Below are 144,179 nucleotides of genomic sequence, written 5' to 3'. Positions count from 1 at the left end.
GTAAGTGATGATTCTTTCGACCAATCAGTGGTCTGCAGTGTTGTAGCTCCACCTTCCGAGAGCGGATCAGTTCAGTCTGGCACCCATACGAAAGGGTCCCAAAAGTAGGCTGGCTCGTCTTGGTTATTTGGGGATCTGTCCCGGGATAAGTCAGTGAAAACGCCGCAAAATGCGCACTCTACCGAGATAAACCAAACCAGTCTGCTCAGTGGAAATGGTTCAAACTTAAGAATCAATCAACAAAATGAAGAGTGAGTTTATTATAGCTCTGCTTGGTGAGGTTGATGAGAGATGAGCACAAGTAGGACATAACCAGAATTCACCAACAATACACATTACAGACACATCTCAGATCACCTGGCTGTTATATAGTTTTGTAATCATGGATGTAACTTGGCATTTAACTAGTTTTATGTTGTGTTTTTATACAGTCTTAGGGTGGATGTATATTTATCTGGCAGATAGAAGGACAACTTTTGTCTCTAGCTTGTGTCTGAGAGGTCTCTTCGACCCTGTGTAAACTTCCTCCTAGCTCCATGCTCTGATTCAACAGGATTAAACATCTCACTGAAACCTGACACCATCTGTGGATTGAGACAGAGGTGTCAATCGTGTTTTTTGGCCAATTACTCTCATATCTCGTACTCTGTATAGGTGTAACAGTGACGGTGGTGGTGAATGCCTAACCCCGACATCAGCAACACTTGTGCTGATTTAAAGTAATCATGTAGCTGCTGGTGTTTCTAGATCTGATTGTGGAGGCGAAGGTATGGAGATGGGTTAGAGCAGAAACAACCCCCTTTCAACACTTTAAGGACACTTGCAGTCATGTAAATCAAGAGTTCCATAGTTTATAAGCTATTTTCATCAGACTACACTGCAAAAAAGCTGAAATCTTATCAAATGTTTTTGTCTTATTTTACGTAGAAATTGCCCTCGATATGAGCCACATTAAACTTATCCTTACCAGAAGAAGAAAATATTGTTTCCAGTTATCTAAAGACAAAAATGAGATCAGAATTGCTTTTAACAAGTCAAAAATGCTTAAAACTAGTATGTCTTAATATAAGTGACTTTTCTCTTGTTCCATTGGCAAATTATTTTTACTTGTTACAAGCAATTCAGACCTAATTTTTGTCTTTAGATAACTTGAAACTAACACTGCTCTGGACTTGTCAGGTGAATGTAGCTAGTATGAAGTGTAAAAAGACATTTCTACTGAAAATAAGACAAAATCACTTGATAAGACTTCCGTTTTTTTCCAGTGTGTCGTCCCCAACAACTTTTAGAGGAACTGTGTCTGACACCTGTACTGTACATTTTCTTCGTTTTTTTTTTTTAGATTAAAACCTGCAGAGAGAGACTACTGGGTGGTTTTGACTACATGTAAATCAGTGACTCACAATGTACCCATTCAAACCAACATCCACTATAACAGCCTCCCTGATGGTGACGGTTTCCTTTTCTAAAGAAGATGCTGCCACGACAGTAAGAGGAGAAACACAAGAGGAGAAAGTTAATGTTCATTTTGAGGTGAAGTCCATCATTCTGGACATTTGAACTCTGCGTAACACCAAACCTCGTGTGTATTAAGAGGCAGAATGACAGTGTGAGTGTTTTGCTGCTGCAGCAGTTTGGTATCATTAGTGTGCGTTATGTTTCCTCCTTTATAGACTCTTCTCAGACACTTTCTGCAGACAGTCCATGAATAGAAATGTATTCAGTGGAGTCCTTGAAAGAAATTGCTGCGACAACAATTTTTCCCAAATTCTGGACACGTCTTTGACCAGGACGCTGAGCGTTATCTAAAATGCTGCTGTGACATTCTCCAACCCCCCACTCAGCCGGTAGATAAGTTTGTTATGAAGTGAGGACATACAGGATGCTTCAGTGCAGAGATACTGAGTCATAAAAAAAACAACGTTTTAAAAACACTTTCACCTCAACCAGGTGTCTAAGTGCTTTATAACCCAGCCTACATAACAGACCATCAGGTGTGGGATTGTCCGAACGCCGCTGAGTGTCAAATAGAGAGCAAGTGGTCCCAGAGTGAGCATTCAGCCCAACCATTAGCCTGCATCCCACTCACAGTTTAATGTCCTGACATGACCTGTCATCCAGCCGACAGCTGTGCAGCAGGGAGCTGAATTACAGCCAGTTAGCAGAGAAAGTGTCGAGAAAATAAGAGCTCTTTATCAGGAAATCACCAAAAAACCTCAGCAGAAAGCCCAAAATCTCAAAGTTACAACCAGTAAACCTGCAGACATTAAGCCGTTGTGGAGTTAAATCCAGTCAACTTAACAAAATTTGATTTGATATTTTTAACCTCTCTCGTCCTTGTCCATTTTTTGTATTTCTTTTCTTTTCTTTTTTGTCATCTTTGCTTTTATGTCTCATTTCTTGGCCATTGACACCAAACTGGTTACGTCTGCATGACTGTTTCTACTAGTTTTGTTCCTATATTTGTCTGGAGATCCTACATAGAACCATGGTCACATTATTTACATATGAGATCAGCTGTTAGCAGCTTGTAGCAAGTCAATGCTAACCAGTGCTAGGCCTGATGTTTCCCGTGAGCTGAGGAAAAGGAGGTGAGGACCTGCTGGTGCTGTGGTGTGAGCCAAGAAGAGAGTCCATCCATCATTATGGGAAATTTAAGATCTATATTCACAGATATTTGGCTAATGGAGCTAACACCAGACACAAATGCCACATTGGAAGGATTTCACCTGCTAAAGGCTGTGTTTTGCTATGCGAGAGAGCGTGTGAGGCTTTTATGCTTTATAACACTCTGCATGGCGTTTGTTGGTGTCCATTCCCAAACTGCAGGGGGCGGTATATCACAATGTACGTCTACCAGAGTACTACATGAGAGTCACAGAAGCTTGCCTTTGTTTACAACACAACATATCCGTCCCGGAGATTTTTCCAGATTCTTTTAGGGGTGGTTTCACGACAACGGTTTTAGGGTGAAACGCAAAGCTTTGTTGCGTTTTGGCCTTGCGTTTACACGGAAACAGTGTTTTAGCAAATTCAGAGGACTACCGTGTCGGCATGTACTGCTGAATCTGCTGACCGTCTTTCTACAAAATGTGCATTTGTTGCTCCACTTCTGCTCTTAGTTTTTGCCAAAACACTAGATAAACGGCTCAACTCTACTTCAGTGGAGATCTACCAAAAGCGGCTTCTGGACAAGACAGTTATGGCACCACGTACAGGCCTGGCATGCTTACTACAGCGTTTTCAGTCCCTCAGCATTTCTGTGTAAACGCAGATTTTTTTTCACTGCGTTTTCACTGAATTTTAGCGTTTTAAGATGAAACGTTGTTGTGTAAACACGGCCTTAACCAATTTCTCTTCTCTGCTGAGAGTGGCCACAATCTCACTCCATGAATTATTTACCACTCGGTTATCACGGTGATCTCTGTGTGAAGAGTCATACAGACGTCTGTGTTTCTGCACTTTGACCACTAGGAGATCCCATTCTGCCACCATCTTGTCCATGCATCTTCATCCAGCAGGTTAGAAATTTTGGAGTGTGCACAGCACGGGAATTTTCTGCATGAAAGGGACCACGCAAGGGGGCGTGGGTGCAAAAATGACATCTTTCATCCGCTCTTGTCAAGCATAGGAAACAGGTGAAGAAGGCCAGCCTGTGGAGGTGGAGGAGGATGGGTGGAGAGTTAGGTCAATCTGTCTTTGATGAACGTTTTTCTTCAAGTTGAAACTTATTTTGTTGTTCTTTCTTTTTATATATTCTTGAATTTTTTCAGGTACATAATTTTTTGTATTGCTGATGTGACTCTGAATTTCCCTTCAGGGATTAATAAAGTACATTGTATTCTTTTCTATTCTATATTTAATAATATGCATGCTATCTTGCATACCAAGCATGCATGCAAACGGTGTTCATCCAAAGACAGCAGAGACAGCACTTTGATTTGTCCGGTGTCCTGCAGATGCTTTCCGTTTGTGGCACTTTGCATGGATCCTCCTTCTTCATGCAGCTTCATTCAAATGTCAATTTGTTCTTTTTTTTTTTTTTTTTTTTTGCAATCATCTCTGAAATTTGTAAGTCAATAGTAAGTTTCTGCTGAGCACTTCCATTATTCCTCTCCTCTACATGATAGAAAATGACTTTCTCAGCGTTTTACATTCCAATTTTTTTTTTATGACAAGCCAGCAGGATTAATTTAAACTTTGAAAAATATCTGCATTTAAAAAGAGTGACAGGGAAATATAAGGTAAAATGTTGTGTGGGCTTTAACTAAAGCGGCAGACTTACTCTTACTGAACTCAAAGCTTGCTGTAGCTTAGGAAAGAAAGCAGATGGTTGGTGTTTGCTGTGAGGGATCTGTGAGGGGGTCTGACATGCACACAGTGTTCTCCTCTCCTGAAGCTGATGGGACAACAAACCTTTAAATCAATGATGAGGATTTCACAAAGAGAGGAGAATACCCGTGGTAACTTTTAAACAACTTGTCAGAAGAAAAAAAAAGAGGATAAACTTTTCTTGAATGCCTTCAAGATGCAGCCAAAAGCTGAAGCAGCATCAGCTCCCCCTACAGGCCAAGGTTTGGATTACAGCAAATTGTTGCTGGAGCTGATTTTGCTCCTTGAATGTGAACATCACAAGTGCATCCTTTTCTGTTCCTTAGTGTTAACTTTTTATATGAAAAATAATGTCAATTACTAAAATATCATTCTGAATATTTCAGATACGGCCTCGTTTGGGGCGCTGTGAACCACATCCGTGTCAAATGCTTTAATGTCAATCTGAAATAATCTGAGATGAAGATGCAGTCTCATGTATCAGAGGTCCACCTTGTTTGGATTCATCACCACGAGCAGCTTTTCGGGATTTAATTTAAAGAGGATTCCTTCTAGACTTCCCTAAAAACATTTGGTGCTACCTCCTTTCCTCATTTCCTTCCCTTTCTTTCCTCTTTCCTCATTCCTCCCTCTGCATCCTTCCTCAATCCTGACGCTGATTAGAAGCGAAGAGACAAATAAATCGGAGGAGCGCCAGGTTGCAGCTTCCTCTGACGGAGGACATCCACAGAATTTTTAAGGGAAATGCGACGTCAACTTCCATCAATGATAGAGGGGGCAGTGTGTGTGTGTGTGTGTGTGTGTGTGTGTGTGTGTGTGTGTGTGTGTGTGTGTGTGTGTGTGTGTGTGTGTGTCCAAGCAGCGCGGGGCCCATGCATAATCACCTTATCATATCCCTGTGAATGGAATAGTGAATTGATCTGATTAGAGGTTGGACGGGAGGAGACGGTGTGGGGAGAGGAGGAGAGGCCTGCATGTAGAGTAGAAAGAGGAGGAGGGGGGAGGAAAGAGGAGAGGAGAAAGGTGGAGGAGAGAGGAAGGAGGAGATCGGAGGAAATCAGAAAATGGGTGGGAATCAAATTAAAACTGTTAGGTGGATAAGAAATCAAGAAAAGAGAAAGAGGGGAGACGTTTCCATCCATTTCGCTCAGTCTGATTGTTCGTGGTTGGTCGGTCCCAATCTCTGCAGCAGGTTCACCAAAACAGTTTGGATTCTGAATTAAAAAAGTAAAAGTTTTGAAAGTAAAAGAAGAAAAAAATGCAGACTATTGAAGCGGGGCAAGACTTTGGTTTCAGGAATGTTCTGTTTTGAAAATAACCTGTGATAGAAAAACACTCGGAGAGCAAAAGAGGCAGAATGCTGTTTGCTGTAATGCAATTGCAGAAATACTCTCCAGCATTAGTTGATGTTTTTAAAGAAGTGAATATAAATGTAGCGAGGAATCTAAAGTTTGTAGATGGACTATAAACACGGCAAAGCCTGGAAATTTTATTATCTCATTTACTGCACTGCTTCTTTCAGCTTTTTAATTCGGTATCTTAAAGTTTTAGATTTACATGGTTTTCTCTTTTACTGCTTTAGTCATTCAATATTTTATTATCTTATTCGTTTCTTTTAATTTGGTTGTTCTATTTTCTTATTTTGAGTTTAACATTTTATTTTACCTTCAGTGTTTCCTCATTAAGGTCTCCAGATAACATTTCCACAGTTTCACAGGTCATCTGCACAGATTGATGTGTGCATTTATGAGGGGTTGTCGGGACACTTATCATTATAACTATTATTTTTATTTATTTATTTTTTATTTGCTTCTTGTTTTCTTTTGTCAACCACTTTGTGTTGCCACTGTTGTGTATGAAAAGTGCTTTATAAATAAAGTTTGAAGCTTCAAAAATGAATCTTGTGTTGCACAACAACGGTTTTAGGATGAAACACAAAGCTACTGCTGCGTTTTGGCCTCTCGTTTACACGGGAACAGCGTTTTAGGCATAGACTGTAAAGGATGTAGTCCCCTCAAAGTCACCTGTCTGTTTCTGAAATAGACTTTTGAAGCATATCGGCTATCGCGACCATACTGGTAGTGACAGGGGTTTCGAGTACAGATATAAGGCACCCGCTAGTCATGTGATCTGAGCTGTGTCTTTGATTGGGCAAGCTTGAGATCTTGATGTCCTCTAAGCTGTCGAGTTAGAAAAAAATTCATCCCCCATACAGCGTGTGTTGATAGTGAAAATAGCAATTCAGACGAAGTTGTTTGTTGAACCAGAATGTAAATATGTTCATTTCTGCTGTGAAAACAGCTTTTTTTTGGCTTAGTGTGTATGTGACTGAAGCATACACTTGAGAAACAGCACATTTTAGCACTTCCGCATTGTCTCATATTCTCAGACCAAATGTTGCCGCTTGGTTCTAGCCAACCTAAAACAGAAACTTCTGAAAATGGCCTCCAGAGTGGGATTTTTCTGAAACGCCACAGCAAAATCAGCAAGCCAGAATTTACGGAGGAAACGCTGGCATCACGCTCGGCTTTGGCCATTACACTTTCATTGCCGTGTGCGAACCAGACAGACCTGCTTTGGTCATCAGCAGCTGGCTGGACTTCCTCTACTCTGTGGAGGGGTGTGTCTCTACAGTTACATCACCAACTACACTGCAAAAAAAAAAAGAAAAGAAAAGAAAAGAAATCTTACCCAGTGATTTGTCTTATTTTCAGTAGAAAATGTCTTTTTAGACTTAATAGAATAGAATAGAATAGAATAGAAAATACTTTATTTATCCCCGAGGGGAAATTCAGGAGTCACCGCAGCATTTAAGAAAACAAAAGTAAGAAAGAGTATAGAAAGTGCAAAAAAAGTCCATAAGAAATTAGATGACGACTTCCCGTCCACCACTCGTCCACCACTCTCCAGCTCAGCCAGTCTCCACCTCCACAGGGTCCAGGACTGAGCCTCCCCAGCAGTCTGTTCAGTCTCTGTCTCCTGGATCCTGTCTGCTCACAGCAGGCAAAGCTCCTCCAATGTGGCGCCGGCGTCCGACGTCAGCTCCGTCAGCCACGTCCGTGAACAGCACGATGCCGCTGGGTTAGCACAGCTAGCTCGTCCATCCCCCAGGGCTAGATCCCACGTTCCCAACGACGATGGATGGAAGGACAGGTCCACGTCGTCACCTCCCAGCTCACATCTGAGAACCAGCACGTCGTCCTCACCTCCTCCTCAGCTCGAGGGAAATCATCAAGCCCTACACTAGTTAGCACTGACATGCTATAGGCTGCTAACAGCTAATTTTGCATGTAAACAATGCAGCCATGGTTACATGTAGGATCTCCAGACACACACAGGAGAAAAGTAGTAAAAAAAAATATAATATATATTAATATAAATATATATTAATTAATTAATATATATTAATATATAATATGAGCCACACTTGACCAATCTAGAGAAATGTCCTATCTCAAGTTATTTAAAGACAAAAATGAGCTCTGAATTGTCTCTGACAAGTAAAAAAAAAAAAACTGCCGGAGGGGTAAGCAAAATGTACTTGTATTTGAACATTATTCTAGTCCTGACAAGCACATTTCTCATTTTTCATACTTGTTACAAGCAATTCAGGTGTCAATGTCTTGTCTTAAACAACTTGAAATAAGACGTTTTTCTGGACTTTTCAGTTGAATTTGGCTCATTTTAAGTTGAAAAAGACATTTTTACTGAAATAAGAAAAAAACACTGGGTTAGATTTCAGTTGTTTTTTGCAGTGTACAGACCTGTCTTACATACAACAGTGTTTTCAATCCTTAGCATTTCCATGTAAACAGATTTTCGTTGTTGGTTAGATCTGGCCTTAGGTTGCCTCTGAGGTGTTTTTGGTTCAGCTACACTAGTTTTATCAACAGGTAAGACTGTTTACAGTTGTGATAATTTGTGTTTTATGTCACATTATAATCTCTGACTCCATAACAGACACAATCTGCTTTGTTTTCCAACAAACAGCTCATGTCAGGTCATGGAAACCAATTACAGGATGGGGGAAATGGCTCACAAATTAATCCCTTTATGCATGACTGATTTAATGTTTCTTCATAAAAAAAAATGGAGGAGACGCTTTTGAGTCATTCTTATGATCACCTGACAATGTATCCTCCAATTTTTTGCTCCGTTTAAGCTGCAAGATTTCCCCTCCTGAACTTCTGCATGTACATGAAGTCAATCTGCAGAGAAATGATGAGGTCAGAGGCCTGAACGGCGAACACAACAAACAACGTCGTGCTGCTGAGACAACACTTCATTTTGCTGATCTCCTCCAGCATCCATATGGTCACTCTCCACAACAACACACTCTCTTATTTACCTGCTCAACAACTTCCCCTGTCCCACTTTCTCCCTGAAAACCCTGGATTCACCACAAACAAATGTGCACACACACACAGACTCTCACACACACACACACATCACCCAGTCAGCAGTTCTCTGGAAGGCACCGCAGTAGATCATAATTAGAGCCAATCAAAAAGAAGCGTACAGCCTGTTACTTCCTGCCAGCCAGCCAGCGAGTGAGTCCATCTGGCAAATAGTTGGGCCTTCTGTGCTCGGCTAACTCTCCCTCAACAGCTAATAGATCGCTTTCATTCATGCAGAATGACTCGATTGCATCTTCTGGCTGCAAATTTAACACCACACTCAAGCAACAACCCTGGATTCTGCTCTCTCTTAATTTTTTTTTTTTTGGAGCTCATTTCATGCTCATTATTTTGGCAATTTATTATCTGCAGTTATAAGAGTGTGTGTGTTATTGCAAATCCCAGTAAATTACATATATTGGATACTGTTGACATTTCCCTTGCAGGACAACACTTCTCTTTCTCTGCATGCACTCCTCTTTTTCTCTCCGTCTTTATTTTCATTCCCCCGTCTCTGTCTGCCCTCTCCTCATTCCCCACTCCTCTCCACCGTGCCCTCTTTCCTCCCTTCAGTGTGTTCCTCCCTCCAAATAATTGCCTTCCTCACTGAGTCATCGTCCGCTCATTTATCTCCCGTCTCCCCCTGTTTCTGATTACCGCTCTGAAAATCAGGTTTCCTCCATCTCTGCGTGCCTCCTTGCAACTTCTAGCACCTTCTGTCTCCTTCTGACCTGCAACCAGACAAAAGGAGATTGAAAAGCTTTTGGAAAGTTGTGTGTTTTTTATTTCTCTATTTCTTAACAAGGAAGAGCAACCAGAACATGACGTCGTCTCACGACACAAGCAACTCAAGATGAAAGCGTTAATGTTCTCCTATTTAAAAAAAAAAGTTTCACAGTGTAATTTAGAGAGGAGAGATTGTGCAACCAGGTTAAAGAAATTTATTAATGTGATTATATTCTCTGATTTTAACACACGGTGGAAATTTGTTTTATAAAGTCGTAGGGGGGAAATTTAATTTAAATTCGATGTCTCTTCTGTTTTCCCCTCTCTGTTCTCTTCTGTGGTGAATTTGGAAGTTGATAATTATTTTGAAGTTATACTTTTATGTTTTTACCTAGAGGGGATAGGGCACTGGAAGTCACTTTTCATCCCTTCCAAAAAGTCTGGGGAGCATTAAGACCTGAACAAGTAGATTCAGGAACAGCAGACCTCATTAAGAAGACAGGACTCCTTTACACTTTTAGTAGTATACAGGTATTAATGTTCAGAAAAAGATTTTACTTGTGCATCTGGGAATTTTTTAATATGCATCGTACAGATTTATTTATCATCTATTTAGAATAGAATTGAAAGTACTTTATTTATCTCCGAGGGGAAATTCAGAAGTCACAGCAGAAATCAAGAAAACAAAACTAAGACAGTGTATAGAAAGTGCAAAAAAGACCATAAGAGAATAGATGATGACAGCTTGTCCATCATTCTTCCAATGTGGCGTTTATGTCTGATGTTGGCTCTGTTAGCCATGTCTGTGAATAGCATGATGCTACTCTGCCTTCTGGTATTCCCTCTGTTACTGGGTTAGCGTGGCTAGCTTGTCCATCTTATTGGAGATAGATCTTACGTTCCCAATAACAATGGATGGAAGGACAGGTCACATCTGAGAACCAGCACATTGTCCTCACCTCCTTCTCCTCACCTCATGGGGAAACATCAGGCCTTGCTCCAGTTAGCATTGACATGCTACAGGCTGCTAACAGCTGATCTCACATGTAAACAATGCAGCCATGGTTACATGTAGGATCTCCAGACAAACACAGGAGAAAAAATAGTAAAAACATCACTAAAGACAAAACCAGTTTGGTGTCCATGACCAACAAATGAGCCATACAAGTAATGATCCACTCCAAATACAAAGATAATGAAAAAGAGCCAAAAATATCACAAGAAACGGGCAACAACAACAGGCAGCCACAACCAACAGGGTGGCGTTAGGTTTGTAAAGTGCCGGGAAATTTACAGAAGCAAGTCACGTTTGGGAAGTTTTGAAATGTTCTAAATTGATTTATCAAAACATTCTTGATTTTTTGTCGTCTCCTGGAGGTGCCTTTAATTATCTTGGGCTGTGAGCATCTTGCACAGTGCATGTAGGGAGTGTGGTCTCAGTAGCCCTGCAGTCAACAAAGTGCAAATGGAATGTACCAAAAGTACTAAATCTTAAAGGATAAGTTTGGTTAATTAATACAGCTTTTACATTGTTTATAGAAGCCCCTCAAAGAAAGGAGGAAGTGGAGTCAGCTCTCCAGAGTACTGCACATGCGCAGAGGGGCTAATGTAAACAAAGTCTTCGTCAGTTCAGAGGTCATTACAGCCACACAGCGCTGTCTGGAGTGACACAGACTGCAACAGAGGACTTCTGGGTGAGTATTTTGTTCTACTTCATTCTATAAACAATGTAAAAGCTGTTTTAACCGAACTTATCCTTTAACCACCAGCCCCAACAATCCCCATTGTTATTTATTTTTATAAGCAGGTAAAATCAAGATATCAATCAGTCAAACTTTAACATTGTGTTTTCATAGTGGACTGTTTTGGTCTGATACACCTCATTTGCAAAACAAAATGTGTGGAAGTGTGAAGGTCGACCTGAAAGTCGCTCTGTTCCTGAGCTGGCACTGGAGGTAAAACTGTGAAAGTGAAAAGTGAAAGTGAAGTGAAAGTATCAGCGACAACAGGACCGAACAATTCATTGGATGAATGTAATTTCACTGAGGTGCAAATATATTCCATCTTGATAAACCAATAAAAAAAATCCAAGTTAGAAGTGGGGTGAGCTTCCAACAACATTTATCCATTTGGGGCAAAATATTAAATTTTCAGAGAAGACCTTAAAGATTTCAACAAGATAATAGCAAACCGTGTTTTTAGGACATATTACAACAGTACGGCTCAGTAGCAGAAGAGTCCGGGTGATAAACTGGCCTGTTTGCAGTTCAGACACTGACAGAAAACATTTGATGCATCATAAAACAAAAGAAAAATCAGAGCAGACAACTTGTTTGACGGATTATCAGCTCACTTCACTTCCTGTCCTGGTTTTTCCCGCCGTTGTGATTGTCATCCCCTCTCCCCACTGATTCCACCTCTGTGTTCACCCATCACCACCTGTATAGAAGTCTGTGTCCTCTTCTTGTCCTGAGCCAGATCGTCTTGTCTATTATCTTTGTTTGTGTGCCATCCTTTTTGTGGAGTGCATTATTAGTTTTTGGTTTCCAGGTTTGAAGTTAAGAGCTTCTTTTGTGATAAATGTTGCGTTTTTAGGTCTCCCCTGTGAGTCTTTGTCAAATGGTTCCAAAAGTTTCAGAGCTGTTGGAAGAAAAGTCAGTGAAACACGGGAGTAAACATGCTGCTGTCCAAAGGAGGTCATACTGATCTCGAACTTTGACCGTCCAAATCCAGCACTATAAGACCTGAGTCAAAAACTTCAAATAGGAAGTTATTACCTCCAGCCGTGGCCATCATCATCATCACAGAGGCATAAAAAAGATTGGTTATTAAGCAACTCATCTTATTTCATCCTGTTGGACAGCCTTATCAATCACCTTTGCATAGGCCTTTCTAAATTCTCCATAAACTCTTCTCCTTGTTTGTGTTCAATGAGCCTCAGTCTCATGCTTCACAGCAGGCAAGGTGACTGAGCTGCAGTCAGCCTCCTGAGTGATCGCACTGAATCAGCACACAACACAAAGACAAGCAGACAATGTGTAGGAAATGTATTAAAAACATGCTCTGATCATGGCTCACATACACACACATATGAGGCTTCGACTGTAAAGTAGCAAACACTACAAATAATGACATTTCTCCACATGTAGCTCAAACACATCACTTTTTATGCAGATTTAGAGAAGTAATTGTGAGATATATTTATCAGAAATGCAAAAGGTTTTTCATAAAAATCCAATGTTATATATGCATGTTATAAATAAAAGTCCTGATTTTAAATATTTAGCTTTGTTTCTTAACATTTATTTTTCATTCTAAATATTTAACGAAGATTTCTAAGTATTTATCTAAAATTACATATTTGTCTGAGATTTCTTAATCTTGAGCAAAGATTTCTCAATATTTAGTCAAAATTTTAAAAATTTAAGCAAAGTTTTCTAAATATCTAGTCAATATTTTTAAAATTTAAGCAAAGTTTTTTAAATAATCAGTCAAGATTTTTAAAATTTAAGCAAAGTTTTCTAAATATTTAGTCAAGATTTTTATAACTCAAGCAAAGTTTTCTAAATATTTAGTCAAGATTTTTAAAACTCAAGCAAAGTTTCTAAATATTTAGTCAAGTTTTCTAAATCTTAAGCAAAGTTTTCTAAATCTTGAGCAAAGATTTCTGAGCAAAGGTTTCTTATTGTTTAGTCAAGATTACCAAAATAGTGCAAAGATTTTTAAATATTTAGTCAAGATTTCTAAAACTTAAGCAAAGGTGTCTTAATATTTAGTCAAAATTTTGAGTCTTAAGTAAAGTTTCCTAAATATTTTGTTAAGATTTCTAAGTCTTTGACAAAGATTTACATATATTTGCTGAGGTTTCAAAATATTTAGTCAACATTTCTTAATCTGAGGCAAATATTTTTTTATCTTGAGCAAAGATTTCCTAATATTTGCTTTGATTTCTAAATATTTAGTCAAGATGTTTAAATCTTGAGGTACGATTTCTAAGTATTTAGCTTTTATGGAAATTCACACTCCCACCTGCCAGAAGCACCAAAATAAAAGTTTGAGGAGGCGATCTGGCGAAGCAGGATTTTGAGAATGTCAAGCTTTACTTCTTTGATGTTGGCCACAGGATCTTCAACACCGCCATCACAGCACTTGGTACGTTTATTTTCTAACGGCTGATTTTGCCGACTGTGTTTGAAATTCTCAAAATCCAGCTCTTTTTTGGGGGCTTCCTTGGACAGAAGTGTGAATTTGCATATTAGCTTAATCTTTGGAAATCGTACCTCAAGATTTAGAAATCTTGACTTCATTTTTAGAAATTTCAGCAAATATTTAGAGATCTTAGCTAAATATTCGGAATGAAAACTAAATGTTTTGTAATGTAGCTTAATATTTAGAATCAGGACTTTTATTTACAACAATCAATATTTATATAGAATATGTGACAAATATTGGAAAATTGTATAAGTATGCTATCATTATGTTGTGTACTGTCCCTAACAGTTCTATATTATACTGATTATCACAGGTTTAGTTCACGAAAGGCACAGAATTGTGAGCACAGAAAGAGATTATGTTCACTGAAAAGCTCTATACCTATATAAAAATTGAAGCGTTCACTAATTGCGTTCAGAAGTTTAATCTTTGCTTGAGGAAACTGTCTGCCCTCTGTTGTGGTTGTCAAACGTGAACAGCTGTGTATAAATCTGTGTGAACTTTGTGTGAACGCTTCGACTTCTATCCTGAGGAGAGGTTTTCCTCTGGATGATGAGTGGCCTGAGAAGATGATCCTCTCACCTTCTTGTACTCATTTCTGAGAGTGATAAAGACTCTTTTAAGACACATATGATCATACCTGGAGTGGCTAATCGGGAGGACCAGGACAATTGCCGGTGGGCCGACCTGAAGTTTGGGGCGAGGGCCGGTAGAAATAAACATTTTTTAATATTATTATAATTTTTTGGTTTGGTGTTCATTCGTGGCCCTGAATGAGTGTTACCTACATGCTATTACCGCTGTCCCTGTGCGCCGTCTCCATCGGCAGCTTTTTTTTTTTTTTCTCAGATGCATCCTGATGTAACAGCACGTTCGTGCAGGCTAAAAACGATTAGCTCCACTAGTCGGAGTCTGTGCAACGAGCCAGCTCGTAGCTACTGCCGGCCAGATGGATCAAAAGAGCAAGGGTGGCGCGGAGAAGCTTAGAATTAAAAAGAGGAAAGCGTTGGACACTACAAAATGCGCAAAAATAGCATATGTTTAAAAAAAAAATAAAGCGTCAACGGGCTCGCAATTTGAAACAGCCGAGGATGGCGATGAAACTGGTAAGGCAAGATGTTGAATAAAATGCAGCTTGCACTGTGTGATGAGACGACACCACATAACTGGGGAAACTTTGTCTTGTAGCCCCTCAGAAGTGAGATGCAGCAGCACCAACCAGCTATGAGCCCACCACAGGTGCAGAGTGGGCAGGTAGGATTGTTCACTGAGTGAATATTAGAATTAATATCAGAGTATTGTGTAGACCTACTCTATATGGAAAGCACCCTGAAATAATTGATGCTTGATGATTCAGCACTACAATAATAAAATCGACTTGCATTGACCAGAAGGCTGACTGTTGATTATTTTTCAAAATGTGATTTAATGTCAGAGGAAGACACAGGGGACAGTGATGAGGAAGGGATGGCTGCTGTCAGTTTTGGAGAAACTTCTTGAAAAAAGAAGAGTGTGTGAACAAGCAAGCATAAGTTCTAATATAATCACTGTCTGTGCCCAAATATTAGTAGTGGCCCTTTTTTATAATCTAAAGTAAGATGGTAAACAAAGCATACAATTGAAAATGAATAAGATGAATGTTAGGCGCAATAAACCTGCATATTTTGCCACTGAACAAAATATTATTGTTTGTTATCATTGATTCTTATTGCACGGGTTTAGGTGAGTTTATGGAACCTGGAGGAAGTGTAAAAGGGAGAGCAGAGTCTACTCCAGGACTGATTTCAGAGACAGCAGCTCAGCAGCGGCAGCAGAACCCTGAACCACAAGTTAGGGATGAGATAGATGAAGATGAGTCTGTTGATAGTTTTGACTTCTTTGCTCACCCTCAGTCACAGGATATACTTTTTTTTTTTTCTATCATGATATAAAGTGGGCCGATCTGAGGTATGAAATTCCAGGGCTGAAAATGCGTCCCACTCCGCCCCTGCACATGATCAGAAATGAATGTGTCTGTTAAAGTGTATAGGTTGATGCCAAGGATCCTGATCCTGAGTCAGGGCACAGGAAAAATTTTCCTGACAAATATATTTCACACATAATTCTCCAAATCTGCAAAAAAAGTGATGTTTTAGAGCTAAATGTGTTGTTTTTAGTGTGTGCCTTTATGTGACTTTACAATCGGTGCCCCATACCCACATGAATTATGTAAGTATAAGAAATTGATTCGTTTCTCTAGCCTTCTTTGTATCTGTTTGCTTTGAAAGTAAAAACCTGAGGGGGAAAAGTGTAAATACCTAAACCTAGGGGGCCAAGTGTATTCACAAACTTTATCTCTGTTGTGTAAAGTAAAAGGATATCGAACTGGAGGGGAAAATGAGAATGAGAGAAAGTGGGGAAAAAAAGGTTAAAATTGATTCTGGCATCAAGAGGTCCATTTAATCAAACTCTTTAAGCACCAGTGTTGTGCAGACTTGTTCGATACAGCTCATTAATATTGTCCCAAACTTTCCCCATTCATCACACGCTTTGTAGAAAACCTGATCCCACAGATACAAAGCTCACTGTTGTCTGTCTCTGCAGCGTGTCGTACAGTCTGGCTTTTGCTCTCCCTGGAAAGAGAAAGCCCATATTTCATCACCATCAGCACCACCATGCTCCCCGCCCAGCAGACGGGCAGAAATTTACATCCCATCTGCGGTCTGTGCGTGTCTGTGGTTTCCTTTGTGAGCCAGGAGAGGAGGAGGAGGAGGCGGGGTCCTGGACGCCATTGATAAGTTGTTGTTTTTCGTGTTAATGTCACAGGTGCTGACGAGGAAAAGATTCAAATCCCTGTTAAGCTCTGAAAAGTTTCTGGAGGAAGAAGTAATCTGACTTTTGGATGCAAAGAGGAAGCATAAGGTTGTGTGTGCGACTGTGTGTGTGTGTGAGGGAGGGAGAGTTTGTACATTTGCAGCCCATTCATGAATAAAGATTTGCTCCAAGTGCACCAGCTGCTGTTCACATGCTCTGTTGTCAGATTGGTTTGTGGCTCTCCCTAATTATAATCCATTTGAACACCACTGCCTACATTTCTGTTTGCTTCCACTTGATCAAATCCCTGGATTGGGACTCGCTGGAAGCTGTGATTTTATTTTAGTTACTGATACATCAAAGCATTTTTAGAGATAAAGATATAAAAACAGAAGCAGTGGTATTGTCAGGATGAATTTTAACTATTTTATACGCAGGGAACATTTGCTCGTCCTGCTCTTAATGTGATGCATTCTTCCTCTTCTTATCCTGACAGCACACAGCTGAGGTATGACAGGAATGTGTGCAGCTGATTCTTACAGCAGATATCTGATTGTTATACAAGAATAAAAGGAGCTGGAGTTTCAAGGCTGATCAGGAGTACAAGAAAAAAGAAGAACAAAACATGTTGAGCCCTCGGAGAATTACATCAAAGATATAAAACAAACACATCAGGAGCTTTCATTCTCCATTCGATGGGTATAAATAACAAGCCGATATGCGATTGCTGGTGAAAGTCCTTCTGGCAACGTGAACTTGCAGAATATTGATTGCAATAACTGTACAAATCTCTGGATCCATCAGCAATTACAGTTTGATGAAGACGTATGCTTCTGGGAACTGATACCAACTCCTGGGTAATTCCTGTGTAGCCGGCAGTTAGTGTTAATCATTTAAACTTTCATTGTTGTTTATCCTGGAGGAGTGCCTCTTCATCCGTCTCTCAGTTTAAGAAAGTAAACTAGAATAACACTTTACTTCTTCAACTGTACGGAAACAAACGGACAATCTGTAAGATGTAAAGTCATATCAGACATAACATCCTCATGCAATTATGTTTAAAAGTATAAGGCTTTCCAAAAACTCAAAGATGCATGGCACAGTGAGGGACAGAGTTGCAAATGATTTGAAGGAGAGAGTTTACTGAGAGTTTACTGAAAGCTCTGTCCTCTAAGGTGAGGTACTTGGTCTTGGTGATGGGTTTAAGGCAGTTGGCATATGACGATTGAAGGTGGCAAGTAAGAGAGGGGCTTTTAAGTTTTGTCTGCCTTTGTTCTTTAGTAAAAAAGCATTATTGAAAGTGGGGTCAATCATTTCTGATGCATTTCGTGAAGTCAGGAAGTCATATGACTAGCACGTCTCAGGATCTGTGCTGTTGTGGTTTAAGTCTTACCTCACAAGTAGATCCTTCAAAGTGTGATAGCAAAGAGAAGAAGTATCAGCCATTTACACGACAATGGTTTTCAGGTGAAACGCAACAGACTTGTTAATTTTCGGCCTCGCGTTTACACAGAAATGGCATTTTAGCTGACCAAAAATGCAGACTTTTGAAAACAGCCTCAAGAAACGCTGCTGACACCAGCGCAAAACAGTAAGCCGGTGTTTTCAGTAAAAAACGCTGACGCCCTGCTTAACACAAGCACAACCAACAGTACAACAGTACAACAGTACTGTTGTTACGATCTGTGTGGACTACCATGTTGTGCTGGTGCTGCTGAATCTGCTGACTGTCTTTCAACAAAATGAGCATGTGTTGCATCACTTTTGCTCTTAGCATTCACCAATACACCAGATGATCGGCTCAACCCTACTTCAATGGAGATCTCCCAAAAGCAGCTTCTGGACAAGACAGTTATAGCACCACCTACAGGCCTGACATCCTTACTACAGTGTTTACAGTCTCTCAGGGTTTCAGAAACAGATTTTTTTTCACTGCGTTTTCAGATGAAACGTTGCGTAAACGGGGTCTGCATCACATGGTTTATCAGCAGGAGAACCCCAAGGGTCAGTGCTTGGTCCCCTACTCTTCTCCTTTAAACACAGTGATCCACTCCCATTGCTTCTCCTACCACTGCTCACTCAGTTTTTCCTGTCTTTTCCACAGATCCCAACTGTCTCCGCTCAAATATCAGCCTATCTGGCTGATATCGCCACATGGAGGAAGGAACACCACCTTCTGCTCAGACTGAGTTCAATGTCCTTCTAGCATGTCCCTCAGTTCAACCACAGTGTCCTGTTTGAATCCAAGCGCGGCTCTAAATCTCTGGCCAGACTCTTCTCCTCTATTGTTCTCAATTGATGGAATGAATTACCTAAGTCTGTGCAATCCACAGAGTCCCTTTCTACTATAAGATATGTCTGAAGACCCATTTGTTCAGGGAACACTTGGGCCCTTAATCTGACCCTACTCCTCTTTGTCCTCAGGGGTAGAATGAGTCAGGGGGTCTCAGACCCAGCTCTTAGTCAATATCTAGCACTGATTATTGAATGTTTTTGAAGGTTGAATGATATTGTTGACATCAAATTATTAAAAAATTAAGAAGAAAAACAAACAAAATGTTGTACTTTTTTAACACTAGGTGGCAGCACCTGAAACACTTTTGATGCTTCCCATTTGTACTCAGAAGTCTGAATTTCCGAGTTCCAAGGGGTAGTGCCCAACTGGAACACCCCCTAAGGTCGGAATTTCCAACTTGGAAGTCAGAGCACCCACACTACCCCCCAGTTCCCAGTAGGAAATTCTGAGTCCAGGGGTAAACAGTAACTCAGCTTCTGTTATATTCTGTTTAATTTAGAATATCTGACTAGTGTCCATCCTGATAATACATACATAGTATTTTTCGATGTTTTATATACAGAAATATTGCTGTTATGGCAAGTTTTTCCGACTTGGCAACTGGAACGCTCATTTGGAGATGACGTCATTCCCAGAGCCGACTTACCACTTCAGATTACAAATCGAACGCACCGTTTGTCTCCCTAACAAAGTTTTTCCCTCTAGTCTAAATTCTTACTTGTGTTATTCGTCACTTTAAACAAAAGCCTCTGAAATTAAATTGTAGAATTGTAGAATAGAAAAGTCTTAAGAGTAATAATTCAGATTGCTCTTTGCCTGCTTTTGCTCTCCACATGGACTGTTTTTACTTTGTGATTAGTCAATCAATCACAGATTTTTATTGTGCCATAAAAACAAAATGCTTCCCATGCTGAAAACTCTGAGTACCAATTTAACATAGATCTGATTTTCGAATCGAAAACAATTAAGGTGGTAAAGAAAGTTTAGCCTGTAGATCAAGTTTAGATCAGTGAATATGGCTGAGAGTTCAGACATCAAAAAGCATTTCCACTGTTGGTTAGTGAGGATCCCATTCAGATCCAACCTGGTTTTACTACATGGTTCATGAAAAACCATGGCTTTAAAACTGAAGCATCTATCTCTGGATACATAAATTTCTATCACTCTGTATCTCTAATAGAGAAAAAACAGCATTTCAAACCTCTGCATGCTCTCCAAGGGTTGGATAAAATGCCTCAGTGGGTCACAGTGACCTGGATGTGGACAGGAAGTGACAGTACATGAAAGGTAAATACATTATTTTCAGCTCAGTAACTGAATAATTTTGCACTCAGGGTGTGATAGCAGTGGGGAACAAAATACAAAAGCATCTTGTAAATTAATTTCAGAAAGTGCAATAAGACCCTCTCACTGTGAGATAATATATCAGGAATCTGTGCTGTAATATCTCTGCTCTATTTTCCAGATTTCATCTGCGCCAGAGGTTGCTCTGCTCTCAGCCTCTCCCAAAAGCGAAGTAAGCTAATCTCATATTCATGGCAAACGTCTAATTGGATGGAACAAAAACTAACTATTATTGATCAAAAGAGCTCATTTTGCTGCTTTTATTGGAGAGAAAAGTTTTCGCTCCCTTCATCATCATCAGTTTGTAACGTGCTGCCAACTTTGGCTATCTTTAATTTAAATGGAAATGAGACAGTGGTCCGTATAGATCGAGGATCAGGTGCCTGATCAGTGCTTGATCAGCCTCTCGTCCTGCCGTGTGTGCTCTGTGTATGTGTGTGTGTGTGTGTGTGTGTGTGTGTGTGTGTGTGTGTGTGTGTGTGTGTGTGTGTGTGTGTGTCTTCTTCCTGCTTTTCTGAGTTTCCAGACCTTTAAAACTTCGGACTCTTGAAGGACAACAGGGCCACTCGTCTTGTTTAAAGTATCTTTTATTCTCTTTACCTGCTCTAATATCACACTGACTTTACCCTAAAGTTGACCTGCTGTCTTTTGGCATTTTTTTGTGTTTGTATTGTATAAATATATCAGAAAAAGCTGCACACAGACTCATTTTTATGGTGGAGTAAAGAATAAATATCAGAGCAGGGTTGAGGTAAGATAGATGTTTCATAATTTACCAGATATGCTGTTTTCTGTTTTCTCTATAACTGAGGAAAAACTTCATTTAATGTGAAAAAGTGAGTGCATTGTTGTTTTTATGTTGAACCGGTGAGTTGTACATGTACGCCATGACCTTAGCATTGACGATAAAGCTAATGCTAACATTTATGCAAATCAGTTTATTATATTCTGTGTGTGATATTGATTTAAACTGCTGAAGCTAACCAGCATCCTAATGTTAGCATGCTAGTGCTAACATGCTAACGTGGTCGATTTCACTGCATAAGCATGTTAGGTAAATTTGATGACTTCAGTTTTGTTAAAGGTCCCATATTATGCAAAAATCACTTTATTAAGTCTTTTAGTGAAATTTGTGGGTCTTTGTCTTTCCTCCCAGCCCACAAAATGTGATATTTAATGACAAAACATGTACTTAGTAGTGCTTGTGAATGTAAAATCCTGACCTAAAACAAGCTGTTTGGAATTTACAGGATTTGCCGACGTCAGAGAGTCCCTTTTTTGAATAACCAGGAGCAACTCTGACCTGATTGGTCCACCGGTCACCCCAAACCCCCTCCCAGCCCACTCCTCTCCCCACATCTGGGGAGAAATCTCTCCAGCAGCGAGTGTGGCTGTTTTTGACTGTAAACAACCACATAGTTCCATGCACAAGCTTCCCATCTTGGAAGAAGACAAGACTAAGTGTCTGGAGTTCACATTTGTCCACCATCTCAGACACATAACAGATTATAGTACATAATCGTGTGTGTAAATTGTGATTGCAACATTCAAATTTACTTTACATTATTTTAAATCTATTTCTCACCGTGTGTCATGCGCAGCACCACCGCATCCATAGAGGCTGCCATATTGTTTTGGCACAGGTGACGTCACAAGTTGTAACTCGGAGTACATCGATCTGGTAAGAGTTCATGGGTTGTAAGTTACGAGTTCAACTGCCGTTCCAGGGCATTTTCACAAGTTACAGGTGGGAAACATACGAGTTACGGGCGCACCATAACTATAGCGAAAAAAAAGTATTAGTTGCAATCAAAATATCTGTGTAATTTTGTAACTTTTTGATTGCAGAACAACATCCGGGGCAAGAGGTGTCACCCAAAAAATCGTCAGCCTATGGGGACACATCCCTCACAAAGCCCACCCACTTGAGAGGTTTGTGCCAAAAAATCTCAATCAAAAAGTCAGGCAGTGCAAACAAAAGACAGAACTGTAAACAAAAGGACTGATGATAAGAAAAGTAAAAGGCTAGTTACACAAATATTTTGATTGCAACTGATACATGTTTCGCTTGAGTTAGATTACTTCTCTCAAATTTTTTTTCTTTTTTTTGCAATTTAACTTTTTCTCTGTTTGATTCTTTTTGACACAAATCTAATTCCATAGTGGGGAAAAACAGACTTTTGGATTTCATTTTTGTTTCCTCCACATCAATTAAACTTCTGGTCATGGACTGTCACCCTCCAGCAGACGTTATTATAGTGTGTGATATCAGCCCAGTATGCTACACTTGTTACATGTGCACATACTTCTTCAGAGTGGTGTTGATATAATTCAGTATGTGTGATGCAAAGATTGAATTAAATCTTTTATCTTGAAGAAATAAGTGCATTTGATTGAAAATGAGAGATTGGAACAAAATTTTGGTTAAAAGGCATGAGCTTCTTTCACACTTAAACTGGATTTTCAATAATTTTAGAACATTCAAATCTTTCATAAACTTGCCTTTCACATGTGCACCTACACCCTGACCTTTCGAGGACATTTTACTGGAAAAAAATAAAAGATAAGAAAGTCTGAGTCAGCTTATTTGTCTATTTGCGTTCACACATGCACCCCACCTGGGTAATGTCAGCAAATGTAAGGAGTGCGGTGCATGTGTGAAAGGGTCTGAAGAAAAAAGTTACTTAAACAGAAATCCAGAACTTTTGGAGTATGGACTTGTATAAGTACCATTATGGGGACTTTGCTTTTTTAAAGAAACATAAAAAGGGGTCTACCTGCCTTAGAGGGACATTCATCAATCGCCACACCGTAAATCATTTGATTTAGTTTATAACCAGGATCCAGCTGTAGATAGTGTTGAGTCATTGAGTGGTTATGATTGGGGTTACGATTTAAATCTGGGCAATCTCTTTATAGGTGATGAAAACTGTATCTGAGTGTGTGTTTGTGTGTGTTAGGACCTTCCATGCAACGTCGTCCTCCTGTAGCCATAAACTGCAGAGTGTGCAGATGTGAACCTGAGCGTCTGTAAATTCATATGTTTGAAATGAAGATTTATTGAAGTGACTCTATTTTTCCCTGCCTGCATCAGTTATCACTTCCAGATATATGAGGCCGAGTCTCAGGTCATCTCCAATTTCCCCCCGCTCCTCTCCCGCCTTATCGTTGAAATAAACTTAGATAAACCGAATTACCCTCCGGCTCAGGACACTCCTGCAGCCGTCTCAAAGTTCAAGATTACCATCTACATTTGACTGTTCTCAGGGCTGGGAATAAATCTTCCTCGCATCTTGAAGGAGAAAATTGATGTTTTCTTTCAGCAGTGTCAACACTATTAACAGACTGTAGTACATCTGTTCATGAGAACACTCCCCTTTTCTCTCAGGTAGAGGTATAACAAACACAGATGGAGCTTTCTGCCACGAGGGGCACCTGGAGAGAAACACGGTGGCTCTGAAGAGGCACACGACGAAAACAAGTTCGCAGACTGTCAACCTCTTGGCACGCAGAAAAGATCTTGATACACACATGTATCTGTGTTAATAATCCAAGAGACCTCTACTCTGAAGGGCTGTGAATCACTACACTCCAACTCTGGAAAAAGGCTGATTTATCTATAAGGAATGTTAGATAGTGAACTAACTTGAGTGATCAGGGCAGGGGAAAGGGGATTCAGTATGAAGTTGCAAAATAAAGTCCTTCTTTAAATTCTTTATCCTTTGTTTTGATTGTTTTAATCTTTCTTTCTTTCTTAGCCTTTTATACACTGCTCAAAAAATACAGGGAACACTAAAAGAACACATCCTAAATTTGAATGAATGAAATATTCTGATTGAATACTTTGTTCTTTACATAGTTGAACGTGCTGACAACAAAATCACACAAAAATTATCGATGGAAATCAAATATGTTAACCCATGGAGGTCTGGATTTGGAGTCTCACTCAAAATTAATGTAGAAAAACACACTACAGGCTGATCCAACTTTGATGTTATGTCCTTTAAACAAGTCAAAATGAGGCTCAGTAGTGTGTGTGGCCTCCACAACATCCTTACAACGCCTGGGCGTTCGCCTAATGAGGTGGCGGATGGTCTCCTCTTCCCAGACCTGGACTAAAGCATCCACCTACTCCTGGACAGTCTGTGGTGGATGGAGCCAGACATGATGTCTCAGATGTGCTCAGTTGGATTCAGGTCTGGGGAACGGGCGGGCCAGTCCATAGCATCAATACCTTGGTCTTTCAGGAACTGCTGACACACTCCAGCCACATGAACTTTAGCATTGTCTTACATTAGGAGGAACCCAGGGTCAACCGCACCAAGATATGGGCTGTGTCTGAAATGGCATACTAACGTACTACTCATACTAAGTGTAACGTCAAAAATAGTATGTAGTGCGTTCACATTAAATAGTATGAAAAGATTGTGTGTGCGAGAAATACCCGGATGTATTCTATATCGGTAAAAATTTTAAGTATGGGAGGTGGGCATACTAGTCGCACTGACACGCCCCATAATGCATTGCGAGTCCCGTATTTATTAACGTAAATACAGATTGAGATGACAAGATGAAAAGCAACTAAAATGGACTTAGCTCTACAGGGAAACCTAAACGTAAGTACAAATAAATAAAGTACCTGAGGCGACGGACGGATCGTCTTCGGTGTCTGCGAGCAGTAAACATTTTTTAATTTTTTGAAGAGTGATGAATTCGTCTTGAGACCGGTGTTAGCTAAAAATCATCCACTAGCGAACTTCCCGTTTTCAAAATAAAAGCACCCTTTTATCTCCTTTAAGTTCTTTAATGCTTTTGTAAATTGGGCTCTTGTTTTGGAGCGGACCGGAAGTTTCTTCGATAGCATATTGGCGCGCTTAACAGAATGTCCAAAATGTCGAAATTAAAATTGTATCTGTGCGTTTTGTGGCCCAAATGACCACATTTTGGTATTCTACGTGATGACTTTCTCGCCTAAAATGTTCTTAAAACTTTCAAATGTGGCGAATCAACAGAGATATTTGATAGCCTGGTGTGCTTCCATAGACTTATGTGTGCTTCCAATTTTTGTCGTCGGAGGTTTTGAAATGCATCATGGGAAACCGAGTAGTGTACTACAGTGTAAACGGTTGGCACTCTAATCATACTTATAGTATGTAGTATACAGTATATACACAACGACCATGTAGTATGTAGTATGTTAGTATGCTATTTCGGACACAGCCATGGTCTCACAAGGGGTCTGAGGATCTCATCTGGGTCCCTAATGGCAGTCAGGCTACCTCTGGCGAGCACATGGAGGGCTGTGTGGCCCCCCCAAAGAAATGTCACCCCACACCATTACTGACCCACTGTCAAAGCAGTCATGTGAGAGGATGTTGCAGGCAGCACAATGTTCTCCAGAACGTTCTTTTATACAGCATTTTTCATCTGTAAGTGCATTTTTCTTTTTCTTTTTTAAATATCTAACAAAAAGTTGCAGTGTTTTAGGGGGTGATGGCATTTCAATTCATTTCAACGGGGAAAATTTAATTGACATAGAAGTTATTTGAGTTAGGAGCTCCGTCACAGAATGAATTAAAGGGGACATATCATGCTGATCCATGATTTAATACTTACATATAAAATAATAAAGTTGGAAACAAGACCTTTCACCCCCTGAATTTTCAAAAAATGAGATATTGTATTTTTTCCTGATATCCTAGAACAAGATTTGATGCCTCTGAAAATAAGTCATTTCCATTTGGCTTCGAGATTTCGACCTTCATGACGACACGAGGATCCTTTATTTTTATTGGTAATCTGATAAAGCAGCTCCTCCTCTGTGATGTCAGTTAGTCACACAACCGCCACCGAGGGATACACCCACCAAGAGCCGAGTATAAATACAGCTCCCTACTAGCTCTGGCTAATTTGACTGAGTGCTGGATGCAGGGACTCTGCTCTGCTGAGCAGCTCGGCTTTACATGGTGAATTAGCAGTTAAAACACTTTAGTTTTAGCAGACGTCGTAATACTTGTGAGACTGTGATATTTGCATGCTTGTTCTGACATGCACTGTGAACCTGGACCACAATAATGCAGCGGTAATAACATAGTGATGAACTGACAGTAGAGGCGATCTTTAGACTACACTTTCAGCATGATGGATAAAACAGACAGAGAAAAGTGAAGGAGCAGGATGGAGCCCTGTTATAGAAATAGTTTATTGGTGAAGTCTGCCTATATTTCCACGTATAAACTATACATGTTACAGTACCAGTTTGACTCACCACACTGAAGCGTCCTGAGATGATCTGTGTCGAGGTGGATTTTCTTCCTCCTGAGCTGCAGAACTGTCCGGGTCTGACTCGGGGTCCAATACAAAAGGACGTATCCTACACTCTGCCATTTTATTAGTGCTATCAATGCCTTACGGTGAAGTTTTGGCAAACAGCAAACTCGCTCGGTCTGCCCCATTCAATGTGGCGATTTTGTAAATACTGCCATGCTGCAAAAACCGCCCCCTGGCTCTACCCCCTCCGCCCCTCTGATAGAACTGACCAATCAGAGCACAAAGGGCTGTGACGTTGCGAGGTTACTGGAGGTCATTCTCTAAACGGAGCGTTTCAACGAGATCTTCAGAATGGCCTAAACTGAGGATATTGAGAACGCTATTGTGGAGCAATGAAGGAACTAAATGACTTGTACTGAGGGCAGAAATGCTTTACTGGCATCCTAGTCTGGCATAGTGAAAAGGAGAAACAAGCATGATATGCCCCCTTTACACTTAAGGCAAGACACCACTGTAGTGTTAAAAAGAAGAATGATTTGCTTCAAAACAAATGCACGTCTTTGCAAAAGTCCTGTCTTTAAGACAGTGGGTGATAGTGCTCATGGGAAATGGAGTCTTTTTTCAGAAAAAAACTACAGAAGTTTGTGTTTGTTTTGTGGTTACAGTTGAGGTTTTAGGCCTCATAATGCATCATTCTGAAAATTTAATGAATGCTTTGACATTTTTTTTAGATTAGTCCTAACTTTTTAATTTTCCCTTGACTGGTCTATTCATCCAGTCAGCTGTGGGTGAATAAAAAACAAGTCAGTAAAGGCTAAAAGCTTCACAGTGACATTCAATAATCAATGTATTGTTCTAGATGAATGATAAATGTGTCAGCAGCCCAAACACGGATTAGTTTCCGTGTGTGAAAAACAAAACATGACCTTTTTTCAAATTAATGTTGACTTTGAATAAAAAAACAGACTGCTGTTAGAATACATCAGCATGCTGGGGCCTTTTGATGGCAGCCACTTTAAATTCATTCTTTGTTGTTTAATTTGGTTTAGTTCAGTAGGGGGTCACATAATGCAACCGGAACAAAAGAGACTTTTTAAATCACAAAAATAAACTAAATTAGTCGGCTGCTAATGTAACCAAATGATACACTGCCAGTCACCCCCACCATGGGCCCTTTACACATCCCTGTGTGAGTCAGAAACTCTGCTCTGTGCCTCTGCAAGGCTTTCAGGGATGAGTGCATCATCCAGCAGCTGCTGCAGCAGTGGATGCTGAAACATATGATGTGTTTGGAGAGGTTTTTGGGACAAAACTTTACAGAAATAGTTCTGGTTTGTCTCAGCTGCCTGACACTCCACAGGACTTAAACTGACAAGTAACCCACAAGCTCGTGTTTAGGTGCCAAAATAAGGCAGGGAGCTGCTCCTCGCTGCTTCACTTGAATGTTAATTCAGTCATGACATTCAGGAAAACTATGATCTAGCAAAATATATGACTGTTTTTTGTATTATGACTGTTTCTCATTACTTTTTATAAAACTGCAGTCATTCTGGAGTAATCTATTCCTTCAGGGTGTGTGTCCACATTTCTGTTGACTGTCCTGTTTTTCCTTTCGGTCTCTTAATCCATTTTCAGTCTTTTGTTTAATGCACATTAAACCCATTTAGACTTCAGAATCTTTTTGTACAAATGCATCACAGTGAAGAGCTCACTTAGCAGTATTTGTCATTCAAAGCCACTAAAACATAGTCAACAGAGAACATCAGAGGCCTGCTTAATGCCTCTGTCTCTGTCACAGTGAATAATTAGGAGCCACATCCAGGTGCACATTACCTGAAGTGAGTGTTAACCCAGAAAAAGAAGTGCAGTGCAATGAATAATAAGCAGAACAGGCACACTACACATCATGGATCCTACTTACAGAGTAATGAACTAAAACCTGAGATCAGGTTGTTCCAACGTGTTCTCACATTTCAAAGACAAAAAGGGTCAAATACCGAAGAAACAAGCATCATGCAAGACCAGTTTAGGAGACCTGACACAGGCCTACAGTACAAGAACAAAGACCATGTGGTTAGGAGTATGAAACTGCAATTGTGTGGTTAATACAGAGTCAAATGACTTCAGTGCAGTTCAATAAAATCTTTATTATGGACTCAGAAGCTTTTGTGAAGCATTTGTGACAAAATCCAAATCAAGGACGCAGGTGCATGACTCAGTTGTGGTGAGAATAAGAGGTAAAAATCAGGACAAAGTCTACACAGAAAATTATGCTTTGGGCGTAATTTAAAAAGAAGTCTCAAAGAATAAGCCGATACAGAGACAGACCTCATGAAAGTGAAATTATAGACAAGCCAAACAGGAACACGGACAACAGTCACAAAGGTGAAAAGACATGAGGACAGGAAGTGAAAGTTTTACCTGACCTGGATGGTTACTGTCAACAGTAACCAGTATCAAGCTGCCATCATCAAACCTGGATTAGGTCTCAGGGTCTCAGAAGTTTTGCAGCTCAAAAATAACATGTAGGATGTCTGGTATGGCTGGTATAACAAGAGGAAAGACAAAAATAAAGACAAGACTGAAGTACAAAGTGAAGACCACTTAAATTTGTACTAATGGGTCCATAGCCGGGTCTGGTACTGCACAGTACTTTATCTGATGTTGGGACGGGATGTGAATATCTCATTTTCATTCAGTCGACCAACACATTTACATGTAAGAATATTCCCAACACCGTTAAGAAACTTTTATCACTATTACATCATTCAAGTTCTTGTTGTTAACATTCTTTGCTTTCTGTTGTCTCTGTGGGCTCACCATCTTTAAGCTTTATGAAAAGCTTAAAGATGGCTTACATATATATATATATATATATATATATATATATATATATATATATATATATATATATATATATATATATATATATATATATGTTTGTATGCATATATATATATATATATATATATATATATATATATATATATATATATATATATATATATATATATATATATATATATATATATATATATATATATATATATATGCATACAAACATACACATAACTATACATTAATAAAATAAATCCATAAATACAACATGTACATATACATACGTACACTCTCATAAACACATACAAACCTTTAAAAAAATTATATAAATGTATATATTTATATAAACATATATATAAACACACACACACATATATATATATATATATATATATATATATATATATATATATATATATATATATATATATATATACATATATATATATATATATATATATATATATATATATATATATATATACATATATATATATATATATATATATACATATATATATATATATATATATATATATATATATATATATATATATATATATATATATATATACATATATATATATATATATATATATATATATATATATATATATATATATACATACAAACATGCATACATACACATTCACTTCTTTTGAAGCATCTTTATAAAAAGAAGACAAGCATGTGTTGTAACTTATGTTAACTAAGTTAAAATATGAACATATTTGATAAAGTTTGGTGACCTTTTCAAGTACAAACATGACAAACACTGAAAACCTTGAGGGAAGTTTTGTGTTGATTTAACCATCCTAGACTCCTTTTAACAAAGCTGTTCCTCTCTTTATTTTGCAACTTCAGGAAAATCTTCAGGACTTTTACATTTTTCAAAAAATCTAAATGCTAATGTTTCAAGGTACAGTAAAATGCTGTTTTAACGGACCAGATCTGGTTGCATCACATTCCACTAAATTCCTGTTTATATTTAAGTTTCACATAGCGCTCAGTTTTGGATTATAGCTTCAATCTGAAATCTTTAGACCTCCTTTCATGTTTTAATGAAAGATGTACAGAGTGTTTGTTTTGCATAAATCTCAGTTAAAGTGCGTCTCCAGACTGCCAAGGAGGTAAATGAAGGTGGAGTTATCCTCGCACAGACAAACAAATCATCAGAAGCAGTCATTGTGTCAGAGATGAGATGATCGATGTGCTGTGCCGAAGGGAAGTGATAATTAACTGCGTAAGTATGTTTTTCTTTAAAAGTTGAAATGGCTTCACAATCGGCTGCTCACACATCTGTACTGTCAAAATTAAAAAGTTCTTTCATCAGACACACTCAGATTCACTCACACACACACACTGATCAGTCCCTGTACTTTGGTCTATAAATAAGACTTCTCTCTCTGCACACGCCATGCTGTGGAAGTGCCACAGTGTGCAAGTGACTAACCGTGAATGAAGCACTTGATCTAATTTTGGATCGTAGCCCTGGTGAGGATGAAAGGGATCGAACCTGGAGAAGTGATGCAGGAAGAGGAGCAGGAAAGAAAAGGATCGGAGTCAGTTTTGCATACAATCTGGGCTCTCAGGAGTCAACAGATGAAAAAGCACGGGAGTGGTTCAACAAAAACTGGATCAACCAAAAAAAAAAAAAAATCAAATGCTTGAGATATTCAGCTCAGAAATTCAGTCCAAACACAACATGAAGATTTGCTTCGAGTGAATATATTACAACTTAGTTTTGGACTATAGGTCAGATACTGTCCCCAGAGCAGGACATTGAGAAGTCAGTAAGACGTGGAACTTGAAATATCTAACTTTTAGTATTCAAAATATTACTCCAATTATTGTCTGGGTAAACCTGTACTGACAGTGTTGGACAATGTTGAATGCTTGTGAAAAACGGATCACAACTCAACCCAACATCATAGACCCATTGTTCGAGTGACTTCGGGGCCAACCCTGTTGTTATTTAGCAGCTAGCTTATGACAACTTTATCAACAACTAAAGTAACATTTGTAACATTACCTGGATAGATGTCCGTTAACGTTAGACGTTTTTCCTGTCTTCTCTTTAACATGTTTACTGTTTTGTTTTGTTTTTTACACTGCAAACATATTGCTTTGCATTTGCTAGCATTAAAAGAATATCTTCAAAATGCACAACCCGTGGCACCTCCTTTGACAGCACTCCACACACTGTTGCCGAATAAGACAGTTTGTGTAAGCACATGCAGGTAAACAAACACAACAGCCAGCCTTAGTATAAAAAACTGATCAGTTATGAGGTCCTTGAAGCAGAAGAATTATACATTAAATTAACAAAGCATTCATTAATACAGAAGTCTGGACCCTCCAAGTCCTCGGAGTCCTACTAGTCCTAATGCTGTCAAAGTCCGAGTCCGAGGGCGTATTCAGACCTGGACTGTTTGGTGCACTTTAAACGGACCAGGGTTCGTTTCCCACACTGGTGCGGACGTTCCATGCAGGTGTGAATAGACACAAACGAACCCTGGGGTGGACCAAACAACTGGACCGAGACCCACTTTTTGAGGTGGTCTCGGTCCACTTCCAAACGAACTCCGGTGCAGGTCTGAATACAAACCAAGGTCCATCCAAACAAACTACAGGATACCTGTGCCTTTTGGGCCTATAAAGCCACCGTAACCTAACCGTCTTTGGTTCATACCTGATCCTCCGTCTTCCGTTTTGCCACGCTGTTGCTGGCATGTTGTGGGTCAGGACACGCAGAGCAAAGCGTCTCCTTGCTGCGATCATTTGTCTTCGCTGTTCCAAAATTTGAAACGTTGTTATTAAGCCTGCTTTGAAGGAGCTGCTCTTGAAACTGAAAATGATTTTGCAGCTCTAATAAAAGCACAAACACACGTTTACCTCCACTTCCTGGTCTGTACTCTGTGTGCAGCCTTTGTCAGTGCTGTCCAATGAGAGCACTGATCGTCACACACATGGATGTGTTTACAGAATATAGTCCACTTGCAAAAAATACAATCTGAATACGAACCGCACCAAACGAAAAAAATTAAGTCTGCTTTTGGTCTGGACCAAACAAGTGGACCAAAGGACTTTTCTGGTCTGAATACAGCCCGAGTCAATCAGGATTCCTGCTTATCCAAACTCGAGTTGGACTCAAGTCCAAGTCCTGGACTCAAGTGCTACCACACTGAATGACAGAATAGTTTCAATCAAATCAGACAGAAATTTAAAAAGAAAAAAAAGAAAAAGAAAAACTGCCAAAAGAAATCATTGAAAGCACTAAAATGAAATGGATTTTATATCAGTTGCATTAAAGAAGTAAAAGTTAAGGGGATAAAAGAAGAGGTAGTTAAAGGGTTAACACAGCTCTGAACATTAAATATCAAAGGTTTCATAACATCAGGACCTCTGCTGGAGAAGATCATGTGAAAAAAGGAAAAGCTCCGGAAAATGAAGAAAAGGATCTCACACTATATTAACATTTCTATGAATGAACTTTCAGTCTTCATTAACTTCAACTTTTCTGGTTGAACTGATGAATTGATGTCATATCACTCATCATTGAGGACTGAAGCTGCACAGGGGGGTTGCAGTTTCTCCTCTTCCCAGAGTGCAGGGGTTAAATTACTGATACGATGTAGAAACCGAGAATCATCCATCCCGTCGGCGGGTCTCACTATCACACTGAGGCTTTTATTTCTCGGAGCCGTCTCAACTCGTGTCACGCGCTGCGGTTCGGCTTCCCACGGGGACCGCGCACACCACAGCAGCGCGAGGTCGATCCACCGCCGGCTCTCTGTCCCCTCCCCTCCCCTCCCCTTCGGCGTCCCCTACCGGCGCGTGCGGCCACACCTGCATTAAACGGGGGAAGTCCGTCCGATGAGGAGGCAGCAGGAGAGGGACTGAGGGCAGACTGTCGGAGCAGGAGGCAGGAAGAGGAGCACCTTCAGCTGATCCTGTGGCGTGTTTTTTACTCTGGAGCGTGGAAAGGTGGAAGCTCGAAGGCACAAAATAATCGATGGTAGTGAGACTTTGTCACCGCGGACACGGGATGGGAATGAGGATTAAAGGGGAGCTGGACCGGCTCGATTCGGAGCAGAGGAGACCGAGTGTGATCAGCTGAGCGCACAGGTAAGACCAGGCTGTAATATACAGACAGGAGGGAGCTGCTCCGGTACAACTTTGTAGACTACTTACTCGAAGTCTGATAGCTTATTTATTATTTAACTGTTTTTTTTTCTGTCTTTATTCCATTGATTTATTTTTTTATTTTTTGAAACAGTTTTAAAATTAGAATATAAATTAAAAAAAAAACATTTCCACTGATAATCTATTATCTAATATCTAATACCGAAATATGATTGACATTGAACTTGGCTCTTGTGTAAATATCGATATGAATATTATTATTTATGGAGGCTTTATTTATTTTTATATATATATTTTTTATTAAGAATCTTTTCTTTTCTTTTCTTTTCTTTTTTTTTTTTAAAGAAATACATTCCTGTCATGTATTTTCATGATGAGTTTTGATTAGTATCATCATTTTTTTTGTTTTTGTTTGTATTTTTTATGCATTTTTAAGTCTTCCTCATGCAAAGTTTGGGGATTAAAATTACATTCAAGAATGATTGCCCAAAATTAAAACAATATATGTGAAATTTTCTCACCTTAAGCGTCAGATTGTTTATTTAGAGGCTGTATTTTTCAATCACAGCCACATTAAAGAAATTGTGTGACTTTTCTCATGTTTTAATCACAGGGAACTTGAATGTGTTGACCTCTTTCCCTCCAGTTAATCTTTTATTTGCATGTTCTGAACTTCCCTGAAAGATGGCTGCTAACTCTGCTTCCATTAAAAACAAGGAAGTGAAATGTGTTATTGTATCACTCCCTAACTAACCTTTGCACCAGAAACAGCTGTCACCGTACCACAGGGCCACTGGCTCACACTCAGAGGTCAGCTATACTGCATTATGGAAAATTCATAAACCCCAGAGAGAGGAGGTGTTGTCAATGCTGCATTCAAGTTATTGTAATGTGAACGAATCAATACCCTGCTCAGGCATGACCCCCACTTTGTCACTTTCCTCTTATAGATCGGTTGTAAGCAACTCAGAGAACAAAGATGTGGCATGACAGGGCTTTTAAGAAAGGTTAAACACTGTTCCTCTCACTGAACCAAATATAGATCTTTTAAGACAGAGGTTAACTCTTAAAAACAAGTCAGGCTGAAAACAACATGTGATAGGCTTCATTGGAAAAAAGCCTGAAGTCAGGACAGAGGGCAGGATGAAAGAACAACAAAGTGAGTCGGTGACTGTGTCCGTGGATGACCGAGCAAAGTGGGGGAGTTATACGAGAGCCCTGTGTAGGTGAGGTGTGTGTTCGTGGCTGTGTATAGGTGTGTGTGTCTGTGTGACATGGATGCCAGACAAAGAGTGGAGTAGAGAGTAGGACAGAATCTTAAATATCCCCGAGAGGCGTTTTGTTTCACAGTCAGCAGATACACAGAGTCAGGCATGTACTGGTCTTCAATAGCAGCCGTAGCGATTGTTCACCTCTGTCCCCGAGCATAAAATGTGTCCATCAATAAGCAAAATCAATTCACTTAAACAAATTCAGTATTGTGAGAGCTGGAGAAAGATCACATAGATTTTTTTTTGTGTGTGTGTGTGTTGAGGAAAGTCAGTCTGTCGTTTAGCCTGTCTTTCTGAAAGTTAAAACTGCTCTGTGCTAAATATTTGAGTTGATATGCGAGTATCTCCTAAATGCTAACATTGAAAATATAAAACTACAGTTCCATAAGTGGCCACTTGGGGTTGGTCGAAAAGAGGTTTGGTCTCTTTATCAGTAGCCAAAAGAAAACTCTTAAGCCCATCTCTCTGTCCGAGCTTTGCTAGTCAGATTTTGGGGCCTGTATTTTCGTATTTGTCATGTTTAATATAGATATGTGACGTTGTAGCATGGCAGCAGTGGAGGAGGCTTCTGGAGTGCTGCTTTCCTAAGTCCCCACTTTGGCCACTTGGGGTTGGTCAAAAAGAGGTTTGGTCTCTTGATCAATATCCACAAGAAAACTCTTAAGTTCATCTCTCTTTCTAAGCTTTGCGAGTCAGATTTTGGGACCTGTATTTCCTTGTTTGCTATTGTCATTATATAATGTGACGACTCTGTAGTATGGCAGCAGTGGTGGAGGAGGCTTCTAGAGTGCTGTGTCCCCATGAATGAAAGTGTTTCAGACAGAGGTCACAGTTTTCAAAGACACCAGTTTGAGATCAGTAAAGACATTTTGGAGCTTTAAGTCATGTAAAGTTGACCAGGATATTGATTAAAAGACACAAATTTTCCCTCTCAGCTGAGTTTTAATGACCACATGTTGTAACAGCTTCATTAAATCAAACCAAACACTTGAGGAACCGTATGTGGTTGATTAGCATTTCCTGTGTCCATTGCTAATGGTGCAGTTTCAATTTCGTGATAACTAGGCTACCAACATGCTAACCTGTCGTCTAAATATGGTCATTTTTGGCTCTTTTTAGCTACAGAAAAACTATCACGGCAGACTTGAGGGTTTAAAATACACCTGACAAACCAGTGTTTGACGTCATATTGGCAGTATCAGCCATTCATGCTGTTTTTTATGACTGAAAACAAGCTGAGAGTAGAATCATAACTTGTATATGTATTTCACCAGACCATGGTTGTTGGTGTTTTCACCTTTATACCAGTTTAAAATTTTAAATATAGGTGTACTTTATAGAGATAGACTGATGTGTTTTTACTGATTATCAGTAGCCAAGGAAGCAGATACCAATATTTGGGGCCGATATTCATTTGCTGTAGAAGTGTAAATATTGGCGTAAAAGTTTAGAATAAGAGCTCAGTTTTATACACTTTTATTTCTAAGGCAGTTCTTGGTCTGCTGCCCCACTATTTATGGATTTTTATCATGTAGAAAAGTACCTGACAGTACTCTCTGCGTTCTCCAGTGTTTAAGCTTGGTTGTTTGAACAGTTGTTTCCCAGAACGTGATTTTAATCAATTATCATGTGTTTTTATTGACTGTACTTAGTCTCTTGTTGTGATTCTTGTCTGTAACTTTTGCTGCTGCCTGTCTTGGCCAGGTCTCCCTTGAAAAAGAGCTTTTCTAATCTCAGGGGGACCAACCTGGTTAAATACAGGTTAGATGAAATGAAAATAACTCCAAAACTTAACTTTGTTGAAACATCTTTAAACATATGTCCATAAACAGCTCACAGACTCAGCAACTGTCTTGTAGAGTTAAATGAGAAGTCAAAAAATAGCTCCCTAAAGCTTTCTACAGTAAGTAACGTTTTCTAAAAAATGGCTCTGGCGTGTCACCAATAAGATGGTACTGTGGGTGAGACAATGCTAGGGACAGAGTAGCGACTACAGACAGAGAGGTGGGGCTGTATTGAAGCCAAAATAATACAGTCTTGAATTTAATTTCTTATTAGCCGCCGTAAAGAAAAAGCCGATATGCTTCAAAATGTTCAATATTGGCACCGATAATTGGCCCGGCGGTGCTGAGAGCAATGTGAAGTCAAGTTTGTTCACATATAGGCATTGCCAAGCTAGCTGATACCATTCCAGTCTCTGTGTTGGGTTAGCTCTAAAATCAGTCTTATCCAAGGCTGGCATAGAGGGAGTAAGTATATGATCTAAAGTGTTTCCAAAATCATCACTAACTTATAGTGAGCATATGGGAAACACAAAAGTATGTACACAATTATCATGGCAATGGGATGCTTCTTATCCTTTATATTAAATTTCTGCTGCACCATATGTTAATTAAAATAGTCAACTCAGACTGTCAGACACCAAGCCAGCCATCTCATTACAATCATCTCTAGACGGCAAATTAAAATGTGGCGGGTGTCACCTCTGAACCCACAAGAGGAAGGCAGGAGGGTTAAAAAACAAAGAGTGGAGAAAAGGAAAAGGTGGACTCCTTCCCGCCATCAGCAGGAGCGGAGTGGAGGACAGCATGTTAATTGGTGATTTGATTAGTGTTTTAATATTGCAGCTGTGCACGGCGGAGGAAAGCAAACGGCTGCCCGGAGGTTTTTGGGGGCAGCTGTTTCAGATCATAATGCGCAAAAAAAATTAACAGAATTCCCCACAAATTTTTCCTCATTTAAAGAGAAAATGTTGTATTGTATCAAAACCTCTTACATAACTGATGTCAGCTAATGATATCGGTCGAGCAATAAAGCATCAATCACAAAAAAGTCATAAAAATTCTCAAATTTGATTTCAGTGTGCAGAAAGCCTGTGAGGAGTGTTGTAGACTATTTATTGGGAGCAAAGTGTTGAAAAAGACATTTTGAATTAGATTCAATTTGTTGTCATCAGTTCAGAGCCCGACATCCTGTTAAAACTGAGCTATATTTTTGTCAACATGAGGTTTGTACCAGCACTGAGAAGAGGAAGCTGCCTAAAAAAAAGGAAATTGTGTGGACTGTCATTTTAGATAAGAGTCTAAATGTGTAAGTGTGTTTCATTCGTCATGTCTGAATCAGTTAAGTCTATCGTGGATTGTTGGGTTGTGCTTTGTTGAACAAAAAGCAGTGACGGGTTACGCCCATCTCACTGAGGAAGCAGTGTAAAAAGCACTGCTTGAAAACAGGAGCAGCACACTGTGTTATGCATGTGCTTGCATTCATTATGCCACAGGTACTGTGAGTCAGGTAGCATCACCTGGAGCCAGAGGCAACCTGTGGTAAAGACACCGAACACCCTGTGCACGCATCTCCCGCTAACACAGAAACGCCTGAGCAGACAGCAGACGGGAGCGATAAGAAGTTGGGCAGATAAAGAAGCCTTGGTGGTGAGACAGTGGAGAAGAGGAGTGAGGTGGAACAAAGTGAGGAAGCTGAGAAAGGCTGGGGTGATAAGGAGTAAGATGAGAACAGATGGGGATGTGTGTGTTTGGATGTGGATACGGTGTCGAGGGGGCAGGTCTTGGCTGCTCTTGGCGGTCGGGACGATGCTCTGCCATAAGCTGAGAAATGAGCTTGTTCAGAAAAGGTGAAATTAAACCGTCCGAGAGGAGCCAGAGAGCAAGAGAGAAAATTGAATTGGGAGTGGTCTTTTCTGAAGTCCACAGAAATATCAATGACGGTCGAAACTCAGAGAGCCAACAGGGAAGTTAGAATCCAGCGTACAAACTCGACAGCTGAAAGTGCTGAAATTACAGTTTGGATGTTTACCTTTTTGAATATTATCAATGTAGCATGTTAGCTTGCAGTTAGATATGTATTAGCATCACAGGGTAAAGGCGAGTCAGGGAAATGAATATTTTACTACCCTTCATAACCATCTGACAAGGATGTATCCTCTGGAGACAGCATGCTCCTGTTCTGCAGTTTAATATGGATCATTGATGTCTTCATGAAATGGTAGTAACATGTTTTGGTCCAAAAAGCCAATAAATTAAGCACAGCAGCATTGTTTCCAGGCTCTCATAGCCCCTCTGTTCAGAACGCTCTGATTTAGTGGGCGTGGCCTTCATATGTAAATGAGCCACCGCTGATACCACCCTGCTCCTACGCGTCACTGAGAGCGGCGCCACAAGCTCGTTTACCGTAACATTACAGGCTAAAACAACAGGCTAACCGCAGCTAAAGTTAGCATCCTGAAGCTAACACAGAGACAGGGGGACACTGAGGAAAAGCTCTTACATCTGCTCCACAGCACACAGCATTTAAAATACTCACATTTCCAAGGTCCCAGGTTTGTTGGTGGATTGTTGGTGATGCACCTGGATTCAGGACCAGTCTATTGGCTAGCCCTCTGTTGTACTGTCCAAAGTTGGAAAAGCAGTCGGCCGTGAAGTGACTAGCACACACATGCACAGTTTTACTGAGTGTAGCTGGCACATTTCCTCGATAAATGAACTTTAGCCACTTAATCTTGTCTTCTTCCGGATGGGAAGTTTGTGTATGGAACTATGTGACTGTTTACAGCCAAAAACAGAGCAGTGATGGCTCTTCAACTTATGCATTCTCCTTTCGATTAGGGGAGTGGGCTGGGAGGGGGTTTGGGGGTATCTGCTCCAGTGGACCAATCAGGTCAGACTTGCTCCTGATTGGTCAAAAAAGGGAATTGCTGACATCGGCAAATCCCAAAAATTCCAAACAGCTCGTTTTAGGTCAGGATTTTACATTCACAAGCACTACTAAGTACAGGTTTTTTCATTAAATATCACATTTTGTGGGCTGGGAGGAAATCCAAAGGCCCACGGCTTAATAAAGTGATTTTTGCACAATATGGGACCTTTAGACTCTGATAGTTTTATTTTTCACTTTTGTTGATTCATGAAATACAAATTGTTTGTTTGTGTTTAATTTTGGGCTTAATATCAGAATGACTGAGCTGTCTCTGTTCAAAATGATCTGTTGCTGTGAATTTAAATTTTGAGTATCATAGGTACTAGTCTGGTATTCGCAGGGGTGGAAGCAAAAATCAATATACAATACATTAGGCTTTTTTGTTTCAAATAATCAAAATTGGGATTCTTTGCCAAAAAAGTTTTTTTGTCATTGTTTATAAACTGGATTGGAAAAAAATTACCACTTTTCTCCAGCAGAGGGCGAAATGTTTCTCTATAGTCAGCAGACATCATCAATTTACTTTTTCACATGGTCCGCTGTTAAAAAAGCAAACTCAAAACCACAAAAATCGTAAATATCGTAGAATCACACTTCAAAACAACTTAGCACCCCTGAAAAGAAGTGGTATTGACCATCCCTATTTAAGTGGATATTTTTCTGGACAAATCACTTTTTTAACCAACTCTTTGACTTTCAGTATGAAGCAACAAAATCAATATGTGTAAGGATTTATCCACAGGAGATCATGAATAGGTGTATCAAGTTTCTTAGCAATCCACAGATAGTTGAAAGGAGATAAACTCAATCAGAAAACAGGGGTCTAAAATGTTTTGCCCAAAACCACCAAGGGCAGCGTCATGATGTGGCTCAGAAGAGTCAGAGAAACACCAGACTGAAAATAGGTACCATCAATATGCATCAAAAGATCTTTGCGGTTTGAGTCAAGGTTCACGGTGTAAGCTGAAGTTCAGGAGTCTTTAAACAGAGATAAGAGGCTGAGTTCACAGTGCAGTGTGTGCAGCTGCTGTAAAGGTCTCTCCTTCTCTTTCTGTCTTAGGTTTTCTCTTGTGATCCGTGACAGAGCGAGGACAGTGACACTGACTCAGCCTTTGTCTCCTCAATGTTTCCGGACAGAGCGAGGCGCCCTGGGTGCCTCTGCTGTCTATTGTGACTGCAGAGAAGAAAGAAAGATCCAGCCTGTCTGCATAAAGACCTATTCAGCATCATCCCTCTTTGCCAGCAACACCGAACACCCCGAGAGCAGCAGTGAAGCCTCAGCACTATCCTCACCCCGGAGTGCTTCATCCCTTAACCCTTTACCCCTTCCCCTCCTCCCAAACTCTGCCTCAACCTCAGCTCCGTGCCCAGTCAGAGTCCCAGATGACAGCTCGGAAACATCCGTTCCCCTCCTACTCTACACGAGCCTTCTCTCCTCTCCCTCCAGCCCCTGTGGCGCTTGGCACCGATGCCCATCACATAGACAGATGGAGCCAACCCTGACCCCTCTCCTCGCCCGCGGGGACGCCAGCAGAATCAACGCCTGACTAGAGGAGAGGGGGGCGGGAGTGAGAGCGCGCGTGTTGGGACAGGAAGGAGAGTATTGCTTTGTCACCACAGCAACACACATCGCCCTCTCTCCTGTGGACTCCCCTTCAGGCCAGCCCAACGCCCTCGGCTGAAAACGCAAGGCAGCAGGAAATTCTCAGCAGGACCAGACGGACTTCTGTTTTCCCCTTAAACTCAAACAGCTTTGATTATTTGTGGGGGATATACTTTTCTATGTTTGTGTGGCGAGAACATTGACAAAAGTCTAAATATAGGAAGGAACAGCTGAGACGAACAGGATACCACAAGAAGACAGCTCTGACTGGAAAGTTTTCTGTAACACCAAAAAAGTTTTGCCTCCGTCCTCTGATCCAACATAGAGCTGGGAAAAACACTCCTGTTACACTTGCAAAAAGGGCTTCTTTCCACGTGCTTTCAAGCCTGGACTGCAAAAACGGAAACACATATGGACTCCTGCACATTTCCTGTGAAGCATCCCTTCCACCTTGTCCAACATCCACTTTGTTTTTGAGGCATTTGCTGCTTCATTCTTCCGACTATTCCCCCCTGCAATCTTTACAAGAAATACGATTTCGCCTGCTGCACTTCCACTGGATCATGTTGACGTCTCCCAACCTCGTGAGCTGACCTGCATTCTGATTAGCTTTTAATGCTCGACAACCAATTTTAAAGGAACCATGAAATCAACAATAAAATGAGACACTAATGGCCCTGTGAAATGAATTCAGTCGGCTGACATAACAGAGGGGGGAATACCGGAGTCCCTAAGCTTCCCAGGTAATTGGAGTGCAGTATAGTGTTTTTTACTCCAAAGCACAGCTCCTGCGGTGACCTTGCAGGCTAAAAACTCAGAGGGAGCCAGCTACAGAACGGGATACAGAGCGAATGATACAGTATGCCCAAGGTTTCCAATTATCTTTAGGATTTTTTCATCATTACTCTCAGTTCATTAGCATAACAGAGAATGTTTGGGCTGTTTGCGCCAAAGTCTCTTCAGTTATTTTGGTTTTGACTACAGGGCTGAGAACGCAGGATGCACTTATTATTCTTATAACTTAAAAGAAATCCTTTTAAAATTCTGCACTGATCGAGAGCCCATTTCAAATAAATTGTGCTAATGATCACGGTGCAGCCTTCTGTAGCCTGTGTGAGATACCTCTGATGGTGTAATATGCTGCTGCAGTGGTTAATGAATGCGATACTGTCAGGTTGGCTGCAGGATCTCTTTGATTCGGTGTAGGTTTGAATTGTCAATCTAAAGCTCTCTAACTGGCTCTCTAACTGGATCATCAATAATGCTGTTTTGTCCTAATTATTTATTTTTATGAAAGCTAATCCGCCAATTTACACTCTGTGTTCATGCATCGTGGGAGTTCTGTGAATGTTCTCGACTGAGTTGTGAGGATTCCTTGTTAGAGGTAATGAACAGGAAGTGTTAACGGCACAGGTGTAGAGAGTGAAAATACAACCTGTGTCTAGATATGTATCACTTCACACGTCATATGTGTGATGACTCCATAGTGAGTCACTACGATAGAAATGGAAGTATCAGAGGAAGGCGAGTGTCATTCATCTAAACTGAATGTTGTCATCTTTGACAAGGAGCCATATACGTCCATTTACCTTTATATAAATGTTGATTATTGGTTTGTTTTAACCCAATAGTTTTAGGTAATCCTCTCTGAACTGCATCTAGTTTGATCTGCAAGTGTGCATTTAGATCGTCCATTTTTCAGATATTGGGCCAATTTATGAACAACACAACACCTTAAAGTGATACTCCGGGATGGAACAAGTTGGGTCCTATCACAAGGTTAAGGGCAGAAATTACCCCTACAGCAGTGATTTTGTGCAGCAGAAGCCCAGAGCGCTCACACCAAACACCCCCTCCCTGCTCCTCTGCAGGTTTCCTCTGCACTCAGACGGGGCCATTTTTTACTTGACCGAAAACCCAAATAAACAGACTCCCACCAAAAAACTCTGATATCGGTCTGCATTCACGCTTTATTTAGAGAATTTTCAGCGCGTTACTTTCACACAAAAACACAGTTTAATAAGGCTCTAGTTCTCATCGTGTCTCTTAGTCCTGGTAGACTACCTGTGTTTGTTGATATCTGGCACGCCGCGCGCACGGACTGATACACTAGGCGGCGAGCGCCCCAAGCTGTGGCTCTGCAGCGGAGGTAGCGCCATTTTACGACACGATGAGAACTAGAGCCTTATTTAGCGGTGTTTTTGTGTGAAAGTAACGCTCTGAAAATTCTCTAAATAAAGCGTGACTGCAGACCGATATCAGATTTTTTCGGTGGGAGTCCCTTTATTTGTGTTTTTGGTCAAGTAAAATATGGCCCCGTCTGAGTGCAGAGGAAACCGGCAGAGGAGCAGGGAGGGGGTGTTTGGTGTGTGGGCCCTGGGCTTCTGCTGCTCAAAAACACTGCTGTAGGGGTAATTTCTGCACTAAACCTTGTGATAGGACCCAACTTGTTCCATCTCGGAGTATCACTTTAAAGGTGATACCAACATGTTAGCAAACTAAAGGTAGACATGTTAGCTAGCTTTGAGTTTAATTGTCGTGACTTGGGATTCAGCCTTATGTTCCAACATGTCTTAGACATTTTCAAAATCTGATCTCGTTCCTTCATTTCTCTTCAATTTAAGCCCTATTCTCCCACAAGATTTTATGGAAGCATCTAATAGGAAACAAATGCATAAATAAATGAGTAGTTTTATTTAAGTCAGCAGCACAAGAAATGATCACAATCTTTACAAGAAAAAATAAAAAAGGCTGACTGAAAAGGGTTACAATTGAAGCAGAGCTTATCGATGCCAAACCCTTGATTAAGGCTCCGTTTACACAATGTTTCATCCAAAAAAACGTTAAAACGCAGTGAAAAAAATCTGCGTTGACACGGAAACGCTGAGGGACTAAAAACGCTGTAGTAAGCATGCCAGGCCTGTAGGTGGCGCTGTAACTGTCTTGTTCGGAAGCAGCTTTTGGTAGATCTCCACTGAAGTAGAGTTGAACTGATTATTTGGTGTTTTGGTAAAAACTAAGTGCAAAAGTAGAGCAACAGATGCTCATTTTGTTGAAAGACAGTCAGCAGATTCAGCAGATTCAGCAGCACAAGCACAACACGGTAGTCCCCGATGATTGTAACAGTGTTCTGTTGCTCGAGCAAAGCGGAGCATGACGTCAGCCTTTCCACTGAAAACACTGGCTCACTGTTTACATGGCAACGGTGTCACCAGCGTTTCAAAAAAATTCCACTCTGGAGGCCATTTTCAGAAGATGGCGTTATAAGTCAGGTAAAACGCTGTTTCCGTGTAACACGAGGCCAAAACGCAACAAAACTTTTGCATATCAACCTAAAACCATTGTTGTGTAAACAGCCCCTAAAGTTCTTTAAATCAGATAAACAAAAACAGATTCTGGAAAAAAAATTGTAGAAATGCAGGAACATGCTGTGCACAGTCATATGTCAGTACCTCATGAGTTATAAAACATTAATTATCTTGAAATGGTTTCCCACTGGTTCCCGTTTCTGTTGCCTTTCTTGCTTTTTGATCCTTTAAAAAGTAGTGATATACTTGAAAATGGTCAGTTAGCTAGCTAAAGGCATGGTTAGCTTACCTGAAGTATTGTCAGCATGATAACAGTAATATTACGCTGGTATCAGCATGCTAATGTGAAAAAAATAATTGGTCTGCAAGCCAAAGAAGAAAAGGCTTTAAAGCAATGTTAGCGTGGTTTTGCGTCAAATAATTGAGACTTGGTGTCAGTACTGTATAAGTTATAAAACATGTTTTATTTACTTGGAATGTTACCCTGCTGTTTTCCACTTTTTGTTTGGGTCCTTGCTTCGTAATCTATTAAAAAGTAGCCATATACTTGATAAAAAGTCATAAGAGCTAGCTAAAAGCAAAGTTAGCTTACTTGAAGTTGTGTCATGAAAAGGTTATTTTCCTAAAGGTAAAGTTAGCTAAGTTATGGTCCTTCAAGATTGAATCTGTTTGTTGTAATTTGTTTTCCAAATATCAATGAATTAGTTCAGTACTTGAAAAGAGTAAAGTTGGCTAGCAAATATCAAGGTTAGCAGACTTATTTCTTGAAGTTAGCTAGCTAAAGAGAAAGTTAGCAGACTCAGGATGATGGCATCAGCAGGTTACAGGTAAAATTAGGCCAGAGTAAAATGGAAGTGACGCTATTGTGATTCGTTTAATGATTGTTACATCCTGAGAGTTGTGGAAAAACTGAGTCATAGTTGTTTTTTTACAACTCAAAAGGAGGCCAGTGCAAAGTGAAGCGGTGTTTTTGTAAAGATATTTACGAGTCCAATATGACACGGCTGATATGACTGAGTCTTGAGGTCGTATAAGTGATAAAGGAGGAAAGGCAGACACAGTCCAGTGGTTTGGTGTGTGTGTGTGTGTGTGTGTGTGTGTGTGTGTGTGTGTGTGTGTGTGTGTGTGTGTGTGTGTGTGTGTGTGTGTGTGTGTGTGTGTGTGTGTGTGTGTGTGTGTGTGCTGTGGTGTGTGTCTGTGGGGAGAACACTGAGAGATATACTTGTGCCGTTATGGATTCGATTTTATCTTATGCTCTCTGTTGCGTGCCGTCGCCTCTCTTTCAATCATACGGTTGTGTCTTTGCTTCTCTTTACTCTGAGCTAATGAAACAGAAAATAATCTCTCGCACACTTGGACTGTACGAAGAGGAGGGATATTTGCAAAACCTTATTAGGAGACTGGGGTGAAAAGTGTTGGAGCATCTCATGCATTGTTTTTGCCAACCTTACACCTTTGGCACCTTCACTTCAGACACAACAAAAAACATACACACACTTCAATTACTGAGCTATTTCTGTGGTGCTACCTGTCAGTGACACACTGAGCTCAAACCAGCTGGGATTAATTAGTGCCTCGGCTAACACACACACATACACACTCACACACACTAACAAATGCCCCTTCATCTCCTCCTCTCTGTGTGAAATACACACAAAAACATCACTGGAGAATAAACAAGAATGTGCTTTTCGTACCATTCATAAGTAGATGCTCACTTTTTAGCGGCGCCCAAAGATCATCTATCAGATACAGGAGGTAAAATGCTTCCTGAGCAGCATGTCGCCAATAAACACCCCTCCGTCTCTGCTGTAATTACCTCTGTTCATTTCGCACCTTTTTTATTCACCTCATATCTCCTGTGTCGTGGTGTTACCGCTTCACCTCAGCACACCGTAATACCTGTCCACACTGATAAGAAATGTGATCTTGCATTTATTTTAAATGTTTTCTTAACAGGCAGAGGAAAACAAACAGAAATTCATCTCAGGTGCAGCAGCTTTTGAAGTTGCCACAAAGGAGAGAAGAGGTTCAAATTAGAGATTTTGTTTCCCGGATTGATGAATTCATTCCTTTATTATTCACAGCGTTGTTTGTGTTTGCAAAATCCACGGCGGGTAAAGACAAGCTGTAACTCCTGTCAGCTCGTGTTGGAGCTGGTGGGCTCGTGCTCTGCTGACTTTGATAGAAATAAAGCAGCTGACAGGTTTTAAAAGACAAGCTGTCAACAGCCATAACCTTGAGGATGTTTGTTTGCGAGTGCGTGCACGCGAGTGCTGTATGTGTTTACACGGTTGTGCTATGAGGGTGTGATGAGGTTACAGTATGGATTAAATATGCTGAGGTAAGGGGTAAATGAAGGGAGGAGGGGCTTTTAAACACAATATGTAAGAGTTGCAGAATGAGCCTTTACATCTGGAAAACATGAACACCAGCACAATGCGACGTGGTCAATGCTCTCATTAAAAATAATGAAGATTAACTGGATTCAAGGACCAGCAGGGTTCAAACAGGAGGAACTATTGAGTGAGAAAGTGTGGGTGTGTGAAAATTTACATTTGTGCACTGCTGTCTGTGTGTGTGTGAGGACATTGTTTATTCTACGGGCAGCTGATGCTTGTTTTATTCGCCACCTTGGTGGTGGCAAGTCATTATCATAGTCATTATGAGAGACAGAAAAAGGTTGCCGGTGTCAGCACACCAAGTTTTTTGCAAACAGCAACTTTGTGAGTTTAAGGATAGAGTGCTTTTGCAACTACGGTATGATGGATTTCCATCCCATGTGTCTTTGTAGCACAGTAGGAAAGCTCTATTGCACCTGTGACTTCACCTAAGCGGGCGTATAGCATGCTAGACGATCCCCGTGGCTCCAGCTGCTGGGAGTCATCCAAAGCAGAGGTTACTTTTTAACTCGTCTCACACAGATCAAGGCGTGCGCAGAAAACAGACATTAAACCTGCATTCTTGGAGGGTCGTGGTAAAGAGGGTTTAAAGTCCATGTTTTAGAGATTGTGTCAAACCTGTCTTAGTGTACGCTGATGGAAATGAGCTCAGAGAGGAGCACTTTAAGTGGTTTATTACGCAAGGGTCAAACCACAGTTTTCCACCATCCTGTGCTGACACATATTGTGAAATATTGGGAAGGTTTATTATCATTAGTTTAACTGCAAAAAAAGGGAGCTAGACATTTAAAACTGAGGAATTTGTTAGAATAACTGAAGAATTAAAATAATGGCCTAAGTCATTTTTTCAGGTTTTTGGGAAAACAAACTTGACCAAATTCAGAGCATATGATATTTATTTATCATTTCAATCAAAAAGGCCTTCACAGAGGATGACTGGATGAGAACATCGTTTGTCAATCATGTAATATTAAAGAATAAAGTGACTTAGGCAACTTTAAACCTGGCTTTAACTGCCCTTTCATTCCATAGAGCAAACTCAAAACTGAAATCAACCTGAGTTAAATTGAACAAATGTCAGGTAAATCAAATTGGTCAGGAGGCTTCTCCAGGTCTTCTTTGCTGTTTTTTTTTATTGAACTTTACCCATTTCGAACATCCAGTTTGGACCACTTTTTGAAACCTGACCATTAACTGTCCTTTAATTCCATAAAGCTAACTCAAAACATAAAAAACTCCAACCTTAACTGAACAAATGTCAGGTCAATCACACGCTGAGTAGGCATACTCATACATCTCCAACCAAAAAGCAAAAACATTATTGCCTTGTGCTTGTTTATGTTTGATTACAGAAATATGTGGGCTAGCTAGCTAGAAGTAGCTAAATTTGTGTTAAACTATAACTTGTGAAATTTAGACTAAATTACTACACAACATTATAGCCTAACCTTTATGATAGTGAACCTAATCACTCACCAGTAGAAACTGATTCAAGAATCATGTTTACAGCTTCTTCTGTGCTTAAGTTTCAGTTTCTTCTTGAAGCAGTCGCCATCATGAAAGCTTGTTAAAATGCCCAGGTCACACATTTTATCCTAAATAATCAAAATTTTGACTCTGATTAGAAATAAAATGGCCTAAGTTACTCTCTTGGCCATTTTCCTATAGGGCATAAAGAGCATGATCCTTTTAGCTAAAGATTTAAGCGCTTTTAAAAGAGATGGCCAGGATTATCAAAAGATGAGTTCAGCTCATTTTCGGCAAAAAATGACTAAGGCCATTATTTTAATAGGGTGACGATATGCTGGTGATTTAATCATATGAACACTGGGGAGCATATTCTGAACATTTTGAATTAAAAATTGCAGAAACATAAGAAATTTATTGATTTTTTGACAAACTTTGTAACCATTTGGAAAAAACAATCCATACTCTGATGCATTTCTGTCAAGCATTGACTCTCCCTTTTGGTGGGTTTTGGGCTGAAGGGGGGCCTTTATCTGTATCTGTCTGTCTTTTATTGTTTAAAGGAACATTAATTGTCATGTACTATACCATACTATACTATATACTGTACCATTTGGCCCCTCCTGCAATGAATGAGTTCATCAAACAGAAATCTGTCTGTGGTCCTACACGAGTGACCCGGGCCACGGCCAGAGGAGACTGTGAACTTCCACTGAGACGAACAGCATTCTCCCAAAACGTCCTGTCAGTTCAGGGTGCAAAGATCTGGAACAGTCTTCCCCTATCAGTGAGGGACTGTCCAAGTCTGCAATTATTCAAGAAACACCTAAAACTGTGGCTGAGAGAAACGCAGTCATGTGAGCATGTGTGACTTTTAAGTTGCTCATGTTGGTGCAATATAAGCTGGTGCAATAATACTCAGTGCAGTGGGCTCTGTGGGATGTGAGGTTGTGCAACATGGATGTTTCTGTTTCTTTTTATACTTGTCTACTGTTCTGTCTACTTGTCTTCTGTATTTAGTTTGCAGTGTCTTGTTTGTGTTGTTACCATCAACCTGCCAGGGGGTCTGCAGATGGAAATTAGCCGAAGGCTATAATCTGGCATATTTACATTTGTAAAAAAATGTTCATTAATATGTGCTGTGCCCTCTTTAATAACCAATAAATAAATAAATAAATAAATTTCCCCCAGACCCAGCTATAGTTAAATTACCAAGTACACTTTTAAAATTTCTAATAGATATTCTTGAATCTGTGAGCACTGTTGGCCGTTCGTCAGACTTATATCATACTATCCACCAAACAAGAGTCAAAGGCAGATTACGATGTTTGGCACTGGCAGAAAAGATTTGGCAAACTTCATCCCACATACTCAGCTCAGCTGCTCATCACACAAATTTACGTTCCTTACAAATATGTCAACATTCAAAGGGAGAAACAAACGTGCTTTACAATAAGTTTCTGATTTACTGCCAAGAAGCACCATTACAACAGAGATAATATACCAAGCAAAAATGTTCCTCACTTTTTGTGCTTGGTTTTATTTAAAATAACCATTACCAAAGGCAAAATTGGCCCATCATTTCTGATGCAGGAGCAGATTTTCACGTTATTAAGCCTGTTAACATCTGAATGTCTTCTTTTCCAGGTGAATGCCACCACTTAGCACAACCAGGCTAAAAACCAGGCTGTGGATTCTGGGTCGTTTGATTTCAATGTTGACGCTGTCGCAAGGATCTAGCTGTTTCCAGTGATACTCTTGTGAAAAAAAAAAAAATAACAACATTCACACAGAGCTAGAGAAACTGACCTGACACTGTGGCACCTTCAGCCCAGATTGGATAAAACTGAGCTCATAGTGAGCTGGTTGAACAGTTAGAGTAACTTGATGCAGTAAGGGGGACAGGACTATCAGCTGGACTCTGTCTACTGTGGTGGTGGCTTCCCTACTCATCAGGGTGGGAGTGGCATCAGGATGCCTGAACTGGATGACTTTCCCCCCTTGAGGGGTCCCAGAGACCCCGATGTGGGTCTTAATGGTCCTGCAGACCCACTTCGGATTCAGCACAGCATCCTGGAGGAGCAGGTGGAGCTGTGGTGGTTCAGAGATCCTGGGAAGTCTCTGCTCTGCTACTGTGTGGCTGTGTTTCTAATCCTGGGCTGCGGGCTGGGCGGGGTCGGCCTCCTCTCCACCACCACCAGCGTCTCGAGTGAATGGCGGCTGGGGGCCGGCACAGCCCTCTGCCTCCTCGCCCTGGGAGTCCTCCTCAAACAACTGCTGAGCTCGGCTGTGCAGGACATGAACTGCATACGAAGCAGGCAGCGCATTGACATGCTAAAGAGCGGCGGTTTATCTGACCTCCTTGTGGTTTTGATTACCGGCCTGTCGCTGTTGATCTGTGGAGGGGTTCTTCTACACCTGGCCCTGGCTAACCACATGCCAAAACCAGGCCAGGCCCTTAATGACATGTACATCTCTGGGGTGGTGTTGCTCGCAGGAGGGGGGACTGCCGTCGTCGGTGTTGGAATATACTCTGTCGTGGTGATCTTGCTTGAAAGGACAAGGCACGGACGGAGGTTGGTGGATCGGGTTTTAAATATCTTCACTGTTTCTGGACACATGGACCGTCAGGCTCGCAGAGAGACTACCTCCAGTCTGGCTAACCTCATATGAGACTGTATTATTCCTCCTCTTCTCCATGACTGAACTTTAAGCCTCATCTAAATTACAGCAGGCTGTATCCCCAATTATAACAACAAATCTGATTAAAACAAGATTCATCACATTCACACTCCAGCTTTGCAACTAGTGATTAGACTGTGTATGAGACAAAGTGAGCTGTTTATTTAAAATATCTGCTTGGTGAAGTTGGTAGCCATAAGCAATCAAATCTCACTCACAGAGCCGAGTTTTGCAGGATTGATTTCTGAGGATTAACTTCACGGGATGATCACAATGCAGCTGAAAAATGTCCAAACTCAGATTATTTTCTCAACACACACACACAGAAAAAAAAAGACACAAGATTCAGAAATGTGGAATCCGCGAGCTTAAATCAGCATTTTATTTTCTGCCCTGTGAATCCTACTCCACTCACACAGGACATATGCCAAAATTATGGTGCCTGGGGTACTTTGGCAGAGGCAGCGTTACTACGCAGGACGCCAACAAACCAGCATGAAAGCAGTAAAAAAAAAAAAAAAAAAGTTGGTTGAGGTGGAATTCAGGGAGATTCAGCGAAATAAAAAGCACAGAGAATAAATGTTGGTTCACAAGCAGAAGGCAAACTTTTGATGGCTTTGGAAATGTACACTGTATCATGAGAGCTGGCAGTGGATGGGGAATTTGATTTATATACAACTGGTTTCTATATATTATACATAAACAAAAATATAAATGAAGGGCCTAATGTTAAAAAAGACGTATTCTACTGAAGAGACATGCATCCACATATTTTATTCACTTCACACATCTAACCCTACCATCAACCATTCTCTATGATCATAACTCTTATCCAAGAGTTGCAAAAGCACAACAAACATACAAACAGACTTTATTTACCTCATTAGTGTAGGCAATGGCAGTGTGGCATATCATAGCTCGGCCTGTCACGGTGAAACCCAATAATCTTCAAATGATTTCTCATCACGAGAAAAGAAGCTTTGTTACCTTAGCATAATGAGAAAAATGAAGCAGTGCATATTGGAAAAAAACAGCACTGTTATCTACAAATAATGAAAGGAAAGTAAGATAAGATGTCAAGATGAACCAACTGCATCATCTCCAGGTCACAATGTTTTAAAGAGGCTGTGAGGAGTTTGAAAGCAGGACCGGATTGGTTTACGGCACGTCTAGGTCTCCATACGCCACGCCAACTGACGAATTTAGTAGCAAGAAGAGAGATCTGTGTTTTTCTCTGCTAAAAGGATTTCTGTGATTAATTTTATAGTGATGGTGGAAAAGACAGAAAGACAGAAAAAGGACAGAAGAGCAGAAGAAAGCTAAACTCTCCAGTTTTTTAGTGGTACAGCCCGAGCTAAAGGCTAACACAGGGGCTATAATGTTTGTGCTAATGTTCATTCCAACCCACAGTCAGCAGTTATTCTGCAGTGGTCTGTTCAAACTTGAGAGTCTATCAATAAAATGAAGAGTGAGGTTACGTTAGCATAACCAGCATTACACATTGCAGACATGTCTTAGTCCACGTTTACACAGAGACTCCTGCAAAGATTCTTCCTTGCGTTTCCAAAAGCCACTTGCGTTTACATGAGGACGGCGTGACAATGATCACGTTTATTCGACTCCAAGAGGACAAGTCATAACGATGTAGTGGCCATGCCAGGCCAGTAGTTGGCGATGTGGATATATATGTGTGTATATATGCTACTCGGAAATCAGCCATCATTGTTGTGGTTGTTCTTCCTTTTCTGCTGTTTTATTGTGTGGAACGGTTGGCAATCCAACCTTACCGCCACCAAGTGGAAGTTGTGGCTGCGCGCGCAACCTTCACCTGAAACTTCGAGTGCGCATGCGGTGACCTCAGCGTTTCATCCTAAAACGCTCTGCTCTGTGTTTATACGAGGCTGGATGGAGGAGCATTTTTAAAACTCTCCACCATGGAGAGCGTTTTCAAAATTTTTCGCTTTCCAACAAAACGCAACGCGGTCTCATCTAAAGGCCAAAACGCAACGAAGTGTTGTCAGATTTGACCGTTTTTGGCGTTGTGGAAACGTGGCTTTAGAGCACCAGGCTGTCTATAGCGCTACATGTAGCCAGCTACTACAATCTTTGCTTGATGTCATGTTACAAACCATAAAGCTACGAAAATGTACTGATAAATACCTTATCTCGGCGCGTTGTATCCAGTAAAAATTTGTCTTGATCAAAGCATAGTTGTTTCAATCTGATCTCCATTTAATTCCAAAACAAACACACAACTTGCTAAAATTAATTTAAAACAGTGTGCAGAGACTTCAGGCCACAAGGTGGCGAGGCAGTCTAATAAGAACAGATCCTCCTCATAGCATCTTTAAAATTATTGTTATCATAGGTAATCTAGCATTTTTTCTCCTGATAATGAGATTAACAAATTAAGATTTTGGGGAAACAACAAGAAAATGTATCATTATCACTTGAAAGCGATGCAAAAATCAATGTTTGGATGCATGTCTCCTTAAAGCTTCTGAAGATCACAACCTTAATATTTATTGTAAGAATATATCATTAACTATATTTACCAAGAAAAACATCAGTTCATTTCTACCCATTGTGAGATATGAAGCCAAAAGACCGTCTCCCTGGAAGCTGACACATTGCGCTCATGCAGCCAAGGTATGCACAGAGATGAATTAGCTGGCACAGTCACCTGACTGTCTTTACACAAGCCCACGTCTGTCAAAATCATGGCATCTCATCCCCTTTTTTGAAATTTAAAACATAGTGAAAACTAATACTGTAAAGAAAATAAATGCTGGGCATAAATGAGCAGAAAAAAAACAGCTTTTTTCCCTGTAATACCGCAGCCAGTCAGTAGGGGGAGCTTGAACTCTTTTGGCTTCACAGTCGGTGAACTATGGCGTCCGTTTAAGTATAAACTCTAAGGATTACATGATAAGAGCATTAAGTGAAAGGCTCAAGTATGAACGAGTGATAACAAAGAAACCGACAGTGTCATAAAACATTTTATATCAATTCTTGAACTAAGGGCAAACCGCAACCAGTGGAATAACTCGTATGTGATTGTATTTCTTAATTTGAAGTGATGATGTTTTAACACGATACATGTGGTTGAACCCGGGTACTTGTGACGGACCTTCACATTCACTGTAATATTTCTGTCTGTACACATGATACAAGACAACATGATTGTTTGGCATCACAGCACTTTAGAATGTATAAATATTGTTTGATTTTGAGCAGAAAAAGAGCTGAGTCTTTCATTTATGCTAACATGCTTCAGTCTTTTTCTTTGATGTCTTCACTGAATCACATAACTCCATGTAAAGTATGGTCAATCATATTTCGCAAACATGCATTTTTTATCTTGTTGCTATGCTGAGTCTTTAACCTCTTGCTGCAGCATGTTGATAAGCTACCTTGCTAGCATCTTGCTAGCTGTAGCAGCTGTGCAACTGCATCCAAAGATTTGCTTCACATGTGGATGGGTGACAAATCAGAGCCAAACAGAAAAAAAGATTGCTGCCTGTTCTTAACCAGTTTAGTAAATAATTGCTTTTACTCAAAAAAAAATTGCAAAAAGAAGGTGGAGAATAATTGTGGCTGTGCATCAGCAGCTATAAACTGTTTCCATGGGAAATGAGTCAGATTAGATTAATCTCTCATCTGATAAAGTTGATATCTAAATACCACTGCTTCATCATTTCAGTTTGAGAGAAGTGACACTGGCAAACACTGCTGTTTTAAAGCCAACTATAAGTAACTGACAGAGCTTCAAGTGCTTTAGCTTCAGGCTAAAAACAAAACACTGTTAATAGACACTGGCCTTTATTTGTGCTGTTGCACTAGTAATGACAGAGCTAGCTAGTTAGCTTATAAGCACATGCTGCCATGCAAGGCTAGAAACCAAAGCAGTGGACCCACTTGCACACAACAAAAACAGCATACGAGAGATAAAAGAGCAAAATGTAAATCCAAAGACTTACTTTAACTGAGTCCAAAACCAGATGTCGACCAAAGGAAATCCACCAACACCAGAGAAAGTTACTCAAAACCAGTAGGAATAATCCACAGAGAGCACTTTAAAAGAAACACAGAGACCATCTAATACCAGGTAATCAGACACAGCTGTGGTAAGAAGACACAGGTGAAAAGTATGAGGCTAATCAAAGAGAAGGGAAAACACAGGAAGTAAGAGAAGACTGGACTCACTAGGAGGAAACTACAAAATAAAACAGGAAACACCTCACATTCAAGAAATAAAAGAAACGGGTGCTGGCTAAAAAATAACCACATCTAGGAAGAATTTGAAAAATTAGATCTTCAATAGATTGTATAAGACAAAGCATTTGAAACACAGGGTGAGAATTTCAAAATAAAACAGGAATTTAAACCAAATAAAACTAAACAAGAGCTACTCGTGAGAAGCCTAGCTGATAGGTTAACAAGCTAACAAGGCTACTTGCTACAGTAGCAGGTTTTCTGACTTTTCAAAAATGATTTCTTTTTTTAAAAATCTGCTAGTTTTTAGTCTAAAATCTTTGGTAAACTAGCTCACACAAATAATCTTATTTATTTATTTAATTTTTGTTCTGGAGACTGTTTTAGAACACATTCATTAAGACAGTCATAAAACTTGAAGCTGTATCATTTAACCTGGCTTGCTAACAGCATTCCCAATCACTACACTGCAAAAAAAAAAAAAAAAAAAAAATCTTATCGTACGTATTTTGTCTTTTTAGACTTAATATGAGCCACATTCACCTGACCAGTCCAGAAAAATGCCTTGTTTCCAGTTATCTAAAGACAAAAATGAGGTCTGAATTGCTTGTAACAAGTTGAAAAAAAATCTGCCAATGAAATAAGAGAAAAGTTACTTGTATAGAGACATTATGCTAGTTTCAAGAAAATTTTCAAGCAATTTTTCTTGTTCTATTGGCAGGCCTTTTTTTCTCATTACCAGCAATTCAGACCTCATTTTTGTCTTTAAACACCTTGAAACAAGACATTTTTCTGGACTGGTAATTTGAATGTGGCTCATATCAAGTGAAATAAGACCATCTTTACTTAAAATAAGACAAAAACACTTGTTAAGATTTCAGTTTTTAGCAGCATAATAGCTGAGTCCCAACAATAAAAACAATCAGATAATTTAACTATGTATGAATGAAACAGATCCCATGCCCACTGGTGGCATAAGATCAGGAGGAAGAACGCCAGCTACAGTGCTGTATGAGGGATACCTGTTTCCTAAATAGACTAGCTAGCTTTAATGAAATTGTACCTTATTTACACGACCAAATTAGAGCCAAAACTTACAGAAAAAGAAAGAATTCATTTACATTTGAAATGGTAATAGATTGTTTTAATGGAAGTACATAAGTGAAAGGAAAGGACACATTGTTTGATTTTATTGGTCTGAGTTGTCTGAGGATCAGGTTTAAGAATCTCAGCGCGTAGACTTTAAAAACGGCCCTGCAGTTTTAGGAGACAATTGTGGCCCTAACACTTCTGAATTATTAGATGCATTAATGGCTCAGATAACAATCATTATCATTCCTCACGTAGCAGAGACAGAGAAATAACTGTTGTGAGGAAAAAAACCTCAGTGAAATTAAATCCATTACTTCAACATAGCCAGTCATAGAATTTCAATGCGCTGGCAAAAGTTTGAACTGGATTGTCAAAATGCTTTATCATCCTCCTCTAAATAGGAGAAGCTATATGCTGAGATTGCTGCATTGTTATTGAGTCTCATTTGTTCCCTGAGCAAAAAAAGGTCCCTTTTGTAGGAATAAACACCATTAAGAAAAACTGCACAGTGGCAAATGAAGGCCATTCGTTTTTTTAAAAGCCTTTGAGCGTCATTCCTCACACCGCCTCAGTGAAAAAGCTCGGAAATGTTCTGCTCCGTTGTTTGTGTGTGAATGCGAGTGTGAGCCAATCACACCTCTTTATCTGTCTGCACATACGCGCTGCCTATATCGCCTTGAGACAAAAGGGTCACACAGTTGAACATTGTTGGAGTGGTGACGGACAGCAAAGTGAAGGCACAATGCACAAGGCAGTGGCCTGCAGGGGCTGGCATAGACTAGCACCACTCTCCCTCACACACACACAGACACACATACACACAAAGAAATCCTGTAATCCTTACTTACATGAATCTGTCTTTTGACCCACAGTATAAAGTCGCAAAGACAGGTTGTGTATCCAAGCATGACAGCAGGAGGAGGTGAGCAGAGCAAGGAGGGAAGCAGGTCTGATACTGAGCGGAGGGAGAAGTGTGTGGGAGGACAGGATTCAGAGCTTTTCTATCAGGCCCAGTCGGAGAAAATGTTTCTACAGAAAGTGACTGAAGCCAGACAAAATATGCTGTGACTTGTTTTGAAACCAGTTAAACACACATGCATTTTTTTTTGTTTCTTGTTCAAGTGTATCTATAGTGGTTGGAGAGTTTCATGAGTGCTCTTCTACCTCTTCAAAGGTAGAAAACTGATTAATTTTGGTACTTTTAATGCATTTTCAGGTGCTATATCAAAAATTAGAGCTTGAGTGAGAGCATGTGAAGTCACTGACCGCCTCTTGAAACCTACAAAGTGAACCATAAGCTTCATCAGGGCAGGATAGAAACCAGGAGGCAGCACCAGGACTCCAGCAAACCCTCATTAAATTTGCACTTACCCATAGTCCCAGACTGGCTTATTAGCATACAGATCATTTATATCACAGGGATTAAAAATAGAAATAAGAGAGAAAAAAGACTGAAGACTGTATTCCTAAAGAACGAAAACAACGTTTTGTTTTTTTTTTAGAAATCAAACCACATATTTTTTTCTTTTTTGGAGCTAAAAATCTGGGCTGGCGGATATGGGCTTGCCTCTGTTTTAATAAATAAGAAATCTAAAATATTAATATAAAAAAAATAAAAAAAATACCCCCCCAAAAAAAATAAATAAAATAAAATAAAATAATATATATATATATATATATATATATATATATATATATATATATATATATATATATATATATATATATATATATATATATATATATATATATATATATATATATATAAATAAATAAATAAAAGAAATAATTAAATAAATAAATAAATACATGCATAAAAAATAATAAAAAAATAAAATAAAATAAATAATAATAAAAAATGAATAAAATAAATAATAATTACAAAATAAATAAATAAATAAGACCACTGGGTAATATATTTAAGGCCAGCATATTACATTTTCAGTGAATTTAAGACATTTTAAGGCCTTAATTTTGATACATGAATTTAAAACTTTTTAAAACACCCTGTTGTTAGACAACTTAGGCACCTTCAGCATATTGCTAAGCCCACCTTCAGACCTGAAATCCAGCTGTCTTAGATGCATCGAAGAATGTGGGCACGCTGAGGCTAACCTGGCCATGGAAAGACCGAATGGAGGAGGCGTTTGAGTGGAAGGATAGATATGGATTTAACAGCATGCAAGCTGCTGAGAAAGTCCTCTTGGTGGCCTTGGATCAATAGGTCTGATCTGTGAGGGAGAGCTGCTCAGGAACATGTTGAAGCTTGATCAACCTCTGCTGGATCGCAAGAGTGAGGGTGTCTGATGTTTGACCTGAAACCAAATGACCACAGGAAACCTTACCGTTGATATGTACCAGCTTAGCATCCAATGGCACTGAGGTACTTAAGACTGTGTTTCATCAAAGTTTACAACAATCTGAAAGAAGTATTTTAAACCTTGCAATCATAAATTTGTTAAGACTTTCTAACATATGAAGCTTTCTCTTTACTTTTAGCTGTGAAGTAAAAAAAAGTCTATCCATCAGAACACAGGACTGATATCAGCTCTGTGCAAAAATAAGCAAGCCTTACATCATTAATTTCACACTCAGATGAATCAAAACTGCCTTACAGCTCCACAACTAGTGGACAATTTGGAGGGACACAGTTATTTTGTCAACTCTGACTTCATCTGTTTTTGGAAATCTAGCATCAAAGAGTACAAACTATACATGGGCTACTGAAAGTGTTCTTGTTCCCATTTGAAGTCTGACCAGTTCACTTCTACTTCAGCAAACTTTTTTGGTGCAGGACATCAGTCTAGCTGAAAGGACAGAGGACATCCATCACGGTGATAAACCCTTCATATCTGGGGCAGCTGTGGCTCGATGGTATAGTAGGTCATCTCAAAAGCCAAAGGTTTGCAGTTTGATCCCAGTTCCCAAAGTGAGTGCTCATGCCAAAGTGTCCTCGAGCAAAACAATGAGCCTCAAACTTCTCCTGGTGACACAGTCAGCAATGCTTGAATACGCATGAATGACGCAAGTTAATATGCTGGTGTTTTTGATGAATTTGGTTATATAGAGAGTTTCCTTAAGGTATTTGTGGTTACAGACGTAGCACTGATAGCAGCGAGAACTTTGGCCAGAATATGTAGTTTTTCCAATAAAGACTCCATTTCCCATGACCAGGGGTCTGCAACCTTTACTTTCATAGGAGTTGGTTTGACTCGCTTCACCTGGATTCAAGTTATTCTGGAGCCATAAAATTTTCACATTAAAGACAATAAAGTCTATAATATCCCATATAAAGTTTAGATATGGAGATCATTTATTTTGTATAATGAAATATTTTTTGAAAAAGTTCAAAAAACAAAAAAAGCCAAAATTTAAGAAAAAAAAATTGAAGTTAGCAAAAATATAGATATATATGATTTAAAATTAAATTGAAATACACTTGAATTTTTAAATAACTTTAAAAATGAAATAAAAAAATTGAAAGAATTAAAAAAAAAAATGAAATTTCAAAAATAAAAATTTAAAAAATTACAATAATTTTTTTGATTTTTAACAATTTTCACAATAAAGACAATAAAGTCTAATAAATCCTTTATAATGTTTAGATATAGAGATCATTTATTTTTTTATAACAAAATATTTTTTGAAAAAGTTCAATTTTTTTTTAAAAAAAGGCAAAATTTAAGAAAAAAAATAATAGTCAGCCAAAAATATGTAATGTAAAATTAAATTGAAATACATTTCAATGTTTTAAAAACTTAAAAAATGAAATGAAAGAAAATGGAAATTTTTCAAAAATTATGAAATTTCAAAAATAAAAATTGAAATTCTAAAAATTACAAGCAATTTCTTTATTATTTTAACAATTTGCAAAAAATAAAGAAATTGAAATTTAAAAAATTTGCAATTATTTAAAAATTTGAAAGAATGCTTGAATTTGATAACAATTATTGTTAATATAGCTTCACGCATTATTTTTTGTTGTTTGGTTATGTCTGGCCACATTGTAAGTGTGTATATTAAGCCAGGATGTTGACAGTGAAATAAACCCATCTACACATAATTAAAACCTGTATTTTTATTCCAGATTTTTAGATTTGTTTTTGTAGATTTAGTTATCTAACTAGGGCTGTAAAACTTGAGGTTAGCCACTGGTGTTTGGAAAGTTGGTGCACTGTTGATGTAGGAGCTGACACAGAGTGATAGCAGGCTTTATTGCAAGATGTGATGCATATTTAGTTCAACAAGATTTTAACCCATGGTTTTATCTAGTGTCAGTGTCTTTAACCATCAATGCTCTCTATAAGAAAAATAAAAATGTCTTTGTTTCAGTAATTTTCTTTTTTAAAGCTACAAGGAGCCACTGCAAAGGAGTCAAAGAGCCGCAGGTTGCAGACCCTTGCCCATGACCATCATTCAATGTCCCAAGGACTTGACTCTAACCTTGCATTTGTTTTGAGGCATATGAAGATACAGCTGCTTTTAACGCTGATAATCTCATTTTAAATTGTGGATTTTAAAGGGAAAAACCCCACAGGGCCTTTAAATACTGGGTTTCTAAAAACAGATTTGTTTACTTGGAGGTCAATTAGCTGTTGTAAGACATTTTCAGATCTGCAGTTTATCATAATTACTGACCTATAAAAGATAGAACGGCCATCTCCAGAACAGGAAAAAAACAAGATTGTTTACAAGATACAAAAGTTTATTTCCAAATATATCCCTTTGCTTCCTATCAACAAACAGTAGCTGATAAATTAAAGACGACACTTTTTAACACAGTATTAACAATCCCCATGGTGTCTGAGAGAGCGCCCCACACCACATAATGGAATGATTGTAAAAGACATTTTTGTACTTTAACAGCAGAGATGCAATAAAGCGACACATGACTCCTCTTTGCTGCTGGCAGTGCGGCTGAACCGAAGTGGTGCAGTGCATGCACAACACAACCGGGGAGTGAATTACACAGCAAAGTGCTTTGAAGACGGATAGAGGCCTGCAGAGGTTGATGAAAAATAAAGAGTCACGGGAAAATAAACTGCCACAACATTTTGTCAATATTCTCAGATTCTGCAGAGAATTCCCCGTGGGTTATTTTACCTTTGTCATGCCCAAACAGCCCCTCCTCTATCCCCAGTTTTGTCCTTCACTCTCATCCCGTAGGGGACTTCCTGGAACAGTATAAAAACAGATAAAAATATGACAGAAAATTCTGCACAGCTCATTCCTTCAGGGCTGCAGGCTGATTTTGAGTAAAAGGACGAGGTTACAGGCCCCAGGAGAGTGCGTCAACGGTATTATGTTACACTGCCGAAGCCTCCGACAATATTGTGCCTTATTAATCATTGATCTGGTCGCTGGTGTTAGTTTCATGGCACTGGGGATAATATTCACAGTGCTAAAGGTGATGATACATAGGCAATTTTCTTTAAGGCAATAAATATAATATAGAGATCGGACGAAACATGCGCCTCTGAGAGGAGATTAACAGGAGAAGTAAAAGTCTGTATGTGGATATAAAAGTGGATGTAAAGGGACAGAGCATGTTAGGAATAAAACCTTCACAGGTGGAGATGCTAACTAATGAGCTACGATTTAGTGTAGCTGTAAGTTTCTGTACAGGGAGGAAAGAAGTTCATGGCACACCTGAAGTGTTGAGAAATAAAAACCATCACAGTGTCTGCGTTCTGGCACAAAAATTCAAAAGCTGCAAATCAACATACCCCCCAAAAACGATCCAACAACCAATAATAATTTATCATTTTTCCTAAATAATTTGATGGAAACATTATTTCTTTCCTTGATGTTACTCTACCTTAAAGTGATACTCCGGGATGGAACAAGTTGGGTCCTATCACAAGGTTTAGGGCAGAAATGACCCCTACAGCAGTGTTTTTGTGCAGCAGAAGCCCAGGGTGCTCACACCAAACACCCCCTCCCTGCTCCTCTGCAGGTTTCCTCTGCACTCAGACGGAGCCATATTTTACTTGACCTAAAACACAAATAAACGGACTCCCACCGAAAAAATCTGATATCGGTCTGCAGTCACGCTTTATTTAGAGAATTTTCAGCTCGTTACTTTCACACAAAAACACCGCTAAATAAGGCTCTAGTTTTCATCGTGTTGTAAAACGGCGCTACCTCCGCTGCAGAGCCACAGCTGGCTACGAGCAAGGTTATAATAGTTAACTAAAACGAAACTAAAAACGAAAACTAAAATTTAAAATACATTGCAGTTAACTCAAACTAATAAAATCTAGAAAAGAAAACAACAACGATAAGTAAACTTAAACTGTATCTTGTGTTCACTGGCTGTGCGCTGTGCTGCGACCAAATGTAGTGGAGCAATGAATTAGAGCATCTGTAATAGTTTAATTGTTACAGAGTCCAAGTTTTTATTGTATTTGAGTCTGCCTTTATTGTTACAGAGTCCAAGTTTTTATCTACTGAAGCTCATATCATATTGTTTTTTTATAGTTTATGTTAATATTATTTTTATGTAATTTATGTCAACATTATTTTATATTTTTTATACTAAGTTTATATTTTTTATACTAAGTTTATATTATTTTCATGTGTTTAAGGCAGCAGCCAACAGTTCAGTATCAGCATTGACTGAGCAGTGAGCACTATGTTGGACTGGAAAATAAACAGTATGACAAAATATTTACTCTGACCTTTTTGAATCCTGCACCTGGTTAATAAGGTATGAAAAAACTAAAACTAAACTAAAACTAAACTAAAACTAAGCCTTGTTGCAAAAATCAAAACTAAATAAAAACTAGAATGCCCACTCTAAAACTAATCAAAACTAAACTCTAATGGAAAATAAAATGTCAAAACTAACTAAAACTAAACTATAATGAGAAATCCAAAACAATTATATCCTTGGCTATGAGGCGCTCGCCGCTTAGTGTTTCAGTCCGTGCGCGGCGTGCCAGATATAAACAAATGCAGGTAGTCTGCCAGGACAAAGTTACTTTTGGTCAAGTAAAATATGGCCCCGTCTGAGTGCAGAGGAAACCGGCAGAGGAGCAGGGAGGGGGTGTTTGGTGCGAGCGCCCTGGGCTTCTGCTGCATAAAAACACTGCTGTAGGGGTAATTTCTGCCCTAAACCTTGTGATAGGACCAAACTTGTTCCATCCTGGAGTATCACTTTAAAGAATATCACATTAACAGTGAGAAAATGAGAGCTACCCAGGACAAGACCGTGTCACAAAGTCATCAGTTCATTATTCACATATTAAAATGTTTATCCCGCGTCCTGAGGAAGCCTTATGAAAAATCTGACAGGTCAGGTCACAGGTGATGAAACAGTCTCTCCGGTCTGGGTTGAAAATGTCGTAAAGGAAAGATAGATGTCTTGTTTTCATCTGCGTTGTGAGAAAAAAAAAAAATCCACGTGTCCTTCTGCACCTGTCCTCTGCTGTCCACTTCAGCCAGGCAGCCGGAGACACAGAGAGGAGAGGAGAGGAGAGGAGTGAGGAGTGAGGAAGACAGACAGAGAGGGGAAATATCCATTCGTCTAGCAGCATCTGTGCCCTTTAGTTTGTCCGGAGCTGGTAATCTGCCAAGAAATGTAACAGCAGAGCATTAACACAGCGTCCTCCCCCTCGTCGGCCCCTCACAGCACATCACGGCTAATAGAAGCCTTATTAAGTCCTCTAACAAGATTTGCACCAATATGAGCCGTGGTGGCATCCTGCTTAATCATGTTACAAATATTCAACACATTCCTGGAATTGATATTTAATTATAGACAGTTTCAGACTGTAAAAGTTAAAAAAAAAACTGATTCATGAACATTGATGTTTCAAACTTTTGCTTTTAAAAGAAACTTTATCTCAGTGCCTAACAGTTTTCTCCAGTAAAATCTGTGATAGTGTGAAGCAGCATCTTCCTCACTGAAATAACAAGACCAAACAACAGTGGAGGCAATCTTAATTCAGAGAAATGTCGAAACGGCACTGGCAATAAGCTGTTTGGCATCGGCAGAGAAGATTTGGCAAAGATTTCATGATCACAACCCATAAGTCTGCTGCTGAGGAAATGATCTACCAAACACAAAATGCCTTAATTTTTGCACTAAGTTTTCATCCAGGTCATCTCAGTGACATTGTTTGAAGCAGGGGTGTCAAACTCATTTTCACTGAGGGCCACATCATAGACTGTAAAAAAAAATGGACATCATCTTGCCCAGCTCGAAGAGAGGTCGCCACAAAAACTGCTCCCCCTGGTGGTTTTATTCACACGTCCTCTTTGAAAGTCTGCAGAAAATAAACCATTTGCTCTAGCTCAATTCTGTAAAAAACAAATAATTTTACACTCTTTACTGCTCCAAAAAAGCCCTGAATGATCGATATGTGTCCTGTATTTAAACCTAAAGAATTATTTGAAATTTTCCGTCCATCGTCATGTTTCAGCTTGGGGCTGCTCTGCACCAATGAGCAACAGTTTATGAGTTCAGAGCTTGAAAAAATGAAAATACTTCACTCTTCTTTGATTCATGACTCAAATAAACTGTTTTTTTACATAGTTATTCACAGTTTTCATTGTTTGAGATCAAATATTCAGTGAACATCAATGTCCACCTTTCTTTTTTTGAACAGTTTCTTGCATTCTGTCAGATTGCTGAGACATTGTTGGGTTACATATGTCTTTAGCCCTGGTTCTCCTGACCTCATAGAAGTGTATAACTTTATATGGCAGTTAAAAATGAGTCCACAGTGAGTACAAATGTGACAGAAGCAAAAAGCGGCCTGAAATTCAAATCAGCTTATCTCAGGTGCCAGAATGTGTAGATTCTGTAAAGACACAACCACACTGCTTTTGTTCTGTGTTCCTTATGCTTCAGGGTACCTAAAAGTGTTGTACATACTCCCACCTTATATCATTTTTTTAAAATCAGAAAATCAGAAAAATGTTATTTTTGTTTCACTTTTTTCTGCTGAATTACAGCTTTTAAATTTTGTGACAATACACAAAGGCATGATTGAGTTACATCAGCCTACAGCCATGGTTGTCTTGAATCTATAGAGGTGCTGCACTTCACTTTACAGAGAAAAAAAAACAAGACCACAGTTAGTAAAAATATGACAGACGCAAAAAACACTCAGAAAGTGCTTCTTTTGTGTTTTTGCTCTTGCTGTTGTGGCTAGGGATGTCCTGATCAGCATCTTTTGCCCCCAATCCCGTTCCAGATTATTTAATTTTAAGTATCGGCCGATACCGAGTCCCAATCTGATTTTGAGAAGAAGTGAGAAAGTGAAGCAGTACAGTCATTTTTTTGTGTGTTAACAATACTGAATAGTAAAAAATGATAGTTAAAGCTCATTAAATCCATTTAACTAAGTCCAGTTAGTTTTGAAGTTAAAACCCTCTAAACCCGTCGGCGGGATTAAAATACCACTTATTTTTAACTAACTGACATTTACAAGCTATTTGGCCAGACCAAAAACTAAAAACAATGAGGTAATGGTCAGATTTTCAAATTTCCGAGGGTACCTGAATGTTTCGCATACAAAGCTGGACACATGTCTTAATACAATGCAGAAGACAAGAAAATTTCATCAACAATGCTTTGAATTTCATGTCTTCTTGGCAGCAATTTTGGCTTTATGACGGCTAAAGCCTAGCTCACACTACAGGATTCTCGCCCGGATTTAACCCAGATTCAGTCCTCCTGACAATCAGGGAAGAAATCTGGTCGGGGACTAAAATCGGCCCCGACGTTCGGGCAATTTTATCTTCTAGTGTGAGCGGTTGACAGATGAATCTTTAGCCCCACGATCGTCTCACAGACTTGTTGGAGCCGCCCTGATAATTTTCAAACATGTTTGATATTTATCTGGATGATTACAACATTCATTCTCACTGAGGATGACAACAGCCAATTAGAAAGAGCCCCAGAGACCGGACAACAGACAACAAACGCAGGCTCAAAGTGAAACTGAAAGGCTCAGAGTCAGCTGACTGCGCGCTCCACTGGCCCACTCGAGCCAGTTCGATAATGCCTTTAAAAATAACACATCACACCATTTTCATACAGTGGCAAACTGTTGTTTTATCAGTGATCGGTGTGAGATCATGCCATTATTGGCTGATACAGCAACAGTTTCACCTCTGTCCCTCTGCGTGCGCGTAATGGGTGAAAGGCACCGCTGCAGACAGCTCTGCTTCTCTCTCCTCCTGTCCCACCAGTGCTCCAAAAACCTCAGATCAAACAACTGAGCACATGTGGTGCATCACTCTCTCTGGTCGAATAATCTTGGTGAAATCCTGTAGTGTGTGCTGGTCAGTATTTTCAAAGATTTTTAAAGGTTTTTTAAGATTTTTAAAATCCTGTAGTGTGAGCCAGGCTTAACATGAATGATCGGTTGAGAGGATTGGCTAGAATTCCTGATTACCGATACTTTCAAAAATGCAAAAATTGGCCAATCCAATACTAGGGATCAAGATCGGGACATCCCTAGTTGTGGCTTTTGCAAATCGTCTAACACCCACTGGCCACTTCATATAAGGACCTGCAGCAATTTACAGGTAAAGTTGCCTCAATCTAATTTGCATCACAAATGAAAAACTGTTTAAATTTGAGCTCTTGATTAAATCAAAAGCAGCTGAAGTCTCTGTCGAGCAGCGTGAGGTTATTTTCTGTCCACTCACAGTCTGATATTTGTGCTGCAGCGAGCAGCTTCTGAACGCCTGTTCATCACTCATTAATAAGTCAGCACATCGGGTCTACAGTATCAGAGTATTGTTTAATCTATGTGAGTGTGTCTGGGTGAAATCTGAGCGCCTCCTCTCCCTCTCCATGTTGCTGATTGTAACAATAAAAGAAAGGTGATACCGCTCTCTCCGGTCTGTCTCACTTCATCATCATACACTCTTCTCCTCTCCTTCTCTTTCTGTCGTCTGCTTCCTCTCTGGTATAACAGCCAGGCAAAAAGTAACCTTGGCATCCCCTGAGTGCCACCCTGGGAGCCGCCTGGCACTTTTAGGCATCACTCAAACCTCCGCAGCCCTCAACTCGCACCTGACACGTCCAGGTAATGGATATGATGGATGCTACAGAGGCAGGTTCAGTCCTCGGGCGCGTTGCAGTTACGAATCTTAAGGATTTTGGCAGCGGCCCAGCAGAGATACCGGACTTCCATCTCCATATTATTTCCATTTGTCCCTCACTGAATCCAGTCAGCGTCACAGGGGGATTTTGCTGCAGTCTCATCAATATACTGTCGCTGTGCAATGCACTGATGTGTGATCTGTCTGAAGATCAATGTGTTTGTGGTGGAGATGTTGCTTTCACACACTAAAGATGATTTCCTAAACGTTCAGTTTGAGCTTAGTGAGGTGATAAGTGACTTTAAAGCTGAAAACACTGAATCGTTTCTGGTGCTTGTTTCCCTCAGAGCCACTTTGACAAATGTGACGCAGGTTCGTTCTCAGCGCAGTGACTAAAAATTCAGCTTTTCCTGAACGTATCTGCAGCTTTCCCTTGAGTTTACAGTATTCCTGTTTTCCACTTTGAAAAAATAAGACACAAAGGCGAGTGGGCCAGTAAAGTTCCCATCCTTGGCATCCTGTGGGGTGTCATTCGAATCCCCCGAGGACGTAACTCATGGCGATAGAGCCAGGTAATGGAGATGAAGGATGTTATACAGCTGGGTTCACTTTCAGGGCACAGGTTGAGTAGTGTTTCAGAGAGACTGATCCTCACAATGCTGTCCCACAGAAAACATCATATTTAACCTCAGACTAACCCCTGATCTGCTGATGGGTTTGGGCTTAGGACAGAAAAAGAAGAAAACATACGATTCATAGAAGAAGAGGCTGATCTTGGATGTTTATTTATAACAAAAACAAGCTTTGATTTTGTGATTTAAATCAAATTCTCCTTAGATCTGTTGTAAATGTGTTAAATCTAGAAGATGAAGACCTTAGGGTTTTTCTTGAGTTTATCTTCAGATAACTACTTTTTGTGAAATCAGGTGTATCGAGGATTTTAATAGTGGAGGAGTCACAAAAATAATAAAAACAAATATTTATAATAATAATTAATTTAATAAATATTCACATAATATTAAAATAATCTTGTATAATAAATAAAAAATAAATAATATAATTTATATAATAATATTTAAATTTTAATAATTTATACAATAAATTATCATATAAAATTTTTTATTATAATATTATTATCATATGAATATAATTATAATTAATTATATGATTTATTTACAGTATTTATATAATAATTTATATAATGAATAATATAATAATAAATAATATATATTATAATATTTGAATATATATTAATTCAAATTAATAATTGATAAAAATAATAATATTTATTTATGTATTAATATATGCCAATTCAAATTTTATTTTTGGCTTATTACCGTTACTTCTCTTGTGTCCTGCTGCTGCTGTAAATATGGAATTTCCCCCTGTGGGACTTATAAAGGTATATCTTATCTTGTCTTATCTTATCTTATCTTATGTTATAAGTTCAAGATTGCCAGTGTTCTGATTCCCAACCACATGTTGCTTTAATACGAAAGGGAGCATGATCCACGTCAACTGGATTAGCAGGATAGAGCAGAGTAAAGGACAAGGTTTGTGTGTGTGTGTGTTTTCTCACCTCCACTCTGTGTGATGTAGCGCACCCATGGTAACGCCTGGTAACCGCTCTTCTCTATGATCTTAAGGTAGCGCACCTAGGAGACACACACAGGTTAAATATAGTTTCACTCATCAGCTGCTTCTTCTTATAGGAGCCCACACAGGAATCATTTCTGTCCATTAAACATCACGTGAAACTCAGCTTATCTGAGAATTAAAGGTTTGTAGTTCCCTCGTGACTGAAGGATGTTAAACAGCTTCTAAAAGTCAAATCAACCCTTGAAAAGAAATCCTAGTTAATTGAAAAAAAAAAGTGTTTTTGAACCCACTTCCTGTAGTGCACCACTGTGAGAAACTCACAGTCGTAGTCAGATTAATGTCTCCTACCACTGGAGGTTTTATGAGGCCAAACGATGACAGGCGCCACAATGGAAATGATGTATCTACCCAACTCTCCAATCTAGCATCAAGAGGAGAAGTGAAGCCGAAACCAGCCTGAGGTTTTCTGATGAAAAGCTAAAATGTGACTTCTGACTGTCAACTACTAGGATACACAAGGAGGAGATTTTCACAAAATATAAGGTTAAAGATGGGACTAAATGATCATTGTGCAATGGCAAGGAAGTTTGAGATTTTGATGGTTAGTGTTGGTTAATGATATTACATTATATTATATAATGGTATATTATATTATATTATATTATATTATATTATATTATATTATATTATATTATATTATATTATATCATATTACATTATATAATATTATATTATATTACACTATATTATATTATATCATATTTTATTATATTATATTATATTTAAATATGTATTTATGTTTGTGTAAGTATATAAAGCAATATATCCATGGCTTTTTAATGTATATCTCAAGGTTTAGCTGACTGAATTTTATTTGTTTAACAACGGAGAAGTGGTGGAAATTAATACGTTTTACTTCCTTAAGACAAAAAAATGTTTTCATTTTAGATTGTTTGCAAAATTGCAAAGTCTTTATGTTCCAACTTTCTGTTTGTCTGAGGGTTTTTTTTTCTTCTCGTTTAATTTTTCTTTACGTTTTTCAAAATAAGCAGCCAACCAGCTGCTCCTGCAGGAACCAAGGTCCAGGAAGATGCCCATAGGGGGCAAGGCCTTCTCTAATGTTGCTCCCCAATTGTGGAACAGTCTTCCCCTGCACATTAGGGAGGCCCCTTCACTGTCCACTTTTAATAATTGTCTTTAAACCCATTTTTATTCTTTGGCTTTTTCCCAGCGAGACTTAGTTTCTTTGCCTGGTCTTATTCCCTTTTATTTTCTACAATTCTTCCTTCAATTTGTTTTAATTTGCTTTTAGTTGTATTTACTATGTTTTCTTTTATGTGTCTGTTTTTACTTATCTGTTTTTATCCTTTTAATTTATTCTACCTGTACAGCACTTTGTTTACAGGTGTGGCTATTTTTAAAAGTGCTGTTTAAATAAAGTTGGTATGGTATGGTAAAATAACCATTTTTAATCAGCCAATCAATCAAAAACAGCTGTGCCTTCTTAATGGTGCAACTTTGGCTCTTTTCTCAAACAAAAACAAAGACCAACGTGTAGTGAAATTTTTCACCTTTTCTGTAGTTTTTATCTCTATATTAAGTATTGAACTACTGAGACTAAAACTATATTTGAATCAGGCTGCAAACCTTTATTTCTGCTGTCAAATATGGGGCCTACACTGCAAACAGTGATTTTGCACATTTGTTGTTTTAACATATCGCTTTAAGTCAGTATGACAAAAGATTACTGATAAAACATAATCATAAGTTGGGATCAACTCAGCTACAAAATTTAGAAAAATTAAAAATCTACGTCTACATGAATCAATTTTTTTTGGTTGCGATGGCGTTTTGTAACAGTGAGTGAGGAGGAAACACAGTGGACCCTGCTGAACAACTGAACATTTACACTGCAGGGGGCACAGGCCTTCTGTGCTTAACTGCACGGACTGGCTATCTGGGCCCATGTACTCACTGATTTTTATTGTGAGTTTAGTGTTAATGCTAATAAATGAGATGTGTTGACATGTTAGGATTAGGACATCTCAATTTTCAGCAGGCTCTTATACCCACTTTGTTTCCTCCTCACTCATGGTTACAAAACACCATCACAACAAAATTACTTTGCTGTAAATACTTGATAAATTAAGTTCAACCAACATCTTTTGAAGTTCTCTTGATGTTCAAATTATGTGACGCTTCATGTTGAATTAACTTAACTCAGTCAAAGCAACAGATGACTTGGGGGAGTTAAGTTGAATCAACAAACTATTTTCTACAGTGTGAAGAGGATTCCTCACCTCTACAGCCTGCCTCAAACAGACGCTAGAAAAACTACAGATTTGCACTTCTGGGTTAACTTCATGATTATGCAAATTTGTGAGACTACAGTAATAGCTCCTGTGAGGAACTTTTGGGTCGTGTCTGTTTTATCCTCTGGTAACAATTGATAGCTCTCTTTACCTTGCTCTTGTTCTTTGCACATGTAACGTCAAACATGCCACTCAAATTTTGAGAGCAGAAAAATGCTCAAAAGGCCTTTACACACTTTCTGTTAATCCCCTTTTCTAACATCTACCTGGTGGCAGCTGTAACAGACACTAAACATCAGTAAACAGAAATATCCTTCTCCTGGGGCACTTCTGCGGTTTTTACAGGTCATAAAGAGGAAGAAGTAAAGTCTGTTTCACAGCCATCTAAAAAGTCCTGGAGGGAGCTTTAAACAACAAGGGTTTAGGACTGAAGACGGGTGTTAGTAAAAGAGCCCACCTGAATCCCAGACACAGTGAAATATGGGATCTCAAAGTTCACAGTGATTGGTCTCTTTGCCTCCACCTCTTCACTCTCCACGCTGGGCAGCCCAAAGTGCGCCCGCATCATGTACTCCTTCCCTCCCTGTACACACACACACAGAAACAACAAGGAGAAAAGGTCAATGAGAAGCAGGTGAAACATCTCATTCAGAAAGTTTTCTCACATATAAAAGTTCAGTCAGTCCGTCTGAGGAGCTCTGTCCCCAGGTGTGTGACTCCAATTACCACGTGGACGTTAGTCAGAAAAACAAAACAAGCTTTGTATTCACGGCAAAGTGAGATAACTCCTGAGTCACATCAGCGTCAATCAGATATCAGTCTGTGGGATTCAGCTGCTGGCAACAACATCTTGGCAACAAACATAAAAAGGTTAATTATTCCTCGTATTAACCCACCCTCAGGTCTGAGTCTGAGTCTATGTTTCAAGGCTTATTGAGCAACATGGGTACATCAGGACACAAAAGTGACTTTGTTTAGGTTGGGTGATAGTTTGATGATAAAGAGTTATCAGCTATAAAACACAAAGTAAGAACAAAGGTAGTGAGTACAGTTATACAATGGCTAATGAAACATATGAGGCTATGAAAACAGCTTGGTGTTAGCGTTTTTAGTCATCCTCCTTTTTCTCTTCTGCTCTCAATGGAGGCAGACGCTTTTCTTCTAGCTCCCTCCTCCTTATCTGACCTGCTTGCTCTTGGTCTGTCTCTGTCTGAACTAGGATACCTCTCTTGGTATCCTATCCAAAACTGGGCAAAGGGGAGCCCGCCTGCCCCGGCTGAATGGTTGCAGCCAGATATTCGATGGACTCCTGGGTAACCTGGAGGACCGTACGCCTGTCATTCTGTTCCATCAAGGATGTTGAAGATTTCTACATATCTGGAATTATGATATCAGGCTTTCTGCTGTTTGGAGCTGGCGGTTTCCTGATTTATCGCAAACTTCAGAGGACGCAGGCAGCCCTTTTGGGGTTCGATAAGCTGCCTTTCATTGAGGGATTGTGCAGGGCTGTCAACACTCAGACTCAAGCGATTTGCCAACTCAGGCAGGATGTGATTCCTTGACTTCTTCTAAGGATGGATAACAACTTGAAGAAGTTGTCCGCTCATCTCACCTGTAATGGGCCACCAAATTAGGTCATTTGGCATGCTACAGAGTTGACCAGTTTGGACTTTAAGGCAGACGGAAAAATTTTCAGTGTGTCTGCCTGACCCAAACAATCTTCATCTCTCTTTTGGCTCCTCCACGTCGGCCTTGGTAGGCTAAGTGCTCTGCTCTCCTGGATGGTATGCAGACAGATGCTCTACCCCCTCCCATCCCACACCTTTCTTCTGTGAACTTGTCTCTGGATCAGAACTCTTCGGGGTTGTCTTTGTCATTGAGACATTGTTGAGTCTGGGTGGGGATGAAGTCCATGGGCTCACACATACACACCATAGACTGTATAAAACATGGACGTAGTCTCGCCAACGTCATCCGTCTGTTTCTGAAACAGAAAAAAGAAGCACATCGGCTATAACGGCCATAGTAGTAGTGGCAAGGGCTTCGCCTACAGCCATAGGGCGCCTGTCGGTCATATGATCCTCAGCTGTGTCTCTTGTTGGGGAGCCCGCGATCTTAATATCCTCTGAACGGCCGAGTTAGAAAAAAATCCACCCCCCATACAGTGGGTGCCGGTAGTAAACTTAGTGACTCAGACAGGAGACGTTTTTTCAACCAGGCTGTAAATAGGTTAATTTCTGGTTTGAAAAAGGCTTTTTTTGGCTTGGTGTGTATGTGACTTCCACTACTTCCAGAGCCAGCCTCAAGAGGACACTCGAGAAACAGGAGATTTTAGCACTTCCACATTGTTTAATATTCTTAGACTGGAGGTTGCCGCTTGATACACCCACATGAGGTCACATGGCACACACACAACCTTGGACTCAACGCCCTCTTTGGCTCCGTTACAGTTCAGCTGCAGAGGGTTATTGCACACGTGCTCAAGTAAGGCTGTGTGCGTGCCCCTCCAAGGCTGAGCAGTGACATTTGTGCAAGTCTTCGAGTTTTTGTTTGTTGTTATTGTTCGTTGTTATTTTTTTCTCAATCTCAAACTACGCCCCCTGTTGGGAATAGTCTGGAATTGACTTTTTTTTTTCCCTCTCTTCTCCCAATGTTGTTTTTTTCATACCTACTCCAAAGGGGTGCTGGGTAGCTAGCTGCTACTATGTTAATCCAATTTCTGCATTTCCCCATGTTTGTTTTCTTATATGTCCTGAAAGGGATGTAACTGAAATGAAATCTTCCCTTGGGGATCAATAAAGTATTCTGATTCTGATTCTGATTCCTCACAGTATTCTTGCAGAATAAGGAACCTCCAGGTGCTATCACATTATGACACTGGTGTTTTTTGTAACAACATAATTCATAATGTAATATTACTTTTTCCAGTACAGCCCTGCCACTGCAATCCACTGATAAGAGCTCTGATAAAAACACAAACAGAAGTTTCTCTGGAAACAACCAAAAGAGTTCACACTCTCTAAAAAGGTCAGGTAATGGTTATATGTTTTATAAGGTCTAATTAGGTTAGAGTATGATATAATAACAAGGGGAATATTGTTCTTTCTTTTCATTTCACAGCTGCCATGAAAAACCTCAGGACTGTTACCCTTCCCCGCAGCTAATGAAATAACTTTAGCATAATATTCTCATTCCCCTTTAAATGAGAAGTCTGTTAAAAATGTGCACATTTGTACTGATAAAACAGCTGAAGGCAAAAGTCCTATTTCCTAAAAACCTTTATGAGCAGGAGGGTAATGTTTGTAAATCAGTGGACAGAGCTGAACACGTCCCGCCTGATGATGAGCCACTTTATCAGCTTTCTATCCCAACTCACTGAGCGTCTTCTTTGTTCCCTCGAAACTCCATCAAACGTTAGGAGTGAAGTTTGTCGTCCTGTGAGGACGTGACGTTTTATTGGGTCTAAAGGTTTGAAACAGAGAGTGTGATGTGATTCAGAGTCATGCATGAGCTAGATAACAGAGCACGTCACCGGTGAGGTCGGCTCTTAACCCTTCCTGACAGGCTGAAGGCGTAATAATTACAGATAAGAGATAAAAACCTTCTCAGCTGAATTAATTCTTGAAGAGTGTTAAAATTTCCTTCAGAAGAGTTTATAGCTCGTTGAAAGAACAGAATGACACTGAAACTTAAAAGGAAACAGCAGGAAACAGAGCAGGAAGGTGGGATTGTTTTTCTGTGTGAAGTGAGGCTGATACTTCAAACGCTTCAACAAAAAAACACTTAATTTTTTGATGCCAGAATGATTCAAGGTGTGTTAATTAATTTATTTTAAGTAGAGTTATGAAGCACTTATTAATGCTGAGAACAGAGTTTATCTACCATAAGGAACACGCTGACTGTTTTTAAGTATCTCATTGAACCTCTCTTTAGATGTATACCTCAAAACGAGCTCCTTGGAGTCCTGGTATAATAGTGAAATCATGGGTCAAAGAAGTAATGAGAACAAAAAGAGAAACTGACCTTATATAGAATGATGTATAATATCATTAAATCACTATTATAAAATGTATTTAAAAGGTTTTGATTTAAGCAGCAGTGTGTTTAGCACTGAGATGTTTCACTTGGTGAGGATGGAGCTGGCTTCAGTCATTTGTAGATGGGGTTGTTGCCCAAAGGACAATTTTCCAATATCCTAGAAAATCTTCCTTTTTTTCACACTCCAATGTTGGCATTGGCATAATGTTATTTTATTTATTTATTTTGTTGCAAGGCTCCGCCCTTTTGTGGCAGCTCTCTCCTCCTTGTCCGTTCGCTTGTAATTTTTTCTTCTCTTTTTCGTCAATTTTGCATTTGGAGTGGATTGTTACATTGTATGTAACAATATAACCATGGCTGCACTGTTTACATGTGAGATCAGCTGTTAGCAGCCTGTAGCATGTCTGCGCTAACTAGTGCAAGGCCTCATGTTTCCCAACAAGGTGAGAACAACATGCTGGTACTGAGGTGTGAGCTAAGAAGTGACGACATGGACCTGTCCTTCCATCCATCGTTATTGGGAACATAAGATCTATCTCCAATAAGATGGACGAGCTAGCCGTGCTAACCCAGCAACAGAGGGAACACCAGAGGGCAGAATAGCATCATGCTATTCACAGACATACCATACCATACCATACCATACCAGCTTTATTTATAGAGCACTTTTAAAAACAACCACAGCTGTAGACAAAGTGCTGTACAGGTAGATCAAATGAAATGATAAAAACAGATAATTAAAAACAGACAAATAAAAGAAAAACATTTTAAAAACAATAAAAAGCAAATAAAAAGCAAGTAAAAGGGAATAAAAGAAAATAAAAGAGAATAAGATCAGGCAAAGAAACTAAGTCTCGCTGGAGTTAAAAGCCAAAGAATAAAAATGGGTTTTAAGACGTGTTTTAAAAGTGGACAGTGAAGGGGTCTCTCTAATGTGCAGGGGAAGACAGTTCCACAATCGGGGAGCAACATTAGAGAAGGCCCTGTCCCCTCTGAGCTTCTTCCTGGACCTTGGTACCTGCAGGATCAGCTGGTCGGCCGACCTGAGGGACCGAGAGGGTGAGTAGGGCTGAAGAAGCTCAGAGAGGTAAGGCGGGGCAAGGCCATTTAAACATTTAAAAACAAACATAAGAATTTTAAAATCAACTCTAAAAGTCACAGGCAGCCAGTGGAGTGAAGCCAGTACTGGGCTGATGTGCTCTCTTTTTCTTGTACCGGTTAAAAGTCGTGCAGCGGCGTTCTGGACCAGCTGCAGACGGGAGAGCAGGGACTGACTCACTCCAACATAAAGTGCGTTGCAATAATCCAAACGTGATGAGATAAAAGCATGGATCACTGTTTCAAAGTGCTGCCTGGACATAAAAGATTTGACCTTTGCCAACCGCCTTAAGTGATAAAAACAAGACTTCACAACATTTTTAATTTGGCTGTCTAGTTTAAAATCACTGTCCAGCTTAAAACCCAGATTGGTAACAGTTGATTTAAAATAAACTGTCAGGGGTCCAAGATCAACAGAGGTGGACTCACAGGGGCCACTTGGTCCAAACACCATAACCTCTGTTTTCTTTTCGTTACAGTTTAAAAAGTTCAGACATGGCTAACAGAGCTAACACCAGACACCAACGCCACATTGGAAGAGCTTCAGCTGCTGTGAGCAGACAGGATCCAGGAGACAGAGACTGAACAGACTGCTGAAGAAGCTCAGTCCTGGACCCTGTGGAGGTGGAGGCTGGCTGACTGAACAATGATGGACAAGCTGTCAGCATCTATTTTCTTATGGACCTATTTGCACTTTCTATACACTTTCTGACTTTTGTTTTATTGTATTGCTGCTGTGACTCTTGAATTTCTTTTCTATTCTATTTGATTCTATTCTATTTGATTCTATTCTATTCACTCACAGGAAAAGACTTGATGTTCCACTGCACCACGTTCTTCTCTGGTACCCACTTGGTGCTCCCCGTGCTTGTCTTAAACTTTGGGGAGTCTGCGTCGCTGGGCACCGGCACCAGAATGGACACGTTGTTGGCGGTGGAGCGACTTTTAAACTGACTTCGAGCCTGAGAGACGAAACAAAGGACACAGTTTAAAAGTCAGCACAAGCCTTTTAGACTCAACAGGAAAAACAGAATCCAGATTTAAATCATAGTGGACTTAATGATTATCCTCACTGCAGCTTGTTATTCTGAGTCTGGCGTGAACAGATGGTAATCAGTAATCCACCTGAGAGGTGTGTGGCATAAATATCAAATTAGCTCCAGTGAGAGGACTCCACAAGCAGATAAGGACACTGTTCCCTATATGTGTGTGTGTATGTGTGTGTGTGTGTGTGTGTGTGTGAATTTGTGTCATCATTACCTTCACCTTGATCTCCACACGGCTGTGAGAGAACTTCTCAATCACGCTCTCGATCCATATGAGCGGCTTTACCTGTCAAAGGGAGAGATAGAGAGACGGAGGGAAGCGGAGGGAGGGAACAAGGTCAGAGGGGCGAGAGCACAGAGCTTAGCGGCAACGCCATGACACACATCATCGGAGCGACGCCGAGAGAGTTAGAGACGCTGTGTTTGTACAAGAGACACAATAAGTGTGATGAGGGCAGATTTCAAACCCAGCATGTCTCTGAAGTCCATGGAGCAGCATGTAAACCAGGCTGTAACGATGACAGGTGACATATGGGGAATGTACCTCCACCTCTGCTTCTCTCTTTCATTTCACAAGAAAAAAACCTATTTATTTATTTTTTTTCAATTCTTTATTTTTCAGTCCTAAAGGCAGACATCAGGACAAAATCATATACATGGAATAGTAATACAGTTTCCTCTGACATTATATTTTTTCTTTTCTTGTTTGAATATAAAACTAGAAAAGCACTCAGAGAGCACAGACCTCCGCCAAGCATATTGTGATTGTCCCTGTACATATTTCTCATTCCAGATCTTAGTATCCAGATTATTGCCAGGATCTGGATCATACTTTTACATCTGTCAGAAATTATGGTGACATTATCTTGTATTGTTTTGCAAAGCAATCCGACCATTTATGGTGGAGTTATATACACATATGGTGATAACAGCCCTATCTCATAATGATGAAGAATCCTTAAAAAAAATCCTGGATCCAGACAGTGATCTGGATCACCTCCAAAATTTAATCACTTCTTCCTTATACCATTTTCAAGATTTCCTGAAAATTTCATCAAGATCCGTTTGTTACTTTTTGAGTTATGTTGTTCACAGACAGACAGACAAACTCTCCCATAAACATAACCTCCTTGGCGGAGGTAACAAACTGTAACATGGGAGAGACATAGGCTGTGTCCCCATTCAGGGTCTGCAGCCCATGAAGGCTGCAGCCTACAGACCCAAAGGCTGAATTGAATTAAGACGGTTTGGTCTGTGGAGCATTTCCTGTTTTGTCACTCTCATCGTCACGCAGCGCCGCCCTCACCTGTCAGACTTACATCAGTAATGTCACATAGATTTGGTACAGCAAGCTTTTCAAACACATGTAAACCAAAAGTTTACATTTAAAACAGGATGGTTTTTTTGTTCTATTACCATAACCATCATTAAACAGAGTAAAAAGTGCCAGATCAATTAAAAAAAACTGAATAAGGTGACAGCTGTTTTAGTTTATCTGCTTCTCTTTTTTCAAAGTACTGAATTGATTGAATGTATTGTTTGAATTCCCTCTTAAAAAAAAAAAAAAATCAAGGATTATTTTCCTAGAGAATGTACATTTATAAATGTAGATTTTTTTTCATAATGAGAAGATTTATAAAGAAAGTGTTTTTTCTCTGTGAATTACTTGAAACGAACCCAAATACATTTCTCAGTAAAATAAAACCTTAACTTAAAACCTAAAATCAAGGTTTTCAGAAATGAAATCACAGTTGTTGCCAGAAATCCTACACAAGTGGATAATACAGGCATTTGGTCATGTCCATCATCTTCTGTGTTTACATGCAACAAATCTTGGGATATGTGAGACTAAAGAGGCCGGATTCATCGGCCTGATTTGGGACACAGCCAACTAAGTATACATAAAATAGTCTTGAGAAGGAGAAAAGTAGAACAAAACCACAACCACACAAGAGCTAATTAAGGTTGTATATGGTCACAAATTCCTCCACAAAATCTAACCATCTTTTTGCAGATGTAAACAAAAAGTAATCATTTCCATGACATTAATATACTTTACACTTTGAATCCACTCCTATAAAAATGACTATTTTTAACTCTGAAGTTTAATTTTTACATTATGTGTATATAATTACCATTTCCTGCGAGTTCCCACTCTCTGATCAGGCTCATACAAAGTTTGACACTCAGTGTTTTCTGTGAGTAAACTGAGAAAAGTATGAACACCCTGCGCTGTGATGAAGCACCTGTTTATGTGTCCTGCTGAGAGACAAATATAAGGTATATGTGGCTGGTGCAATCAGCAAGTAGGTGTTTGGAGTGTGTGTGTGTGTGTTTGTGTGTGTGTGTCCCACTCACCGTGGTGTTGAGGCGGTACGACATGAGCTCGCTCTCGCCATCAGGGGGGATGAAGGAGATGGTGCGGTCATTCTCAAAGCGTGACAGACGGACACACTGATGGAACTTCACATCCTCCAGCTCCACTGTCTTACTCTTCTCTCCTGAGACACACACACACACACACACACACACACACACACACACACACACACACACACACACCAAAACAAACAACACACAAGACACACAAGAAAGATTGAGAGCTTTTCACGCAGCCTTGGAGAAAAACAAGGTCAAGGTAATAATGGCTGACAAATATTCTCTCCAACACACACACTGTGCAGTCCCTCCCACTGACATCCATCCAGCTAAGACCAACACATCCACACCTGATACACACCTGATACACACACACACATTAATTAAAGCATGTAAATCTTGACGTTTCAGTCAAGAAAAACACACACACAAACATCTCTGTTACTGAAATTCTTTTTGGAAAATAAATGCTGCTACTCGGGGTCTTTTGTTGTGGTCTTGTTTTTATTACGCACGCCCACCAGGAGGGCTCCATAGTAGAGGTAGATTTGACACTGCTCTTGATCATTTAACTGCTTCAGTACACAAACTTTTGTGTTAGTGTGGGTGTTAAAAACCGGTTAGACACAGATATTAGTTTGAAAAAAGCAAATTAAAAGTGCCACTACTTAGAAAAAAAATCCAGGAGCATTTTAGTGTTTCCTGATTAGGACTAATTAGTAATTCAAACATGGTGGAGCTCTTCAGAGAAATCAGGTTTTAAAAGGATCTGACAGAAATCCAAAACAGCCTCAGTTACTGGAGTGAAATACAGAAACCTGACTCCCAGTGAACGACTGCTCCTGAAGGCAGCGCTGAAGGAGAGGACCTGAGCACTGCTGTCTGAATCAGTGTGTAGGTGGAGTAAACGTAGGCGGCTGAGCTGTTATTATTTTCATTCTGTCCAAACTCCAAGCCTGCGACAGCCTCAGATGACAGATATGGCAGATTTGTCTTCTTTGTCAGAAATGTAGTGTGATTTCTGTAAGGATATCGACAGAATTTCAACCAATTGAACAAAACAATGGAGCAAACGCCTGCGAGCTGGCGGCGCAGGCTGCACTGAATCTACACTTGACACGCATCAATCTCAGAATCGCTTGACAAATGTTTCCCTCTCAGCTCGGTCATAGACGTATATCAGCCGAGAGGTTTCAGGGCTCTCCTTCTTCCAGGTGATTTCCACTGCTGTGCTGCACTCAAACTTTCAGCACCGTCACCTCCACACATTACCCCTGCAGCCTCAGGGGTCTGTAGCTTTAAATACACTCCTGATCAAAATTTTAAGACCAGTTAAAAAATTGCACACATTTACATTTTGCACTGTAGGATTTTATGAATGTTCTCAGTAGAGTTTCAAAATGCGAAAAAAAAAAACAAAAAAAAACAGAAGTGATACAAAAAATTAAAAATAAAAATAAAAAATTGAGAATAATAAAAAAATTAAATAAAAATAATAAAAAAATTGAAATTATTTGCTTACTCATTTTTGGGGTTTTGACTCCCATTTTTTTCTTTTTGCATCTTAAACCTCTATGGAGAACTTTTTTAAGATCCAGCTGTGCAAAATGTAAATTAATGCAATTTTCAACTGTTCTTAAAGATCAATCAATCTATCAATCAAACTTTACTTATGAAGCACTTTCCATTCACAATAGTGGCAACACAAAGTGCTTGACAAAAGAAAAGAAAAGAAAACAAACAAAAAATTATATTAATGATCATAAGTGACCTGATAAACCCACAAAAACACACACATCAGTGTACAACCCTCCAACCCACACCCCTAGTGCACAAGGTGAACACAGTTAAAGGGCAACTCCGATGTTTTGACACCTGGACCTTATTTATAGGTGTGTGCATGCTCATATACTCACTCAGACAAACATCGTGCAGCTCAGGGTCCTTCAGAAGTTGTTTAGATCCAGCTGATTTTGGCCGCACTTAGCGGGGGCCAAGGCAAGGGAGCTTCAGCGTGGGACATGATCTATGCAAAATCGCTCATTTCGGCTATATTTTGTCATCCATCACCAATGTTATCATAAAGTCAGCTCCTCTACCGTCTTCAGACTACGACTTCGAGTTTGACGGTTGTCCTTACCGGTTTGAGCCTGAGTACACGGACGAGGAGCTCCATGAAAGAAGGATGCAGAGGGAGAGAGACGAAGAGCTGGCTCGAGAACAACAAACAGGAGCACGTCCACGACTCAATGCAAACTGGTGGTGCGCTTGTGGACAGTGTTCGCCTATGGCAACAGAAGAGGAGTGTGTTTGTGATAACGATGGATGAAAAAATATAGCTGAAATGAGCGATTTTGCAGAGATTATGTCCCGTGCTGAAGCTCCCTTGCCGTGGCCCCCTCTAAGTGCGGCTAAAATCGGTTGGATCTAAACAACTTCTGAAGGACTCCGAGCTGCACAATGTTTGTCTGAGTGAGTATATGAGCATGCACACACCTATAAATTAGGTCCAGGTGTCAAAAAAACGGAGTTACCCTTTAATTAAAATCCTTGCAGAAGACCAAAGAACTGTGGAAACCCTATTTGAAGACCTTAAAGATGCTATAAGAAGGATCTGTTTTAATTACACTCCCTCCTCACACTCTTGTGGCCCGGAGTCTCCGCACTGTTGTAAACTACTCTCAGCGAGACGTGTTTGTTTTGGAATTAAACGGAGATCGGATCGAAACAAAATTTTCTTTGTTCAAGACAACTTTTTGCTGGATACAAAGTGCTGAGGTAAGGTATTTATGAGGACAGTTACGTAGCGCTACTGTTTGAAATGTGACATCAAGCAAACGTTGTAGTAGCCAGCTATATGTAGTGTTATCGGCAGCCTGGTGCCCTGATGTATCTGTAGGCTAACATGACGACAAGTAAACATTTTCCGTTTGTAAGTAGTTAAGTAGCCGGCTATATTTAGCACAGCTAGTAGCCCAGTGCTTTAAGACATGTCTGTAACGTGTAAGGTTAGTAAATCCTGGTTAGCTATGTCCTGCCAGTCATCTACAAAGCAGAGCTAACATAACCTCACTTTTTATTTTATTGACAGACTCTCAAGTGTGAACAGTAAAGTTTATTATTACAGTTTATTGTAGATATTTGCTAGGCGCCGCCCTGTTGGCTTTAGCTGCCTTATGCAGCAGCTCTCTTTTCTTTGACTGTTTTTTTGTAATTTTTTCATCTCTTTTTTGTAATCTTTGTATTTGGTGTGGGTCGTTACTTTATTTGGCTCATTTGTTGGTCATAGACACCAAACTTTTTGTGGCTTCAGTGATATTTTTACTACTTTTTAGCAGACTGTAGCATGTCAATGCTAACTGCTGTCAGGCCTGATGAAGATCCCACAAGGTGAGGAGAAGGAGACATGGCTAACAGAGCTAACATCAGACACAAACGCCACATTGGAAGAGCTTCACCTGCTGTGAGCAGACAGGATCCATGAGACAGAGACTGAACAGACTGCTGAAGAAGCTCAGTCCTGGACCCTGTGGAGGTGGAGGCTGGCTGACTGGACAATGATGGACAAGCTGTCATCATCTATTTTCTTATGGAGCTTTTTGCACTTTCTATACACTTTCTTACGTTTGTTTTCTTGATTGCTGCTGTGACTTCAAATTGGTTGTACTTGTTACAATGACAATAAAGTTCTATTCTATTCTATTCTATTCTATTCTATTCTATCATTATCATTATTATTACTAGAAGCTTTTAGTTGTGGGCTTTTAACCTGTAACTTTTTAAACATGTGTACACACTGTCCTGTACGTTATCTATCCTGGTCTGAAACTGTTGTGTAGACATCTTAATTCAACAGTTACTTTCATCCCCAGTTTTTTTCTTTCTTTTTTTTTATTGTTTATCTTCTTTGCATTTTCATGCCTGTGAAGCTGACTCCTCTCCAGGGGATCAATAAGACCTTATCTTATCTCATCTTTATTCTTTTCACTGGAAGGATATACTCAGACCAGCCTGGCACCAACAGCCTCACCATGTTCAAAGTCACATTAATCACTTCTTTTCTCCATTCAAACTAATTATGTTAGGTTGAATAGAAAATGAAGACAACAATGGGAACAAGAACTCTGAACACTGTTTCTAAAAGACGTCTTTGTTGGGGATTTAACTGATGTTCAAATCTGTTTTCTTTAGGGGGTAAAACCTGAATCTTGCAGACAGTTCCTCTCAAAAGCAGAGCATGAGAGCAACAATGCTTTTAAAATTTGTACTTTAAGTGTGTGACCCCTCTGATGGAGGCGTCTCCGGTCTGCAGGAGAACACACTCGTCCTCCTCCTCCTCCTCCGTGGTTAATGAGCGGTGCTGAGGGGAGTCAAACTGCTGTCAACTAGCTTTCCTGGTCAACCATCAGCTCAAGACTGCTTCCCCTGCTCTGAATGCAGCCCTGGGCCTTCACTGTCTGAGAGGATGTGTGTGAGAGTGTGTGTGTGTGTGTGTGTTTATTTGTGTATGCTGCTTCCATGTTCATTGTTCTCTTTCTTGTGTGTGTACGTGCATAGGTTTATGCATGTTTACTCACAACTTCCTCGTTCTGCTATTGATTTTGTGCTTGCCTGTTTTTGTTTACGTGTGTGTGTGTGTGTGTGTGTGTGTGTGTGTGTGTGTGTGTGTGTGTGTGACATTTCCTCATTTGCTGTGAGTGCTGGCTGAAATCTTGGGAGAAAACAAGCAAAGTAAGGCAGCCATTTAATACGTTGTTCTTTCCCACCCAGCTCTTCTTTTTCAAATATTATGTCTGTTACACACACACACACACCACCACACACACGTACACACATCATTGCATGTAGCCTTATCAAGATGACAGGAAAGAAAGGTCATACGGGACACTTTGTCATTGCTCAGAGGTCGGCAGGAGAGACAGGTGCGTGTGTGTGTGGGAGTGTGTGTTTGGTGTGTGTGTCTGTTAACGACAAGTGACGATTGAAGATGTAACACTGTCCCCTGTGGTTCACCTTTAAAGGCTGCACACACCTGTTTCTGTGCTCTGACGCAAACCGCAGACAGGAGGAACCAGTCTGTTTCCTGCCTGCCGTCAAACAATCGTAAATAGAGTGAAGCAGGTAACACAAGGAACAGTTTTGAACTTGGAGTTAGAGACTGTTTCTGTTCAAAACACCTGAACGAGCAACAGTATCATCACAAGTGCAACCAAAGAGAAACCTCAACTCATTCTCCATCAGTTGAGCTTGAAAGCTTGAAAAATGTCCCGCTATCATTTTATCATTCTGCTTTCTTCCTGCTCACCCAGCAGCGATTTTTGCTTGATTCTGATTGGTCCAAAACTTATATTCATCTAAACAGTGAGAGAGACTTCAAGCACAACCATAGGCTGTATGGACAACATGGCTGTGCCTTTTAACCTTGTACAGTTTTGAAGTCAAAATACCCTCATCTGAGGCACCACAGCCAGCATCTGCACAGGGGAGAATCTGAGTTAAGGAGAGCCAGTAATAAAAAAAAGTCTGATTTCTTTATTTCAAGAGTCTAATCTCTTCTTGGCTCTCCTTTTAGAACAGCAGCTGTCTGTCATCTTTAAATGTGATGTTTAACCCTATTTTTAACGTCTAATGACTAACGAAAACACAATTTTCCTGAAAAAAGAGGAATTGGAAACAATTCTGCCAAATAATATCTTAATATCACCACAGCATACAGATGTGAGAAACATTTCTATGGGGTGTATTTGTTTTTTAAAGTTTGACCGCCGCTCCTTTAGAATGAACAGGGAGACAGATTTTTTGACCTATACTGCAGCCAGCCACCAGGGGGAGCAGTTTCTGTGGCAACCTCACTTCGAGCTGAGCAAGTCCCTTTTCTTTTCTTATTTTTTCTTTTTTTTTATAGTCTTTGCACTGCAAAAAATGAAATCTTATCAAATGTTTTCGTCTTATTTTCACATTCGCCTGACCAGTCCAGAAAAAATGTCTTATTTTAAGTTATTTAAAGACAAAAATGAGGTCTGAATTGCTTGCAACTAGTAAAAAAATCTGCCAATGGAACAAGAGAAAAAGTTTATTGTATTACAACATTATTCTAGTTTCAAGCAAATTTTCAATACATTTTTTCTTGTTCCATTGGCAAAATTATCTACTTGTTACCAGTGATTCAGACCTCATTTTTTGTCTCTAAATAACTTGAAATAGACATTTTTCTGGACTGGTCAGGTGAATGTGGCTCAAATCAAGTACAATAAGACATTTTTTACTTAAAGTAAGAGAAAAACACTTGATAAGGTTTCAGTTTTTTTGCAGTGTGAGCACATGAAGAGGAGTTGGTACATTAATAAAGTTTTTGATTTGGGGCCTTGTCCCGCTTTATAACTCTCAGGAAAAGTGCTGAACATGTCTGTGGTTTCCCTCTGGGCTGGGCACTATGGCCCAACGGTTAGAGCTGCAGCCTCACAGTAAGAAGTTCACCAGCTTGATTTCACTGTTCGACCAGTAGGTCTGTCTGTGTGGAGTTTGCGTGTTCCCCCTGGGTTCTCTCTGGGTACTTTGCTTCCTCCCACAGTCAAAAAAATGCTCAGGTTAATTAAGGGGTGGGGAATAAAATTGAAAATGGATATATTGGGATTTTTTGTTTGGCAATATCAAAATCAAATATCAAAATTTCAAATTCAAATTCTTAATTTTGGTCTTTGTTTATACACTGGATTGGAAAAAAGTTACCACTTTTCTCCAGCAGAGGGTGAAATGTTTCTCTCTGACCCATGTGATGTGCATTTTATGGGAAAATATGGCTCCTGATATAGTCTGTAGACATTATCATCATCATTTAACTTTTTTCACATGGTCTGGTGTTAAAAAAGCAAACTAAAAATCGCAAAAACTTAAATATTGAAGAATCGCAATTTAAATCAAACCAGCACCCCAAGAATCGTTATAGAATCACATCACGAGAATAGCATATTGTCCAAGCTCTGGGTTAATTGGTGACTCCAAATTGTTTTTTAAGCAAGAGTGTGAGCGTGACAGGTTGTCTGTCTCTGTGTCAGCCCCGTGATTGACCGGCGACCAGTCCAGGGTGTACCCAGCCACTCGCCCAATGACAGCAGAGATAGACTCCAGCCACCCCCGACCCTGAACAGGACAAGAGAAATACTGTCATTAGGATGGTCAGTTAGACCAAGAATAGAACTGTTTTAATGCCACCTGGGGAGCTCATTACTCCTGTTTGATTGGATATTAATCAGCTGATCAATTGATGAAAACAGAGTTCTTGACCTTGAAACAAGGTCAAACTTTCTGAAAACCTCCCTGCAGAAAACAATTAAAAACTTACAGCAGCTGATGAGATTTTCTTTGAGTCATGCAATTTAAAAAAAAATGTTGCTGTAACTTCAACCATCCCTATATAATCTTATTATTTTGTGTAGCATTTTTATGTGTTTTAAGGGATGTTTTAGTGTTTTGCACAACCTTGTTGTACATTTATTACAAATTGCTTTCCATCAGTGTGAGCGTGTGATAAAAGATTATTTAAAACTAAAGTTTTATTCTTGTTCTCCTTTCTTTCTGTGTTGCTTATTTTGTACTTTTGTAACCGAGAAATCAATGCTAACAGACAAATCTTTGCAAAATATAAATATTTATAGCCACACAGGACTTATTTCAAGTGTTTGGCACCTTTAAGTTTTTAATTAAAACATGATGGATGCACCCTAACTACTGTACTTCTACTAGTTCTTCATTGTGACAGTTCTGGACTTCTGCCAGCAGAGGGCAGTGTTAAATGATTTATCATCTTCTTGCATGCTCTCTGCATCCCTCTGGGATAAAATGTGCACATCAGGCAAACATGTTAAACCTCAAATGACTGCAAAATGATATGTAAAGAAGTGTAACTGCAGACGATGAGCGCGCAAAACCCGTTTTCACATTTTAATAAACATTCAGAGCGTGTGTGGGTTGCTGTTTGTGTCGGTGTGTTTGTTTGATCATTATTTCTGATCATTTTCAGAGTGGATATGTTATTTCCCAGACTGCATCACACAGCGGGGGGACTGAGGGCTGCGTATACAGGATATCCACAGACCCTCACCTTTCATCTGCAGGCCTGTAGCCCGGGGTGAGGATTAACTCGGAGGCAGAGAGGCGAGACAGTGATGGGGTCTTTTTCCCTTCAAGTAAGAAGCAGTGGGGAGGGGGAGAGATGTAGGCAAGAAAGAGGAAAGGAGAAGAAGGAGATGAGCGTGAGGAGGGGGAGCGGGAAGAGACAAGGGGATCTGCAGCAGTGGGAGACATTAATGGAAAAATTGGGAAAGTAGGAGTAAAGGGAGGGGAAGATGAGGAAGGATGAAAGCTAAGCTGAGGGTGGGATTCGGGGAAGAGGGAGCTCAGATGGAGAGGTGAGGGTGGAAATGTGAATCTGAGTTCAACTGGAAGCATATTTTCCTGATATTTCTGCTGTTTGCACATTATTCCATCAGATGTTTTACTTGAATTTCAAAACTGGTATCTTGAGGGAAATATTTCCATTCAAGCTACGACAGAACACGATGATACCTGGTCCACAGTGTACACACACACTCTGTCTAAAATGTCAAACCTGGCAGCTGGAGGTGATGAGAATCTCACAAATATTCCTCTCACGCGTCACTTGTGTTCGACGGTGTGTCAGCTTGACTGAGTGGGTAGACAGATAACGAGATGAACTTTCAACCCACCTGATGCTGTACAAGCACATCGCCGCACATACCTGTGACACTCTGCATTCTTTAGAGAGCAGGACGATCGTTCTGTGAGACTAAACAGAGACTGTCTGTTACTTACTGCCTGTGATTTCAAACAGCACTTTGTCATTGAGGCCCAGTCTGAGTTCAGGCATCCCCGACAGGACCACTTTGAGCTTAATGGTGCCGACGATTTCACTCCGCAGGACGCTTCCGTTCGCACTCACCTGCAGACAGAGGAGCAGTAAATTAAACAAGAGCTGTGTCCATTTATTCTCTACAGCATGGGCGCCGAAAAGGGGGGGGGGGGGTTCTAGGGGCCCATTATTTACAGGGGCCCAGAAAGGCCCTTAATCAAATTATAATGCTGACAAAAATAATGTGACACTATGCTGTTAGTTTACAATCGATTAACATAATTAATCACGATTAATCGTATGATTGTTCATAGTTAACTGGCGATTAATTTCATTATTTGTTTTTAAATCATTAAAGGATCAGCACCTCAGTACATCTCTGCCCTTTTAAATATTTACACTTCCTTGCGGTCCCTGAGGTCTGCTGATCATTTTCACCTCATAGTTTCCAAAAACCTGTTTAAAGACCCGAGGTGATGGAGCCTTTTCGGTAGTGGCTCCCAAATTATGGAACGACCTGCTGCAAGAAATTAAAAAATCCCCCACCCTAACGACTTTTAAATACCCGACTTTTAAAACTCTTATTTTTTTATGTTATTTTAATTCATGTTATGTCTTTTATTGATAATCTTATTTGTTAATTTACTGTGCAGCACTTTGGTAAACTTTTTGTTTTTTTAAATGTGCTCTATAAATTAAGTGGATTGGATTGGATTGGATTAATTGCAAATTGATCACACATTTTTATCTTTTCCAAATGTAGCCTAAAGGGATAATTTTTAAGTTTTCAAACTAAACAGCGCTTTTTTAGGCAGCTCAACACTAACTGACAGAGCTCATGCATCACAACAACAAGTGCATTGTCCAACAAGTACTTTTGGTTGGAGGAAAAAAAAACACTTCATGCATGAGCTCAAGCGAACAGCGTATATGATCCATGACGTATAATCGCCGCGAGTGCATCTCTCGACAATCATTTTGAACAATGGTGGGGGTGATAGAGGGCTGTCTGATCAAAACAAAACAACATAAGTCAAAAAAGTCTCTAAAGTTGTAGACGGGTCATGGAGTAGTGTGACCACTGGCTGTACTCTTCAGCGGGGGAACGGCGCTGCGGGGGGCTATTGACGTGTCTTTCCTAGAGTGAGGTTCACTCCTGGTCTCCTTGATCTGACTGCGTTATAAATTTGTGGGCCACTTCCCTAATACTGGCATGAAGAAGAGACGGAGTTCAATGAAGAAGAGGAGATCCAATGGCAGCTTCAGTCCAACATCTTTATTTGAAGTTGACACAACGATGGCACACAGACAAAAAACCCTCCTCTCCTCACTCTAAACCTGATGTCCTAGCTCCCTTTATACTGCTGGAGCATCTCTGAACGCATGCAACTAACCATTTATGGTAAACAGACTCTGTGTCTGTAGCTTGTTTTTCTGTAACATGTAGTTGCCGGGCAAGACACCTTGGTCAAGACAGGTGTAGGCACTAAATCTTTCAATCCTGGTGAAATGAAGAGTCATCTCAAGTACACAGCTAGGCTATACTTGTCAAAGGGTCAAAGGTTGGCTCCTGCAGGCCCCTGGACCTCTGCAGGCTGCTCTACAGCTCACTCTAAATGAATCCACTCAGAATGAATCCTCAACACTATCACGCTTCAGCACGGCACGGCCTGGATGGCCTCTGTGCCTGCAATCTCCCATCAAAACACTGTCTTTACTAATTTCTTCTCGTCAACCACAATGTTATGTTAGTGCTGTATCGACTCCTGATTTCCCAAACTACGGGGCAGGCCGAGGGTCATACACAGAACGCATGCACGTTGATCGCACGTTAAATGAATGAGTGGCGTTAACAGAAAATTGAGTTATCGCGTAATCGTCCTTGTCATTTTTGACAGCCCTAGTTTAAAGTCTAAAATAAATATTATTTATTTGCAATGTGCTGGTAATGTAACATTTATTTGTTTTGATCACATTTCTCAAATCTCAGTTGATTGGTTGAAGGCTCCTACCAATCAACTGAGCTGCTACGCACAGCGCAGCGCTTCAGTCCGACCTGAGATAGAAACGGCAAAATGCGGCACAAGTCAGGGCAACCAAAAATGAAGAGATAAACAAACCAGGCTTGAGAGAGAAGCAAAGGGCCGACAATATGTCACCCAGTTTTCTTTCTTTTAACAAAGAAAGTAAATGATAGTCAAACATGTCATTAAAATTCACAGTCTATTTTAACAGAATAAAAAAATTTCATACTGGGGCCCAGCAATATTTCTTTTCATGGGTCCCAAAATCTCTGGTGGCACCCCTGCTCTGCAGACAGAATATCGCTCACTCTAAAATACTTCTAATGACAATGAAATGCTTTTGCATCAAGACATTTTGCAGTTCAGATGCTTTATTTGACTGAAAACTGTATTTCTTTCAGCACACAGAGTGAAATGTGTGAGCGACGTGAAAGAGAAACATACAGAAGTCGACTGTCAGAGAAAAGGAAGCGACTACTGCAGGCTTCATGCTGTGGTTAAAAATCTCATCTTCATCAGTTTCCATTTGACGCACATGAACCAGTACATGCATGTGTGGAGTTGATGTTGAGGTGATGTTTCAAGGGCATTTCAAAGAAAGGTTGTTTCTCTTAATACCATGCTTCTGTTTCAAGATCTGCAGGAAATCTTAAACCTTATTTAACCACTGCAATTGAAAATTTAGGATTTGTTTTTTGAGGTGTGTTCCACTTTAATGCACACAGTCAAAACATATAACAGCTGTTATTTACACGTTAGCAGAAAATGTGGCAAAACTGCTGCAAAGGAGAGCAAAGGAGGGTTTCAAAAACCTTGATTTGACCTGTTTGTTACACTAAAAGACACACAGAACCAAACTCCTCATTGAGCACAATGAAACACTAGAAATAAGCTGAACGGAGGTTGGCCAATGTTATGGACTGTTTCCTTCAAAATTCAATTCAAGGAAGGAGGAAAATTGTTTGGAGGAGTCAAAACATGCCAGAGTTTTGACTGATAATCATATCACTGACGCACCAACCGAGCCTGGGGGCAGCATCCTCATCGTCTAAATGCTTTTGAAGAAAATCAGACTCGACAAAGGTCGATCTAATTCTGGAAGCAGAGTGAGCCTAACGGGTTTAAAAGTTGTGGTTGGAAAACCTCTACATAAATTCAGCTACACAAACAGACTAACTTTGCTCTGTGCAGGACTGAAAGTTACACAGATGAAGATCTTTCTGCAGCTGTTTCCAGCTCCGTGCAGCTGCTAGATCCTTTGTTTCAAGCACATGATATTATTCATACACAGGAAATAACAAGATGTAACAGGATAGGAATAGATGTAAATGACAACCTTGCTTTTCACTAGCACTCCCTGCTTAAATGGGTTTTTAACATGTGAAAAAAGTATGTTAAGATTCAAGGCAAAAGGTGTCCTCACCAGTAGATTTACAGACTCAATGACGTCCATAAACACTTCATTCTTCCTGTACTTGATGCCCTCTGACCTCCAGGACACGGCGTTGGTGACGGTGGCAGGAGGTCGAGGAGCTCCAACCTCTAATTTGTGACCTTGTTGGGTGATGTATCTGAAAGAGACACAAAGAGGAAAACATTCATACACTCTTGAAACTGTTCCCAAATTCAGTCTGTTGTCTTGATGCGAGCATCATCTAAAAAAACGAGTTAATAAAGACATCTCAAAAGAAGCTGTAGGCTGTAATTTTTCTCATCAACAAAATACGATTAAACTTGAAATATCAACAGCATTTGTTTATGTCTTCCACATGAGTCCAGTCTCTTGACGAATGTTTAGTTTCAACGTTCTAAATTAATCGCTCCTCTTGACACCACAGTAAAAAAGCTTTTCAGCAGAGAATAAATTCCAGCTGCTGGCTGTTCGTGTCGTATGAAGATTATTCATGGATGTAATTGGAAAGAGAGATTAACATAAACCCATTGTGTCTGCAGCTACTTATTGTGACTGACATGCATTTGTTTACATGATAACAAACCATGAAGGATTTCAGAGTCAGGGCTCCATGCTAATGTTGCATTGGCTGCAGTGGTGCACCTAACTTTTTTTCAAGGTGCACCAGCACAACATTTAGGTGCACCTGAATTTTTCATTGCATCGACTTTAACACCTTAAGGTCAACCTTTCATTGCTCTCCATAACTTTCATATAATGTGAATGATTTTTAAATATGAATAAGGTGTAGAGCAGGGGTGGCCAACCAGTCAGAGACCAAGAGCCACAAAAATGACCGTGGTACTACAGAGAGCCACATCACACTCATGGTCTTACAAACACACTTCCTCTCACACATAAACAAAATGACATAAAATGAAAATCAAAACATTTCCAATTTTCAAAGCGAGATTTATTGTGTTTGTGCGTTTAAATTCGTATTAGAGAAGAGAAACTGAAACTTAAGTATCAATCCCAACTGATCCCAACGTTGGCATCCATATATTTATATATATATATATATATATATATATATATATATATATATATATATATATATATATATATATATATAGTTTAGATTGATCGGCACACCGCTATTCTTAACTTGATACATATTTTTTGATAAATGGATCGCAGAGCCACAGACTGAAAGGCAAAGAGCCACATGCGGCTTGCGAGCCACAGGTTGGCCTCCCCTGGTGTGGAGAAATTCTTGTCTTTGTTTGAAGCACAATTAAGTTTAACAAGAAAAATACATCAAGTAAAATAAAATATTTCCAAATAAAAGTGCCTTTGCTGAAAGTGTTTCACTGAATCTGAATTGACGTTAATCCATTTTTCTTCTTCCGAACAGCAACTTCTCTTTGACAATGTTGAATGCAACATCAGTGTAAGTTTACAGCATGGAGGGGGACCTCGCCAGTTTTTGGTGTAATTTAAAGATTTATCTTATTTATCTCGGCTTAAAAACTGCTTTAAAAGTATTAGACTGGCTGATGCACATTATGTATGATTTGGCCTGATTTGGGACGGGTACCAAATTAGGTACTTTTACAGGTACCGACCCAATTCCATCTATAGTACCGAGTATTGATTCACATAAAGTCAAAAGGTACCATGTTTAGGTGCCTAAACACATCCTTGTAACTGTGAGGTAGTGGATGAGTAGTCTATTTTCCATACTGGACATGAACAGAGCATTGCATGTTTATATACTGAAGAATAATTAGTTAAATTGAAAAACTTTTTACCACATAAACACACAAAGAAAGTACCAAAAAGTACCCAACCCTATGTATAATACATTTTTCATCATCAATCATTGTTGAATATAATATCAATACAATCATAATCACTCATAGTTGTTAAAGTAGGGAGTGAAGTTAAAGAGGATAAAGGGTAATTATTTGTACCTGTGCACACCCTGGCCACCCCTACCTATGTCACTGCCCTCATTGTGCCACCCCAGTCAGAAAGCCTGGACACGCCTCTGCACAGAGGCACATAGTGACAATGGTATGAAAGCTGATAGTATTTCAGGTTTGTTCAATAAAGCTAAAGGAAAACCCTCCTGTTAATCTTTTAAGAATGAAAGGAAAGATAGAAAGCTTCAACTTCTGTCCACCAAAGACACGGCAGAGACTCTTCAAATGAGGCTGGTATGATGTGCTTTTCTCCAGATTTAATTCTTATAATGATTTTGGGATGCTGATTAGATTCAAATCTTCAATATTTAATATTTTTGCAACATTTTAGTTTCTTATTTAACACCAGACCATGTGAAAAAGTTGAATGATGATGATGTCAACAGACTGTTTCAGGAGCAATATTTTTTCCCAAAAATGCACATCACATGCGAGTCAGTTTCTAAAATTTATTCAGGGGATCTGACAAGTCAACTTTTTTCCAACCCAGCTTATAAACAAAGACTGAAATGAGGGATATAAATTTAAAAAATAAAATGAAATAAATCAACTTTTAGATTTAAAAAAAATCCAGATCACATCCACATCAATTTTTCTCCCCAAGAGTCCCATAGATTTATCATCTGACTACAGGAGAAGCCAGAAATCTCTTCTGGCTTCTCCTGTAGTCAGTGAGTAACTGCTGGAAATGAATCTTTTCTTTATGATAATTATGTTTGTTAATGGGGAAATATTTTATAAGTGTTAAGGTGGTTTATACTGAAGAGGATAAGGGACACTGAAAAAAAATCATGTCCAATTTTTTTTTTCTGAGAAAAAAAGTCGGAATTCTGACTTTAACTTCAACTTTATTATAGTCCTGTGTAAAATTGTTTTTTAGCAGTAGGCATCAGGTCATAGTACATGGTAACACATAAACCATTCGGGTCTTACAAAATCAAGAAAATCCTGACCTCAACTGAAAAAGGACGGCACTTAAACCACAAAATGCCAAATACTAAGAATCAGGCAAAACCCAAAAAGTGCATTCAGTCATCAAAGTGCTGTGTAGTAGATAAATTAACAATAATGAAGAACATACAAGATAAAGCAGATAAAAGAGATTCAATAAAAGTCAATAAATAGGATTACAGTCTAAAAGTCAACAATCAGTTCTATCTACAAGAAGCACAAAGCACAAGAAGGAAAACTGGTCAGATTTCTGAGTTTTTTCTCAAAAAAAAAAACCAGTTATAAAAAAAATTGACATATCTTTTCTTCCACAGTTTTAAAGAAATCTAAATAGTTTATTCACTGCCGATAATAACCAAAAGATTGAAAATGAGAACTTAAACTTAACTTGAGACGCATGTATTACTGAACAATATAAAACAGATGCAGTGGAGGCAGCTGGGGCAGAGAAGCAGAGTCAGTTTTTCTTTAATTTGCTTTAGCTTTGGCTCTTCCACTGAAACAGCTGATCGCGAAGCTGAAAGAGACGCCAACAAGAGCAGTGGGAGTTTAAAAAAAAAACAGGAAAATTGAGAGCTGGTTAATGTGAAAGTCCTCTCTAGAGTTAGGAAGTGCAGAGTTGGAGGTATTAATCTGATTTATTGTTTGAAATTGATTTGTGCAGCTCTAAAAAGGAATAACTAGACCATGAAGAGCGCAGATACATCTGCTCACACCCTCCTCCACGGCTCTCCTGTGAGGCTGTTTCTTCATGTGAGAGCTGGAGACTTGCTTTTGTTCTAACAATCCACAAACTGTGTCCAGGGGGACGAAATGACGTGTCGTGAGAATTGGAGTGCGCTGCTCCCAAACAAACATCATGTGACCGAGCCCGTTTTTAACCAAACACCTGCCCCCCCCTCGACACTGTTTGCTTCTCAGTGGCCTCATTTTCACTGCAGAGCTGTCGTCTTATTTATGCCACTAATTTTTCCTGAAATACAACTCCCAGAACACTTAATCCAGTTTTTGAAAACAGTGATGAAAACCTTCATTCAAATGAAATAAATAATTGCCAAATATGGAGAGCAAACAGAGGAGAAGTTTACAACATTGGATGTATTCATGATGCATAAATTCTTTATAAATGACCTCCAGATGTGGAGGAAACAAATAGATCTTTTGACACTTTGTCGTACACATCCTGAATTGATGCTGTTGACCTTTCCAGTACTTGGACCCACTTTGGTGAAGTGGTTAATATTTACAAAAGAAAAGGAGCCCAGATGTTTCACAGCCATGTGCTTCACAACTGTTTCAGTTGAACTTTTAGCAGCTCATATTTTACACTCCTCCAACAAACACAAAGGCCTCTACCAAAGAATCAGAATCCAAACTTAAAAGCAATCCTCCCTTTCTCCCTTCTCTTTCCTCTGTGCACCTGTTTCTCTCTCCTCCTCTCCAATTTTCATCCGTCTCTCACCTTTTCTTTCCCTCCTCATTTCCCCTGGAGTCAATGACTTACTGACCCAATGTTCCTCCTGAATCTGCTGTCCGCAGGCTCCTCTTTAAGGAAAAAATAAAAGTGCAAAGCCAGCAGCAGAGGGGGGCAAACATAACAACAAACCAATTTTCATAACTGACACTTCAATTTTTGGTAGGTGAAAGTGCCAGAGCTAAGATTGGGTTGTTACAGACGAGTCGTACGGTGGAGTTAAGTTATTTCTGAAAGTTTACAACAGATATCACATGGTTGTTCTGGGGGCTTGTTTAACTTCAAGGTCTATACTTTGGGACACTACGCACAGACAAAGGAATGGTATGTGTGTGTTCAGGATGTAGATTCTATATTAAGAGATGGACAGCATGCACAGTATATGTGCAAAAGTTGAACAAAGTTTGTCCTGGCTCCATAAATGCAAAGTTGCTCTGAGGTCTCTGCAGCTAAAACTGTATGAAGAAATTTCTGTCTTAACCTGCAGTTCCCAGAATGGCCACTTTAATTCTGCACCAAGGCTTCAAGGTTTTTAACACTGTGTGGCGTCTGTTCCCTAACTACAGTGGTCGGTGTATCGCAGATGCATGTCTGCCACAGTACTGTTTTCACCAGCTCCTCTCTGCCCAGTGTAGCAACAATGTCACCCCAGGAATTGTTCATCACAAAGTTATCACAAAGATTTCTGTGTGATGCATCATACAAATGCCAGTATTTTTTTTTACTTCTGACACTAGAGGCTCTAGTTCATCTGTGCATCTTTGCCAAGCAGCAACCTTTAGTCTAAAAATATGAGCGATGTGGAATTTCTAAAATCTGCTGTTTCTCCAGAGTCTGCCTGAGGCCGGCTCTAGAAGTACCGGAAACCACGAACACACCAAGCAAAAAAAAGCTATTTTCACAGCAAACATAAACCGGGTTCAAAAAACAACTCCTGTCTGTATTGCTAATTACACTATGAGCACACACACTGTACGGGGGATGATTTTTAGAGGATTTCAAGATCCCGAGTTTCCCCAATCAGAGGCACAGCTCAGCTCACGTGACTGACTAGTGCCCTATTGCTGTAAATGTGGAGACTCAAAGCCTGCACTGTGCCAATGATTTGCTTCAAAAATCTGTTTCAGAAACAGACAGGTGACGTTCAAGAGGCTACATTGATTAGAAAGTCCATGGTCTGTCCAGAAGTTAGCAATTTCAGAGGTGTGTGAAGTGGAAATTTACCTTAAGGAGGGGCGACGCTGCTAAAATGACTTTATTTGTCCACAAAAAGCCGCACGAAGCTGCGCAAACCTTGCTGACGTTAACCTTTGTGCTTAACGATTCCCTAATCAATTCTTTACATTGTGCCAGAGCCGCCGGGCCTTACGTCTACTAGTCTGCTGCAGCTATCTTAGCTTAGCAGTTAGATAACGTTTCCCAAGAAAACTCTGATTCAGGATTTTCAGCTTGAAGTTTAACTAAGGAACTGATTTCATAAAGAAATGTGCATTACTCTCTCCCAGGAGATTCATATTAAGTACATTCGGAATGGTATAAATCATCTTATTTACCAAAATAACAAAATAGCACAAGCTTGATGCTAGCGTATATTGGAAACTGCATTGATATGCTAACAGTTAGCATACATCAGTATAACTTCAGCTTCAGAATAGAATTTCAACTTTCATCACAGAAACATATCACATCAACTCTGTAAAACAAATACTGAGAATTTCAAATGTCAAAAGCTAACAAGCAATTGAAAGGCTCATGGCTGCCTTAATAATTATGGAAAGCTTACGAACAACTTAAACCATTGCTATAACCACTTTGAGACACTAGATGGCCTACTTGATTATTAATATATTACAACACAGTACATTAATGTCACATTGTGTGCAATTTTTACCTGTTTCTGTTTAATTATAACCAGAAATATCCAGACTCAGGGACCAATTACATTTTATTCACTTACAGTATAAACTCAGTTAAATATTGTTGACACAGAAAACCTGTAAAACGAATTTCTGTACCAAGAAAATTCACAACAGGAATTAATAAGGGAATCGATAAAGAATCAGATTGATAAGCAGAATCGATAAGAGCATCGGTATTGACAAAATCATATCGATTCCCATCCCTATCCTTGGTGCTGAGAAAACAAGGCAATGACAACCCAAATGCCAAATTCTTGTTCACAGTTTCTAACCCCAGCCTACAGAACAAACAGAAACTGAACTCTAAGTTATACACTGTTCTCAATTCAACCGTACAGTACCACGATAAAATGCTAAACAAACAAGTTGTAGATTGACTGACAGATTGAGGGAGAATTCACCCACTCCTTTCCTGCCCCAGTTCCTCCCACTTTGAGGGCCTGGGATGCAAACTGACAGACTGCAAAAAGCTGAAAGTGCTGGGAGATAAAAGGAGGCAACAAGTGAGTTTGGGGTCGACAGTGGGTTGTTTTTGTTGCTTTGCCGTTTGTTCTGTTTTGCCCTGATTCTCCTCAGAAATGCTAATGAAAGGATGTGGAAGCAGGAGGCTGGCAGTAAACTGACAGATTAGCATAACAATAGCAATCATAACAAACACGCACGCACATCAACACTCGAAGATTCATACGAGGAGAACGTATGAAGACGTACACGTGCGTTCTCTTCATCTCACTTGCAAAGCTTTTTGCATCCATCACACACACACACACACAGTCACACACTCCCACAAACACACACACACACACACACAAACACACACACACACACACATATTTATACTTTCTTTCATGTGAGATTTAAGACTTCACTGTACGAGAAGAAAAAAGGGGTTTGGTTGGTCGAGGGCATGAAGAGGTCATAGAACGCTAACAGCATGCAGACAGAGACTCAGTGTATGTGTGGGTGCGTGTGTGTGTGTGTGTGCAGTAAGAGAGAGATGACACATTTGTGTGTCTCCTTGGAGGAGAGGAGAGCAGAGCTATTCTGTCTGAGAGTCTCGAGTGTGTCCAGCTGACGGTGTCATTGTGTCTTGGTGCCAATTGGAGCCTGGTAATTATCAGCCTCATTCAAAGCCTATACATACAGACTGTACACACAACATACACACACACACACACACACACACACACAAAGACACACTTACCACTGATTCTTGAGAATTTGGCTAAAACTGGTTTCGATTTTGATTTTTTTTCTTGAAATTTTAAAAAAATCTAAACTCATGTGTATGAAGCAAAGTCTCAGCTTAAAAAAATGTTTTGTTGCAAACTCCTGATTCTGTCATTTTATCACAAAATGTATTTTTTTTTATGTCATTTCTTTGTTATTATCAACACCATCAGAGACAATAAACAGCTAATTATTTCTGTTCATTTATTCTTATTTTGGTATTGGGTTGTTAAATAAGTCTTTTCCACCACTGGAACACACAGAGATTGTCAAATGTTAAATATTAACTTTTGTTAATTTTTGTATACAGTTTCATTTCTTCTCTTTTAGAAAATCTTCATTCTTTTAATCTTTATCATTTACATTAACATTCAAAATGAAAATTTTGGTCTTTAAAAACACACTTCTTTTAAACATTAGAGTGTTTAAACAACACAACTGTAAAAAAAAATCAATGTGATCACAAATCATGAATATAGAAGTATGCAAGCTGTTTTAACTATTTACTGCAACAAAAAATTCAATCCAAGCTTCCATTAAGGGTATTTGTGTGTTTGGATGCATCACTGTCTGCCATCTAATTTTCATTCATTAATATTGCTCAAAAAAAAAAAAATTAAAAAAGTGATTTTATCCTCAGCAACTCTCTCAAGATCCTCTAACAAATCAGGGGTGGGCTGGGTCTCTCTGGAACGTCAATTTACGCTCCTAATTTCAAATAAGAAATTTTGTCAGGTCTACCCTTCTTCACCTCGACACATTGCCAAAACAACACAATTTCTATGAACTTGTGAAAAAATCTCCCACCTCTAGACAGTTGATTACATCCTTAGTTTCACTTTTTTCTATGGAAGCCCTGTCTCTTCATATTAGGGATGCCTGGGTCAGTGACACTGGTATAGACATTTCAGATGATCTATGGGCAAAAGGCCTGAGTGGGATAAAATCTTGTTCAATCAATGCAAGGCTGCAATTATTTCAGTTCAAAGTCATTCACCAACTGCACTGCTCTAAAACCTAGTTGAACAGAATCTATCCCAATGTTTGCAATATGCAATAAGTGTTAAACAGAGGATGGGACATTAGCTTATCAACTGTGGTCATGTCCGATACTCAAAGGCTTCTGGGAAGACATCTTTCATCTTTACAGAATCAAATCTTCTGGTTATTTTGTCTGTTCTGATAATTTTTTGACCCTTCCTTCTGCCTTGCAACAAGCCTTGAAATCTGGCCTGCTTATAGCAAAAAGGGCAATTCTGAAAGAATCAAAGTCCGCCACTCCTTCCTCTTTTAATGCATGGCTGAATGATATGGTTTCTTGCTTATACTTAGGGGAGATTCATTACACTCTGTCCAATTCACACCCAAAGTCCCACTTTTTTTTTCATTTTACATATTTTTATCCCAGTTCTACAAATCTACAGTTTCATTTAGGAGATGCTTTTGTCCAAAGTGACTTACAACACTAGCAAGAATTTAGACAGAAGGAAAAACCTAGTTAGTGCGACAACAGTGCAACAGTGCAAAGATTACAAAAGTTGTCCCACGGCACATTTCCTTCTTTTAATAGCGACTATTATGTCTGTTTAAAAAAAGGGTTTGTACGCTTTGAATTTTCTTTAATTCAAAGTCAATTTCAAAATTAAATGTAAAAACTATGAAAATCAGGTTACAGCATTGGTAGCAGGTCTGGACATGGAAATTGCCCTCGGGAACATCATGAAAGGTGACTTTTTACTCCATTCGGACCTCGGCCATTGCTGTTATCAGAAGTCTAGCCCTTTCTTGATTCTGATTGGCCGGTTATCAAGAAGGGATGTTGAGCATGGCTGATGTACTTTAAATTCATTAAGAGCATGGTGTAAAAAAAATCAGCTGCCATCAAGCAACAACTTCCAGCCGTGAGTAATCAAGACATTGTGGAAGTGTTAATACCGCAGTTCCTCGAGTGACCACTTGAGGCTGACTGCAGAAAAACCGGAAACCAGATGCACACCAAGCCAAAAAAGATGATATTTACAGCATTAATAAACATGTGTACAGCCTGGCTCAAAAAAAACCTTGGGTCTGAATAGTTCTTTTCTGTAATGACAAATTGAAACGATAACTTTTGAGCCGTGAGTTATTGTATGGTCATTTAATTTACTAAAATAAAAACAAACATAGGAGAACTTTTTTTAGTGGGACATGTTTTTGCCAGGGTTTTAAGAATCAGTGTTACGGTGCTGCCAGGTCTATAAAACGCCAAATTAAACCTCAATAACGAAATAAAACAAGCTCATATTACATTTGAGATTAAAAAGCGTAAAGACTCCAAATATTTACATTTCGATTGTGTCACCTTTGATTCAACAAGGAGCTTTCCCCTACAAACAAATGCATCTCTGAGCAGCTCAGCAGAGCTGGAGCTGCGTACCTCTTTAGACTTGTATCTGCTTCAGTTCATTTCACTCCTCCATTCATCACAGCTGCACATTCACCAGCTGTATTCTGTTGACTGAGCAAACACGCTGACGACACTTCAAACAGAGCCATCATCTACTCTTACTCCCACCTCTGCCGGTCACTCACGGAGTAAAACACAAAGCTGTTATATCACTGAATACAGGGAACCACTCGAGTTAATGTTGCTTCATTAAAACCAGACTGGATTGCAGCCATTACAGAGTTTAACACTTTAACCTAATACCTTCACAGGCATGACTAATGTTACACCTGAAATGCCAGCATGCACAGATGATCCATGTTTGTCACATTTGATATTTTCTTCCTCATAGTGGCATTTTGGGAGAAATCAGCTCTTTGAAAACTGCTTTTTACCTCCCACACAAACACATCTTTACTATTCATGAGCATGTAACGCGTTGTATAATAGCCGTCTTACTCTTGTAGGATCTTGCTGTCAGTCGTCTGAGGGAAACCATAGTCCATTACTTCGTCCATCAGCTCGTACACCGTCACAAAGTTGTCACGGATGCTCTCCTCCTCCAGCTCCTTGAAGTACTCTTTAAACACCTGCAGACAAAAACAAGCAGATGAAGGTCAGCAAACACATTTTATACTTTTCTTACTTCCTTACTAGGCCTTACTCTCAAGTTTTCTACCAACTACCAATAAAGTAAATGATTCAGAAGCACCTAGCTCAAAGAAAAAGCAACATCTGATCACTAAAAATCATTTCTAGAAGGTAAGTGATGAATGTTTTTTAGCTTATACTAACAGTACTCTCTGAGCTTACTCCATTTGTTTTTAAGTTTGAGCCCCTGGAGCTTCAGAGTGTAATTAACCTCTCCTGCCCATAGAGATTTACTCTTTTTGGCCTCTCACACAGTCACTCTATTAGTCTTCTACTGGCAACTTCCTTCTTGGCCTTGAATACTTAGCAAGGACTACTTTTAGGAGGCTTTCAAGACTTTCTGCCAGAAAATCTGGTGACAAGTAGGCATCATTCTTCTTACTACGGGTCACTGTGCTATTACCATTACGAGGATTTGCAGAAGTTCTAATGTTTGATGGGTTTCTTTACACATCCTCTGAGTGTTTTTTACAAATAAATGCCCATCTAGTTTCTATTAATTTTGGTTTTTAGTATTGTTTATCCTGTTTAGGCTTTTACAGGTGACGACCTCCGGTCAAAAAATACAAGGCGGAAGAACTACACTGCAAAAAAATGAAATCTACCAAGTTTTTTTGTGTTATTTTTTATTAAAAAATGTCTTTTTAGACTCAATATGAGCCAGGTTCACTTGACCAGTCCAGAAAAGTGTCTTATATAAAGTTGTTTACGGACAAATTGAGGTCTGAAGTGCTAGTAATGAGTAAAAAAGTCTGCCAGTGGAACAAGAAAAATGTACTTGTATTAAGACATTATACAAGACTTGACAAGCATATTTCTTACCCCACTGGCAGATTTTTTTACTTGTTACAAGCACTTCAGACCTCATTTTTGTCTTTTAATAACTTGAATTAAGATGCTATTCTGAACTGGTCAAGCGAATGTGGCTTATATTAAGTCTAAAAAGACATTTTTCAATTAAATAAGAAAAAAAAACACTTGGTAAGACTTCAGTTTTTTGCAGTGTACAATCTGCAGTCTGTTGAGTGTCAACTTGAGGCTGGCTTTGGAAGAACCGGACACCACATACACACAAAGCCAGAAAAGGCATTTTCACAGAGGAAATAAACACGTTTACAGCCTGGTACAAAAAAGGTCTCATGTCTGAATAGATAATTTCTCCAATGACACACTATGTACAGGGGGCAAACTTTTGTCTGAATCAGCAGCTTAGAAGACATTAAAATGATGAATTTGCCCAATAAAAAAGCACAGCTCAAATGATTGACAGGCAGGCACCCTATAGTTTGGAGCTCAAAGACCACCCCATTTCCAATATGGCCCCTGCCAAGGATTTGCTTCAAAACTTTGTTTCAGAGATAGACGGGTGACGTCTCAGAAACTACATCCATTTATTATACAGTTTATGGCTTTTAAACTGTATTTTTAAAGGACGAGAAACAGGACTGAGCCGATAACCATGAGAGACAGCTGGGAAATAAAATACAAGAAAGTGGCCTCATCCTCTCTGGACCATCCGCTATATGGGCAAGCAACTTTAACACAGGGCCAAGCCTACACCAAGACAACAATATTCCAAAACAACAAACTCCAAATACTCTTTAATTTGAGTGATGATAAAAAAAACCCTCAGTCTTTTGCTGTTAGTTAGGGAATGTGCCCTTTGACTATATATAGAGTGGACAGCATGGCTCCACCATTTACAATTGTACGGTTTTGAAGCCAAGATTCCCCTGTCACAGGCGCAGACATTGGGAGCTATTGGAGAGAATCTAAGAAGGGCTGGGTGACAAAAACAATTATTATTTTTTCTTTTTGAAGGTCTAATCTCTTCTTGGTTCTACCTCCTGACATATTTAACAATTTCCCAGAAAATTTAGCAAGAACGGCTGCTGTCAATCTCCCTTAAGCCTGATGTTAAGCCTTGTTTTTAACCTCATATAACTAAACAAAATGAAACTTTTCAGAAAACAGAAAGCTTGAATACAAAGCAGCCAAATGATATCTTCCAATCACCGCAACAATGGGACGTGAGAAACCTTTCCACAAGGAGTATTCATTTTTTAAAGTTTGACCACAGCCCATCAAGAATGACTGGGGAGCTGGATTTTTTTTTACCTATACTGCAGCCAGTCACCAGGGGGAGCAGTTTTTTTGTGGTGACCTCACTCAAGCTGAGCAAGATGGCGTCCATTCTTCTACCGTCTCTGAATGTGCCCCATAAGGCCATCCTTAGAGTGTGTGGCCTGAGTTTGAATCCAACCTGTGGCCCCTTTTAATGTCATTCCTCACTATCACCCTGTTTACTGCTCTTTCCACTGTCCTGTCCTTTCTGAATAAAGACCCATAAAAAGAAAAAAAAAATTCAACCTTTGATGGATGGCCATGGTGTCTTGATTAAATTAATAAAAATCATTTAAGGTTTGGTCTTAAGTTCCGTTAAACAGACTCACCTGTACAATTTTGTAAAGGAAAGAATACACCAGAGCAGCATTGGCATTCTTCTTTGTCAGGGCGACCACTGAAAAGAGGACTGTTAAGAAATAACTCTACATCTACAAATGACAGGCACAGCATCTGAGAGGAAAAACATGCAAATTTTTATGAAGCAGAAACGCTCGAATGAGATGGTGAACATCTTTTATATTCTGCGGGTGGTTCTGAGATGAATGCAATGACATAAAAAGTTAGTAGGGTGCATCACACTTGCAAGCAATTGAGAACATGGCCACAGGGAGGTAAAGCAGCTCAGTTGTCTGATGCAGTGCTCTGGGAATAGCTCTTTCTCACAACTGTAATATCATGCTGAATTAATAATGTGTGAGGAAGTTTGACTGCCCGATCTCGTGTTAAGAAAGGAGGGGATTAAGTGCAGAACACAGCCCGATGAATCTGTGCCCGGGGTTTCTGCTGGCTGTGAAACATGATGAGGCTTTATAGGTCTGATGTAAATCCATATGGTGCTGTATTAAACATCACTGTGAATTTAAGAGTTCTCATTCAGTTTAGTGCTTTAACATTTAGCAGAAGCAGGAAACATAACTCAGATCTGAGCATAAAAAAGGATACAGTAAAGGTTGCTGTGTTTGATCCACAGGAAGTGTGAAGCTCCGTGTGTGACCAGAGGCGTCATCTCAGCCTCCTCTTCCCTCTTCATCAGCATTGGCATGAAGTGGTCAATCTCATTCATGTCGATGTCGCCCATGTAGTTACGGCAGATTAGCACCTGCAATCAAAACGGAAAAAGAAAATTATGAGAGATTTTGATTTTTTTTAACAGAGGCAATCCCTGGGTATGAAATATTAATAACTCCAGGCTGAGAAACCAAATCTGTGCACTCAAGCTTAGAGACGGTTCAGGAACCAGACTGCAAACCTGAGCCCCATGGATGAAGGTGACACCGTTTTCAGGTTCATCTCACAGGGAAATGTGCAAACTGTGTTTCCATCTTGAGGTGAGGATGAATGATACATGACCACATTTTCAAGATGAAATAGGAGCAGACTTCAGAAAAGTGAGTCATCTGAGGCAAATGTGTGCAGAAATCATAAAAACACAAAAAGATACAACTTCCTCTGTAAAATTCTGAATAAGGGCTTTTTATTGCATATATTTTCCTCTTTGCTGTCCACTTCAGACAGATATCACTGAGGATAAACTGCAATCAGATGATTGATCCCCTGACTTTGATGTAGGGCAAACACCAGGTCAACATTTTGAATTATACATAACGATGGTTTACGACCAAGTACCAAAAAGCTATGGCATTCCTTTCAGCCTCAGTTGTATTCCCTACTACACCACTTTAGCACGCAAGAGTTGTTCACGTTTCCACACAATGGCACTCATTTATCAAACGTGCTTATGCCTGAAAAATGGGTTTACGCTCCTTTCCTTACTCTCCTTTCGTACTCCTTTCGGGTACGCTAAAATACCACGCCATGTCTAAGTTTTTATACGCAAGTTTCATGTCAGTGGGGAGCGCGGTGCAGCGAGGGAAACCCGTCTGTGGAGGAGAATTATTCGATCATATGAGGCCAAAACATTTTCAGAAATAAAAACTGATGTTCTTAGACTAATATTTAGATCCTTGAATTAGATGTGACACTAAGAATGTTTCTAACATTTCACTTTTCTTCCACCAATCTGTAAAATACATTGCTATGAAAGAGCAGCGCGAGCTGTCAGGTGATTTCTCCCCATAAAAAAATGTGTCCTCTATCAGTTTACTTAAAAAATATAAATAAATAAATAATAGAGATGCTGTTGAGAGTTTTTAATACACTCTCATGTCCATGATAAAGTCTCCGCAGAGAACATTCAGAGGATGCTGGATCAAACTTTCAGCCTGGATTTTTTCAAGGAAGCTGTATTGATTACAGTATTTACTGTGAAGGTGATTATTTCATGCAGGGGCGTATTTAGTGGTTTGGGGGCCCAAGGCAAACCCAGTCAATGGGGCCCTCCATGTCCTTGTAACTCATCTCCCTCAGAGCTAGACTGGCCTTCCCTGGGTCCGCTGTGTCTTTCTGAGAATCAAGGCATGAGACAGTGCTAATCTTCTACATGATAACTTAACGCAACTAAATGCTTTTCCTTCAGTTCTGTACTTTAGTTTGATTTTGAAAAAAGTGAATACATAATTTAGTCCACTTTGTCCTGGATTTGAAATCTTTTATGGTCAATTGACAGCTTATTTGTCCCACAGTGGGGAATTTAGAGAGTAACAGTAACAAACAAGAAAGTATGAAGCTAAAAACATTACAACAGGTAAATGTTGAAAAAAATAATTTAGTAAAGAAAAAATATGTAAATATCAAGCACAACATAAAACTGGAAAAAAATCTACTGAAAGAGGTGATATTTACACTTACCATACTTTTTGGTACTATTATTTTAAAGTTACTGTATTTTTATTTGACCTCCTGTCCAGTGAGTTATGTATCCAAAAAAGAGATTTTGTACAATAATATTTATCACCAACTCAAAAAGTTTGATTTTGAGAAAATCATCCTGATTTCTGGGCTAGATAAAGTCCTTGAAATCCTAAAAGTCTGACATGTTTATCTCAGATCTTAGAGCAACATTGTTTTTATTTCCGACTTGGTTGAAAATTTAAAAAAAAAAAAAAAAAGAAAAAAAAAAAAGGGGAAAAAAGTGTTTTTTACCACTTTCTTCCTGAATCAAATTTCCAGATGTGTTGTAACATGGAATAGCCCATTGAATAAGAAGGGAGGGGGAGTACCCAAAACCATCATTAAAGATTAAGCCTTTTGATGTATTTTGAATCATGTGAAGTAAGATTTAGAAAAAAGAAATGCTTTCAATTGAAGACAACTTCATAAATCAGTTTTTAAGAGATGCTTTGGGGGCCCCTGGGAATCTTGAGGCCCCAGACAACTGCCTGTGTTTGCCTAATTGTAGCTACGCCCCTGATTTCATGCCCCATGATATTATCATATAAACGTGAACTGTGTGTGAAAAAGTGACTATTTATTAACAGAGGATGTTCATTTACATGAGGTCACAACCTATGTGCTCGTCTCGTGGTACGAATTATCATTAAACTCCGGTCTACCCGTGTGTAATTGTGCACTATCGACACACTTCAGCTCCACTCCCTTCTCAGTCTGTGACAGGTTCAGGCTGGAGTCTGCAGCTTCTTTCAGAGCTCAAACATATTTTTATAAGACAACTTTCCACGTTTCTGGACATGAACGGAAACAATTTATAACATTGTGGCTTCTAATAATCAGACATCATGGATAAATTAATCAAAGTATAAACGAAGGATGTGTAAATTAAATGTTTAAAACTCTGCTGTATTTTACTTTGTCACATCCACGCTGCTGAATCACTGCAGTGATTTCCTTGCAAGTGAGTTTTTTTCATGATTCACTCTACTTTTAACAACTCGGCATCATTTCCTCTCTACCTCTGTTGCCATGGCGTTGTCAGTTACCAGCATGGAGAAGTTCCCTATTTCCCATAATGCGTCCCTCCATGTCGTAAATCTGTGGGTACGGCCAGCTGAACCTTGAATATTTAGGGGCGTGTTATGTAAGTTACGATTGTTTTCAGCCATGATTGGCCCTGGTACGCACATTTCATAAATCACACGTGAACGCTGCTGTAAGCTTGTTTTTACACCCAGATCTGCGCCAATTCCCATGCAAGATTGATAAATGAGGGCCAATCTCTTTACCCTTAATGCCTCTTGGCTTTTTATTTTACATTGTTTTCTGAGTCACATTTCTCAGAATTTCTCCCAACAACTCCTCAAGAGGAAAGAAACCATGTCCAAGAAAACGTGAAAATTTGCTTTTAATCATAGAACACTCTGTATTTACCATGTTTAGCCTCTCAGCTTTTCCCAAAACCGGAATAAGGGTCTCATGGGACTCATATAAACACGTCATATGACATGTACTCTGTTCCCTTCAAGCCAGTCTCACCAGGGGAAGATGAGTTTCCTCCGTCTTTGCTGAACATGTCCTCGTAACTGTTGGGATGGTTAAACGTCAAAGCTAATTTGCTGACTCATTAAGGAAACACCCTCTGTCTCTGAATGCAGCAGGCTGACTTTCAGGGATTTACCAAACCCAGTTTCATCATTTTCTACAAACAAACTCTTTTGGGGATGAACTGAAAATAGTACAAGAAAAGCTCAGGTCCAAATAACAAAAAAAGATGACCCAGAAACTCCAGTGATGCTGCCAACAGAGCTTGTTGTGTTGAGTTCACAGACTGTTTAAAACAAGTGGAGGTAGCCAGATGGATGTCTGCCATTGGCTTACTGACTACCATTGTAAGCGTGGTGAAGCTATTCCCCCCAGCAACATCTTGAGATTTTGATTTTTGAGGCCAGAAGCAGCCAAACTCATGGTAGTGTGCTCTGATTATTCCAAATCTATCATTTTTGAGAGGTTTGCTTTATAGTGTAAGTCTTAAATGGTCAATACTTTATTTTAAAAAGTAAACATGTTGTATTGAAGTAGGCCTCAAACTTGGGATGTCCCAATAGAGTTTTTTTGACTTCCAATCAGATTCTTTCATATGTTTGACCAATACTGATCCGTTACCATTTCATACCTATACCTTTCTCTGATAAATCCCGTACTCCGTTGGGTGATTCTGTTGTAAATGACGAATCGTATTTGTTGTATTAAAGTGAGCCCTGTTGGCACCTCCTTGAGGAACACTCACTTCACAAATTTTGCTAGATGGTGTTTTACCATCATTGCTTTCCAAAAAAGAGTAGTCCCACAAAGCGGACATGTTTGCAACATAGTTTGATTTACAGCAGCCATAAAGCATGACGGTGCTGAAAACACGTGAAAACGGGATCTGTCCCAACGTAATGAAACTCGAAACTATCCAATCCTCCAAAAAATAGCCATAACGGGCACTGATATCAATCAGTGTGTCGGATTGGGACATCCCTACCTCAAACTGTATATTCAAGGCCCATTTCTCGTCCCTTTACTAACAAAAAATGATGTTTCAAACAATGTTACCATCCCTGCTCTCAAACTTCCATACGTCCTTTACATTGCCAGTCCATTGCCATTGCAGATGACCAACACATCCACCAGAGGTGGGGGAGCCCAGAGTCAAAAGTTTATGTCAATGAAACTCATTAATAATGTACAGTAGGGATGGGTACCTTTCACATTTGAAGTGATACGATACCGATTCCCGGTACCTGGCAATCGCTATCGGTACTCAACGACACCAATTTTCGGTACTTTTGTGTGTTTATGTGTTAAAATATATCAATTTTTTTAATAATAAGATGCAAATTCTTTTTAATTTAACATATTTATTCTCCAATATATAACTTTGTGATGCTGTGTTCATATCCAGCATGGAAAATCATCTACTCTTCCACTCCCCCACAGTCACAAGGATGCATTACGATACCTAAACATGGTACCTTTAGATTTTACGTGAATTAGTACCTGGTCCTTTAGATAGAATTCAGTCGGTATCTATAAAAGTAATTAACTCGGTACCCATCCCTAGGGCTTAAAATGCATTTAAAATGCAGAAGTACTAAAATCTGCTATTTCTTGAGTGTCCTCTTGTGGCTGGCTCCAGAAGTACCGGAAGTCACATACACACCAAGCAAAAAAAAGCTGTTTTCAAAGTAGAAATTAACCTATTTACAGCCTGGTTCGAAAAACATCTCCTGTCTGAATCACTAGCTTTACTATCGACACATACTGTACAGGGGGTAAAACTTGGCGGTTCAGTCCTTGCCACTACCAATATGGCCACAATAGACGATGTGCTTAATTTTTCATCAGGTGATGTCGAGGCGACTATGTCCATGTTTTATACAGTCTATGGTTCTGCCATTGGTAGTTTTTCTGGTGTCTCACTAAAGCTTTATATCGGGGAGTAACAGCAACACCGCTCCCACAGTTTCCAGTGGTAGAGCTCCATTTGGTAATGTTGAGCAAAAACTGGCCTTTAGGGTCCCAGCTATAAGTATTCAAAGCATAATACTTGTGTTAATAAACACAGTGAAGAAGTAGAGTTGTTTTCTTATAGACTTCTATACAATCAGACGATGATTTGAAACCAGCCGGAGCAGTCTCCCCCTGCTGGTCATCATTTAGAAAGCAGGTTTAAGGCACTTTGGCTTTAGCTTCACTTTTTAAACCTGTTAACGTCAACAAAGCCTCCCTATTCTACAGTCTATGACTCCCCAATGAGTATGAAATGAAAAAGTAAAATTTATCATCGTTTATTACCAAAAACTAAATTTTAATATTCAAGTCTGAATGTTCCCCAGGATAAGACAGAATTAAGGTGATTATGTCTGTGGGTGTTAGCTTATTTCCAACCAGCCTACAATTTTCACAGTATCACAAATTCACTTTATTCAGCCCCAAGAAACCACCACGCCCTCTAATTTCAATAAAGAAATACACACACACACACACACACACACACACACTTACACACCAAACAAGATGAGTCAGCAGTCTTGCTGGAGTCCGGACACAGTGTGGAGTAAAGAAAGAGATCAAAGCTTCAACGCTTGAGGGATCTAGATCACACACACACGCACACATACACACAAACAGACACAGACCCCCTTATTTCAATAGAGGAGTGTGTTGTGCAGAGGTCACACACAGGGGCAGGTACAACAAAGGCAGGAGGAAATAAGAAATAAAAACCAAAGGAAATGCCAGGAAAGTAAAGTAATCTGTTGGGGAGAATAAAAAGAAGGATATGAACAGGCCACCGCTCAGCTTCAGTGAGAGGAGGCTGAAAGCACCCAGCGAGGAGGTCAGAGGTCACCAGCGAGAGAGAATGAAGTAAACAAATCTTTGTATCAAAGAGAAAAAGAACTTCAGTACTGATACCAGAGGCTCATGGTGTTCACTTTTAAACCTGGAGGCAAACTTTGGAGGAAAACCACCAACTCACAAAATCAATTGTATTTCTTGAGCTGTATTTCTCACTCATTCTTTAGGGTTCAGGTTTTTGGACAGAGTCCAGTCAAAGCTCGTGAGCAGCGACCAGCTGACAGGTTAACATATGCTACAGGTTCATTGCCACGGCTCTTTTTTTAGTCCGTGGTATTTCCCTTGTATTTTATTGCTTCTCTTGGCTGCTTGCCATGATCTGCATAGCGCCAGGAGGATGTTCTTGTTGGGCAATAATTACAAAGACATGCAATAGGAAACCCCCCAAAAACAACCAAACCTTCTTAAAAACTATGATAAAGATAAAGACAATTTCACTGTGATATCTTCATCGTGGGTTGAAGCACTAAAAAGCAACAGAAGCTTCTTTGACAACCACAGATACAAGCAGTGTCTGCAGCACACATGAAATAGTTAAGGAGCAAAACAGAGACCATATTGATTATAACATTTAAAACTTAAGTTGGTACAAGTTAAGTTTGTTATCATCAAATTATCAATCATCGTGAACAAACAATGTAATGTTGTGAAAATTCCCAAGGAGTTTCAGCTAAAATTTAAATTCTGACAAACTAGTCAAGGCAAGAAAACAAGCAGAAAAAAGTCAAATTGGTTTGTTAATTGTGGCTAATCTTTGCAGAGCTAGCACCACCAGGCTTTGGTCATCTATGCAAATATCCAGATGTCTGGTTGCTTAAGCATTGCTCCAGTCATCTCCCTTTTCTAAGTGAAGTACTGCTAGAGATGGGTACCTTTCACATTTGAAATGATACAGTACCGATGCCCAGTATCTGCCAATTGGTATCAGTACTCAACAGTACAAATTTTCGGTTTATGTGGTGAAAAATATCAATTTGTTTAATAATAAAGTTTTTTTTTCTAATTTAACAAATTCATTCTTCAATATAACCTTGTAATAATGTGTTCAATCTTCCACTCCCCCACAGTCATAAGGATGCGTTTAGCTACCTAAACATGGCACCTTTTGATTTTATGTGAATCGATACTCAGTACTTTTGACAGAATTCGGTCTGTAATTATAGAGGGATTATTTGTTTATCAACAATGGCGAATGTGCGCGCAGAAGCACTGCAGAGTATAATGGTTTGTCAACTGATGTGGAGGAGTTAACCACCAAAAAACACATTTTTTATCTTAGTATTATCACTTTGAGGGACGGCAAAATGCTCCCAGGTTTGTGAAATAGCAGTGAGTGGACAGAAGAGATCAGTAAGTGGACAGATATTAGGTGGACAGACGTTTTAGCAGAGAAACCTAGCGTGTACCCAGAGAGGAAACACAACTCTCACTCGATGCTCATGACTGCATTATCCGTGGACACTTATCAGACTGTGACAGACCAGGACGTAAATATCGTTTCATGATATTCCCTAATTGTACTTGTCATGATATCAGTTTCTGTTAATCATAATTTATAGGTTCACTCATTTACTGTCCATATTGAGTCCATGTTTGGTCAGAACCTCAGCCCCAAACCAACTTTTTCATTAAATAAGCAGAGTCAAATCTGTATTTTGAGTATCAGCAGTTATTATTGCTTGTTTGCAGTCAAACCTGGTTGACTGAGGATGCATAAAGAAGAAACATTTGATTACACACCCGCAGACATCGCTGGTTCTTCAGTGTAAAGTGTGACCCTGTTAACTGGTGACTCTTGGCCGTTAATCACGGCTGCCGTCGGATGAAAGTCACCAGTTAGCATGGTCGCTATCAACACCGAAATACTGGTTGTGCTGTAACGGTTGAAACTTGACAGAAGTTGCTGCTATTGAATAGTATTGTATTTGACAGCTATTCACAGAAAAATCGTACATTTTGATGCTTCTAACAGGTTGAATTCAGTGTTTAAAAAACGCTAAGTCGTCTGAATGAATGGAGCTAAAAGCTGCTTCTGTGGTCGAGAAGCGTGCAAATCTCTATGATGACATAAACTGATAATCCCTCTATAAAAGTACCTAATTCGGTACCCATCCCCAAGTACTGCCACTTTGTGCAATCTGTCATCTGTGGGTTATGGAGCATTATATGGCTAGTGGCAAGTGGCTGTGCTACAGCTTGGACACAAGACATCTTCAGCACTTCAAACAAGGAAAAAATATTTCATTTAAAAAAATCAACTCTTACTGATACTGACTGTTAAGAGTCACAACTTCCAATCATATCAGCTAACCTTGTTTATCTCTATTGCATGGACAGTGAGTAACAGCATTTTCACTTAGATTATACACAAATCTGATGTCAACAGCAGTTTTTGACAGCTGCTGTTTTACCTTAAAAAGTTGTACTTTGCCAAACTGTATACCTGAAAAGTCACAGTGATGATTAAAAAATTTTTGATACTTAAAAATCACAAAATAATAATATTTGTTTGAATCTGTGTCAGATTAAAGAGGAAAACATCAAAAACTGTGTGTATTCAGCAAAGGAAAAGAACAAGAAACACTACACCTCACACAAACAGTTAGCATATTTTATGCCCCAAAGCAGAATAAATTCACTTAATCCAAGTCTCATTAATTTCTGCAGTGAATGTGTTACTTGGAGGTTAATTCACTGTGCTGTTTCATAAACACATGTTCTGGTACGATGTGCTAGCATTTCGAAATACTCGTGGCAAACAGTGTTACATCTATGTCTCCTTTTTTCATTTTTACAAGTCCAATTATATGTGAAATTCACTGGACTGATAGAAAAGACTTTCAAGAAATCATGCCGCAGTAAGACACCAAATTGTAAGAGATAAATGGAAGAAAGTGGGATTTATCTGAAATTTCATCTTGGGCCTGTTGAGGACAAAGTCTTCACAAAAAAAATCACACCAAGTTCTTCTAAACACCAAAAAAAAAAAAGCAACAGAAAATTCAATCTACAGATGATGGAGAAAGTTGTTATCGGACTCACGAGGCAATCACCGACTTTTTACAACGAGGAAAATCAATTTGAACTGCTCTCTGCTGAGCTGACCTCTAAAGATAAAAAACAACAAGCAGAAATCTGTCACTGGTGTGAATCACAGGAGGGAAATAAAACACTGAAAAGGTTTTGTCTTCTTGAATCACGCATCAATAATCTGGGAAACACATGAGCACAAATCTTACAGCACAGCTCCAATATTACCCAGAAAATGAATGATCCTTTTTCTTCCACACAGAGGCTGTTGGGGGTTTAACAGTCCTGTATTTGTGGAGGGAAAAGAGGGACATTGCAGAATTGAAGAAGAAGGCACTGAGCTGGTCCATCAATTGTAACCATTTAACATTGTGCATACTCACAGTGCCTCTTTTTCTGAGCAGCCAGAGGTTCATTGTGGCCAATTCAACTAACTTAAAGTCAGAATGCTGGCTGCTCTGTGAGGCGTCACAGAGACGCACTGATCAACACACAGTGACATTGCTGACAAACTGATGCTAATTAGAAGATTTGTCTACAGATTTTAGCATGCCATCTTCTGATAACCACCAAATGGAGAAAAGATTAGGCTGATACGACTAGAGTTAAATTTTAGTCATTTACTTTTGGACAAACAAATCTTTTGACCTTCAGATCACATCTGACAGAAGTTACTATTACACGCCCCATTTCTAAATAAAAGAATATGATTGGTACAGTGTAGCTGTAGTGTTAGGGAAATAATTTAGAATGAATAAAAGAATAAAGACTACCAAGTGAATGTAACTTTTAGCGTCAAATTAAGGCATATAGTTCAAAAAATTAATATCCTTCTTGATGGCCAGCAGGGGGCGACTCCAAACGTTGTAAAAAGTGATCCAGGCATATGCAAGATAAATGCTTCGTTTTGCAGGAAATTTAATCCCTCAGTAAACATTTTCCTGGTGAGTTTAAGGCCTGTTTGGTGTAGAATTGTGGATAAAGCGAGGTACTTTTATCAGCATGACTAGGGATGCAATTTTCCATACTGAACATGAACATGAACACAGCATTACATGGCTGTATATTGAGAAATAAATATGTTACATTTAGGGTTGGGAAACGAAAACAGGCCCCTTTTGAGAATCGATAAGAAATGTTTCAGTCCATCGATATCGTTAGTCTTTGTGCTTCACAATTCCCTTATCAATTCTTTACACTATACAGAGCTGCAGGACCTTATGTGACTAGTCCGCCGCAGCTTTCTAAGCCTAGCAGTTAGATAACATTTCCCAAGAAAACCCTCTTTAAGGATTTCTAGCTTGACATTTTACTGACGAACTGAACACAGGAATCTACATTACTCTCTCACAGGAGATTCCTATTCAGTACATCCAAATAAACAAAATAGCGCTGGCTTGATGCTAATGTGTACAGGAAATTGCATTGATAGCAGTAAGTTAGCTAACAGTTAGCAAGTAGAATTTCAACTTTCATCACAGAGGCATATCACAGTTACTCTATTTAAACAATACTGAGAACTCCAGATGTCGAAATACTTTCAAGCAAATAAAATAAAAGTTAGGCTAATGGGTGGTTTCATAACTACAGAAAGGTTCCAAACAACTTAGGATAATGCTATAACCACTCTGAGACTCTAGATGGCTTACTTGAGTCAATAACATATTACAAAACTGTACATCAACGTCATATGACGTGCCATTTTTACTTATATCTGTATATTTACGCCAGGACATATCCGGTGACCAATTACATATTCATTCACTTGAAAAAGAAGGAACTGATAAGGGAATCGATAAAGAATTGAATCAATAAGCAGAATCGATAAGGGTATTGATATTGATAAAATCTTATCAATGCCCATCCCTAGTTATATTTAAAAACTTTGAGATTTTATGATTTAACAGTGAATAATAATTACCACAAAAACACCCACCAAGTACCAAATATCAGTGCGCTTTAGTACTGGTACCATTTCCAGGTACCAGGTATTGTTACCAAATCATTTTAAATGTGAAAGGTACTCATCCCTAGGCATGACGACCTGTGACTAACAAGTCATTTTTTCTATTTGTTACTTTTCTAAAGGAGTTTTGTTTGTATGTATGGTTTCTCTTTGTTGTAAATCTTGTAGTATTGGCCAGGACACTCTTGAAAAACAAATCTTTGATCTTGATGAGTGTTTCTCCTGGTTAAATAAACATGAGATAGAGTGCTTGTTTGGTTAGGTTGGCCCTGAGTGCATAAGCCTGAGTCCTGATTGCATTGGTTGCAGGACCCAGTTGCGGTCTCTCGAGCTGTCCTATTAGATATAAAAAAAAGATATACACAAATTTGAAAATATTGGATGATTAAAAAAAATATAAATTATTAAATGTTTATCAAACCCAAAATCAACAGGATGAAAGGTGCATAAATAAGTCTACTATGATGTTTAAACACAATAAACAAACTAGGCCCTTTTGACATGAGCATGTTTGTGATGAAAAACATTGGCTCCAATTCTTTAATCTGGTAAAAGATGCTGCGAAACCTTAAAAAGTTGGCTTTAATGTGTTTTCTTATTAAAAATTCTGCTGGGCAGCTCTGGGAACAAATGATGCCGTGCTGATTTCAATACTGTGACATTTTGGTCTACAGAGAAGGTCCCGGCTGCCAGCAGTGAACGGTCGAGTGCCCAGGAGCTATAACTTAGAGGGGGGTGACCTGAGGATGAGGGGATAAAGGGCAGGAGATGAAACTGCCTTCTTTGATGTTTGTGTGTGTCAGCAGTGCGGAGAAATGTGCCTGAACCTTATTTTTTGTCGATTTCTTCAAATTTCAAACAAAGAAAGTGGATTACAGCTACACTAATGTAAAACACCTGCTCTTCTGTTTTCACTGCAGCGACACAGAGCACAGAGCTTGGCCTGGTCAGGACAGACTGGAGGAAGAGGAGGAGGAGGGGTCTGAAGGTGAGCGGCTCCTGACTTGCCTCAGGGCAGAGACAGACAGAAAGAGAAGAAGAGACAGAGAAAGCTTTAATCTGAACAATCAGACATCCAAGCTATGAGGGACTGATCCGTTTCCCTGATGAGTATTGTCAAGCCTGTAAAGCTTCTTCAGCATTTCTTACGCTTGCCCTCAAATAAATTAACCCTGTGAGGTTTAGGAGGGGAAACCAGATGTGAAGTAAGAGAGAGTTTAAATTCAGTATCATCTCATTATCATGCCAAGCTGAAGCATACCAGTCCAAACATTCAGTCCCAATTATCTGAGCAGGGATCTTCGTAATGCTACTGAGGTTGTTTTATAAATGATCATCCGAATGCAATTAACTGACTGAAACTTTCACAATATGACATTACCACTATTAATTTCCAAAAAAATAAAAAATATTCTAGCACTAAGTTTTTAAATATGTTTGCATTTTTTCAATTACTCATTTTCATGTTGTGCAGTTAGAAAAAAGAAAGAAATGTGTTACTATGCTTTAAATGTGCTCTGACTTCTGGACAGCAGTCTTAGAAATTAAGAAATTACTGTTTTGCTATATCAAAAGTCATAAAAAGGAATTTATTTTCAGTAAGTTTTTTTTAACCAACTAAAAATTCTTTACAGTGGTTTTGAATAAGTTTGGACTGACTGGACTAATCACCTGGTTTGTGGTGAATTAAACAACTGATTTGGTTGCTGCTTTACATTCTTGTTTTTAGCCCAACCTTGCAACCAAACACTCAAACCCTCTTTGAGACAGAGATACATAAAGTTTTAAACTTTGAAATAGGACACATCACACACAATAAGGGCTGCCTCGCTGCACAAGAACAAGCCCTCTGTGTACACTGAAAATAACTGAAACGAGTTTAGCAAGTTAAGCCTCTCTTCCTGACTCCTCTCTGCCTTCAATGAGGGTTAACAGGACGTTTACAGTTGGCGTGTTTTCTACTACATACTTCAACTGACAGAATTTAAGTCAACATCAACACATTTTTGTAATCGTAAACGGTTTCATGACTTTGAATGCGCCTTTACGCTCTCTAGTCTTGCAGCAGGTGCTTCGCTGATAATCCCAGATGTCAACAAGTCTCCTCAAACTTACCTTTCCCTTCAGGTCCAGGATAAATATCGCCGACGCAGACATCTTGGTGGTGAAAAATCCTCAGGAACCGTAACTAGGATGGATGATAACTGGGTATACTGGCAGATATGGGTCACTCGAAGGGAACAACATTCACTCCCATCATCCTCCTTCCTCCTCTCCCTCCGCTCTCCTCAGTTGTCGTGTTTCTCTGCAACTCGCTGCCGCTTTCCGGAGCGTTAAGCTAGCTGTAACGGACATAATACAACTTCCGCTTTGGTGGCGCGGATTTTTTTTTTTTCCTTTTTTTTATTTATCTATTTATTTATTTTGTTAAATCGTAATAACAGTAATAGAATAATAAAAACAACAACAATAATAACAATAGTAATAATTGATTGTCGGCTTTAAAAAAAAAAAAAAGTCAATTTCCTGGTATTTTAAAGAATTTGTGTTGTTTTTTTAAGTCTCCCCACCTTGATACTTAAGCTTTATTCATTATAATGCATACAGTTTACACAACAATATATTTTTCTACAGAGATAATGCTTTATTTTAGCTAAAGGTACTTAGATTTAAAATCAGAAAAGCACTAATTTCACGTTTTCAGTAGGCTACATCAAGTTGACAACAGGCTGATATGTGTGAAGTAGTTTTCAATAGCCGACTTATTAAAAATTTCACTTAAACTTTTACTTAGAATGTGCATATTTTTAAAAGCAGACTCAAGCGTCACTTATTTCAATTGGCTTTTAACTAATATTTTATTGTATTTATTCATTTAGATATCTATTTAGCTAATTTATATATTTTATTTCATTTTACTATTTAATAGATTTATTTATTCATTTTATTTATTTATTTATTGAATTACCAAACTTTATTTTAAGCACTTTTTATATCTTTTTATTTTCTTAGTTAATGTAGTTTTGTGTTTTTACATCTTATCTTATAGTTTTTTGTTTTGTTTTGTTTGATGTTTTTATCTCATTTCCAGTGTTTCCTTAGCAGGGGGCCCTCTGCACTGGGGGCTGTGATTGGCTCTGGCTGGGATATTTCTGTCTAGTGGTGACCATCGACTTGGTCAAGTATTATTAATAGCACTTTGTGCTACGTTTTTAATGTATGAAAAGTGCTTTAAAAATAAAATTTGATTTGATTTGACTTAAAATGTAAATTGTTGTATAATGTTATGTCAGGTAACAAGTTATTTTAAAAGTTTTACAGAGTTTCTGGATTACTTTGTGCTTATAAAATACAATAATTTTGTATGATTTGATCAAAAAGCCTCATCCTTTTTAATCACAACATTTATATCTAATTTTATTTTTATTGCCTAATTCATAAAAATATCTGTAAATGAATGCAGGCGTTTAGGATAGTTTTGAAATTGTGTTTTATCGGTTTTTTTTTTTTTTTTTTTTCTTTTTCATGAAGGATTTTTAAACTATTTTATGAAGCTGTAAGTTTCAAATTCTGCTTTTATTTTGAAAGGCCCTCCAGTTTCCGTTTTCTCGCCGGCTCGCCCTCAATAACTTGACGCTCTGTGTTTCCGGGTTGAAGAGCCTCCCTGACAGCTTCACACAGACCTGTCAGACCGCTCTCATCAGCTGGACTATCTCTGAGGGCCTGAAACGCCTCGGGCTCTTTTACGAGGCACAATGTCAGAGTTAATCACTGCTGCTGAGACCAGAGCTGTAAAGTTTAAAGGGAAAGGTGAGTGTGATGATTCCAGAGTGTGACCAAAGTGAGGAGAGCCTCCTGTCACAACCACTGTGTCGATTTTTAAAAAACACGACTTACTGACCCATGTGGAAAGTCCTGGTGACACTTTTCCTTTTAATGAGGTCAAACTGATTTAAAAACACGTTTTTTTTCCCCCAATAGTGTGGTGCTGAATTCACCAGCTCCAGTATAGTGTTTCTAAAAATAGCAGCCCAGTAGAAAGTTATCACAAGTAGGCTAATGCTTTTACCATGAATGAGCCAGCCTGCATTTTTAATGTGGCAGTGGTCTGACCGTTTCTGAGGACAGTCTGTCAAAGTCATGGTGTAGTGTCCCACTGACCCTCTTTGCTCCTCAGATAATCTAAAAACAGGCCATGTTCAATAATTTTACACATCAATGCATGCTACATTTAACTTAGCTACAGTGACAAAACAAAGCAGTGCAATGTTTTTGTTTTATATTTGCTTTTAAAATATCTTACAGATCTTTCCTCCAACCATTTCCCAATCAACCCACAACAGGTGTAGGGCTGATGATTTAATTTTCTTATTAACAATGGATCATTAAATAACCATTCCACCCTCCAATTAACATAAAAAAATGTTTTCACAAGGCAGAAATCCACCCTGATTTTAACAAAAAGAACATGTAGTGCCTTTTTATGTTGGCACACATTTACTGCATGACAAAAATGATGAACGTCTATTGTTTTTATGATAATCTCAAATCATCCTCAGACTGCACACTGAGAAGCACTGCCATGTTAAAGCACCTTATGATTAGTCATTCTGTCCTGCCTCATATTTAGGCGCTCATTACAGTTGGTTTGATTTTCTTATCATAACCAGTATGAGCCCATTTTTGTGATTCACACTTGGAATAAGATTAACAATCAGGAGTGAAAATGCTACTTCAAGCAGTCCGGCTAAGCGATGGAGAATTCAATCTCATCCATCTCCTCCTCCGTGTCGTCTGTGTCCTCCATGTTCTCCGCTGCTCTCTCAGCCCTCGCCCTCTCACAGGCCGGGATGTAGTTGTCTTCGATGAAGCCGTCGTCATCTTCATCAGTCTCAGGAGGCAAACAGTGAGGGTGGATTTCACGTCCACTCTGCATGGCAAACTCCACGTCGTGACCTGGAGGCAGTGAGGGAAGCAACAGTAACATGACTCAAAGGTATGTTTCAGATGCTGTGTTTTTTCCTGGAGCTTTTTTGCACACAAAAAGGCAGAAAAGGTGTCCTCAGAAACTCAACATGGACAACTGATAGTCAAACTTAAACAGTCAGCTGAAAGGCAGAATTTCTTTATCAGGGTGAGAAGAAGGTAAAGTTGATGATAGCTTCAATTTGTAAGCCAAGCAGCATCGTTCATATTGATTCTTTAGGTCATATACCATTCAGCCATACATTAACCTTTTCAAAACAAACAAAAAAAAATCATTAAAAATATCTTTACATTAGGAATGCACAATTACTGTCATAACCAAGGGTCTGCAACCTGTGGCTCTGGAGCCTCATATGGCTCTTTGACTCCTTTGCAGTGGCTCCTTCTAGCATTTCAAAGTTTTATTGAAATAAAGAATTTTTAATTTTTTTACAGATGGTATTGATGACTTTTTTGAACTCAGTATGCATCAGATCTGTCAATAAAGCCTTAAAAATGTATGAAATTTGAATTATTAAAAAAAAATTGCAAAATTTTGAAATTTCAAAATTGAGGAAAATGTATGGATTGTTTTTAATTTTTTAAAAGATTTTTTCATTTTTTTATTTTAAGATAAGCAATTTTTTATTTCATTTTTTGACATTTTGAAAAAATAAAATCCAATTTTTGGGGAGATTTTGCATTTTTTTTTAATTTAAGCGAATTTCATTTTGTTTTGACCAGGCTTTTTTTTTAATCCATTCAAATTGTAGTTTTTTTATATTTTGTGATTTTTTATTCAAAGATCTGCATTTTTTTATTTCAATTTTTATTTTGACATTTTGAAAAAAATTAAGAAAAAAACTATTTTTTGGAGATTTTGCTTTTTTTATTTTAGCAAATTTTATTATCTTTAAATTCTGGTAAGTTTTCCGATTTATTCTAATTTTAATATTTTAAAATATTTTGCAATTTTTGAAAATTTTTGGAATCTTTTTAAAGTCCAGCATTTTTTGGAATAACAATTTTTGTTTTTTGCAAATAAATGCATTTTTCTGCAATTTTTTTAAACATTTATTTGTAAATTATTTTTTTATTATTATTTTTTTCAATTGCAATTTTTTAAATTTCTGCAATGTATAGATTTTTCATACGTATTGCAATTTTACAAAATATATGATGCTACATTTTATTTTATTTTTTAATATTGGTAAATTTCTTAAAAATAAAAAAACTTCGACATCAGATGTAAAATTTCACAAACACAAAAAAACTTCTCTTTTAGATATTTAGATACTAAATTTTTTACTATGTTTAGATTTGTATAGACTTTAATGTCTTTATTGTGATGATAAAGTAGATTTTGTGGCTCCTGAATGATTTTAATCCTGGTGAGCTGAGGCAAAATGGCTCCTAGGTTGCTCCTAGATGCAAAGGTTGCACACCCCTGGTCATGAGTGTTGGTCTAATACCCCATAGTTCTTGTACTTAGGGAAAAGCTGTCTTTATATTAAGGATATGGACATTAGAAGAATTTGCACAACACAAGAAGAAGAAAGTTATTTTATGAGTAAAAACAAACAAACCTGATGTATCAAACTGGCTCACGGTGTCTATGTTCATCAGCCGTGTGTGTCTGTAGCTGGCCAGGTAACGCCGGACCACCTGGCATTTAGCTAACAGGGCCATGATGAGGGAGACAGAGACGGCCAAGGCCAGGACGGCCACTAGGAACTCCCAGTTGTGAGACTTAAATCTGGGTCTAGGTATTGTATAGGTGACTGCAAGAGAGGAAGATGAGTGTCATCCTGGTTTGCTCATTCACATGTGTTATCTTTTTTTTTTGAGCTGAAAGCACCTAAATTCCCAAATCACAGCCCTGCCTGACCACAAACATAACATTTAATCCTTGAACATTTGTTTTAAACCAGCTGTCAAGTAATTCAGAGAATGCGTCACTGTTTTTTTGTTTGACATTAAAATGATTTCTTACCATTCTGTGCTGATGTTGGTGTAGCTGTAGATAGTGTGATATTTGATAGTAATTCCATCTGGATTCGCTATTGGTGGTGCAGGCTCTTACAGGCGGCCTGTGCAGCTGGATGAGAACTACCTCTTGCTTTTGGGCACCATCAACTCCAGAATAAAACCAAGGATCATGGGTAAATGTCACACATATGTCAGCCAAAAAAAACAGACTCTTGTTCTTGAAGCTAAAGCCTGGAAGAAGCTTTTTATTCCTTGCGATGTTTGATGTGAAGTGCTATGATGGTTATTGTGGTATCAGCCTCAAAGCAGGGATGGGATTTGAGGGGAATGTTGCAGGGCAGGCATCTCCCCAGATGAGGGAGGTAGTTGACTTGATGAGTTCTGGTGACCAGGAGGGAGGTGAATCCTCAGAGCTCCACTAGGTGGCAAGGTTGAGTGACAGGAGAGTCATTGGATCAGACACGAGTGAAAGATGGTGGCAGCAGTGTCACTCTCTTTCGGAGTGGAAGTGTGAGCTGTGTCCCCCCCTGCTGCTCTTAAATGAGGCTGTAGAGGAAGTGGAAAGAGAAAGAAACAGTTGGTATGATTCTTTTACATAGTGAGTAAAATATCAGCCCTAATGGCCTATATCCCACGTTCATCATGCCTTTGAATCCCTTTTGACTCTTTGTGTCTGTAAATGCATATTTTATAACAGAGCCACACACACTAAGGGAACACGAACAATCAAATGACCTAAATATTTTCACTTAGTATGTATGAAGAGTGAGAGTGTCATCATAAAAGAGGAGAAGCTGCTTGGATCCTCTTAAATTCCAGTTGTGGTAATTGAGAGCAAGCTGTCAGGAGCTCAGGAGGATATCTTCCACAACAGGAAAAGTGTGTCGCAAACAGGACGCCACACACACTGGAGGACCTTCCTCTGTAGGTTTAGCCGACAAAAAAAAACACAAAGTCACTGTGTGTGTATTTGGGTTGGATTCAGACTGTTTTCCCAAAAAGCAGAAGCCACAAACAAATCTAATCTTATAACTGGAGAGGATGAGGCAAATTATGAAGCTTTGCAGCAAAAACCTCATGTTCCTGAGCTTGTGGACAAGACAAAGAGTGGACTCAAATAGGTTTTACCTTCGGCCAAGACCAACATTTGGTCAAACAGGGTAACATGAAACACTTACTTTTTGGCAGAGCATGAGACGACTGTTAATAAGATCCCAGAGCTTGTTAGCTTAGCTTAGCATTAAGACCAAAATCAAAGGAAATTGTGTCTGCTATCTCAGTCATACTCAAACTCTTCTATCAGTGCCATCAGTAAGAGGCAGAGGCAATAGCACACAATGGCCCTCATTTATCAAACGTGCGTCTGAAAAATGGGTGTACGCTCCTTTCCACGCACAGATCAGTATTTATCAATCTAAATATAGACATTGGGTACGCTCAAATCCTACGCCAGGTCTGAGTTTGTGTACGCAAGTTTCATGTCAGTCGGGAGTGCAGCCATATAAAAATGTGTTTCCCTCTATCAGTTTACCCAAAAAAATAAAATTGAAAACAAAAATGCTGTTATCAGATTTTAATACACACCCATGTCCATGATAAAAGTCTCTGCAGAGAACATAGAGGACACTGGATCAAACTTTAAGCAAGGATTTTTTTTTCTAAGGAAGCTGTATTAATTACAGGATTTACTGTGAAGATTTCACTCCTCACAATATAATCATATAAACATGAACTGTGTGTGAAAAAATGACTATTTATTAACAGAAGACGTTCATTTACATGAGATCACAACCTATGTGCTCGTCTCGTGGTACGAAAAATCATAAAACTCCGGTCTATCATGGCGTAATTGTGCATGATCGACACTTCAGCTCCACTCCCTCCTCAGGCTGTGACAGGTTCAGGCTGGAGTCTGCAGCTTCTTTCAGAGCTCAAACAGATCTTTAAAAGACAACTTTCCACGTTTCTGGACCTAAATTGAAACAGTTAATTATATTGTGGCTTCTAATAGTCAGACATCACAGATTAATTAATCAAGGTATGAACGAAGGATGAAATTAAATGTTTAAAACTCACAGACAGAAACTCACAACACTTTTTAACATATGTTTCAATCTTTTACTCTTCAGTTTCATTCTACAAATTCATCTTAGCATTACTTAAGCTTTAACATGAGCTTGAGGCCTCATTTAAAACTGAAAAGTCTTGGAAAAACTACTGAAAAAACTGGAGTATTCATGCTCAGACCAGTAGTTTGTAGTATAATTTCTAATAAACAAAACACAAGAACGCCACGTCTGCACAGAAAACCATTTTTCATTGAAGCACTGCATACGAACAAGAACACCTAAGCAAACACACACTTAAAGCTAAGCTGATTGTATTGCTATCTTTAGCTCTGTATTCACCGTAAAAACACGAAAGTGGAGTTGATCTTGTAAATTTTCAATTTGTATCATAAACCCAGCTAAGCATACTTTCCCTCTTTGGTTCAGAACGTTTTTTCCTGATCCTCATCGCCTCATGGATTCAGTTTCTCTTCACCTCACCTTGCAGTGGTCAGTGTGTGTCAACATCAAACCCATCATTGATGCTCTGAATGCAAATATGTACCTGTCCACCACAGAAAGCCTGTATTTAAAAGACAGAGGACCTTTGAATGAGGCTTTTTGTGAATTTGCCAGATATTTGCATGCATGGGTTTCCTCCCAGAGCTGTCAGAGATCACTATCTGTAGTTTGAAACCAGGTTGGTCACATTTTATCCGGCTTCCTATTGAACTGAATACTATACTATCTACATAAGGTTTGAAAAAAAAAAAATACCACAGAAGTCTGTGATTTTCTTATTCTGTCGCGACTTTGGGAAGATAAGAAGAGTGGATCTACTTTCATGTCTTTGCGAAACATGGAGCCACAACAGGACACCGTTAGTCAGTTAACACAAAGATGTAACATTGTAAACCAGCTAACCTCTAAAGCTTACCTATTGGTGCAGTGTTAGTAGTTTGCTTAATTCAGGAAGTATAAAAGTAACCAGCTTTGTTTTTTTAAATGTTTTTTTTTTTTGCAATATTTTATCTTTTCCAGAGACTACAAGTTTGTAATTTAAGATTTAAGTTTGCTTTTAGTTAACAAAACAGATCAGCTGCCTTTTTGCATTTGCACTCAGGGGCTGACAGAACACTCGTCTGACCAGTGTCTGACCTCAGTCGCACGTCACATGTCATGTGATGTGGTTCTAAGGTCACATGAAGAAGCAAAGCAAAAATGTCAGAGTGGCCATTCTTTGAGGCTTGGAAATACCCAATATATTTCCAATTAGTTGGACGAAAGGACAGAAATATGACATTAGTAGGGGTGCTACAACAGTCACAATTTTCCGGCCGATCTCTGATCTTTAAAAAGCCTGACCTGCCGATACCGATTTGGGCCGATACTGATTCTAATTTTTTATTTTTTATAACTGACAGCATATACCTTTAATGTTCCAATCTTATTTTAGTGAGAATCATTGAACATTACCTGTGAAACAATAAAATCTTTATGTTTTAACTTAAACAACCAATAAAGTGTCCTGAGTTTTAGGTCTCAGAGCAAAAAGCAACAATGGCTGGCTGTCAGACCTTCCCGGAGGAATATGAAATCAGCTTCATATGTAAGGATGGGACGATCACTGATCCTCTAAAGTTAAGGAAATCTGCACCGATCGATTGGTGCATGTCTAGACAGCAGAGTGACGTCAAGTCAGCGTTAAGTCTTTCCAAGCACCTGCAGAGGCAACGTGCTAACACAACGTGAGCAACTAAAAAAGCCCCTGATTGACACTAAAAAAGGAGTAGGATGGTGACACCAACCAAGCAGCCCAGGCTTGATTTTCAGTAAGTACTTGCTAAAGCAGGGATTAATAGCCTTGTAGCCGTTGTTAAATATACTTTGTCAAATTAATGATGCCTTTTTGAGCTGATTTTCACAACTGTTTTGTATTAAAGAGCTTAAAAGTGAGATGTACAGAAGTTATAAATTGAACTGCTGTTGAAGTGACAGTGATGGCAATGTCATGAAGTAATGAAAAAGTAATATAACTTCTAGTAGTGTAACTAATTACATTCAACTAAGTGATGTAAAGCAATGTATTACTTTTAAAAAAGTAACAAGTAATGCATTACTTTTTTGAGTAACTAACCCAACGCTGGCTGTTAGCTGCTCGCTATCTCCCCTGCCCTCAGCAATCATGCTAGGCTAGCTGGCTATGACTTTAGCACTGCCCACTTTCTACTCAGACATGAGGTAGATTGGCCATTGATGAAAGAGAGGATGGTGATTTCTCTGCTTTATTCTTTGAGGAATATTTCAATGTCCAAAATGCCAAATATTTTGTTAAATCAATTGTTTTTTATACCTAGTATTCATGTTTTCAACACTAGGCATGCTTCACCAAGTTGTTTTCCTCTTCCTCCTTCTGACACTAAATCCCATTAGACATTACCAGTCTTACAAGGAGAACTGTTTTTAAAGCAAAATTAAAAAAATATCTTGTGTCACAGAGACTTTCATGAACTTTTCAATATGTGGTAATAAGTGTAAGTGCATATAAGTGTGTGGTCGTATTTGTATGCATATGCTTGTCTTGTTTGTTATTGTCTAGTCATGCTGCTGTCTTTTTAAAAAATAAAATAAAATAATATAAATACATAGAATACATAAATTTATAATAGGTTTTATATTAGTGCTCTTGAATTTGTAATTGATTGTGATTGAGCTTCCACTTATTCTCATTTTTTATTTATTCGGTTTTGGACTGTTCTTTTGTTTAATTTACATTTGTATGAGTGTGGACCCCAGGAAAAGTAGTCGCCACTCAAGACATGACTAATGGGGATCCAAATAAACAATTAACATGAAAGGATAACTGATTTTCTCGTCTAACTTTCAAAATAAAGTTCACGTAATGATTCAGCTCAAAAGGCTAAGATACTTGCTTTGAAAGAATAAGAAATCTGGTGAATTAGCTCAATATGCTAACAGACATTTCAGTAAAGCTCTGACCATCACTGTGATGTTTACTCTGATGAACTGATGGATTTTAAAGAAAGAGACTTGGAATAATTTTTCTGTTAGATTTGAATTAATATGACTTGAATCTTGTTTCTAAGACACATAGTTTGAAATGCAGAGCCACAGGCTAATGGTTGACTCCGGTTATGTTTGACCCTCACACTCTAATCTCCAGAATGTGGCTGTTGCTGTCTGTTGCGCTCCAGATTAGGTTTTGTGTATCCCTTTCTTTCTCTTTCTTGGCCCTGAGGTGACTTTTCACAGCAAGTGGGATCCAGCTGCTTAGCGCCAGCCATTAGGCCTCTTCCTCTTCGTCTTCTACAGCTATTCTCTTCAGCAGTGTTGGCTGTAAACACACTGACAGGGCCGCCTTTATCTCTTCCTGTTCTGTCCTCACACAGGCGAAGCACAGCACAATATACACACCAAGCAGCACAGGACTGGCAGCACTGAGAGAGGAGCCTGGGAGCTGGGAATCTATGTGTGTCAGAAGTAGTTGTGTTTGTGAGCTCTACATTTGTTTGTATATGAACACGCATGTGAGGGATTCATTTGCATCGTTGTCTGAATGGTACTCTCAAAGGCAGAGTCAGTTTTTCTCAGTCATTCTTTGTTCCAGTGCTCCACATTGTGGGTTGAGTGTCAGTTTTCAGACACTAATGATGGCCACGGGGCGGAAAATGTTCTTTCTGTCATCAAACTGAATTAAACATCCAAATTATTCTCTGCCTATGGAGCGTGATCACTTTCCTTTGAACAGGCAAATTAACCATGAGCAATTTTATGGTTTGAAATTTAATGATGCAGAGTTCAACTTGTGTGGTGGTTGAAAATTAGTGCTCAAATAGTTTCCTTAAAGTGCAAATTTAAAGCATGTTCATTACACTTTACTTATACTGGGTAACATTTAAGCTGTAGATATCCTAACAGTACTTACTGAAGCAGATTGTTATGACTCATACTTGTGTTGTCAGGTGTCGAATGTGTGGCTGTGGTTCGTGTGATGGAGGCAAAGGTGGAGAGAAGTTGATGAAGTGTAAAGAACAATGTGTGCTCAGAGGAATTATGGCTTGATACACAGTGTTATTTACACTGCTCCATTACTGTCTCAACTATTTAACCCTATGTGTTTCAATATCTAAAGTCTAAGTCTCCACAGAACAAGACAAATGAGATTAGATTACATTGAGGGACAACAAATACCTTGTAGATTTTGGAAAAGATCATGTCATTTGCAAATCTGTGACTTAAGCTGCATATGAGCTGTAGGGTTTCAAGTCTGCATAAACTGGCAATCAGGCTAAAATGCAGAATACATGCACTCACCAGCAATTTTATTAGGCACACCTGTCCAACTGCTCGTTAACGCAAATTTCTAATCAGCCAATCACATGACAGCAACTCAGTGCATTTAGGCCTGTAGACAATGGTCAAGACGATCTGCCTGACTTTGAACGTGGCATGGTTGTTGGTGCCAGACGGGCTGGTCTGAGTATTTCAGAAACTGCTGATCTACTGGGATGTTAACCCACAACCATCTCTAGGGTTTACAGAGAATGGTCCCAAAAAGAGAAAATATCCAGTGAGCAGCAGTTCTGTGGGACAAAATGCCTTGTTGATGCCAGAGGTCAGAGGAGAATGGACAGACTGGTTGGAGCTGATAGAAAGGCAACAGTAACTCAAATAACCACTGGTTACAACCGAGGTCTGCAGAAGAGCATCTCTGAACATACAACACGTCCAACCTTGAGGCAGATGGGCTACAGCAGCAGAAGACCACACCGGGTGACCCTCCTGTCAGCTAAGAACAGGAAACTGAGGCTACAATTAACACAGCAACACCAAAACTGGACAACAGAAGATTGGAAAAACGTTGCCTGGTCTGATGAGTCTGGATTTCTGCTCCACATTCAGATGGTAGGGTCAGAATTTGGCGTCAACAACATGAAAGCATGGATCCATCCTGCCTTGTATCAACGGTTCAGGCTGCTGCTGGTGTAATGGTGTGGGGGATATTTTCTTGGCTCACTTTGGGCCCCTTAGTACCAACTGAGCATGGTTTAAAGTCCACAGCCTACCTGAGTATTGTTGCTGACCATGTCCATCCCTTTATGACCACAGTGTACCCATCTTCTGATGGCTACTTCCAGCAGGATAACGCTCCATGTCATAAAGCTGGAATCATCTCAGACTGCTTTCTTCAACATGACAATGAGTTCCCTGTACTCAAATGTCCTCCACAGTCCCCAGATCTCAATCCAATAGAGCACCTTTGGGATGTGGTGGAACGGGAGATTCTCATCATGGATGTTCAGCCAACAAATCTGCAGCAACTGTGTGATGCTGTCATGTTAATATGGACCAAACTCTCTGAGGAATGTTTCCAGGACCTTGTTGAATCTATGCCACCAAGGGTTAACCTTCAACCCTGGTTAAACATAGGTTAACTAGTCAGTAGATGATCATTTCAAGGGGCCTACTTAACTTGATTGACTTAAACTACTCCTTCTTTCTTTCCTTTTTCTTTTAGTTCTGAAAGTATTAGCCCTCTTTTCTTACTTTGTTTGGTTTGACAGCACTTTCACCACTTAAACTTTTTATATTTGATTTGATAAAAGAAAAAAGTAATGGACGGACATCAAACACAATCTGAAAAGCTCTTCTAGTGTCAAATTTAACCATCTTCTTATAACAAATCATACTTGTCTAAGCAAACATCCCTCTCTCCAGCTCAAATAGCCACAGAAATTCACAGAAAATCAAAGCGCCGTCCTTCAGTTGACCTAAACCCCAATAATCCACAGAGCAACATGCAGCAAGCCTCCCTATTTCCCTCTGATCCTCCTGCCAAGATGTGTATTTGTGTCTTGCCTTGAAAATGTGCGGAGGAGTCGGGCCGTGCCATTGTTTGTGGAGGATAATGGCATCATGTCTGAGAGTGCAGTGAGTTGAAAAACAGGCGGCGGAGACGAGATTTCACTCAAACACTGTTAACCAAGCCTGGACAGGCTGAAATCTACACATTTGCATGTTCAGTAACCTGTTTCTCTTTTTGATTTGAATTTAAGGAAGTTCATGATAGCTCCAGCAAAGTGCCGTGTTTGGTCTCTGCCACTCAGGACAGGAATTATGGCAGTGTCAACAGAGAAACAAGAGCCACGTCCAACATCACGACCTGCTTTATGACTTCAGATGAGGGTATTTAACACATAAATATTAGCTTTAGCACCTAGCTCCTTAAAATGATCAAATATTGTCGACCTCATCGTGTAAGAAGACCTGAAGTGAAAGTCAATGGAGCGTGTTTGTTTGGGGTGAAAACAGCAACAGGTGCAGGGGTCAGTTTGTTAAACATCTAGTCCAAATACAATCATCTAACTTGTTATAAAAAGTTGCTACAGCAGCAAAAAAGGTGATTTATATTTGAAGTACATCAGAGTTTCTATATGAGTGACTAAGTAAGACCACAATCCAAAGAAACCCAAAACTACATCCAAGGTTTAATAGATCTGGGTCTCTTCAGCCTCACTGAAATCACATTTTTCACCACAATTTAGCATTTTCAATCCTTTGGTTATCACATAAGCATGTTTTGAAAAGATAAACCTAATTCCGTCAAGATATGATATGAAGATAAACTCCAAACACAGTCTACACCAGCTCATATTTTCCAGTCCTACCTGGTCACCTCTCTGTGTCGTCTCCTCCAGCTTCCAGCAAGTCCACCTGCTGTTTGTCTGCTCTCACATTTCAAATCAACATTTTCTTCAGCTTTTGTGTGTAAAATGGAGAAATGTTGTGCAAAGGTTGAAAGAGGTGTGCTCTGCAGCAGCTTCCCAGAAGGGTGAGTTAATGATTAACTTTGTAACTAAGGTGTGCACCCTCCCGCCTACTGCTACTCCTCTTTATCCAATGACACGGCAGACCTGGTCAGAGCTGGATACCACACCAGGAAGAGAAGTAAAAACACGGCATATTATAACAGCTAGTATTTATTTACATACTGAGCTATAAGCAACCAGTTTGACCTGTTTCTGTGCGGATACTAGCATAGAGTTGGTTCCAGTGAGTGTGCCAATAATCTTGTTTGATATCTGCTTCGTGTGCGTCTTTCTGTCGTTTTGTTTGTATGCCTGCCAGCCACCACACCTCTCTCTGTTTATCTACAGTGTAAACCCTCTTCTCAGCCCTTTTTACATGTGGGAGGAAATCAGACAAGATACAGTGAGCGGTGACAAGGAGGGCTGTTTATTTAAGACGTCCAGCCCGAGGGGAGAGAACAGAGCTCTGAGAGGAAAAGCGAGGTGACCCTGAAAACAATAGGGCCACTTCCTGAGCACTGGGCAGAGCTGAGCGCATCTTTAACATCTTCCTCTGGTACTCTTCCTTTCTTCCCTCCCTCCTGTGCTCAGGATGCTTCAGCTGCATGTCTTAGGAAAGATGACAGGGACGAGGACAGGCTGGGACGGCAAAATGATAACTCAGCATCGTCTGAAAGGAGCACTGGGGTTTCCTACTGTGGTTATCAGGGGCTGTTTGCCGACTGTTGGGCTGTTATCTTTGGTCTCAGCATCTTTAACAAAGGCTTAGTCAATGATTAGAAAATGGTACTCGAACAGCTATTCAAACAGGCTCCACTTCTTCTGAGTGCTGCTTTAAAGTGTTTGAAGTTTCAAAAATAGGGTGATGGACGATCAATGATGTATTTCAAAGGTGAATTATTATTTGATAACTTGTTTTTAGACAAACAAGGCCCATGTCTCAAGTTTAGGCTCATTGTTATTTTTAAGTTGGGGTCCTGCTCTATGCAGGGTCACCATAGGGTAATCACAGAAGTGATAAAAGACTTTCTAAAAAGAGATTGATTACTTTATGGTAGAAAGAAGAGACATTTTTGGGAAGCTATGTGAATTCAAAATAATTTTCTTGATGATGTCTGAAAAATTTGGGACATTTTGTAAGGAGGTCCCCGCCACAGGCTAATGTTGAAGGGAGTATTTGCCATGTCAGTTTGAAAACCCCTGGTCTAGCTAATTAGCTAGTCAGTAATTAAGGGGCCATTTACACAGCAACTGTTTTAGGCTGAAACACAAAAGTTTTGTTGCATTTCAGCCTTGCGTTTACATGGAAACCACGTTTCAGCCGACCTTAAACTAGGGTTCCCGCGGATCCATGAAAAGTCTTAAAAGGCATTGAATTCATAATTCTAAAAATAAGGCCTTAATTGGCATTAAAATGTCTTAAATCCAATTTTCAAAAGTCTTAAAAAGTTAACCACATTAATAAGATTTATGTTAGATTGAACTAAAAAAATATTTAGCAAAATGTATATATTTTTCAAAAAGAATTCACTGATTTATTGTCATGGCAACATCGTGCAATCACAAAAGCAGAACTAACAAAGCAGTGATGTGGCTGCACCAGGATCTTTCAGAGCAGACGCATGTCTTGGTTTTAACTACAGTGCCTGGAGAGGGAAAAAAAAGGTGAAAAATTGGCCCAAAAAAAAAAAAATCCAAAAGCGGCTTAGGAAAATTGATTATGGCAGCAAACTTGGAAATTAAATTTGAAATTAAATGTCAAAAAACATGTAAAAATTCCAAAAGTGTTTCTGACGGTGGTAAAAAATAATAATAATGGGGGCAAAATAGGAATAAAGGTATAAAAACGGGCTTAAAAAGATAAAAATGGTCCAAAAGAGGGACAAAGTGTATGAATAAAGGTCAAAAAAGGGATAAGAATTGCAAAAACTGGGCAAAAAATGTTATGAAAGTGGAAAAAGGATAATAAATAGGTGCAAAATAGGTATGAAATTGAAAAAAAAAAAAAAAAAAAAGGGAAAAATTTTCAAAAAAATCCAAAAGTAGCTTAGGAAATAGTTTTTGGCAGCAAAATTGGGAATTAAATTTGATATTAAATTAAAAAAAAAACATATAAAAATTACAAAAATGTTTTATGACAGTGGGCAAAAAATGATGAATGGGGGGCAAAATAGGCATAAAGCTGTAAAAATGGGGTTAAAAAGAAGACAAAAAGTGATGTTTTATTTAAAATAAACATTGGGTTAAAATGGCCTCTCACCCAGGTAAATCATGTGGTATTTTTTTTGTTTGTTGCAATTGTGGTTCGTTGTCAACGTTGTCTTAAAATTGATTTCAAACGGTCTCAAAAAAGTCTTAAATAGTCTTAAATTTAACTTGGCTTGAGCTGTAGGAACCCTGTTAACGCAAACTTCTGAAAACAGCCTCCAGAGTGGGATTTTTCTGAAACGCTGCTGACACCGTTGCCATGTAAAGAGTAAGCCAGCATTTTCAGTGGAAACACTGACGTCATACTCCGCTTTGTGCGAGCACATACAACAGGACAACAGTACCGTTGTTACAAACGTCGCAAACTACCGTGTTGTGCTTGTGCTGCTCAATCTGCTGGATTTTTTTTCACTGCGTTTTAGTGTTTTAGATGAAACATTGTCGTGTGAATGGGGCCTAGGTTTCAGAGAACAGCTCAAGCTAGCATCTGACTAATCTCTTTTTTAACACCACAGTTTGATCATTTTAGGATACAGGATATAAAAGAAGTAACCGAGAAAAAAAATAACTTCTAACTGGTCTACTGTTATGTTTGCTAGATATCATTGACGTTACCTCAGACAAAGTTGAATGCTAACAAAAGGTCTTATGACACTTCAGTTGCTAGCTAATTTGCTAACTAACTGTGGTTAACTCCATTTTTTCTAAGGTTTTACCCTTGAATACAGAAGAACATGTGTTGCAGAGATACAGTCGCAACTACCATTTCTTAGGAGGGTCTAACCTCACCCCACATCAAGTAAAATAGCTAGATGCTAACATTTATTCAATTCCTTGTTAACTTTAAATTTTGATGTTGTTACACAACATGATAAAAGAAGCTAACTTCTAGCTAACTGTAATTTGATTTAGTGTAGGCTACTTCATTGTTTGCTCCTTAGCTTTGGTGGAGCCAATAAGTTCAAACCTTAGAGTAGGTCGCCTGTCAGTCACGTGAGCTGAGCTAAGCTGAAGTTGCATTCTTCATATCTTTTAAACTGCTGAGTTTGGCAAAAAATAACTATTCAGATGAGAGATATTTTTGTACCAGGCAGTAAAGATGTTTATTTCTACTGTAAAGTGACTTTTTTTCTTTGCTTTTTTGGCGTTTTATGGCGTTTTATGGCATTTTTTGGCGTTTGTGAGTGTGGTTTCGAGTAATCTAAACCCAGACTCGACAAACCGCTGATTCTAGTACTTTCATATTGCCTCATATTTTCAGCCCAGAGGTTGCCGCTTGGTTTAAGCACGCAGTTTCCCCCATTTATTACCATTCCAGTTCCTGACACAGGAGTGTGTGTTGCAAATGTACAAAAATATGATGGCAAAATCCAAAATTGAGTGCAAAATGACCATGTAAATGCTATCTTTTTTTCCTTTTTCTCTGAAAATACAGATTGCAACATTTTTAAGTAGTTACAAACAAGTGAAATGTAGTTGAAAGTAAAGGTACAAACCCCTTTTCTGCTACACAAAGTATTTAATTTAACAGGCCACAGTGTTCAGTGTCTGCAGTACTTTGACCTGAGAACGCTTCATATCAAATTAAGATAAAATAATCTTTCTGGCATGACCTTGTCCAGGTAGGAAAAATAACGAGAAACTATTTATATTTGTTTTAAAAAACACATCTGATATCAATAGACAATATCGAGAATCTATCACATTTTCAAGTCCAAGGACTCCAATTACCAGTGTAGTGGCCTTTTGCTAAAGTCAGTCTCTGACCCACAGATAACAAAGATAGCAGTAACTTGAATATTAATAGTTGAATAGTTTGTTGGTTATCTCTCCAGTTCATTTACAGCAGACATAAACAAGGTCGAAGTCATCAGCAGCACTCACAGAGCTGGACTTTCCCCAACTTCTTCCACCTTATGGTGTTTACTGTTTGTCCTCTCACTTCAGTGGTGGGGGTCTTAGATCAAGGCCCCCTTTGTGGGGAAGATGGGAAAGCCTCATTCTCTTGAGACGAGGGAAATAACAACACGTGTCGCACTGTACAAAACAATGGGCCGTCTGAGGAAGAGCTGTGTGATAAACAAGCCTGCGAGATGGTATTGTAGTAACTATCAGTAAGGAACAATCCAAGGAGCTCAGCAGACCGGCCTCTTAAAAATCCCCCCACTGTAACCTTTATGATTATCAGCCACCTGAGTGTGAATTTTACAAGGTGATGCTAGCACATTGCTCACATTTTTTGTGCGTCCATATGCGGCCTCCATCTGGAAATGTGATAATATGAGTGAGGCTCTCTTCACATCTGTTTTGAATCTGTTAACCAAACAGCTGCAATCTGATTTAAATTCACCGTTATCCTCTGAGTGCTCTTTAGTTGTAATGACTGACACATTAAGTTGGAATGCTCCCCCAGCTTCAGGTTGACTAATCAACATGGTGCTCCTGCATACAAAACTCCTTCGTGTCTTTTATTCTGCTGCCGTGATGTCCCAGATTCAACTCAGAGCTGATTCAAGTTTCTTTAGAGTTAATCTAATAAAACAGTTTCCTAACTCTGCGCTTCTTGCTGTAACATTACTCCAACACACAGTGGAAAGCAAATCAGTGTGTGTTTGGGTTGAGCTCGTGCCACCTTCTGCAGGTGTAATACTGTGTATGAGGGAGAAATCGACTCTTTAAGGCGCCCAGTTTCTGTCTTTGATGGTTCAGAAAGGTGCAGTTTCTCTGCTTTTCACTCCTCCTCCTCTACAGCTAAAAGAAAAGAAAATCACAATAGGCAAAACAAAGTCATTGCATAAAATCACACTATAAAAACTAAAAGTGATTCATGAAATTAAAAGAGGAGAGTGCAGATAAAATCCTGTCAGTTGTTGTATGCTAAGCAAAAATATAACTGTTTCAGCCGTGATTTGAACATTGTCAGAGTTGGGGCCTGTCTCACATTTTCAGGAAGTCTGTTCCAGATTTTAGGGGCATAAAACCAGAACACCTCACCGTGTTTAGTCCTGACTCTGGGCACCAGCAGGAGACCCCTACCTGAGGTTCTCAGAGAATGAGTTGGTTCAAATGGCTCTGGCATGTCAGAGATGTACTTTGGCACTAAACCATGAAGAGACTTGTACACAAGAGCTGTTTTAAAGTCTATTCTCTGAGCCACAGGAAGCCAGTGCAAAGACCTGAGCACTGGACTAATATGGTCGTATGAATGAATAAATGAATGACTGAATGACTGAATGAATGAATGCTTTATTTCGGTTTACAAACCAAAAAATAAAATAAAACCATGTTATAAAAAAAAAAAAAAAACAGAAGAAAAAAGAAAAGAAAACAAAGAGCAACCGAAAAAGGGATAGGGTGAAGCCCCAAGGCTTATTTTAGCCTACCCTGCACCACCATAGGAATGACGGAATAATTCACAATAAACATCCGTACTTTTACATTATTTCAAAACACATGATGGCCTAAACTGAGAAATTGAAGTCAATTAAACTTCATTGTAAACTTTGATGATTTTAGATTTCAAGGTTTTCTTTAAAACCAACATAGAATTACAAATCTATATTTCATTGTTTAGTTCATTCCATAACTTTACACCCAAAACTGGCACACATCTGTATTTGAAATTAGTCCTGACTTTGTGAGTTTCAAACATTACCAACCCCCTTAAGTAAAAAATACCAGCTTTAAAATTTTTGAATTGAAACAGGAATTGTCTTATTTACTACTTGAAAAATAATTTCTAATGATTTTAGATATACAATGTCCAGAAATTTTAACGTATGTGATCTGATAGAAAGCTGATTTGTAGGATCTATTAACCTAATAGCTCTGTTCTGTAGTTTAATTATTGGATCTAGGTTCATTTTATATTTATTTCCCCAAATTTCTACACAATATGTCAAATAAGGAATCACAAGTAAAAAGTACAGTTAATTTATTTTCCTGGTTCTCGTCAGGACTCAAGCAGCAGCGTTCTGAATGTACTGCAGCTGTCTTACAGCTCGTTTTGAAAGTCCAGTGAGCAGGCCGTTACAGTAATCTAACCTGCTGGAGACAAATGCATAATTCAGTCTCACTAAGTAATGTTTAGACACTATTCCTTTAATCCTGGCAATGTTTTTAAGATGGTAAAAAGCCAATGATGTTATTATCAGATGTGGCTGTGAAAGTTCAGGTCTGAGTCCAATATCACCCCTAGATTTCTAACCTAGTTACTCACATTTAGAGAGAGAGTCTTATGGTGACTGATGTCCCTTTCTCTTTGTTTCTGTGGTCCTCAGACGATGGTTTCAGTTTTATTTCAGTTTAACTGGAGGAAATTGTTCTACATCTACACACTGATCTGTTCGACGCAGCGACAGAGTGAATCTACAGGCCCATGTTCGCCTGCTGTCATTGACATGTAAATCTGAGTGTCATCAGCATAGTTGTGGTGTAGCTACGTATTAGCTGACCTAATGGAAGCATGTACAAATTAAACAATAGGGGTCCCAGGATTGAACCCTGGGGAACCCCACAGATCAGAGTCATTTGGTCTGAGACACAATTACCAATTTCAACAAAGAAAGTTGTGTTCTCAAGATAGGACTTGAACCAGCTTAAAGCAGTCCCAGAGACTCCCACCCACTTTTCTAACCTCGGTAATAAGATCCCATGGTCAACTCGTGACCTTAATGCTTTGCTTTGTGAAGAAAATGATTTATCCAAATGTCTTGTTATGCATTACCTATGTGTTTGTTTTGGATGTCACAGTCCTGTGAGCACACTCCAGCAGTTTGCTGACAGATAAACTCACTTTAGAAATATGCTCCCATAAGCACAAAAACACACCCTGTGTGGTGACTCACTGTGTTGCACCTCTGCAGAGTTAATGCAGATCTGCTAACTTTGGGAGAGTCATGTAAAGTCAACGCACTTTTAATAAGATCCAACTGTGAATTTTTCTAATCCCTCAGTGATTTCTGTTAGAATATTTATGCATGAAGTGAGAGTGCTGCAGGGTTCAGTGAGGAATGCGTGTTTGAAACGTCTCATGTGTTGGTGATATGGCAAGATTTACCACTGCTACCTTTTAAGGTTTGGCTTTCAGCAGAGATCTGGATCTGCATTTCTCTCTTTTTGCAGGGCACCAGCTTGTCTGTACAGTAGGGAATTATTTAGGGGTACACAGGATTCAGCTGGAAACCTTTGCTCACATTTCGTTGTTGGCTGCTTGCAAAGTTGGTAGGTAAGAGGTTGTTGGAAGGAAGCCACGAAAACACTTAAAAACAGATTTTTATAAACTTGGATACTGTGAAGATCAATGTAGAAACCAGGTCTGAGATATTGAGCGAACTGAAAAATAATTCCAGCTGACACACTATTAAAGTTCGTACACTGTACAACTTTAACTTTAATTTTATTAAAGTCTATAAACAAAATTGCTCCTCTTAAAGACAGCGTTAAAGTGTCTTACAAAAACAGAAGAAAATGCCAGATGATTCGTGGTGGGTAAAAAGGAACTTGTGTTTTACGACATCTGGCAGTTTTTTAAGAATGAATTTACCCCAAAAGGCGATGATAATTATGTTTTCTCTTGAGTACTACCCTGAAATGGCTTCTGGTGGAAATCAGACAATCTACTTTATGGCATTGGGCAGAGGTGTCAAAAGTTTTCACATTCATTGCTCAAGTAAAAGTATAGACAGTAGGATACTGGTACTGGTTTCAAAACTACAAATAATATAAAAGTAAAATAAATGTAAAGGGAACCAATGCTATTAAGGACAAAAGCTAGCAGCTATAAGTGTTGTTAAAATGTTAACGTTGGAGCAGCTGGAGTTGATCAGTAGGGTCTTACTAACACAGACTAGATCGCTCCAAACTAACATAGGCTCGCCAAAATGTTTGATTACTCTATTTAGACACTAACACAAGTAAGTCAAATTCATTTTAATTTCCACTTAGTGCTGGACCAAAGCATAAGTAATTTAAGGCTACTGTGGATAATTTTCTGAATAATTATTATGTATTTACCATTAGAGCCACCGTACTTAATATGTGCTGTTTCCTGTTTTGTGCCAGCAGAGTGCAGCACTGGGTCTTCTTCATGTTAAATGACTTTCATGACGCACAGTGTGTTGACCTGGCGATGGTTAAATAAATGTTCAAGTTAGACCTTCACTGTGCCCCATTATCCTGGCTCATGCTCAGGCAGTGTTACTTTTAAACCTCTCATCCAACCACAATCCAATTCACTCTTGTGAATGGTGCAATTTATCTTGATAGGTTTTATTTTTTGTGTGTGTTTGTGTTGATCTTTCTTTTTTTTAAATGACAGGCTGGAATGAAAACAAGCCAAAATGAAAAGGGAGTAACGAGGTTAGCTAAAAAAATAACTACTTCAGTAAAGTATAGTTACCCAAAATTTCTACTTAAGTAAGGTAACAAAGTATTTTTACTTAGTTACTTGAAACCTCTGGCAGTGCGAAAAACTAATAGGTGACCTCAGGTGCAGAAGTACGAAAAACTACACATCCTCAATCGTCCACTTGTGGTTGACAGCAAAAGCCCAGGATGTCCCATTATACCACAGACTGTGGGGGAAGATGTTAGACTGTGGCTTGGTGAGTATGTGATGTTTGGTGTCTGGTGTTGGCCTCAAGTGGATGCTCGACAAACTGCAGGTCCAGGGGATGATTGCCCCCCTTGCAGCGCCGTACCGGCCTGCTGGCCTGCTGGCCGGTACGGCCCACCATCACACTACTCCAATATGAACCAGATTTTAGGCATACGCATGGCCTGCCTACGTCATTGTGAAGCGTCTCTTTACAAGAAGCGTGGTCTCATCAGAATCAACACACTGGAGAACACAGAGAGCATGGCTACGTCTTCAGTGACTTTTGGCTCATGTTAAGTTGTTTTGTTCTGACACAGCTAGGGATGGGTTCCTTTCACATATGAAACGATATGGTACAGATTCCAGGTACCTGGCAATCGATATCAGTACTCAACAGTACCAATTTTCAGTACTTTTGTGTGTTTGTGTGGTAATGAATATTAATTTGTTTAATGATGAAATCTAGAAGTTTTTCAATTTTTTTTTTCTTTTCTATATGACCTTACAATGCTGTGTTTATGCCCAGCATGGAAAATTGTCTACTCTTCCACTTTCTCACAGTCACAAGAATGCGCTGAGGTACCTAAACATGGTACTTAGTAACACAGACAAAATTTGGTCAGTACCTTTAAAAGTACCTAATTCGATACCCATTCCTAAACACAGCCCTCTAACACCCTTGCGTTTGCTTAAAATGATTGTCGAAAGAAGTGGTCCTAGCCATGACACATCATGGATTTTTTGTCATGTCCTCATTGTGCCTTACATACTCGTGCTTGTGCATGAGGTATATCGCTCTGAAGCGTACCTCTCCAAAGTGTGCCAAAGCAGAGAAGTGTACTGTGCCTGAGCACGGTACACTTGTGGTCACACTGGCCAACTGGACTGAACTGGACTTTATGGATAAAGAATGCATGGCATGGTCCATTTCTCGAGGTTGCCCCTTGATCGATACCCATGCTTAACATGTTGAAGAAGTCTGGTCTGACATGCTTGTTTCTTTGTTCAATCATACTCTACAGGGGAGGGAATCTTTTGAGAACTGGATTATGAACAGAGCAGGTGCACTGTAGCTGAGTGCAAATAAATCTTACAGTCCCTCAAAAATGTGTGGGCAACAATATATTCACTGACGTGACAGTGAGCTGCCCTGTGTTCTCTAAAAAAGACAATCAATTGTTGACGTTGATATCCTCTTTCAGTCTTATCTGAGTTACTTTTCCTTGTGGTTTGCTGACTACCGTCTGAATCGATGTGAAAGAATCATAAGGAGTCAGTGTTTCCACCTTAAAAACAGTCAGGGCTCCAAGTTTTGGCTTTCATCCATGGAAAGTTAAAACTCCTCAAAGACCAAAAGCTGGACCAAACTGGCTAATGAATTTCTCGAACCCAAACCTACATTCCTTTTCTCACCATTATTAAGTTTTTCTTACTCAAACAAAAGTACAATGGCCTGCACTTGTCAGAGGGATTGTGTGCAGAGCGGCTCTGCTACATGTCACAAAACGTTTAAACCAACTTCCACACTAAGTGCTCGTTTGCATGCTTTGGCACCAGCAGCCCCTGAGCTCTCTTTCTGTGTCCCACCTCCTTCTCACTTATGGGAACAAAAACTTTCATGGATACAAGCTGCGTGAGTGTGTCTGAGTGTGTGTGTATTTCTGTATGTGTGAGTGTGTGTGTAGCACAAACAGCTATCAGACAGGAGCCGAGACCCTCAACCTCCACCCCCGCCACCACCTCCACAGGCCTTTTCCTGCCTGCAGGGTGATTCCTGCCCCTGCGCTCCCTCCACTTCCTTCACACACATATCAGCCTCCAGCAGCAGTGCCTCTTCCTGAATCTGGCTCAAGTTCTCTGGACACTTTGGACAAGCAACAACAGCTCATCCATCTCTCTTCTCTTTCTGACTTTAGCTTTCTTAACTCTTTCTTCCAGCATTCCCTGGCTTGCTCTGTCATATTCATGTATCATCTCCCACCGTGTCCCCAGGTAACACATTGTTGAATCTTACTTCCGGGACCTCTGAAACTACTGTCTCAAGGCACACAAAACCTCTGCTCCTGCATTTTTCTGCCTTTCAGCTTTTCAGCACGGCGCTCCAAGGGTGTTATTCAACTTCCTTAAAAAACGCCTATAATATTCCAGAGACATGTTGGCTCTATTCAGCACCACTCCCTTTGCACAGTTTCCTTGATACTCATGCTCTGATGGGAGAGATTTATTCTATTTCTGTTATGAGGACTGACAGTGCTAAATTACATGGTGAAGTGATGGAAAAGACAGACGTTTCATTTTTAGATGCCTGTATCACCTTTTTTGTATTCAACAGTTTAGGAACTCTAATGAAGAATGTGAATGTTCTAGTTTTAACAACTGACAGTAAATAAATAAAGGCTTCTGGGTTTGAGATTATTAATCTGATTGTATAAATCAGATGTTAAAACAACCCTTCAAAAAATAAGTTTTAGTCCATGTCCACAAGTAGCTGGGAATCTGGGAAACCGCAATTATTTTTATACGTTGACACCTGTCATCCACATGAAACTGCAGTTGTACATCACTAAAATTGACATTTTCTGCAAACGAAAGTGAAGATTTTGGGAAACTCCAGTTACATGGTTTTGTGTGGACGCCAGTATATAGAGTTTTCG

The 144,179-nt window shown here is 39.3% G+C and overlaps 2 protein-coding genes across 3 annotated transcripts; one reads left to right on the top strand and one right to left on the bottom strand.

The window, feature by feature from the left end:
- The first annotated feature begins 32,881 nt into the window (after window positions 1-32,881).
- tmem125a (transmembrane protein 125a) lies at window positions 32,882-52,080 on the top strand. Of its 2 annotated transcripts, XM_074669062.1 has the most exons (3): window positions 32,882-33,336; window positions 40,399-41,684; window positions 49,766-52,080. In XM_074669062.1, exon 3 carries the CDS (start codon window positions 50,093-50,095, stop codon window positions 50,789-50,791), a length of 699 nt encoding a protein of 232 aa, XP_074525163.1. In that variant the 5' UTR covers window positions 32,882-33,336; window positions 40,399-41,684; window positions 49,766-50,092; the 3' UTR covers window positions 50,792-52,080. The 2 variants fall into 2 exon arrangements, with proteins under 2 accessions (XP_074525163.1, XP_074525164.1); XM_074669063.1 differs by lacking the exon at window positions 40,399-41,684.
- Window positions 52,081-63,281: 11,201 nt separating this feature from the next.
- ap1m3 (adaptor related protein complex 1 subunit mu 3) lies at window positions 63,282-119,197 on the bottom strand. The gene is made up of 12 exons (XM_074667352.1): window positions 119,003-119,197; window positions 105,637-105,793; window positions 105,021-105,088; window positions 102,376-102,506; window positions 91,960-92,107; window positions 88,476-88,602; window positions 79,623-79,765; window positions 77,479-77,550; window positions 77,022-77,180; window positions 71,540-71,665; window positions 68,751-68,826; window positions 63,282-63,677 (listed from the first exon to the last, which is right to left on the bottom strand). The coding sequence occupies exons 1-12, from the start codon at window positions 119,042-119,044 to the stop codon at window positions 63,655-63,657; spliced, it is 1,272 nt and encodes a 423-aa protein (XP_074523453.1). The 5' UTR covers window positions 119,045-119,197; the 3' UTR covers window positions 63,282-63,654.
- Window positions 119,198-144,179: the final 24,982 nt, after the last annotated feature.

Source organism: Halichoeres trimaculatus, unplaced genomic scaffold, assembly GCF_033239565.1.
Source record: "Halichoeres trimaculatus isolate MK-OKI-2021-1 unplaced genomic scaffold, fHalTri1.1 fHalTri1_scaffold_4, whole genome shotgun sequence".
Lineage (NCBI taxonomy): Eukaryota > Metazoa > Chordata > Actinopteri > Labriformes > Labridae > Halichoeres > Halichoeres trimaculatus.
The sequence above is the reverse complement of the archived record's forward strand: the minus strand, read 5'-3'. Positions and strand labels throughout refer to the sequence as shown.

Excerpts from the sequence above, each read along its gene's own strand:
- ap1m3 (XM_074667352.1), bottom strand. The coding sequence starts at position 119,044 with ATGTCTGCGTCGGCGATATTTATCCTGGACCTGAAGGGAAAG. Across the intron at positions 105,794-119,002 it reads TCCTGGACCTGAAGGGAAAG|GTGCTAATCTGCCGTAACTA; the intron begins GTAAGTTTGAGG and ends TTTTGATTGCAG. Across the intron at positions 63,678-68,750 it reads CTACATCACACAGAGTGGAG|ATTACCAGCTCCGGACAAAC; the intron begins GTGAGAAAACAC and ends ATTTCTTGGCAG.
- tmem125a (XM_074669063.1), top strand. The coding sequence starts at position 50,093 with ATGCCTGAACTGGATGACTTTCCCCCCTTGAGGGGTCCCAGAGACCCC.